General features: G+C 32.8%; 17 protein-coding genes across 29 annotated transcripts; 9 read left to right on the forward strand and 8 right to left on the reverse strand.

Moving 5' to 3' along the window:
* Positions 1 to 1,469: 1,469 nt before the first annotated feature.
* On the forward strand, positions 1,470 to 3,409 carry LOC133673847 (uncharacterized). The gene is made up of 3 exons (XM_062094754.1): positions 1,470 to 1,869; positions 2,732 to 2,790; positions 2,873 to 3,409. Exons 1-3 carry the CDS (start codon positions 1,747 to 1,749, stop codon positions 3,210 to 3,212), a joined length of 522 nt encoding a protein of 173 aa, XP_061950738.1. The 5' UTR covers positions 1,470 to 1,746; the 3' UTR covers positions 3,213 to 3,409.
* A 3,183-nt stretch (positions 3,410 to 6,592) lies between these two features.
* LOC133674701 (heparanase-like protein 3) lies at positions 6,593 to 10,403 on the forward strand. 2 transcript variants are annotated; one of them, XM_062095912.1, is made up of 10 exons: positions 6,593 to 6,861; positions 7,026 to 7,387; positions 8,198 to 8,234; positions 8,306 to 8,480; positions 8,609 to 8,757; positions 8,915 to 9,145; positions 9,291 to 9,480; positions 9,579 to 9,704; positions 9,784 to 9,883; positions 9,965 to 10,403. In XM_062095912.1, exons 2-10 carry the CDS (start codon positions 7,085 to 7,087, stop codon positions 10,340 to 10,342), a joined length of 1,689 nt encoding a protein of 562 aa, XP_061951896.1. In that variant the 5' UTR covers positions 6,593 to 6,861; positions 7,026 to 7,084; the 3' UTR covers positions 10,343 to 10,403. The 2 variants fall into 2 exon arrangements, with proteins under 2 accessions (XP_061951896.1, XP_061951895.1); XM_062095911.1 differs by having other exon boundaries at positions 6,593 to 7,387.
* Positions 10,404 to 10,442: 39 nt separating this feature from the next.
* Positions 10,443 to 14,711, reverse strand: LOC133674700 (cysteine--tRNA ligase, chloroplastic/mitochondrial). 3 transcript variants are annotated; one of them, XM_062095908.1, is made up of 9 exons: positions 14,304 to 14,711; positions 14,143 to 14,206; positions 13,585 to 13,746; positions 13,230 to 13,400; positions 12,472 to 12,753; positions 12,221 to 12,346; positions 11,672 to 11,875; positions 11,396 to 11,497; positions 10,443 to 11,031 (listed from the first exon to the last, which is right to left on the reverse strand). In XM_062095908.1, the coding sequence occupies exons 1-9, from the start codon at positions 14,672 to 14,674 to the stop codon at positions 10,795 to 10,797; spliced, it is 1,719 nt and encodes a 572-aa protein (XP_061951892.1). In that variant the 5' UTR covers positions 14,675 to 14,711; the 3' UTR covers positions 10,443 to 10,794. The 3 variants fall into 3 exon arrangements, with proteins under 3 accessions (XP_061951892.1, XP_061951893.1, XP_061951894.1); XM_062095909.1 differs by having other exon boundaries at positions 14,143 to 14,210; positions 14,304 to 14,442; XM_062095910.1 differs by having other exon boundaries at positions 13,585 to 13,779; positions 14,143 to 14,210; positions 14,304 to 14,442.
* A 2,561-nt stretch (positions 14,712 to 17,272) lies between these two features.
* Positions 17,273 to 23,272, forward strand: LOC133673763 (uncharacterized). 3 transcript variants are annotated; one of them, XM_062094653.1, is made up of 13 exons: positions 17,273 to 17,712; positions 18,572 to 18,669; positions 18,775 to 18,861; positions 18,969 to 19,134; positions 19,241 to 20,071; positions 20,246 to 20,388; positions 20,480 to 20,674; positions 20,794 to 20,884; positions 20,985 to 21,147; positions 21,636 to 21,746; positions 21,825 to 21,921; positions 22,692 to 22,759; positions 22,877 to 23,272. In XM_062094653.1, the coding sequence occupies exons 1-12, from the start codon at positions 17,578 to 17,580 to the stop codon at positions 22,732 to 22,734; spliced, it is 2,160 nt and encodes a 719-aa protein (XP_061950637.1). In that variant the 5' UTR covers positions 17,273 to 17,577; the 3' UTR covers positions 22,735 to 22,759; positions 22,877 to 23,272. The 3 variants fall into 3 exon arrangements, with proteins under 3 accessions (XP_061950637.1, XP_061950638.1, XP_061950639.1); XM_062094654.1 differs by having other exon boundaries at positions 22,889 to 23,272; XM_062094655.1 differs by having other exon boundaries at positions 22,893 to 23,272.
* Positions 23,273 to 23,756: 484 nt separating this feature from the next.
* Positions 23,757 to 28,859, reverse strand: LOC133674149 (hydroxyproline O-galactosyltransferase HPGT2-like). Of its 2 annotated transcripts, XM_062095151.1 has the most exons (12): positions 28,473 to 28,855; positions 28,068 to 28,131; positions 27,919 to 27,968; positions 27,621 to 27,811; positions 26,780 to 26,840; positions 26,549 to 26,621; positions 26,091 to 26,214; positions 25,897 to 25,984; positions 25,288 to 25,338; positions 25,061 to 25,132; positions 24,493 to 24,605; positions 23,757 to 24,126 (listed from the first exon to the last, which is right to left on the reverse strand). In XM_062095151.1, the coding sequence occupies exons 1-12, from the start codon at positions 28,598 to 28,600 to the stop codon at positions 24,104 to 24,106; spliced, it is 1,038 nt and encodes a 345-aa protein (XP_061951135.1). In that variant the 5' UTR covers positions 28,601 to 28,855; the 3' UTR covers positions 23,757 to 24,103. The 2 variants fall into 2 exon arrangements, with proteins under 2 accessions (XP_061951135.1, XP_061951136.1); XM_062095152.1 differs by lacking the exons at positions 23,757 to 24,126; positions 25,061 to 25,132 and adding an exon at positions 25,133 to 25,183 and having other exon boundaries at positions 28,473 to 28,859.
* Positions 28,860 to 33,153: 4,294 nt separating this feature from the next.
* LOC133673744 (ER membrane protein complex subunit 7 homolog) lies at positions 33,154 to 36,317 on the reverse strand. The gene is made up of 7 exons (XM_062094623.1): positions 36,092 to 36,317; positions 35,960 to 36,006; positions 35,092 to 35,200; positions 34,728 to 34,791; positions 34,525 to 34,641; positions 34,328 to 34,436; positions 33,154 to 33,483 (listed from the first exon to the last, which is right to left on the reverse strand). Exons 1-7 carry the CDS (start codon positions 36,184 to 36,186, stop codon positions 33,386 to 33,388), a joined length of 639 nt encoding a protein of 212 aa, XP_061950607.1. The 5' UTR covers positions 36,187 to 36,317; the 3' UTR covers positions 33,154 to 33,385.
* Positions 36,318 to 39,021: 2,704 nt separating this feature from the next.
* Positions 39,022 to 43,275, reverse strand: LOC133674859 (uncharacterized vacuolar membrane protein YML018C-like). Its single transcript, XM_062096137.1, has 8 exons — positions 42,827 to 43,275; positions 41,708 to 42,097; positions 41,233 to 41,450; positions 40,716 to 40,786; positions 40,500 to 40,601; positions 39,913 to 40,030; positions 39,692 to 39,827; positions 39,022 to 39,316 (listed from the first exon to the last, which is right to left on the reverse strand). Exons 1-8 carry the CDS (start codon positions 42,905 to 42,907, stop codon positions 39,254 to 39,256), a joined length of 1,179 nt encoding a protein of 392 aa, XP_061952121.1. The 5' UTR covers positions 42,908 to 43,275; the 3' UTR covers positions 39,022 to 39,253.
* A 7,019-nt stretch (positions 43,276 to 50,294) lies between these two features.
* On the forward strand, positions 50,295 to 54,700 carry LOC133674852 (bifunctional purple acid phosphatase 26-like). Of its 5 annotated transcripts, none has more exons than XM_062096128.1 (10): positions 50,300 to 50,508; positions 50,987 to 51,215; positions 51,309 to 51,509; positions 51,592 to 51,703; positions 51,931 to 52,157; positions 52,343 to 52,481; positions 52,712 to 52,932; positions 53,400 to 53,521; positions 53,608 to 53,769; positions 54,301 to 54,700. In XM_062096128.1, exons 2-10 carry the CDS (start codon positions 51,021 to 51,023, stop codon positions 54,356 to 54,358), a joined length of 1,437 nt encoding a protein of 478 aa, XP_061952112.1. In that variant the 5' UTR covers positions 50,300 to 50,508; positions 50,987 to 51,020; the 3' UTR covers positions 54,359 to 54,700. The 5 variants fall into 5 exon arrangements, 3 of the variants coding, with proteins under 3 accessions (XP_061952112.1, XP_061952113.1, XP_061952114.1); XM_062096129.1 differs by having other exon boundaries at positions 51,001 to 51,215; XM_062096130.1 differs by lacking the exon at positions 50,300 to 50,508 and adding an exon at positions 50,542 to 50,558.
* A 761-nt stretch (positions 54,701 to 55,461) lies between these two features.
* Positions 55,462 to 62,509, reverse strand: LOC133674182 (synaptotagmin-4-like). Its single transcript, XM_062095195.1, has 14 exons — positions 62,184 to 62,509; positions 61,986 to 62,094; positions 61,791 to 61,837; positions 61,559 to 61,679; positions 61,215 to 61,342; positions 60,299 to 60,400; positions 59,932 to 60,006; positions 59,535 to 59,614; positions 58,767 to 58,917; positions 58,461 to 58,691; positions 57,873 to 58,163; positions 57,523 to 57,636; positions 57,159 to 57,320; positions 55,462 to 56,356 (listed from the first exon to the last, which is right to left on the reverse strand). Exons 1-13 carry the CDS (start codon positions 62,286 to 62,288, stop codon positions 57,174 to 57,176), a joined length of 1,701 nt encoding a protein of 566 aa, XP_061951179.1. The 5' UTR covers positions 62,289 to 62,509; the 3' UTR covers positions 55,462 to 56,356; positions 57,159 to 57,173.
* Positions 55,575 to 56,382, forward strand: LOC133674654 (uncharacterized). The gene is made up of 2 exons (XM_062095868.1): positions 55,575 to 55,601; positions 55,660 to 56,382. The coding sequence occupies exons 1-2, from the start codon at positions 55,575 to 55,577 to the stop codon at positions 56,380 to 56,382; spliced, it is 750 nt and encodes a 249-aa protein (XP_061951852.1).
* A 3,248-nt stretch (positions 62,510 to 65,757) lies between the features above and the next one.
* Positions 65,758 to 72,528, forward strand: LOC133674160 (probable sucrose-phosphate synthase 1). The gene is made up of 13 exons (XM_062095166.1): positions 65,758 to 66,229; positions 66,331 to 66,420; positions 67,561 to 67,802; positions 67,989 to 68,052; positions 68,192 to 68,890; positions 69,040 to 69,156; positions 69,294 to 69,425; positions 69,573 to 69,749; positions 69,932 to 69,985; positions 70,058 to 70,120; positions 70,239 to 71,180; positions 71,322 to 71,449; positions 71,888 to 72,528. Exons 1-13 carry the CDS (start codon positions 66,047 to 66,049, stop codon positions 72,159 to 72,161), a joined length of 3,165 nt encoding a protein of 1,054 aa, XP_061951150.1. The 5' UTR covers positions 65,758 to 66,046; the 3' UTR covers positions 72,162 to 72,528.
* A 3,340-nt stretch (positions 72,529 to 75,868) lies between these two features.
* Positions 75,869 to 77,499, forward strand: LOC133673823 (probable glycosyltransferase At5g11130). Its single transcript, XM_062094724.1, has 2 exons — positions 75,869 to 76,427; positions 76,808 to 77,499. The coding sequence occupies exons 1-2, from the start codon at positions 76,086 to 76,088 to the stop codon at positions 77,471 to 77,473; spliced, it is 1,008 nt and encodes a 335-aa protein (XP_061950708.1). The 5' UTR covers positions 75,869 to 76,085; the 3' UTR covers positions 77,474 to 77,499.
* Positions 77,500 to 79,732: 2,233 nt separating this feature from the next.
* Positions 79,733 to 84,023, forward strand: LOC133673656 (probable glycosyltransferase At5g25310). The gene is made up of 4 exons (XM_062094497.1): positions 79,733 to 80,184; positions 80,282 to 80,478; positions 82,744 to 83,095; positions 83,201 to 84,023. Exons 1-4 carry the CDS (start codon positions 79,921 to 79,923, stop codon positions 83,864 to 83,866), a joined length of 1,479 nt encoding a protein of 492 aa, XP_061950481.1. The 5' UTR covers positions 79,733 to 79,920; the 3' UTR covers positions 83,867 to 84,023.
* Positions 84,024 to 86,112: 2,089 nt separating this feature from the next.
* Positions 86,113 to 88,421, reverse strand: LOC133674655 (ACT domain-containing protein ACR2-like). Its single transcript, XM_062095869.1, has 6 exons — positions 88,380 to 88,421; positions 87,787 to 87,994; positions 87,625 to 87,692; positions 86,838 to 87,521; positions 86,643 to 86,747; positions 86,113 to 86,535 (listed from the first exon to the last, which is right to left on the reverse strand). The coding sequence occupies exons 1-6, from the start codon at positions 88,419 to 88,421 to the stop codon at positions 86,173 to 86,175; spliced, it is 1,470 nt and encodes a 489-aa protein (XP_061951853.1). The 3' UTR covers positions 86,113 to 86,172.
* A 1,932-nt stretch (positions 88,422 to 90,353) lies between these two features.
* LOC133674941 (uncharacterized) lies at positions 90,354 to 99,037 on the reverse strand. Of its 2 annotated transcripts, none has more exons than XM_062096243.1 (10): positions 97,448 to 99,037; positions 96,404 to 96,877; positions 96,006 to 96,307; positions 94,636 to 95,361; positions 94,272 to 94,550; positions 93,981 to 94,142; positions 92,954 to 93,892; positions 92,654 to 92,869; positions 91,552 to 91,812; positions 90,354 to 91,005 (listed from the first exon to the last, which is right to left on the reverse strand). In XM_062096243.1, the coding sequence occupies exons 1-10, from the start codon at positions 98,862 to 98,864 to the stop codon at positions 90,667 to 90,669; spliced, it is 5,115 nt and encodes a 1,704-aa protein (XP_061952227.1). In that variant the 5' UTR covers positions 98,865 to 99,037; the 3' UTR covers positions 90,354 to 90,666. The 2 variants fall into 2 exon arrangements, with proteins under 2 accessions (XP_061952227.1, XP_061952226.1); XM_062096242.1 differs by having other exon boundaries at positions 94,272 to 94,562.
* Positions 99,038 to 107,040: 8,003 nt separating this feature from the next.
* On the reverse strand, positions 107,041 to 109,347 carry LOC133673749 (vesicle-associated membrane protein 711). 2 transcript variants are annotated; one of them, XM_062094637.1, is made up of 4 exons: positions 108,960 to 109,347; positions 108,096 to 108,286; positions 107,569 to 107,706; positions 107,041 to 107,403 (listed from the first exon to the last, which is right to left on the reverse strand). In XM_062094637.1, exons 1-4 carry the CDS (start codon positions 109,174 to 109,176, stop codon positions 107,296 to 107,298), a joined length of 654 nt encoding a protein of 217 aa, XP_061950621.1. In that variant the 5' UTR covers positions 109,177 to 109,347; the 3' UTR covers positions 107,041 to 107,295. The 2 variants fall into 2 exon arrangements, with proteins under 2 accessions (XP_061950621.1, XP_061950620.1); XM_062094636.1 differs by having other exon boundaries at positions 107,543 to 107,706; positions 108,960 to 109,339.
* Positions 109,348 to 115,932: 6,585 nt separating this feature from the next.
* Positions 115,933 to 116,658, forward strand: LOC133674846 (14 kDa proline-rich protein DC2.15-like). The gene has a single exon (XM_062096122.1). It carries the CDS (start codon positions 116,017 to 116,019, stop codon positions 116,389 to 116,391), a length of 375 nt encoding a protein of 124 aa, XP_061952106.1. The 5' UTR covers positions 115,933 to 116,016; the 3' UTR covers positions 116,392 to 116,658.
* Positions 116,659 to 127,723: the final 11,065 nt, after the last annotated feature.

The following is a 127,723-nucleotide window of genomic DNA, read 5'->3' on the forward strand; positions in this document are numbered from 1 at the left end:
CTTCAAATCCCACATTGAAAAAAATACTATATTATCCTTTTAAGTTGAAGTATTTAAACCAAAAAGTTTTTTATTCCACATTGAAAAAACATAACTTCTTTCATAGGAACATAGAGTATATATACGAAAGGGCTTCAAATTCCTCATTGAAAAGATACTATGTTATCTTTTTAAGTTGAAATATTTAAACCAAAAGGTTTTTTATCCCACATTGAAAAAACATGATTTTTCTTGAGAACATAGAGTATATATACTAATAAATTTCAAATCTCACATTTAAAAAAAAAATCGGGTCTCTCCCGGGTTGACCATGTCATGAGTCGACTCACCGAGTCACCCGAGTTTAGCCAGATTGTTGCCTCAGCCACTCTTTTATTAAATCCAAACCGGTTCAGCCACCAAGTTAACCCGTCAGGCCGGATCGGGTTTAATAACATTGCTATCAACCACTATCGGCTATTGCCTCCAACTACCACCATTAAACAATCTACCATCACCACTAAAAAAAAAAAAAAAACAACAACAATCAAACAATTTCATAAACTAGAGTAACCTTATCCACCAGCAGATATATGCACCTTACTCTACACTAATTTTTTTCGAGTCTTCGTACTAGAGGAACAGCATGGGCTGTCAAAAGTATTAGAGAGTTGATGATAGTTTGCTTGGAATAAAACGAAAATGATTGATCTTATTTGTTTTTAAAAAAATCATAATAACTGATATAAAAGCCAAAATGCTGATGAGGTGACCTTTTCATTATTATTATTTAGATTGACCAAAATAATAGATTGACCTCTTCATAGATTGTTTATCCCACTCAAGAATTTATTTTTATTATTTAGATTGATCAAAATATTACTAATTATATTTTTCATAAATGATGATAATTAGATTTTTTACAAATAATAATATTAAATTTTAGCATTACATTTATATCTATAAATATAACTAATAGAAACTCTTTTGTTTTGTGATTATGATATTTTATTTTTTGTCTTTTTACCTAACACCAAAATCAATATCTTCAAAATAGTTTTAGCCATACTACATTTCTTTTCTAGTTAAAGATTTTTTCTTCTTCCAAATATTATCTGCCAATAAAATATTTATTACAAAAAAATATAATATTGTATCAAAACTCTGAAAGCTTCAATTAATATATTTTTTATTTGAATTAATTTGAAGTTTAACAATTTAAAAGTAATTTTTCAATAGATTTTCATCATGTCAGGATAATGTATTTCATAATTATATTAAAAATAAAGAATTTGTACAAAAATATGTAATAAAATTAATAATTCATAGAGTAACCCTATCCAAAAATTAGTGTAAGACGACGACGACGACAAACAAAAAAAATTCCTCTATAGTAAAAAAAAAAAAAAACTAATATTTTTCTTTGGGGCCTTTAGGCGTTTACTCAACTTCAAATTAATCCTGACCATGAAAAAAATTAGAAATTAAAACAGTCTAGATTGTCAACTGACACACGCCCTAGATCCAGCAGGGTCAACGGTTCTGTTTTTCTTTCATTTTTACTACATCACCAAAAAGTCAAACAATCCTTATCCAACACACTCCAGAAAATCTCCACGGCTGTAGTAAATCCATCCTTCAAAACCCTGACTTAAACCCCATTTCAAAACCCTAATTCTCTCTCCTTTTTTTTAATCTCTCAAAAAAACACAAATTCTCTCAATTGGGTTTCTTTTACTCTATATTTTTGTGTTTTTTTTGCAGAAAATGGAGGGTCTTGTTTGCTCAAACGCTGTCGTTTTGGAGGGCTTCCTCTCTTCTCTCATTGAAGCCGTGGTACTTGAAACAGCCATTGCTGCTTGGAAGGCACTTGCTTTGTCACTTTTCATGGTACAATGTCTCTGTTTCTTTGCATAATTTAATCATTACAGCTTAAGCTTTTCAAAAGCATGAAGCTTTCTTTGGTTTTGTACATTTTTATGATGTTAATTATGAGCAAGGACAATACTTTGAATTTGTGGATCTGTTTTGTACAGTATTTATTTTTTTTATGAGAAAGTTAGGGTTTTACTATTTTTGTTCTTTGTTTGTGTGTGTGTGTATTCTTGTTTGTTTTTTTATAGTAAAATTGGGGTAATTATGATGTGGGTTTTGTTTTTTGTGTCTAAAGGAGTTTATTTTATTTTATTTTTTGGCTGTGGGTTTTGTGTTCTATTACTTTAGAGGTGCTATTTTTGCTAGGGTTTGGAGTGAGTTTTTGTTCTTTGTTTATTTTGCTTTCATGGTATTTGTCTGATTGGTGCCTCTTTTGCTCTTCCTCTGTGCATGTCTTGCTTGCTGTTTTTCCATGTAGGGCGTTGGTTTAATAAATTTTGACATGGATTTTTCTTTTTCCCCTTACAGATAAGTAAACCACAACTTTGTTAAACTGGCAAGCATGATATATATAGGAATAGAATTAGAGCAGAAGCCCCTTGAAAGTAAATGATCTAACTTAAGGAGATTGATGGCTAGAGTGATTCACATACACATTTTGAGAATGCTACTCTCTTTTGTGCATAACAGCTATCATTGAAATGAATTCAACCTTCCTCATTCATGGCTTGGCAGATTTGTTTGTTTAAAAAAGTATGTGCTGCATGAGAAATGCTTCGGTTCCATTGATTTTTTCTCACGGTGCTTGTGGGAGACAATTTGTTTCTTCCAACTGGTCTCTTAATTGAGCAGAAATTTGGTTCTCTTTTGTTACCAGATAGGTTCTTTGCCTAACAGATCCAGTGACATCCCAGAAGAGTCGGGCACAAGTCAAGGGTTTGTGATCTGATCTATTTGTCCCGGTTGTTGTTTATGTACTGTAGTATTGGATAAGTTAATAACTTTCTTTGAGCTGCAGGTTTCCATTTACTGGGCTTCACGTAAGGAAGAAACCTGATCCTGATAATCAAGATGCCAGTGATACTGAGGATGATGAAGACGATGAGGATGGCCAAGATGATCAGGACGATGATGATGAAGGCGATGATGAGGATGTGCCTGACAAAGGAGAGGATGGTGAGGATCCGGAGGATCCGGAGGATGAGCCTGAAGCCAATGGTGATGGTGGTAGTGATGATGATGATGAGGACGACGATGATGACGAGGAAGATGACGATGATGACGAGGAGGATGAAGACGAGGATGAAGAGGAGGATGAGGAAGACATTCCCCAGCCACCATCTAAGAAGAGGAAATGAGGCCAAAATCATTTTCCTCTTGTTTTTCTTATTTTGTTTTATTTTCTCTTGTTAGATTAGGAGTTTGGGTTAACAGGGAGCGTAAGCTGGGAGGATTGAGTGTCTTATCTGCATCCTGGTCGAAAAGATTGTGGCAAGTGTGCGGGCACATATTGGTATTTCTAATGTTTAAGAATTCTGTTGTTTTTACTGTTGCATATTTCCCTGTTATACTGTGATTCACCCACGTTCAAGAGTAGAATCTTGGGATCCTGCAGGCTGCTAGTGCTTCAGAATCGCCCTCAGCTACAATTGTAGCCGGATTCACTGTGCACTGTTCAATTAATCTTCATTGCGATGCCTTTATCATCAACTTATTAGAAGTTTAGAACATTTTAATCAATAAATGCCCATTCAAGCATACCAGATCAAGAAGCTAAAATAATTGATGATTAGATCTATCAAAATATAAGAATGTAATGGCGCCAATAGTATGGTTCAAGAATTGAAGACATGTGATTGCATTGACAGCAAACACAAATCGTTGAAATAGCATTCCTTGAGCTAGAACTAAATACATAGTATGCCTCACTACACAGCCACAGGCCTCCAAGCTCTGAAACCCAGTCCTCACCAACATGCGATTTCAGAGTAAATTGGCATGAAAAAGGATATTCTGTACAGTGGCTGCTCATGGTTAATGTGACATCCATCATCCCCTACTGACAAGAAGGAAGAGGCAATATCTTCAACAGCTTGGAATCCATCACAGGCCAGTTTGATCTGGAATCGAGTGCATATACAATCATTTAAGATCGTTACTTTCCAATGCGGCTTGTTTTGCACTAGAACTTCTGTTTTAGACTGGAAAATTCCGTGGTCGATTATAGGACTTGGATTTGAGCCTTCTCATCTTAACAAAAGTCAAAAAGAGAGAATATACGAGGCTAAGATTATCATCACATGATTCTTGGAAGAAATTTTTATGCTCTTAAAACCTCGATGAATTTAGGATCAAGGTTAAGGTTCAAACCCCTGCAACAACTAGACGAATCACTGTCAACGTAATTTAACAAAATACACACCCAAATTGCTTCCATGATCCCTGGTTAATTAGCCTTCTACGAAGAAAATTAAGCAAGCATTGCAAGTTTATAGTGTATTTCTAAATATAATATATTTTAAAAGCAATATTTATCACACTCAAAAAAAAAAGTTAAGATTGCATAGTAAGTTATAAGAGTGAAAAGATTATAGTGCAATCTCAAAATAAAACGATTACTTAATATTTCTTGCTAGAATTTAATTATTATTTTGGGATTGGAAAGATGAAGATAGTAAGGAATTTTATTTTAAAAATATAAAGATTTACTTTTAAATTATTCCAAATATATATTTATTTTTGTTTTTTTTAACTAAACATGTTTTTATCTTTTCCGTATTTTTTTTCCTTCTAATTTTATGTAATTCATATGAATTTTCTCACCGAAATTAAGTTTATGATCCAATTTTATATAAATCATCCATGCCTTGTTTAATATATTCATAAAGGAATTCTTTTTCGCAACCTCTATATAGATTTAAAGTTACTAAACGAGCCAAGCTTTCAAGAGTCAAGACTCCAATATTCTCATCGTGGATTAGTCAAAAGGAGTACAAGTAGTCGAGAGAATATGACGAACGGTGAGAGGTCGGATGAGATATGCTCTTACCCTCCTCCATCTTCGAGTGGAGAACCTGTCCACTCGAGTGGTATTTAATTATTTATTGAGCACTCAACCTGATTTATTTTAAAAAAAATAAAAATGATCAGCAGAAACATAAGATTACATGCTAAATAAATTTTTTTTAAAAAAATTGACAAGTATTCATCCATAAATTACAAAAACTACAAAACAAAATCCTTAAATAAAACTATAAAAACACAAAATTACAAGAGAAAAAAAGATTATATATTTTTATTGCAATATAATAAAATATTGAGTCAAGTCAACCATTGTCTAATCTCGTATCCAATCTCGATATAGCTTTATATACCACCTTGATAAAAAAATATTTGACTCAGTCATGCTCCATAGAATAATTTTGGTTGAAATTCAACGTTACTATTATTATAAATGTAGGTAGCATTTATTATTGGTTGTTGTTGGGTTATTTATTGTTTTTTAAAATGTTTTTTATTTAAAAATATCTTAAAAATTACTTTTTAAAAAAATTATTTTTAACATTAACATATTAAAACGATGAAAATACATAAAAAAATATTAATTTTAAATAAAAAATAAATTTAATTTTTTATCAAATAGTGTTTAGAGTATAAAAAAAACATTAAATTAATCCTTCACTTTTAAAAAGAGTAGAAGCAATCAAGAGAAAAAATATTGCCACCATCTTCACTCTAAAAAGAAGTGATTAATAATAAGTAAAAACATCAAATAAGATTGTGAGTAACTGAGTTTTAGATTTAACTTGGGAGTGAATGATGTTTCCTTCTAATCTACTAGTTATGAGTAATTTTGAAGTTTTTTCTTCATATTTTCCAATAGCTTCTAAAGAAATATTTAGCATAAGATGTTTGTTAAATGCCAAAATTAAAATTAGGGATATTAATTTAATTTGAAATTAATAGATAATCATCTGAATAGATTAAGAAAATATAAAGTTTTTTTAATAATTATTATTTTGGATTAAACATTGATGACTTATATTACAATCTAAATAATAGATTATGTATGAATATTGTCAAACTCGTCTCAAGATTCAAAATATAAATATCAGTATTATATATATAAATGTGTGTGTATATTACATTAAAATAAAATAAATGAATTATATATATATATAGTAATGTATACATATAACATATGTATTATATTTTATTTTATATTAAATGATAAATAGTGTCATATGATCTAAATGGATATTCGAAAAGGTTATATATCTAAATTTATTATTTGATGATAATGAATAAAATAGAAATATTTATTTTTAATATAAACATAAGAGCTTAAAGATATTCCACAAGTTAGATGGGTAGCTATTGTCTAGAGAATGAAAGACTTTTAGAGATAAGGCAAAACGTAATCCACACTTCTTCATTATATGCTCCACATCCACCCTTCCCTGTGCGTTCCTAAATATCCCCACCTGTCTTCTAATTTGCTTATTGAGTATTCTTTTTGTCTTTTTTTTTTTTTTTTTTTTTGGCTTGGAGTCAATATCACGCTCATGGTGAGGTCTCATGAGCTCCGAGTCAACTACGTCATGTGTTTGGATGATGAGAAATGAGAGGGCATGTTTTGATATTCTTTTTGGCATGCCAGCATCTGTAACCAAACATGGGATAAAGAAAAAAAAGAAGCCTTTTGACAAGTATGCCATTCCCAGTACCCACCTAGGCAGGTTCGCAGGAAAATCCCATGAACTGAAAGTGCAGTGCAATTGCGTTAGCCAAATATTTTATCATTTTTTGTCCCAGTGGAAAATGATAATATATATTATCACAAACAATATTGGTTAAAGAGGACACCTTATATAAATTTCTAGTGGATGCACTAGTCTAATTGTTGATGCATCCTCCTTGTATATTCAGAAACCATATATAGTATATATGTCCATGGTTGACCTTGGTGGGGAAGGCAGCCAGTGTCTGATCTCTATAAAAACAAAGGTGAAGGTTTTGTTGGGACCTTACCTTTTCTCGTTATAATGAAATGGCTTGGTGGAGGTTTATTCCTGCTCTAGTTTCCAAGCCAAAACTTGCAAACATTTTATCTGGTTTGATAGTTTCATTTGGCCTAACCTGATCTGTTTCTGGCGACTCTTTTTTATCAGATACTCTTCTGTCAAACCAGCGATAGTTTCCTTTTATATTGCATAATTCTGACACTTGCATGGCGACCTTAAATGCTGATAAAGAGACAAACAAAAGGCATTGTTTTTATCAGATGAGCAGTTTGTTCACTGTTTGCGTTTTCTGTGCTTGTTTGTACTGGCTGAGTGCAAGCTCAAAATCTGCGGCTTCACAGAGAATAGGAGGGCCTAGAAATATTGTTGAAGGCACTGTTTTTATCAATGGAACAGCTCCAATTGGGACAACAGACCATGATTTTATTTGTGCTACTTTGGACTGGTGGCCTCCCGATAAATGTGACTATGGAACTTGTAGCTGGGGCAAAGCTTCTTTTCTTAATCTGGTAAGCTTGTCAAGTAGTTTGTGAGAATTGCACCATAGCTTGAGTTTTTACTATTCCTTTCTTTCTTTTTTTTTCAAATATTCTCTTTGTTCTCTGTTCCATGTCAACTTGTCTGCTTTCTAGATATCCTTCAGACAATTATAACTAAGAATCCAACTAGCAGATAAACTGTGGTCCATCAATTAATTCTTTCCTAAATCCATTTCTAAGTTCATAATCCATCACAGTAATCAAGTTTAACGCCCACATAGATGTGCTAGCTGTGCTTTACTTGTAGCTTGCATGAGAGGTTCGTGGTTGCAGCTATGCAACCACAACATCATTGAAAAGCGAATGCTTGTGTGAAACTGTGTTTATATATTTATCATTAATATATGGTTCTTCTCAGTTTTTTTTTTGGCAATTACTGTCCTATAAATCCTTCACACATACAATCACCTTTCGGGAAGCTGCATATTCTCAAATCTGCCATGGCAAGCTGAAAGTAAAGCGCAATAGCACCATTATTTTACATAAAAATTTGACTCTCTAAGCCTTCCAAAGAGAACCAGACAAATAGAAGTTGACATTTATTAGAAGAGGCTAAATATTAATAGTGACAGTAAAATATGAAAGAATGTGATAAAGAAAGCAATTGTTAATATAGAGTAAGGTAGGCTATGGACTTTCTCTCTGTCTGTGTGTGTGTGTTATTTTCCTTGTCTCTTTTACTTTTCTTTTTGTTTTTTTTTTTTTCAAGTAAGATCATCAGATATGGACTTAATATATTTCTTTTTGCTTCTCTTTCTTTCTTTTTCCAATTTTTTTCAGGATCTTACCAACCCAATATTGTTGAATGCAATCAAAGGTGAGACTCGTTTACCAAGTTTTACTCATAATTCATGGATAAGTGATAACATAGTCTTGATTGAGTTGCAGCCTTTTCTCCTCTGAAAATCAGAATGGGGGGCACTTTACAAGATAAAGTCAGATATGAAAGACTAGGTGAACCTTGTCCAACATTTGTCAAAAGTACAGAAATTTTCGGCTTTTCCCAAGGTTGCTTGCCAATGTCTCGGTGGGATGAATTGAACAACTTCTTCAAACAAGCCGGGTAACTAGCTGTAGTGTTCTCATGAAATTAGTTAAAAATGGGTTTAGTTTTTGTTCTTGGTTTCCACAATAGTTGGATTAATACGATGAATCAATATTGAAGTGTTATATTTTGATTTTGAAATACAGGGCTGTTGTTCTTTTCGGGTTAAATGCGTTGAGTGGCAGGACAACAGCGGCAGATGGTTCTGCTGTAGGTGCTTGGAATTCAAGTGATGCTGAATTTCTCATGCGATATTCTGTTAACAAGGGGTACACCATTCACGGTTGGGAGCTTGGTAAGAACTATATGTTTCCTTTTAGCAACTTGAAATATCCTAAATTTAACTCTTAACAGTAGTTCTTAACTTCTTGTAAATGTCTGCTGTAGCTGCCGGTGGCATTAGTAATGGAAGAAACTTTTTTTTCTTACATGAAACTCTTCGTAATTTTCAGGAAATGAAGTAAGTGGGAGTGGAGTTGGAACAAAAGTCGCAGCAGATCAATATGCATCTGACATAAACAATCTGCAGATGATAGTGCAAACTATTTATGCAGGTTTTGAAGTTAAGCCACTAGTCCTAGCACCAGGAGGGTTCTTTGATGCAAACTGGTTCACACAATTTATAAACAAAACACCTAGATCTCTTCAAGTAGTCACCCACCACATTTATAACCTTGGTCCAGGTAAATAAACCAGCAATCTAGAGAAATATTCTGGTGTTGCAGCAATCTAGTTCAAATATTTTTCGGCTTCAGAACTGTTCTGCTCCTTGCAGCCCCCATACTGCTTACTGGAGAAGCATGTTTTTTACTTGTTTCTTGCGTGTAGGTGATGATGATCACCTAATTGATAAGATATTGAATCCATCATACCTCGATGGAGGTTCCCGACCATTCAGAAGTCTTCAGGGGATTTTGAAGACTTCAGGGACTCCAGCTGTTGCTTGGGTTGGTGAGGCAGGAGGTGCTTACAACAGTGGCCATAATCTTGTCACAAATGCATTTGTGTTTAGTTTCTGGTAAGCTAGTTCACACATTTGCTGTATTTTATATGGTTTTCTTTGTTTGGACTTGAAAGCGTGGACATTGATTGAACTGGTTTTCCATTTACCAACAGGTACTTGGACCAGCTAGGCATGGCATCGTCATATGACACAAAAACATATTGTAGACAGACATTGATTGGTGGAAATTATGGCCTTCTTAACACTGGCACCTTTGTCCCTAATCCTGATTATTACAGGTAAATCCTGAACCCAAGAAGTAAACTAAATGATTTTGCTGTTAATATTATTGTTAATATTGTTACTTTAATCCATCAGTGCTCTTCTGTGGCACCGTTTGATGGGAAGAAATGTTCTGTCAACAACTTTCTCTGGGACTAACAACATACGCGCTTATGCTCACTGTGCAAAAGCATCGGTAAGAAGATTCGTAGAACTTGATTAGTAACAAAATTTCATATATCTGCTTGGCTAACGCAATCTGTTCTTGCCATTACAGAAAGGAATTACATTGCTGTTGATCAACCTCGACGGAAACACTACTGTTAAAGTCCATGTTTCAACTGAAAATGTTACCAGCAATGGAACTTTGGTAACGCAACAACAAAATCAAACAAAGTTTTCCGGGATGTCTAGGGGTTCAATTATCGATGTCAGTACAAGAGAGGAATATCATTTAACGGCCCTGAATGGTGATTTACACAGTCAAACAGTGCTCCTAAATGGGAACTTACTTTCTGTAAATTCATCTGGGAGGATCCCTCCTTTGGAACCAATTGAAACCAGCCAGTCCGATCCAATAACTGTTGCCCCTTTCTCTATTGTATTTGCTCACATTGCTAATTCCACTGTTCCTGCTTGTGAGTATGTAGAATGAAAATTGATCACTTGTTCATTTTTCATGTATGGTAATAAGATTCAACATATTGGAGCAAAAAGTTTGAGCTCTATGATGTGGAAATGCAACTAACATGGAATTTGAAAAAATAAAATACGCATATTCTTGTTAATACATGAGCAAGCAAATGTACCAGGGCCATTATTGACAGATACAGACTTCAACGATTCTACAAGACTATAACTGTTTTAAAGAATGTATATTACACGTATGGTTGCCAAAATTTTTGCTTCATGGACTGAAATTTCTAGGCAATCTTTTGTCCATGCCCACATTATAGCATAGAATAGCCATGTCATAAGGCTTTATCCCTCCTTCCAATATCCCAAAACAAATTTCCTGATGTTGGTAGACAGGGAAAACAAGAAAAAAACTAATTCTTGGAAACTATCACGGCAGAAAAGACAAGAGGGTGAAATTCCACGAGCCATTCAAGTTGAAGCAACTTGCTGCTCTTGCAAAGCAAGCGGAATGGCTGGTCTCCAACTTGTGCCATCTGGACTATCCATAAGAGCAATGCCCAAAGCAGCTAAATCCTTCCTAATAGCATCTGATTTTTCATAGTCTTTGTCCTTTCTTGCTACAGTCCTTTCCTCGATTTTTTGCAATATTTGATCTTCTGTCAGCTTTGCACGCCTCAGTGCCTTCTCCCTCAATTGCTGGAGAGCCTGCAGCAGGAAACGGTTTTAGTAAATCATAGCTAGAAGGGGAAAGATAAAAAAAAAAAACAACCACCAAAGAGCTTTTATCGGCACGCACAAAACTAAGATTCAATCTGAGAGACACTAAACAGCTAAAAGAAAAACTGATGGGGATAATTGCATAAATGGGCAGGCCAGCATTCAAAAAGCTTTCTGGGAGTAACAGGAGTACAGATGAAAAACAATATTGGAGGAAAATAAATGCATGTTGGTGCAGCAATTTGAGAGTGACATGGATCTTATCTGTGTTATAATTGGGAGAGGGGAAGGGGTATTGTAGTCTGCATATCTAAATCGGCAATGCATTAGTGATATTCTAACAGTAAGCTACCTCATTGTAAGTTGGGGGCATCAACCCTAAGACCATAAGAGCATTTCTGACCATCTTTTCCAGAGCAGCAATTGACTCTATTCGCTTTGTTTGTTTCTTTCCCTGAATGGATCATTTATTCAATAATAAACAACAAAGAGGTTAGAGGGAGAGAGATAACCAAATTTAAACCCCAAAAAACTTATAACAGCTACTAAGCTATCTACAGCTGACACACCTATGTACAATCAAAGTAACTAATATCCAAAAAATAAACATTTGTCTGAATCTCATTACCTTTCGAGTGTGTAGCATATCATTAATGATTTTTAATGGATCAGACAGTGCAGACAAAAGAACAGGAGTGTGAAGATCATCTGACATCGAGGTGACAAATGTATCATGAAACTTATTGATGTCATTTATAGTGTCAGGCGGGATAGCATCCGTATCAAATGCCACACGATGCTGGCTGAGAATATTTTCACAATCATGTAGCGTCTGCAACCAAATAATCACATGAAATAAAAAAACTGAAAATATTTCTTCAATGAAATAAAATACAATGACTTCTAGGTTAAAAACTTCTCCTTTTTTGTCTAGGATGTAAAACCATGAGCAAATATATTAAGCAGTAGAAACCAAAAGTTGATGGAAAAATTTATATGCTTGCCATTTATTAAAGAACTGAAAGTATTCTGTCTCCAGATTGTAGCATCTTTCTATCATAGAAGCAAAGATAAAAAAAAAATAAAAAAATAACAAGATTGCACATGAAACCAGAGCAAACAAATGCCACCACAAGGTCTGACTGGTTGTGGGGGCGGTGTTTGCTTATTGTGGTACCTGATAGATGTAAAATATACGTTCTGAAGCGCTTTCAAGCTGCACATCAGAGTAGTTGACTGGGGATCTATAGTGGGTCCCCAACAGGAAAAGTCTCAAAGCTAATGGATGGTAAAGATCTATAACCTGGATAAAGATAAAATGCTAGTAAGAATCATGTAAACTTGGATGATAGTTCCAGTACTAGAGTACAGGCAGTAGAATCATAAAGTACAATAACACAAAATATCATCCAATATGGAATCCTTTACCTGCCTAATTGTGAAGAAGTTTCCTAAGGATTTGGACATTTTCTCTGAGTCAATAGTGACAAAACCATTGTGTACCCAGTAGCTTATATTGCTATCTCTGCATGCAGCACAGCTCTGAGCAATTTCGTTTTCATGATGGGGAAACACAAGGTCCATTCCACCACCATGTATGTCAAAAGTGTGACCAAGATAAGCAGCACTCATGGCACTGCACTCGATATGCCACCCAGGTCTTCCAGGACCCCATGGACTGTCCCAAAAGGGCTCGCCCTCCTTCGCAGACTGCCAAAAAAAAGTGTAACAACACAATCAATTAGTCAATATGAATGGACAGGTTGAGTTTCAAGACGTGCCACATACAGAGTTGAACTTTTGCAGGAAATTAGATATACAATGATACAGGTCCAGTATCTAGATGTGTGCTCTTACATCAAGATGCTAACCACCTTTGATTTACACAGCTATGTCTACTAGATTTTACCATGGTTTTTTTTTGTTGCGCGGGATTTGGAAACCCAGCCCAGCACTTTAACACCAGAAACAAGCATTCTACTCTGTGTTTCCATGCACATGGCTTGAATCAAGAACAACACAGTAATACAATTAGACAGTACCGCAGCGGGGCCCAGAAGAAAAAAACATATGCTAAGAGGTGAGGGGATTCAATAGCACAGCAGCATCAGCAAAGATAACCATCTTAGATAATTTCATGTCTCACATCAAGTACTCATCATTATCAGTGTCTTGCAGACACTTACCTTCCACAATGCAAAATCAGCAGGGTTTTTCTTTCTCGAGTCCACAGCAACTCGTTCACCAGCTCGGTTATCTTCTAATTTTCGTCCAGACAATCGCCCGTATTCAGGTAATTTGTCGACGGAAAAGTAGACATCCCCATCAATTCTGTAGGCATATCCATTCTCAAGAATCTGCTAAGATGACATGTCAAGAAATCACTATTCAGAGTATCAAAGAAATGCATATGAACGAGAGAGAATAAATACTGAGTGGATCATTTCACCTCATAAAGACCATGCTCAGAGCAATGCACTGTATTTAATAATCATATAGAAAGACATAGAGATTCAAATTCAAGCAGGATCAACAAATTACCCGCTCAATCATATCAATTATTTGGGGCATGTGATCTGACACACGTGGCTCGACAGAAGGCGGAAGGCAATGAAGATACACCATATCATGAAGGAATTCTTCACAGTACCGTTTACTCAAACTGATCGGATCCTCTCCTAATTCATTCGCTCGAGCAATTATCTACAGAATTTGAAAATTGCAACTCAGCTTATCCTGTCATACCAATATCGAAAAGCAGTTGGCAACCAAACTCTTGCGCCAAAATAACATCAGATCCCCCATCCACCAAACCACATTATAAACAAAAAGAATCCTCAAAACAACATTTGCAATAGAGAAACACTACAAACTGCCATATTAGTCATCATTGCGCATTCAAATGTAGGGCAGTTTATCTCCGCTGCATCAAAATTGTGTAATTTACTTATGGAACTACTATTCATGCCCCTCAAGCGCAATCCAGATTGCCCCGTCATGCAATCATTTTAATGTAGTTGAAATAAACCAAATTTAATTACAACCTTAACAAGACAAAAAACGAAAAACAAAAAAAAAAGAGTAAAGAGACCAACTAACCTTATCATCAACATCGGTGAAATTCCGAACATAATGAACATCATACCCCAAATGTTTTAGATACCTGCCTAATTACCAGCCACCAGAAAAAAACCCTTGTCGGTAACCATCTAAACATGGATTCTTACAGCTTAAAAAGAGAAAAAAGAAACTGAACAAACCTTAATAAAACATCAAAGGTAACATATACACGAGCATGACCAATATGGCTTAAATCATAAGCAGTGACACCACAAACATACATTCCAACTTTACCCTCGACTTTTGGCTTAAATAGCTCTTTTTTTCTACTCATTGTGTTGTATAGCCACAATTCTGATGATTGACTTGCAGCAGAGGCATCTCCACCGTTGGTTTTGATTGAGGGCTGTGACGATGATGTTAGAGAGGTGAAGAAACGGTGTAGTCTTGTCTTCTTGGTGGGAGAAAAATGGGTTTTGATTTTGATTGAATGGAGGAGGTAAGATTTTGTAGGCGGTGGAGAGGAGCAGATTGAGGTCAGGGGTTTGTAGTATCTGTAAAGACTGCCCATGTGCTTCTCTCTCTGTTGCTCTGTTTCAATGGGTCTTCTCTTTCAGCTTCTGTCTTAAATCGTAAAGGCAAACCTCAACAATATCCCCAATCTATATGGATAAGTTTGATTTGGTCCCCATTCTATTTTTCATCTTAATTAGATCATCTCCGTTCCAGTGGATTCTCATGGCTTCCTTAACTTTGTTTTAAACTTTTAATTATTAATTAAGTCATTTATGATATTAATTTATTACAATGTTTCTCGTCAGGTAATTGAATATTGAATATTATATAAAAAAATGAAAAATCTGTAAAAGTTTTTATATAGTTTTGATCTGACAAATAACAGTATTGAACTCTTGTTTTGGAGTGCAGCATAAACATATTGGTTTGCTGGAATTCAATTTTTTTTATTTAAAATGATTTTTTATATATTTTTAGATTATTTTGATGTAATGATTTTAAAATGATTTTAAAATAATAAAAAAATTTATTTATTTATGAATAAAAAATATTTTAAAAAATAATTGTATTTACATTTTCAAACACTATAAGTGCAAAGAGAGATAAAAAAAGACTTTTAGTTGGGGTTAGTTTGCTAAATCTGTGAGATATGAATAATCTTATTAGAAATAAAACAAAGAAAATGTCAAAGCCCATTTAAAAGAAAACATTGCCAAACAATGAAAGTTAAAAAGCAAATACATAAAAAATTGTTAACTCAAGTTATTAGATTGGAAGCACCCTGTATGAAAATACCAAAAAGCCAAATTCCAAGACAAATAAATGTTGAACTATGAAATTGAAAAGGTAATTTCAATTATAAAAATAGGATTCAAGATTAAAAAAAATTAAATAAATGAGGATCAAAATAAAAATAAAAAATCAAATAAGGATTAAAATTTTAAAAAAAATTAATTGATCGGTGAAATTGAAAAGAAAAACTAGTTTAACAAAAAAACTAAAAAAGAAAAAATCAATCAAGAGAATGAGAACCATGTTGTTGATGTAGTTGAAAACATATAAAAAAATAGAAATCAAGATATTAGGAGCTGAAATCAAGATCTCAAAACCGCGGACAACTCTAAAATTCTGCATGGAGAGTGAGATTTTCAAGGGGAAAATGGAGAAAATTAAGGGGGGGGAGAAAAAAAAATTGTCGGCCATGAACGCACCGACCCCGACCACACACACTGTCTCACAAGGAAGTGGTCATGACGATGCATCTAATGACATGATGGGAAATAGTTTTTGGTTAGCAAGAGACATTGCATGCGCCGCTCGAATGACTTTGATGTCTCTCACCTGTCGGCGTGTCTCACACACACCGACCATCTTTTATTTTTTAATTATTTTTTATATTTATTAAAATACTAAATTGTTTCTTTTCCCGAGTGTGTTTGATATTGTGGTAACTTTTGTGGTTATAGTTTGAAAAAAATTGTTTTATATAAAATACTTTTAGTTGGGGTTAGTTTGGTGTTTATATATGTCTAGTTAAAACTTTGGTTGAAATTGAGGTTGAACAAGAAGTAATTTAATGTGTTTGGTTACAAATACTTTTTAAAATGAAGTTATAAAATAAATAAGAAAGATATATATTAATATTGATGTTTTTTAATTTAAATATTTTAGATTTAACTACTACTATTATATCATGAAATAAAAAATACTTTATATAAAATATTTTTTATTGTTTCATTAAACCATCTACAATTCTATCATGTACGAAATTCATATAACAAGAACTACAGTTTTCATGGTTTTTTGAGCATGTAACAAAATCAGGTAAAATATCATTACGAACAAAATTGAGATTACGATCAAATTCTGTAAATATTAAGCCATCATGCAATCTCCTTCTAATTGATACAGTGTCATTGAATATTGTTAAATACTAGTTTTTTAAATAAAACACAAAAAAATGGATTTTTCTACCGTTCACTTTTGTGTGCAAAGTGAATTAATTCACTCTACATGGACGACATGCAAGAAGAGAAGCAGCTTGAAGCTGCTTTTGATTAACTTGTGTTTTTTAAACGCAAAATATACTGGGTCCCACAAACAGCAAACCACATTTTATACTTTAACAAACAATTTTTTTACGTGGTTTGCTTCAAAAGCAGAAGCAACCACAAAATCAAATACCTTCAAAAAAAATTTCAAAGATAATTTAATTATTTTATCATGCTTTTAGAATAAAATAAAAAAACCATACAACAATAACCTACGGGCAAAGACTAAACTACTCCCAATCGCTATTCTAAAGATCTTTTATGGAAATGACACGGCATTGCACTATTCTAGAGAACATTACTCCCGAACATGGTGAACAATGTTTTTTCAATGAGTTTTAGCTCTTGTTAATAATCTATAATAATCACGGAATCTATAATTCAACTCAAGAATTAAGTTATGAATTAATTCAATTTTTTCAAGTTAATTAAAATAATTTTATTTTATTTTTTTGTTAATTTTTTTTTGATAAGATAAATTGAGACCAAATTAAACCAAATCAATAATTATTTATTTATTTATTTTTTATCTTGGCTCATACCAAAGGCAAGGTCGATCCACTAAGGTGGTTGGAATTTAACAATAATGACTCCACACGAAAAACCAAGATCAATGATCTTCCAACTTCTTTATGCCATGTCCTGTAATAAGAAATGAATCATCAGACAGGCAAAAAAGAAGAGAGAAAGACAAGGAAACCCTCAAAAAATTTCAACTTGGCGCTCCTTCATCCCTCCAAAACCAAAATACACATCAAAATATATCTCCCGCCACAACCAGAGAGAGACAATCAAAGCGCGAATCTCCAAACTCTAAAGCAAAGCAAGAAAGAACCTTTCTTTTGTAGAGGTCTATAATACTAGTAACCTGTTCTGTTCTTGTCTCACAAAGAATAGTCTTGCAAGCATGGCAGTTACTTCGAGTCCTGTTGCGCTGAAAGAAAAAGAGGTTGTAGAGAAGAGGAGTCGGTCAAAACGTCCTGGAGTTCGTGTTGTTGGAGGGAGGATCTATGATTCTGATAATGGGAAGACTTGTCATCAAGTAACGAGTGATTCTTTTGATACAATTTTAGATTATAATAAGTGAACCTTTGTTTTCTTTGTTTGGTTGATGAGAGCATGCTAGAAAGTAGAACATGAAAGAAACCTAAGCTCCAAGTTTCAGTTCTTGATTGTCTTTTTTTTGTTGGGTTGACTCGAAGAGAACCCATGAATCTACTTTGTATGATTTCTCCGTTGATAGAATTTTAGATAATACGTAAACCCTTTGTGTTTTCCTGTCTGGCTGACGGGAAGATGCAAGAAAATGAAAGAACCCTAAGTTTCGAGTTTTAGCTCCTAGTTTTGGTTATTTGAAGAGAAGCCATGAATTTACTCTCACGATTTTTTGTTGATAGAATTCTAGACAACAAGTAAACCCTACCATGGTTTTCTGTTTGGTTAATGTGAAGATGTAGGAAAGCTAAAGAAATCTAAGTTTCAAGTCCCTTTTTTAGTTTTCGGCTCATTTAACAATGAACCATAATTGCTTTTGTGATTTATTCATCTCTTAGTTAGTATAGTCATGATTTATTTGTCTCGTAGTTAGTGTATATGCTCAATTATGCTCTTTTTGCCTTGTATCTCCTCGCGATTCTGTTGGTTGATGATAGAATGTGGGAAGATAAAATGAAAGTGGAATTCGGGATCTTTTCTTAATGATGTCAAGAGCACTTGTTTTGGTCAGTTGCATTAATTTTGTTGTTTCACACGAAAGCGAATTAAGAAAGTGGTTTGGTAATGTTATTATCTCTAAATTGGAGGTGGTAGTACAATTGACGGGCTCATTGATCTTTTTTCCATGTCTGTTCTCTTTGTGATTGATATCTTTCTTTGTCCTTGTTTGTTTAAAATCATCGAAGTGCCGCCAAAAAACAATGGATTTTGCGGCAGCATGTGCAATTCAGAAAGGAAACAAACTATGTACTCTCAAGTTCTGCCACAAATGCCTTTTAAACAGGTTAGCTTGGTGACGCAATTCTCGCATAACAAACTTTGTCAAACAATTAAGGAGGTTTTTGCATTTAAGTTTTTTCTCAATACATTTTGGTTGGTGGTGTTTTAGATACGGAGAGAAAGCAGAAGAGGTAGCATTGTTGGATGACTGGCAGTGTCCCAAGTGTAGGGGCATTTGCAACTGTAGCTTCTGCATGTAAGTACAACAATGTTTGGCTTGTACATCATGTTTGAAGTTTAGTGATGATATTATTGAATATAACTAGTCTTCTTGGTGAATCTAATAGAATAAAGTTTTTCCAGGAAGAAACGAGGCCACAAGCCCACTGGAATACTTGTCTACACAGCCAAGGAAAATGGGTTTTGTTCTGTCTCAGAACTGCTGCAGACTAAAGGTTCTGAAAATTTGAATCACAGCAAGGATGTGAAAGCCAATGATGTTTCGTCAAAGAGTGCGTCGTCATATAAGGTTTGGAAGTGTTTGCTAATGATGGTCCTTTGTTATGATTATTAGGCTGCTTCATCCATGGGATTTCTGATTTGCCATACGTATACGTCAATTGATGCTTTAACAGGAGTCTACAGTCGCTTCTCCATGGAAACCAGGGAAGGAAAATTCTTTTGATGGAAACATTGAAACGAATCTGCATCCTCAGAATTTAACACCCATCTCTGCCGAGAAGAAATCTAAGAAAACAAAACGGAAAGGACTGAAGGAAGTTGGTAATGGTAACAGGGATGCTGAAATTAGTTTAGAGGAGAGTAGTCAGAAGAAAACAAAAAGGGAAGGACTAGGGAAAGTTAGTAATGGCAGTACGAAGGGTGGTTATAAGAAGCCTCTAATTACTGAAGATGTGTATGAAAATGAAATGAAGACCAATGAAAAAGATAAAGGTGATGTTGCAAAGGAAAAGAAGTCTAAGACAAAGTCCATGGAACTTTCCAAGGACAAAGTGAAGGAAAACAAGGACGAAGATGTTTCTGAAAAGAAAAGGAAGACTAAGGCACATCCTCAGGAAATTTCTAAGAAAGAATTGAAAAACGGAAAGAATGAAGATGCTTTTGTTGAGAAAAAGAGGACTAGGACACAGCCTCAAGAGGTTTCCCAGAATGAAGTTTTACTTGGTGCAAATTGTAATGGTGGAATAGTTTGTTGCTTTAGAAGCGATAAAATTCAAACGGAGACCAAGATGGCTGGAGACTCATGCAAAGTTGACAAATTTCCTGCAGAATTTCAAACCACAGCCAATGAGAGGCGTACCATGAAACTTCAGAGCAAAGAAATTGACATGGACATTCAATTGCCTCAGGGAACCTGCTTAACGGCTGTAGCAGGCATTGAGTTACCTCCCGAGACTGTTGGTAATGCATTGCAATTCTTGGAATTTTGTGCTAGTTTTGGTAAGGTATGAACAAGTCTTTTATTACTATTGAACCAAATGAAGCATTGTGACAATTTCCACCAAGTTTAATTATGTAAATGGATGATAATTGTTGCCACCGTGCTGTAGTTTGTTTCCATCTTCCCTGTTCGTTATTCATGACTTTGTTGACTGTCTTTGTTCTTCCTCCCTGATTAGGTTCTTGGTCTGAAGAAGGGGCAAGCTGAAATTGCACTCAGGGAAATAATAAATGGACGAAGAGGGCGTCGGTTGCAATCCTATCATCTAGCCCAGATTCATGTTCAGCTACTGTCTCTGATTCAAAAGGATATAGGAGAAGAGTATGTAATCTATTACGTTGTCTAATTATTCTCAACCACTTTTGCTTCGTGTGGGGACAGAAGAATGATAATTTTGTGATTTCTTGTTCAGATCTCCAACCCTAACTACAACAAATGAAAACTCATGGTTTCAAGCTCTCAGGAAATCTGTCTCGAAATGCCATTTCTTATCAAAAGAACTTCCCTCTAATTGTTTTGACTGGGGTAATGAAGGATATGATAAGTTAAACAGCTCAGAAAAGCTTCGACTCTTGAATCTTATATGTGATGAAGCTCTTAATACCAAGTAAGCGACAAAAACAGAATGAGGAAATGGGTCCTATACATTTGGTTCTACAATTATCAATCTGTGTTGACAAGACATTTTACTATCTTATTTTGATTGTTTATAAATATGTTTTCCAGAGAGTTGCGCAGTTGGATTGATGATGAAAACTCCAAATTTCTTGAAAGACAGAAGGAAGCCAAAGAAAAAGTTCTTGCAGCAAAGGATAAGGTCATAGTCATTGTAAATGGCAATGATGGCTTTTCAGTGATGTCAGTGAATCCATCCTTTATTTGCAAATTAATTATTTTCTCTTATTTGTTTGGAACAGGAGAAAAAATTGAAACAGAAGATGCTAGACGAGGTGGCCAAAGCTATTATTGAGAAAAATGGTGCTCCCATTTCTGTTTCTAACCATAAAGAAATGGTTTCACGAATAAAAAGTGAAGCTGCACAAGCCCACTCAGAAATGCTGGAGGCCATGGCACTGAAGAGTAAGTGCATTTCCACTTTTGAAGTTAACGTGATTGCATAAAAATGTTTGCTTTGATTTTATTAAATACTGTTAGATATACAGTGGGCTTAAGTGGTTTGATAGTCTTTTGGGTTTGTTGCTCTATACTAAATAATTGTTATTCTGGCCGCTGAAATTTGGTGCCAAAATCAAGATCAGACAAGGGATAATTTTCTTGATTTTTCTTTCATCTATACACATGACCAACTTTTGTTGAAGGCTTCTAGATAAGAATTATTTGACCTGTCGAAGAGAATGCCCTTAAATTTTGAGAAGAAAGACATTTACAGGAAACTGAAGAATCTGAGATCAAATTATATTTTTTGAAACATCTATCATGTGCTTGCTAGTGGGATTTGTTATATCAGTTCTTTGCATTAATCTATTGTTCTTTTTTGATCGTACATGCAAATTAATTTATAATTTGCAAACATATATATATATCTAACCTTTACCTGCAATGATCAGAGGGATTATTATCCAATGCTGTCAGAACAGAGCCTGTCCTTCTGGACGTTGATGGCCGAGCTTTCTGGAAACTAAATGGCTACAATGGTCAATCAGATATTCTGCTTCAAGGTCAGGATGCTTGGTTTGTTTTCATTTGTGTATATGAAGTAAACATGCTGCATATCATCATTTATTTTTCTTGTACAGATATGGGTGCATGGAATTCTGTTGCACCAAGTGAAAAATGGTTAGTATATGCTGATGAACAGAAACTGGAAATTGAGAAATACATCACTTCCTCGAGGTAATGACGTTAATTGATACATCTTTTGCACTGAGAAGTCATCTTACAGTTTACTTCTAGCTCCCCATGTTTTCCCCTTTTAGAAAGAATTTTTTTAGGACTGGAAAGCTTGTAACCAGTAGGAACTTGCTAAACATTTACCTTTTGGAGATTTGATTTTTTTGTATAGGTTGGTGCCTAATACCCACAAGCATATAACTTAATTACCATTTTTACCATTGGTATTAAAATTACTAGAAAGGAGAGGTGACTTGTGAAGGGAGACATGCTAATGCCATATGAATCTCACCTCTAACATGCAATTCTAGGGACTTCGTTTATCATGTAGAAATTAGAAGGAAAAAAAAAACTGTTGGCCCCTTTTGATCTGAAATTAAACTAAACTAGAATTGTCATCAGGTTATTGTCGTCATTCATTTGTTGTGCTACCACCTGCCCAAAATGCACTATGATCTGTTCCTCTTGTGCTGTTCATGTGAAAGAATGAAATGCACGAGAACTTCTTGTTGGGATGCATGTTTGAGCTATCAAAATCACACGTTGTGCCTTCTCATTTGTGTTTTTCTTTAGGAATCTGATATTATTGTGTATACGGGTCTACATGTAGGTATTTCTTGCAGGTACCCTGGGCAGCAAAGTTGACTTTGTTCTTGAAGGGCAATGCTGTAGCCTATAATAGATATATTTGATCTTTTTATCGCATGTTCTTCTCTTTTTTATTTCTTTTTGGTTGATATGCTTGACCGTGTCAAGTTCTCTTTTGATTCCAGGACAAAAAGGCTTAGGGTTCAAAAAGCTACCGAAACCCCTTGAATCGACGCATTAAAATAAGATCGAGGTAAGAAGAGAGTCAACAATAGACGTTTGAAGCAAAAATGCTCTGAGTTCCTCAAAATTGCTTACCATGTGTAAGATTAGAGTTCTTATTTTTTACCTCTTGTTTACTTGCGTGCAATGATATGCAAAGCCAGGGCAACCTGTCCCCTCAGCTCTCGCATGGTTTGATCGCTACATGGTCAATGCATCTGCAGATTTTGACTCCTTTTTTGCATGCCTGGGATGATGATGAAAGTTCAGAGGAAGAACTGTTGTATTTTACCCTCCCTGTAAAGGCTATTTCCTCTTGTACACATGCACGACATTGTTAGGTTAAAGCTTTTCAAATACTAGAGGTCTGCTTCCTGGACTTCTTGCTTGGTATTTTGTGCAATTGTAGTAGGATACACGTTGCGGCAGAAAGGAACTCAAATCCTGTTAGAAAGCAGTGTCTTGCACATCTGTTGCCATTGCTAGTTTTTATAGCACTCGTGAATGGATCTTTTATGTAAAAACAGGAGTAATTGTTGGATTAGCTGCCTGCGTCGAAGTTCTCCCTTTCTGCCCGTTGAGCTGAAGGAAAGGTTTTCTTTTCTTTTATCTTTTTTAAGCACAATGGAATGGTGAAGTTGAGTCTTGAGAGCATGCCGCTGCATTTCCTTTGCCAGTATCCCTTAATTTTTGAAATTTGATCAAATGAATCTATTTTAAAATAATTTGTGAGATCAAATCTTCAACTTCAATTAAATGATTCAAATTATATATTATATAAGTCATTTATATTTAAAAAATATATGATATAAAATTAAGATTTATCTTTTTTTTTTAAAAAAAAATATGGTTTACGCTGAGAGCAAATAAAGAAGATAAAATAATTTAAAGACTACAAAAATAACTTAAGCTCCATAGTATGCATTCTGCTATCTCATTTATTTTCAAAAAAATATATATGATGTGCGTGGCATCGTCTAAATATTTTGATTAAAACTATTTGCAATCAAATAAATTGAAGGAAAGACTACAAAAAAGATGCTCAATTTTACTTTAGTTCAGAGTCGCTGTTCAACGAAACCATTTGCTCGTTAGCTACGAGGGAATCTCTTGGAGGGGATGGAATACAGCACAATCATCTATAAGTAGAAAAAAATGATGCGTTCACAAACTGCGGCGCTGATATGCGCTTTGTTTGTGCTAGTCCTAAAAGAATGTGGCTGATCTCTGCACCTAAAAAGAATTATCCGGTGAATGCTGCGTAGGTCTTGGTGAACATGGGAGCTCAGCATGAAGTGTGAAACATAGCAGCATGTGTCGCTGAATGTGCCGATAAACAACTGTAAAAGCAAGTTTTACCTGTATGGAAGCCTAATCAAGCCTGGGAACAAACCTTGTCTGCAAATGAACAGCGACATGTTTGCGGTTAGCGCAGGTTGTAAGGTAAACTGGTATATTAAAGGTAGCTTGAAAAAGTTCAATTCAAATTCACTAAGGGGGGGAGGAGTGGGAGAGTGGATTAAAAAGAGCCCAACACTTTAATGAAACTTTCACGCGTGGTAGAGAAGAAGTATCACTCTGGTAATTACAAGTGTGGTTCTCTCTCTTTTCTAATATATGCTTTTCAAGCTATCAAGTCTAGAGACGATAGCTATCAACTCAGAAAGGAAAAGAAAAGAACAGCTCTAAGAACAAGAAAAAAAGAGTAAAAGCTTGAGAAAAATAGAACTATACGATCAAAAGGCCATCATATGAAAAGCTTACCTTGTTTAATGCTACTGCAGCAAAGACGATTGTCATCTATATAGGTTGCTTGGAGACCCATCATCCAGGATCCCACTGATGTATCGTCATGAGCATAAGTCTTTAGAGATGCGCTGCATGTAATGAGTAACCTGGATTAGTTTGTAGCTCACGTGGAGAGTGATGAAATTGTATGATCTTACAGTAACTGAAGTAAAATTCTGCACATGTGAATGACACAAAGATGGGCTACTCAATCACCAGGACTTCTAAGAGGAACTAAATAGCTTACTTGCAATTAACACCATCTGAAGTCTGGTTCTTATACTTCAGAAAAGCATGCTGGGAGGCTTCTATCCACTTCACATATGGCTCAATGACCATCATACAAAGAGAGGATTGAGGGTTTCGGACTGCTAATGTAGTAGAACTATACGATCTAATATTAATCCTAGATTTCCTATCATGTACCAAATTGCAATGAGCTGCAACCCCCAAGTCCTGAACCAACCCAAGTTCATCCTCACCACTAAAATTTTAAACATGATTTCATACTAAAGCTTTCCCAGTTATAGAATTTATAACCAACCTGTTTATGTCAATATACCGAGCCAATTTTTTGGAGAGTATAAGAAGTGAACCAGCCGCATGTCGGAAGTACCTGAAATGATAGGAGATTGATGTTTATCCAATTTCTGGCCATTCAAGCAGTCTTCAAAACCATAAAGTGATGGCGCAGATATCAACCAAAATTATCAGTAATACATAGATAGGAAACATCTTATTGTGTTGTCATTCACAAGTTCAGCCACTTACGATTTTTCATCTCCAAATTTCCACCATTCAGGTTCATACCACGGGCTTCCCCTGAAAAACAACAAAAGGTTATATATCCTTGAAGCAAATTCCAATAACCTCAAAATTGAAATGTTCCAGGGCTGAGAAAAGCTAGGAACCTCAAGCTGCTTTAGAAAAAAATAACAAATTTTCACATGACTTAAAAGTAAGAATGGGCAAATTGACGACTCTGCCCAAATGAAAGTGTGAATGAAATGCACACATGCGTCGTAATTGTTGGATCAATACGTAATTATAAATGCAACAGAAAAATGGAACAATGCAGGCATGTATCTTTCATGCTTTCCAAACTAGGCAAACGCTCTTGATGGAAATGGTTTATTAACTTTGCATAAATTCTACCAAGCAGATCAGAATGACAGCACTGAAACATGATGGTGGATAAGTTTGGAGAATAATGCCGTGTAATATGAATTTGATTATTCCAAATATGGGGAAGGAAAGCCCAAAATTTCCATTAAATACTTAATCAATCTATAAAGCAGTTATACCGCATATTTAGATATCTGCAAAGTATCTAGGTAGTGAACATAATTAGGGAGAAATAATATTAGATAAAACACGTACTCTTCAGTTACAACTTCTCCAGATTTCATACAGCCAATGTAAGCACTAGCTTGAGTGCGACGATGTTCAAGAAGTTCAATTAATCCCTCTACACAAGAAAACACAGCAAACAACAATGAAAAGAAGCTTTAATGAATAAAAGTTGAATATCCTTCGTGTATGTTCAAATAACCAGACAAGACATTGAGCTATACCAAGATCAAGGTTAATATTGTTATCAGCTTTTACATAAAATTCCGCATCCCATGTTTGCACAGCAGTGCTAAAGAAGGACTTCACTTTCTTGGGCAATTCTTCTTGAGCCTCCTCATGACCTTCCTGAAACAAAATTAATGATAAGTGCACCTAAACTCCATCCAGAAGAATCCAAGTAACCAGTGAGAATAGGAACACCATGCAAATACATTTGATTTAAAGAAAGCAAGTGAGCTTTTTGCATCCAGAGTTAAGTTCAAAATCTAAGGAATATCTAGTGTTTATGAACAGGAAAAGGCTTTAATTTGAATCCAGGACATCTAATAAAGAAAGGATAAAACTTTGAAAGGTCAGTGCCAATATTCATAACTACTGAAAGTACATAATACTAGAAAATGTGCATGTGCACATTTAAAAAGATAAGCTATGAAATACAAATTTGCATTGCATCACGTACAAGAATCAGGAAATCCTTTGTTGAACGATTTTCACCATTGATATTTCGATCTAAGCTATCCCCTCGATTAGCACTGCCAGTTTAAAAGTTATCATAAAATCCATGGCATTAGTAGCTACCTCAACCATAATACTGGTAGTGAAATTGAAATCAAACCAAGCAAATTGATTCATAGAAAAAATAATAAATCATACGCAAATTATAAAATAAGACTACAGTGCAAGGGAAAACCTGCGACCAATCACAAAACGGATCACTACTCCTCTTTCCTCAAGTTTTTTTAAGGCATCACCTGCAAAAGAAACAATAATGCTGGTCACTTACTTTTCAAGAAGTAAAGTATATATGACTATCATTCACATTGTGAAACCAACAAAAACAATGATAGACATACTATGTGGCATGACAATGTCATAAGTAACAACATTCTGGTTACAGGGATGCAAGCAGAAAATCACAATAAGAAGAGTAGGGATTTTATTTATTGGGTTTATTACCTTCCTAATTATAAAATATTCTAACTAGAATTTCTTACATTTAGTTTGGCCATATTTGGTATATAACATTCATTTTAGATATTTCCAATTTCATGTCTCTTGGTTTAAGAGTCTAATTATTTTTTTTTATCCATGCTTTCTTTTATGTGCTTTGAGCTTGTTCTTTATTTGCTGCACCATGTAGGAAATCAAGAATCAAGATGTTAAGCCAGCAAGGGTAAGTGAGATCTATGATAATAACTATGTATTCGACAAGGAAGGGAAGATACCAACGTAAGGAACAACAGCCACTAAATTCCCACAAACTTCAATCAAAAAGAAAGGAGAACAGGATGACAACGAAGGTTTGTAAAAAACAGAGGAAATCATTACATAAAAGGGAATCGTCAAGTAAATATTCCAGTCTTTCAAAGTCAAAGTATAATGCCATTATTTGTTGCTTTATTGGATGAAAATCAATGGAATAAAAAAATCCAACACAGTATACAAAACCAAACAAAATTTGCAACCTTAACAATTATTCAAAAGAGAAAATACTACAAAGCCATCATATTATCTATCAAACATCAACTAACCTCTTGGCATCCAAGACCCTCTAAACACCTTCCGCTTCAAGTGACTACCAAATCCAGTATATACACCAATGACTGCAAGAAACTTTTTACCCGACGAAGACTCATTTTGTGACAGCCGACTTTTAATGTACCCTTGACTCTTAGCCAACGTCAATTCCATTTCTGCCTCCACTATCCTCCTCTCCAAATCCCTACAATTAATTAATCACCATCAACAACACCAATTCATATCACAATAAAACAGAATTCAATTTTGGAAAATTCGAAATAAATAAATAAAGAAGACAGAAAAACATACTTGCATCCTAGCACAACTAGCTTATCTTCGACTGTAAGCAACTTCGGTACCTGGAAACAAACATGCGAAGCATCACAAAAATTAATATAATTTTTCATTTCTCTTATGAATAAATAAATAAATAATAAAAAAGGGATCGATACATGAACCTGAGCTACATTTCTCTGTAGAAGATTAGAAAGTAATGTTCTGTTCTCTGCGTCTTGCCATAACCTAAACCATAGCCAAACAGAACAAAAAATAAACACAGCAAGTACAATTAAATCCATAATTCTTAATTAAAATTAATTTATTTACTATACAACTCTAATCACCACGATCTCAATAAATTATCGCTAAGACATTCGCAATTACAAATTATATCCATTTTTTTTCTTTGCCAAACACGTCCTAATAAATGCTCATATCGAATATTTTCCAAATTCCATCAATAAAATTCAAAATTAGTATAATTAAATCCACAAATTCTCAATCATTATAGCAGCATTATTTTTATTTTTTTTGATGAATCTGATATTGAGAAATAAATGAAGAAATGAGGGAAACCAACAAACCGGCCAGCAACGTAGAGCCAAGCGAAGCAAGAGAAGAAAGCTAGGAAAAGAGAAGGTTTAGAGGTCTGTAACGGCTTCGATCTCCATCGCCGCTCTGGTTTTGTCGATAACGGTATACTGCTCTCCATGTCCAGGGTGAGAGAGATACCGTATGTTTATACGTATGCGTAAGTAAGCGGATCGTATATTAACAGGTAAAGAAGACCTATTGGATTTGACGGAGGAATTGGTATGTTGGTTGGTTCTGTCGGGATGATTATTATTATTTAACAATGGAGGAGGAGGAGGAGGAGGAGGAGGAGTGTTTAAAGAAGTAACAGTGAATTGTTTTGCTTTGAATTTAGATGGCGGAAGCCGTTAGGGAAATTATCGGATGGGAGAGGCTGTAGAGTAGTGATAGTACTGAAAAGTCAATTCACCAGTAAGATTCCATATTTGTAGAAAATATGAGAATTTGTCATAATAAAAAATGGAAAATGTTTTTTTCCTTACTAAAATATTTTCTTAATCCACTTCTTGTTGTTACCTTTTGTATTAAGTTTAAATGAGTGTAAATCTAGGATTAATGTAGAAGATTCTTTCTATACTTCGGCATTGTTTTTCTAATGAAAAATATTTTTTAAAAAAATTAATTATATTTTACTTTAAAGAAAAAAAAGTGTTTTTAATTCAAAAGTAAATTAACATTTTGTTGTTGATATTTTAATTTTTAATTTTTTTTCTTGGTAGTTTTATTTATTTTCAATTTAGTTATTTAATTTAATTTTATTGTATATTATTTTTACCAATTTAATTCTTATTTTAATTTTATTTTTTTCTTGATTTTTTTCGTAAAAGTTTTATTTATTTTGAATTTTATCCTCCAATCCAAGTGATAGTTTTGGAAACGTTTAGAGAACAGGGTACAAAGTAAAGTATTTCTGCACCTGTAAGGGCTAAAATATAGTTTACCCCTTTTTTTCCCATTCTATCCTGGGGTTTCGTGTTCATTCTCTGAGAAGAAGAAAGGCAACGTGATTCGAGAGAAATGCTATGTTAGTCGCTATACTTGCCAATTTTGGGGAGTGGAGTAACGCGCCACCTGAATAATGTAAGGCGACGCGGGGTTGTGGTGTTGTTTGAGGCTGACACTATTTGCTTTCCAATTCATTTTTGCCCTGCCAACAAAGATTCGTTGGATTTTACCATTTTTTGTGCAGTGCTTAAGAAAGAAAGTGAAAAATAGTGGTTTGTGTTTATGGTAGTGATTTTTTAAAGTAATTTTTAATTAAAAATATATTTAACTAATATTTTTTATATTTATATTTTTTTAACATTAAAATTATTAAAATATTTTAAAAAATATTAATTTAATATTTTCTCATACAAAATACATTTTAAAAAACACTTTAAAAAATAAATTGAAGGATAATATCAAACACACAATCGTACTGGATTTAATTTATAAAATCTAATTTTTGAATTTTAATTTACATCAAGTTTTTAGTTAAGATATTTGTTCAATAAAATTCAGTTAAGTTGGTAGGTTTTAATGACCTAATTATCTTGATAAAATCTAATAATAAACATAATCGGTTAATGTATAACAAAATCTGATTTTAATAAACGTGATTGATTTAAATTGATTTAATTAAGATCTAATTATCTCAAAACTTTTTTTAAGAACTAATAATTATAGAATTATCTTAAAAAAAAGTAACTTGGAAATCTTCATTTCTATTTATATTTCTTTAATATTTTTTTTAATATCAAGGTATTCTTGATTCTTGTCGTAAGCCTGTTTACATCATTTTAAGTTCAAATTAGTTTCTTCAATTCCTAATAATAAATTTATTTCTAGGAGTTGGATGTGAAGTAAAATCCAATTAAATTGTATTGAATACTTCTCTTAAAAAATAGATTGTATTGGTTTTATGAGTGCTGGGTGAAAAGAAAATTGATTTGTTGGATTTTCAAATTAATTTATTTACTATACAACTCTAATCACCACGATCTCAATAAATTATCGCTAAGACATTCGCAATTACAAATTATATCCATTTTTTTTCTTTGCCAAACACGTCCTAATAAATGCTCATATCGAATATTTTCCAAATTCCATCAATAAAATTCAAAATTAGTAATCATTAAATCCACAAATTCTCAATAATTATAGCAGCATTATTTTTATTTTTTTTGATGAATCTGATATTGAGAAATAAATGAAGAATGAGGGAAACCAACAAACCGGCCAGCAACGTAGAGCCAAGCGAAGCAAGAGAAGAAAGCTAGGAAAAGAGAAGGTTTAGAGGTCTGTAACGGCTTCGATCTCCATCGCCGCTCTGGTTTTGTCGATAACAGTATACTGCTCTCCATGTCCAGGGTGAGAGAGATACCGTATGTTTATACGTATGCGTAAGTAAGCGGATCGTATATTAACAGGTAAAGAAGACCTATTGGATTTGACGGAGGAATTGGTATGTTGGTTGGTTCTGTCGGGATGATTATTATTATTTAACAATGGAGGAGGAGGAGGAGGAGGAGGAGGAGTGTTTAAAGAAGTAACAGTGAATTGTTTTGCTTTGAATTTAGATGGCGGAAGCCGTTAGGGAAATTATCGGATGGGAGAGGCTGTAGAGTAGTGATAGTACTGAAAAGTCAATTCACCAGTAACATTAAGTCGATTTCATATTTGTAGAAAATATGAGTATTTGTCATAATAAAAAATGGAATTTTTTATTTTTACTAAAATATTTTCTTAATCCACTTCTTGTTGTTACCTTCTGTATTAAGTTTAATGTAGAAGATTCTTTCTGTTACTTGGGCATTGTTTGTTTTCGGTGCAAAAATGCTTCTCAGAAAATTTAATTGTTTTTTGGTTCAAAGAAAAAAAATGTTTTTACTTCAAACGTCAATTAACGCTTTGATATTGATATTTCACTATTAGTATTTATTCTTTTAAATTTTAATTTTAATTTTTAGTTCTTTCATGAAAATTTAATTTAATTTTATCATATATTATTTTTATCAATTTCTTCATTATTCATTTGATTTTTTATTTTTTTTCTTGGTTTTTTTATAAAAACTTTATTGATTTTGAATTTTATCCTCTAATCCAAGTTTATAGTGTATTATTTTTTTTAATTTGATTCTTATTTTTTTAATTTTTTTTGTTAAAGTTATTTTTATTTTTAGTTTAATCCTCTAATCGAAAATTTATAGTTGTTCTCTAATTTATTTTTTATTTTTATTTTAACCTTTGTACTTTTAATTACTACATTTTATTTTAGATCCTTTTGTATAAATGATTTTTTTCCCTTGATTTTACCATTCAGTATTGGATTTGCTTGAGATTGGACTTCATTATTTTTCTATGTGTGGTGCTTCTGGTCTAATAACCTAGGCTATATGTTTGAGAAGCTAATGCAAATCGACATCTTTTTTTTCCTTCTCTGAATTCATGGTTCAATATTAAAAAAAATTTAATTTAAAAATAAAAAGATCCATCATTCGATATTGATTGCTATTTATTATATTTTTCATATTCTTTTGATTTTTTTCAATTATCCATAATCATTTGGTTTATTTAATTTTTATATAAGATTTGATTTTTATTCTTTTGATTTTTTTTATCCTTTTACTAATTGAGTTTCTTTTCAATTGCATCCCTAGTATTTGATTTCAATTTATTTTTATATTAAATTTAATTTTTTTTATTGTTGTTTATTTTATTTATGATCCTTTTTAATTGCATTTGTTTATGTAATTTCATCCCTCGATATCTTTTTTATAGAAAATAATTTTTTTTTTTAACCTTTTACAAGGTTACTCCCAACACCATAATCAGAGTCACGAGTTTTAAAAATTGATACAAGTTAACTTTAATCTTTTTTTTAAGTTATCCTTCTATAAAATTGATTTATTTTTAATTACATCATTTAACATTTTTTTTATAAAATTAGTCTTCATGTGTTTTTTTCTACTTTAAGATTATCTCAAATCAAAAGCACAACATTCATAACACGTAGGATTTTATTACCAAGGAAATTATAAATTAGTTTTTATAATTTTACAAATTAAATTAAATAATCTATTTAGTTTTGAAAATAATTAATTAATCCTTGTAATTTATATCTATTTGTTACTTGATTTTATTTTAAGAAATATATATAAAAATAGATAATATGTGTGATTGACAAGGAATAAAGGGATATTTTTTAGAATGGAGAAATATCAAATTAAGCATAGCACTGATCGTCAAAAGATTAATTAATTATTTTCCTCATGATCATTCTAGCAACAACTTTTGTTGATCACCTAACTTCATCAAATCCAGTCAACTCATAGTTTTGATCAAAACAAGGAGAGAAAAAAAATGAACTGAACAAAGAAGTAGCCCTTGCTCTTTTCACGACTAGCAGAGCCATTCTGTGGCAGTCCCTAAGCTGTTTACTGGGTTTTTTCTTCCACGACTTCAAGTTACCATGAGTTGAGTCAAATTTAATTATTTTCTGTGACTGAATTGGGTGAGCAGATAACAAACGAACGAAGACTATTGCAGCAACCACCCTGTTTAAATAGATGATAGAACAGCCCACACAGACCACTTACATCATCCGTGTCCGATGGAATAACTTCTTTTAACTTGGTTCTTTGCAAGAAGCTTCGAGTTTAAGAATCAACATGTCAGAGACACAGCACATGGAAATTAGGGCTTTGGCTTTGTCTATCCGTCAAGCAAACAAACTCGTGAGTAATGATGTCAGTGTTACACAATTTAGTGTTTTCCAAGTAAATTCATCCATCAGCATTGTCAACAAAGTAAAACTAGCATCTCCCAACTACCAGATTGGAGTGAAGATATGACTGTCGATAGCAATAATGTTATATTACTTCTTTTAGCCTAAATCGAATAGAAGGATCGCATTTCACCTCTAATTATTGCTCCTTGCAGCTCCTGGCAACATACTTGCTAGGGATGGAACTCCTTGGTTTCTCATTTCTTCTTGTGCTCTCTTCATTTCTTCGGGATCTGTTGTCAAACATAAACAGATTAATATGGTTGGTAAAGTACAAAAAAAAAAAAAAAACAGTGGAATAATATGTCATCTATAGCAGTCGAGTTAACAACTCTGGCATAATGTTGTGGAAAGCTCCACTAATCTTCAAATGTGCATTTGGTCATATAATACATGAAAAGACAAGCTCCAAAAAAATATAAAAACATGTGTAATGGAAGTCCAGGTTCATGTCAACAGTCACATAAACAGCAAGTTGTCAAACTCGCTGATACAAGGTTGAAGGCAAATGGGCATGTGAAAAAAGGCTTGTCCAAGGAGTATTGCATGTGAAAGCTACATGTTTGCAAATCACTTGAGGCCAATAATTGCAGAAAATAATTAAAACAAATTCTTGGAGCTGAAGAGGTCACAAATTAAAGATTGAGAAATGGTAAAACTATGTCATTTCACTTGCTAGAAATACTCAAATAAGATTTTCTTGATAATTTGCACGGGAAAATAATGTCTATGGCTGAATGTGTCAAGAATATCAAACATGAAAATGAAAAGAATCAATGCATGTGAAAAAGTACTAGCCATGTAAATGGCTATTTAAAATCCTAAAATTCCAGAATAGGAACACAATTCTCCATGACTTCCTGAACCAGTTACAGCAAATTAGTGGATAATGGATGCAGCGGAGTAAAAATCATGTTCTTCTGCCGGTCAAAACATTGCATTATTAGGCAGTAATTCACCTCATAAACCTCTCAAGTGACATTATGCATTCAAAAAATCAAATCTATGAGCCAAGTCAACTATCAAGTCTAGTGCAATTCCTCAAAGCCATGCAATTTGTGAATAAGAGTACTTTACCCATGTTTTCCATTAATTTTGGCATCACAAACATAACCAACACCATAAATCCCATCATGAGACCCATCGGACTTTTGACAACAGACATTATGGAGAAGGGCTCCCTAATCTGCAAGAGAATAAGATATTTGGCGAAAAGGTAGGTTAGTAATTCCTTAAATAACTATATCAAGATGAATAGAGAGATAAGGATCAACCTCATAATACTGCTCTTCCTTTAATGGCTCCAATACCATTTCACTTAGACTCCTCCTTTTCTCCGTTAGTGTTGCCTGAACCTTACCTGGGAATCTAGCACTAACATCGACTCGGACCTAAAGGTTTTAAAGAAAATTCGATAATGGGAATATAATACCACATGATAATGCACTAATCAAATTTTACAGATTGAAAGACTTACTGGAGAAAAGAAATAGCCGGTAGCAACCACTTCAATTAAATGGGTCCCCGCTGGCACATTATGACTTTTAATAGACAAGTCAAGGAATGAAGTAAATAGAGAGTGCTTATTAGCATCCCCTTAATGCTATAACATCAAAGTTTACATGTGAATAAAGTTACTCAGTCAAACCCTCAACACAAATACCCCCCAAAACCTACAACCAATGGAAAAGGGTATGGTTTTCAAATAATTGATTTGATTAAATTACTAAAAGGGCATATGAAGAATTGAATCATGCTATTTAAAAAAAGCATGCCAAAGCTATCACCGAGTCAAGTTCGAACACAACCATGCATAGAAGGAGGAAAAAACAGTAGGATACAATGAAAAATATCCATCAGGCCTCAGAAAAGTAACATGCTGGCCACCATTTAGTATAACTTTGACATTGGATATCTTTCCATGACCTCCAAGTCCTTTTGCATCAATACCTGCTTAGCAAATTCAGGAAAAATCTAAGATGAACTAAAAAAGAAAGAAGGATACAAAGAAGAAACATAGATGTAAGAAGTACACAAAACAAAATATACTCGTTAATGCTGTTCTAGACAAAAATAAGCCACAAATCAACAATCTATTGATACTATCTTCGCCAAGGCAGAATATTATTTGACCTTGCACAGGCTAACTAATCCGTGTCATAGTTTCACATTTTATGCACTACCAACATTAGTGACAAAATCATAGTGATATGGTTTATTTTGCAAATTCTACTTCGCAGACAGAGGCTGGACTTCTACTTCTAAAGAAATCACTATCATGACCTTATGCTATGCATCGGTTTACTCGCACCTTTCCCAACAAAAAAGAACTCTTTTTCACAATCGAACTAAGATTAACAACAATTCACCAAGGATGGACTAGAACAATTAAATTCACACGAATCCCCGACCAAGATCCCAACATCAAAATTCATCATCCATTAATACTCTCATAAAACAACAAACAACTCTTTTCTACCGTAGATTTTACACATTTCTCAAAACAAGAGCAATAGGATTTAGAACTAATTTGGGCATCCTAAAAATGGCCCACAAAAGGTCTTAACAAACCCGATATTTTTTTACCAAACAAACCAAGAAAAAGACACCATCTTAAAAATAAAATTATTGACTGGAGTATTGAGTTTAAGGAGCATAACAAGAAAAACTTAACATGGAAGAAACACGTAAATTGCACAAAATAATTACCTGGGATCTTCACTCTACCGTTGATTGTGTAACCATCACCAGAAGACCTGGTAATAAAGAAAACAATAACTTAATTAATATGAAAATAAGCAATCAACGTAAAAAAAAGAAGAAAAAAAAGAGAAACCGTACCCAGATGAAATTGCGAGGGATGGAGAGAGAAGAGAGAGGCATAGTTGAACGACGAGGAGGAGAATCACCGGTTTCGATCTTACAAACGATGCCATGATAGCAGCTAATCAGAGAAAGCTTCAAGCCTCCAGCAGCTCACAAAAACTAGATTCAGTCCTTTTAGAAAAATAAATAAATTTTATGTGGTTTATTGTTCATTTGTTCTGATGTAATTACTAATTAGACAATAATCCTTATTTTTACCGGTTTTCGTTTTTAATATTTGCAAATAAGAAGTTTTCTATCAATGTGGGCCTAAGCCCATAGTTCCATGGCATTAAACCAAGAAAGTTACAAAGCCATTTTAGCCCAAAATATTAGTACAACCGCACAAGTGACTTGGGGAAGTACAAAAAAAAAACAATTTTTTTTCTTTTTTTTGGGTTTTATATTATTCTTTTCATATTATAATTAAATCCACTCCGATTTGGTGAAAAAAAAAATATAAAAAACCAGCCATGATGCTACAATTATTAATAATTGCGTTTTGTTATTAATTTTTCTCTCAAGTTTCTATGTAAATTATCCAATCTAGATCAATTAAAAATATGAATTTACTTATTTATTTGTTTGAATTACGGGAAAGTGTTTTTATTTAAAAATATATTAAAATAATTTTTTTATTTTTTAAAATTTATTTTTAACATAAGTAACTCAAATCATTCAAAAAAACAAAAAAATAACTTGAAACAAAAATAATTTAAATTTTTTTTAAAATATATTTTAACTACAAAAATAAACACCTCTTTAAATTAATTTGAAAATAATACATGACCCTTAAATTAAAGAAGAAAAAGTAGAAGAAAAAAAACTTTTGGAAGGTTTCTAGTCTAGTCACTCTACGGGTGTTGATTTCGATTTTTTACTATCAGTAATTGCATTTTACATATGCAATAAGAGCAACGACACATTAAAAATATATTAAAAGGGTTTAGTGTTCTTAATATTATTTACATAAACACAAAATTACATGGATTAAAATAGTATAATAACAGCTAAACTCTTAACATAAAGAGTTACAAAGATAATAAGGAAGAGGTGGGGTTATTTTATTACTGGAATATATTTAATATTAAATAAATAATTAAAAAATAAATAATTAACACAAATTTTGATGTAGCTGTAAACCATGAGAAACGAGCACCTCGCCCTTATCACTATTAGGCAGCAGCCCGGCCCTGCTCTTAGCACCATCCATTCTCGAAAGGACAGTCTCAATTGCATTACCTTTCCGAGGCGACTGCTACAATGAAATTGAAGGGCAATCCGAAGGGTAGAAAACCTGAGATTTGAATCCAGGCAGGATAATATTTTAATTGAGGTTGGTTTGAAAAAATATATATTTAATTAAAATTATAATTGAAATTAAAGTTGAGCAAAAATAATTTTAATATATTTAGCTTTAATATATTTGATATTGTAGTTACTGTTGCGGTTGCGATTTAAAAAAATTATTTTATAAAAATTATTTTTAGTTGAGGTTGGTTTAAAAAAATATATGTTTGGTTAAAATTGTAGTTGAAGTTGAAGTTGAGTAAAAAATAGTTTTAATATGTTTGGTTAAAAATGCTTTTGAAATTAAGATTATAAAATAATTTTAAAAAATATATATTAATATTGATAGTTTTTAATTTAAATATTATAGATTTAACTATTGTTATTACATCATGAAATAAATAATAATAACTATCTACAATTACATTACGTATGAAATACATCTGACAAGAACTACAGTTTCCATGATTTTTTGAGTGTGCAATAAAATTAGGTAAAATATTATCAGGAACAAAATTGAGATTACAATACAAGTAAATTTAATTAACCTTAAACTAATTTTTTAAAAAAACAAAAAAAATTATTGTTCACGTTCGTATAAACAGTGCGAGTGAAATCAATTAACTGTACTGGTTTTTCGAAGAAAAAATTATTCACTTTAATGAACAGTAGAGCATGACTCTAATGTTTAGTGGTTCTCCCTCACGAGAAGCAGCAAAATACTGCTTCTACAAAACCTGCGGCACAGCTGCAAAAATAATAGGTCCTATCATTATAAATTATGTTTTTTTTAACCGAACAGTAATATGTATGATTGCGGGTGAATCTCACCCACAATTATATTACCAAACAGCCTCGTAAACTCAACAATGCTAGTAAGATGATTAAAAACCTTGTTGAACCGAACAAATTTAGTAGGATTATTGTTTTGTCCATTTCAACTCGAAACCAGGAGAAGCTCTAAATTCTAAATTTTCTAAATTAATCTGCTAAACCAAAATTGATTTTAACGACTATACTCTCGAGACTTGAACCTACATATTAACTTCGACATGTAACGAACAATATAAAAAAAAATTACACCGAGCATCCTAAGAGTTGATATTTTTCAACCTGCCTATTAACTTAAATTCTTTTCAGCGACCACCTCTTTCAACGGCAGCCACCACAGTCACGCCGCCGCCTCATCAACAACGACCTATTTCAATGTTAGCCACCAGAGTCACGCCGAACACAATATCACCACCTCACAATGTCATCAACAACATTACCATCAACGACAACAACTACATGAAAAGGAGAGACAATAGAAGAGGGATGAATCTTAAAGTTGTCAAATCTCCCTCCATATGCCTCCGTTTGCCTCACCACCGACCAAGAAAGAAGAAAGAATTAACGATGTACCCAATCCTCAAGGTGACCCTCTAACAAGCGGTGGCGTGCACCCACCATCTTTGCAGTTAATGGATTCTTTGGTTTTCAAAATATTTCATGGTATGTTATTTAGTATTGTATAGTTGTAGTGCACTGCAATAATGAAAATTTACTCTTGAAATTGATCAGATCTGCATACAAAATAAAAAGTATAATATTTAAAATACTGGTTGCAAAGTAAAAAAAAAAAAACAGATAATATTTTTTCCTTCGAACAAAAATGTGTTTTACAATTAGGGCACCTCCCTCCAACAGGCATGATCATCCCAAAATACAAAACCTGTGGTTTACATTTACACTTGTGATGACGGTACATTTGTGTAACAACAACACATATCGAGGATCAAATCAAACTGGAGAAGAAAGGCCCTGAGAAAAAAGCAGGATTGCTTTAGGCCATGATTTCACTGAATGCTATAACCCTAACTTTTTCGAGAACCAATTAGAAAGATTAGCTATCACGAACCCAGCAAAAACCTGCAGCACATGACAAAAGAACATCAAATTGATAGGATTACACTGTCATTTATTCCGCAAAGACACAACTAACAAACTCCAGCTCCTGTCTAAAAAACAAGGCAACGGGTCATTTAATCAAGCAATACCCAAATGCCATCATCACTTTGTAACAAAAGATTTTATATGCATGGGAGTGATGACCAGACAGTTGTTACTAAACTAGTAGCAGCTTTCCACCCTTTTCATCATAAGATGGAAGGAGAAGAAAATGACACAGACATTAGCTAAATCTCAGTACTTTAATTTGTGGCAGATATATTGAATACTAATCTTTTTCCATGATGTCGAAGAAACTTAACTCAGAAGCACTTTTATGATAATGGAATTCATTACCTGAACAGAACCAAGGATGTAAATTGCTGAATAATGACGGCCATGAATCACCATATCAGCTAGCATAGCAAGAGGGATGGTGAGGGACATGCCCAAGGTGGCCACCAATGGAGTTGTCCATACAACACATAATGCCCTAGCAGGAGCAAAGCAACTTTAGCATGAGAGGCTGGAATGATGAATATGAAGCAGTGATATAGAGACGGGTTACTTTCATGTACCAAAAGTAGTCAGAGAGGACACTTCCAACAAAGCCGTTGGCAAGAACTATTTCATCCAGTTTAGCAGAGTGAGGGATTGTAAACTTGGGTTCAATTCCCAAGGCTGTCAATGGCCAAACTGACAGACCACCAGAAAACAATGATTCAGTCAGTTAGGATATGATACATCCAGGCAAAGAAAACCCAAGAGGAAAAGAGAACGATGAAATCAAAATGATAAATTGTTTTTAATTCAGATTTATTGCACATCAAAACATCAATATATATATATATATAAAAGATTGAATCAAGGCTTGAAACGGAAACCAAATGCAGAACAGAGCCATCACCACACAAATTGAGAAGTAAGACAAGATTGCTTTAAGAATATCAATATCTAAACTCCAGGTCTGTAATGACAAAAATAAAGTTTCTTAGTTGAACTAGTAAGTCTATCTGAGGTTGAATGATGACTCCGCAAATGACTAGTATTCTGTGCCTAAATCATCAAATCACATCCTAGAAAGCTATGATCCCATGATTCTAACTGGTCTTATGCATTGTAACTTCACCCAATAAAAGGACATTGAACAAATAACACATCTTACCAAGCCACCACAGAGCTACTAGAGTAAACAATCCTATATATCCGAACAACTTTTGCACATCAACCCTTTCTCCTTCTTCTCCAGCAAACTTTTTAAGAAGAACTGCAGCAATGATCGAAAAGTGAAACACTAACACTAATTTGGCAGAATTAAATTAGAACAATGACCACCTATGTATACTGGGACAAAATATATGAAGCAATCAAGTGAGCCAACCTGTAAATAGTCCGTATGACATGGCTGAGAGAAGCCCAAAAAGATCCCCAACAAGAGAGCGTTTGCCATTTCTAAACACAAATATCAACCATCAATGCCCACAAATGAAGTACAGAGAGAAAGCTTATTAAATATTAGCTGCTCAGATAAAACATTTCAAATTTGATGAAGTTGTAATCCTGCATAAGATGCTACTGCACGTAGAGCAACCATGGTATTTGCATCAAATGTGTTGAAGTATCAGTAGACTATTTGACTCAGTGCTCTATAATATTTTCAGTGCAGGTAACATTCACCTTAGAAGACAAACAAACCTTAACTATCACTTTTCTGTTCATACTTTAGAAAAAATGAACTGGGAACCTGAATTGGAAAGTCTTTTGGTGCATTACTAGAAAGGTACCTTATAAGGGCACATTGAACAGCACCAATGATGTCCTTATTTCGCTTTATGCTGACAGATAGGGAAGTTAAAAGTAAGGCAGCATAACCAACAAATACAGAGCAGTGGACTTACACAGAAGCACTTAGTTGTGAGTCATCAGCAGCCCACGTTTTTCCCAAAGTAGTCATGGCAACACCAGCCATGCTCACCATGACAGCTATCACCTTTGCTGCATTTAAAGAATCTTGACCCAAAAATGCACCAATGAAAAGAGTAAAAAGTCCAGAAGTTGATGACAAAACTGTAGTACTCGCAACACTCGTTCGTGCTAGTGCAGCATTTGATAGGTACTGCCCACAACAAAAGAGGTTAACTAAGAACCTTCTTGAATTCCTGTTAATTTTATGAACTGAAAGCCTTTACAAAAAAGAAGAGTGAGCCTAGCATACATACATGGACAAGCAATATAGAAACATTCTTATCTTCGTTTTGTACATGCATTTTAAAGCAATGTTGGTATTTTCCCTTGATCAATATTAGATACATTAAATGGATTGTTATAGTGCCAAAAGGCATAAAGGAAAAGATAATCCTGAAGAAGCCTCACCTCTGTTACAAACCAGATAGGGGCAATATAAAAACCACACATAGCAATTTCTCTGGCTGTGAGCTCTTTTTCATGTTTCAGAACATTCAAATCATCCTTGTGTCTAGAAACTAAAGGCCTTCCTTCTTCTGAAGATGTAAGGTCCAGTTCACTGCCTTTTTTCGTCAAAGTTCCCTGAAGTTCCAGTTCAAAGATTTTGTGACTTAAAGGAGAGCTAAATTCATCGGATGACCCATTTATGTTGGCTGCATCATTACCACTTTTAGAAGTCCGTCGGTTTAGCAGATTACATATCCAGTCTTTAAGGAATGCCAATGGGAGGTAAACCACCATAAGAGAAGCTCCAAGATATGTCACTGCAAATGGTTGCTTATAATCTGCAAAGATATCCTGATGGGCAAGGGCAATGCATTTTTATACCAATACATCATTCATTAGGGCAAAAAACTAAAATGCACAAAAAACTTATCATTTAGAGTTTCGTTTCCATAAATTTCAATAAAAATTCAAGTATTCTCTAGCAAACACTAGCACGAACATAATTCCTACGGCTATCCACCTACAGTAAAGAAAGATAGTAATCATGTTATTACAGATCTGTGTTGTTTTCTATTATATTCACATGCATCACTTCCGCTCTTTCCATCACCAGCTCGACTAAATAACCTACAATTATTTGCCTGATAATTTTTATTTTCTGCAAAATTCGGCGTTCCCCTTCTTTTCACCTCATTTCTTTGTAAACCAAAGAATCTTTCACCGAAAAAACTCCCAAACCACCCATCAAATGTAAAAGGGTGAATCAATACAGCTAAGTTTTATAATTAAGCAATCTCAAAATTGAATTTTTAATACAAAAATGTATTTGTTTCACAACAACAATTCCAACAACAACAAAACAAAAAACAGCCATAGCATCTCAGGCAAAACAAAACAAAAGCAAATGCTGATTTCAAGTTTCAACAACTGAGCCAATTGCATAAACCCTGAGATACCATGAACATAATGTGCATATACACATCTAATCAACGACTCACAAATTAACCAAAACACATACGCAATTCAATTCCCAACAAAAAAAAAGGGAAAATATGTGGAAAAAAACTAAGTTAAAATTACCTGGGTAACTTCAGCAGAGGTGACCCATATAATAACAACAGCAGCTATCAAGAACAAACCAGCTTTATATCTCCAACCCATGAATGCTTCACAGATTTAACAAAAACCCAGATAAAGAAAACAGCCAAAGAATTTCAGAGATCTGCAAAATTTCTCAGATCTTAATTTGGGTATGTACTGGTCACCGACAACGTTCGTAGGTATAATCAACTGTAGTCAATGACAACAAAATCTTGCAAGAAAAACGGAAGGTCAAGGGTGATGTTACGGAAGGTCAAGGGTGATGTTATATCCCTCTCTCAGGCTTGGCAGGCCTGTGCTTCGATGCTTAACCAGGCGGCTGGTGTAAATTGCGAGTTAAGAAACAAAAAACAAAGGAAGAGAGAATTAGCTTGGGGAAAAAAAAAGCGAGGGAGCAAAGGCAGAGAGAGACGTTTAATTTGTAGATATTATTATTTTTTTCTTTTTAAGTTTTGGTGGTTTTTATTGTACCGTCAGGTATTTTTCAATCAATTTTTTACATCTAAAGGGTGTGCTTGTCAACTCATGAAGAAAATGCTTTCTTTGTGAGGTACACGTACACCGCACTCGATAAACAAGCACTCTCTAAAATTATCTATTTTTTGAATATTTTCAACACAATTATTTTTTAATAGTGTTTAATTATAGACATTATAGTAAATATTATTGTTATAATAGCCGTCCAAAACAAGGCCACACAAAAATAGTTATTGCTCATTAAATTTGGTGTAAGAGATAATCATCATCGAAGGTTTTAATTTCAACACATAATCAAAGTTAGAGTTAAAATGTTTATTTGGGAATATAGGTGTGAATGTTTTTTAAAATGGTTTTTATTTAGAAATATATTAAAATTATTTTTTATTTTTAAAAAATTATTTTTTATATCAGCATGTTCAAATAATTTAAAAACACCAAAAATATATTAATTTAAAACAAAAAAAATTAAATTTTTTTAAAAATATTTTTACAAAACAAAAACAAACATTAACAGTTGGATTGATCTTCAGTTTACTAGCTTATTATGGTAAGATAACTAAAGGAAATAGATAGTATATGTTGTCTCTCAATTTTCCTTTTACTATTTTTCAATTAATTAAACTTTTAAATTGACAAGATTAAGTGCTCATTGATGTCTATCAATGGTTTTAGATTAACGAGACACGTTCACTGCATAGATTATTACTAAATTAGTGGATTTACTGTGAAATGTAATTAATAAATCAAATAAAATTTATATTTTAAATACCAAAAAAAGGAAGAAGATAAAGCTACAGCGGTGTTGATGCTGCTGAATGTATCATCCATTTTCGTAGTGCATTGGGGGTATATTCTGGCTTATGCTTGTTTTGCGGGATCCAATATCCTTGATACCTCTATATGCTTGGAAACGTAGCTTGCGCTGGCGTTAATAGCCTTTTATATATATATATATATATATATATATATATATAGAGAGAGAGAGAGAGAGAGAGAGAGAGAGAGAGAGAGAGTTTTGCGGCTGGTTTTTAGTGATTTTAGCTTGAAATAATATTAAATTATAATTTTTTTAATTTTTTATAATAATTTTGATGTGTTTATTTAAAATATAAAAAATTATTTTAATATATTTTTAAATAATTTTTTTTAAAAAAAAACACCGTATATTATAATCTCAAACACACATTTATGAAAAGATTAAGTGAAAAATATATGTGTGTGTATAATAGTTGACCTCTATATTAGATATTAACAATGCCTTTTTTTGGGTAAGGATATCCTTAATTAAGTTTTCATACATTAAATTTCAATCTATTTTTTTATATAATATAATAAAAAAATTAAAATTAAATTTTTTTTAATAATTTTACTTGTACACAATAACTTAAGCACAACTTGAATAACTAAAATGTAAACCTACATTTTAACTCTCATAGGGCAAACAATTTAAGTTATATCATATTAAACTCGACTCTATATAATAAATTAATTTAAAAACTTTAAGAGTCGATTTTTATTGACATGTTTAACTTATTCAAATACAATCCCAAATTTACTTGTTGTAACATGAAGAAAAAAACAAAAATAATATTTTTTAATAAAAATGATTTAATTGGGTTTACCTCGTGACCTGAAACATAATAATTTTGAAATTATAAAGATGAAATTGGATAATTTATTGAATTAATAGGGTTGAATATAAAAGAAAAATGAACTGAATTGAAAGAAACAATTTTTCATGGAACAATTCGAGGCTGTCCGAGCCTCCCAAGAAAAAAAAATCACAATTAAAATTTTTCCGTGTCTCCCTAATTTGAATTCCCCGGTTAATTAAATCCTATAGCATATGAGATAAGATTTTCCTTTGAAATTCAAATTTGATTGGACAACAAACTCAATCTCCCAATGCTTTTGATTCTATTTGGTTAATACTAGGTTTATGGGTTTGAGCTATGCTTCAGGCCAAAGTATTTTTTTTGTATTTTTTTTATCGGTTATAAAAAATATTTGGGCGAACGCTCACTCGGGACATAGATTTAATTGAGAAAAAAATTGGTATAATTTAATAATATAATATAAGAATAAATAACAACACTAAATGAACCAATTTAGAAAAACAATTCATGGAAACCTGCAAAAACATGATTATTGAAATAAAAAAAAAGGCAACAAAACTAAAATTTCATCTAATCAGTTGAAAAGAAAAAGAAAAGAAAAATCGACATGAGATAACCTAAGTGAACATGTCAAATATGTAAGTTAGATTATGAGACCGGGATAAGTCAATAAAAAAAACCAAAATCCAATTCCAAACAAATACAACTTAGAATGATGAAACTAAAAAATAATAACAAAAAAATAACCAACAAACTGGGCAAGCCAACACAATTCTACGACTCGAATCACGTGAATGAAATAACCCAATAGAAAGTAAACCAGAAAAGATTATAAAGTCTATTATAAAACAATCCAATGTTGTAGGACAAAATATTAAAAAAATTATAAAAATTATAAAAACAATCCGAGTCAACCCATATTAACTTGCTAAGCAAGCGGTTTAAGTGATAAAACTAGGATAGACGAACATGAGAGAAATTAAAAAAAATCAAGAAGTCTAATATCAAAATACTCAAACCTTGAAAGACAAACTGAAAAAAGAAAATTAATTCATAACTAATCTAACATTGAAGGAAAAAATAAAAACATCAATTTAAACAAATTTCCAAAGTAAATTTAACAAAGAACAACAAATAAAAAGAACCGATATAACCCGAGTTATTTTTAGAATTAATAAAAAAATTTATAGATTGTAAATAAATAAAAATAATGGAGTCTAATATCCAATTAAATAAATGCTAGGGGATGAAATTGTAAAAACATAAGGTTAAAAAAAAAATTAAAAGGCAAATGTACGAAGAATGAGGATAAAATCTGATAGGAAAAAAAAAACTAAAAGAGAATAAAATGGTAAAAAAAAATATCAAATAAAACAAACTTGGCATGAGACAACAACAAATAAATCAAACAAAACAAACTTGGCTCAAGTCAACATAGGTTAAGTTGTGAAACATGCAATCTCAACACATGAGATCGGAATAACCTCGTAAAAGGATGTAATTGAAAAAAATTAATTGTAAAAAATAACCTAAAAAAGACTTAGGTCAATCCGGTCAAACTCGTGACCCGGGTCCCGAGACTGAAATCATCTTGTAGAAGGCAAACTTAAAAAAAATCATGAAGTCAAATTCTCAACCAACAAAATATCAATGGATAAAATTGAAAAAAAAAGTCTAAATAAAAAAGGATCTAAAAAAACAAAAAACAATTAAAATAACAAGAACTAAATCTAAAATAAAATAAAATAAAATAAAATATCAAGGGATGTAATTGAAATATAAATTCAATTAGAAAAATTACCAAACAAAAAAATAGAAATAAAAAAAATAAAAATCAAATTTGATAGATAAAAAAATCACAGAATAATGAAATTGAAATAAATCTCAATTCAATTAATTATTTAAAATAAAAAAATAAATAAAAATCATATTTAAAATAAAAACAACTTGAAGAGATGCTTGAAACTTTGCATGGTCAGACACATAAATAAAGTAAGAGAGAGAAAAGAAAAAAAATAGTCAATATCAAATTAAAGATTTGTTCCTCACACATATTGTCCAAAGATAAAGAGATTATTGTGAAGATTAAAACATTGTTATGGAATTCAATCTTTGACCACCAAACAAAGTTTTCTAAAAAGCATGAATATAAAAAGGTGCCAATAATTTTTTAATATTAAATATTAAATTTTCTCTGCTAAATACCAAATTTGAAATCAAGGGCAATGCATGTATTTTATTGTGCTATAAAAAATGAAAAGTCAAACGGGCCCTCCACACCATTTTAATTTTTTTTGCTTTAAAGAGTATTTTAGTCCATTTAATATATAAAAAATAAAACTACCTTTTTACACCTACTACCAATTCCAAAAATATTTGCCAGGAAGGGAAAAATAATAATATCAGGAAAACCTCATTCCCTTCTAGTTAGTTTTTTTTTTTTTTTTAATTTCTACCCAAATTTTGATATTCTTGCACTGAAAGCTAACTCGCATCCCCTTAGTTGACGTGTCACAACCTCACCTTGATGAACATGCACCGTCCAATCTTTTTTTTTTTTGATTCGAGAAAACCTCACCCCCTAAAAAGCGCACTTTGTGGGCCCAGGTGAGTGAGTAAAACTCCGGCTATCCCAGGCTCTTACAAGAGGTACACGTCCTGACTCGAACTCAAGACCTGCTGTGCAGATCTCAAGCCCTTTGCCACCGTCCAATCATTCTTTATGAAAAACCAACTCCATCATATTTCCATCTCACTTTTCTTGCCCGGGCGAGAAATTCTCCATCTCATTATAGCGTGTCTCATAATATATAATAATTCTTTTAGTTTTTAAAAATTATTTTTAATATTATCATATTAAAATAATTTAAAAATATATAAAAAATTAATATTAAACATTTTTTTTTTATTTTTGTTGAAAAACACCGCTGCTACTAGACTCTTCTCTAAACCGACAGCTATTACTCACATGGAAGCTGATGATAAAACTTTCAAGTAACCACCGTGGAATTGGCAGGGCTTCTTTGAAAGGAAGGTGGAGCCCATTATCCGAAAACAAATTAATTCAGCATGGTAGGTATAGGTAGAGAGAAGGAATTATAATTATAATTATAATTATAATTCAATACAAAATACTTGAAGCATGCTTGTCGACAAGGATGCTTACCGACATTTCCCATTACTGAATGACAAGTTCATAATGCTCTTCGCTAAAATTCAAATTCAACTGCAATCAGATCCATGTGCGCAACAATTGAGCAAAAACAAAGCCTGGTGGTATAATGTGTGTGTGTATTTTATTATTATTATTTATTATTATTTTTTTGGCCTATACACACCCCCAACATAGCACCAAACTCGGGTGTGTTTGTTTTAGTTTTTGTGGTTGAGTTTGAGGTTGGGTATAACCTATTTATGTACAAAACTCAACCACAAAAGCTATTTTTTATTGTTTTTCTTAGCTTTTTTGGTAGATTCCATACACAAAACTCTATCTCCACCTCAAAAACAAACACCTTCTAAGAATCAGGATAAGACTTTCCAAGATATTTAGCCTTTAAGTGGTTATTTATTTTTATATTTTAAATATATATATATATTTTTAAATTAATTATTTTATTTAAAATTAATATTTTTTTTGATGTTTTTAAATTATTTTAATAGGCTAATATAAAAATTATTTTTTTTTTTAAAAAAATAAATATTATTTTAATACATTTAAAAAAAAAACTATTAACACCGGTTCTTAGTTTTACCTGGGAAATCTATAAAAGCAAACAGCATGTTCGGCGAGCTATACATGGTATAGTTCCCAGTACAATATATTACATTATTTATTTCACGAAACATTTTAATTTTGTTTTAAAATACAATAACAGTTGTTTTTTAAAATGAAATTTTTTTATTTTTAAAAATTAATTTTGTTTTCAACACATTAAATAATTTAAAAACATAAAAAAATTAATTTAAAACAAATAAATAATAAATAAATTTTATTTTTAAAAATATTTTTAAAACATAAAAACTAACAGTATTTCAATAAACTTATTCTCGTATCCACATTTTAGAAAAGAAATGAGAGTGAAAAAAAAGCAAGAAATTAAACACACTACCGTACAACAAAGACTTGGTGAGAATTACAGTTGTCATGATGTAGATTGATTGGTTCTGGAGGCATCCTCTTGTGGAAAACCTAAACCAATGAAAATTTAAACGAAACCTTGCTCTCCTTTTAGACGCAAGACTTGGAAGTCCACCAGTCTCCTTACCTTTTCTTACCATATTAAGAGTTGAGGAGAAAATTAACTCTAAAAAATATAATATAACTGGCTTGGTTTTAAATTTATTTTTTAAAAATTATTAGTTCAAGTTTTATAAATTTAAGGGTTATTGGAGACTTATATAGTCGTTAACTTCAGAATCTATAAGATTAGTTAAGATATACGCAAACTGAACCGAACAACCATGTTATTTTTTTTTATAAAAAAAGTGAGGTAAATAGATCAAATACAACCTGATTAATTTTTATCTGGAGTTAGGGCAGTAATTATTAAGATTTTGGTTTTGGTTTGGGTAAGATACAAAGAAGAAATTTTTTAGGAGAGAAAATAATTTTCAAAAAGAGAGAAATTGTGCTTGGAGGGAGATTTTTTTTATTTTGTTGGATTTTTTATATTCAAAATATATGAAGGTTGATTCATCAAATCTTAAAGTTTTTGTTGACCATAATGTAAAATATAATTTTTCACTCATAATTTACACCCAAACTACAAAAGTGCATTTTTTTTAACTATCCTTTTTATTTATTTATTTAAGTAAGATGAACCTCGGATAAGCATGCAATTAAGACTCAATGACTACTTATTAATAGAGACTCACTAGTTAAACATGTGGCTAATAAAAATGAAGGATGGTGGATTCATGCATATCTTGATTCATAGAGTTAGGATATCCTCAGTATATCTCACTTGTTCTTATTTTTATTATTATTTTTTTTGATACTATTTGATAGTACAATTAAAAAAAATTACGATTGGGTTTGGTTGGATTACAACCCAATTAAGATGTTTTAGTTTAGTTGAAACACAATTTAATTGAGATAATTTTTATTTTTATTTTTATTTTTTTACAAGTATATAAACTATAAATTTAGATATGGATATTTAGTAGAGATTAGAAAAAAACTATCATTTTTCATGATAAGTTATACAAGATAATTTTTTAAATATTTTACAGATATTTTACAAATGTTTTTGAATATTATATATATATTGATTTTATCGACGTCTAGAAAAAACAGGAAAAAAAAGGAATTATTCGGCTTCACGCAATTAATCTAATGCAATTACTTATTACTAACATGGCAATAGCGGATTGGTGTATCGCTATACCTAGCAAATTGCTCTGGAAACTTTGAAAACAACAACTGCTCTAACTGTTTGCTGGCATCTTACTCTTGAGAAAAGGTCACCGTTTATAACTGTCAAAGATCTACAACAGCGTCTGTCTTACAACCTCTGTCTTTGTCTCTCTTCCGTTCCGTTCTGTTCTTCGTCATTGATTCAGGTACCCCTCCTGTCTTTCAAATCTTTCTGACTCATCTCTGCTTCGATATAGTAAGAAGGACTCGTGTTTATTTCTGCAACCTTTTGATTTTATTTTCTTAAAGATTGCTTGCAAAAAACTTTATAGATTGTGGATTTTTTTTTTCTATGGCTTTCTCATCGTTACAAGTTAAGAATGAAAGCTTGTAATTGATTTTATATTGAAGTAACAATTGCAGAGTTTTCTTGATTTGATTCATGAATCAAAATTTGTAAACCATAGAGGTTAATGCAGTGCAATATAGTTATGATGGGTAGACCTGAAATGCAAGGAAGTTGCTTCCTAGAGAAAAAGAGAAGAAAGAAGCCAAACTAATTAAGGGTCAAACAGTTCAATTTTTTTTAAAGATGATTTGCACTTCCTAATTTGGGTTAGTTTAGTCTTACTATTAGTCTATATGTTTTCTTTGCTGTAGTTGTATTCTTACTGGATTTATTAGGTTGTGTTTCCCAGGGATTCCTCTTGCAAAGAATATGCTGCTGGCTTCTAGATTATTGCGGTTGCAATTGTTTCGATTTGTAATTATATTAGTTTTAGTCTTGAGCTATGTGGAAAATGGGAATGCGGGTTTAACGAGCACTTTTGTTCGTACGCAATGGCCAGCGGCAGATATCCCTCTTGACAATGAAGTTTTTGCAATTCCAAAAGGTTATAATGCTCCACAGCAAGTGAGTCTTGCACATTTTACTGAATTTTAGTTGAAACCCTTTCTTTTTTTTCGTTGAGGTTAATTATGACCTGATCAGTTTGTTGATTGTTAGGTCCACATCACTCAAGGTGATTATGATGGGAAGGCTGTAATAATCTCTTGGGTTACGCCTGATGAACCGGGTTCTAATACCGTGAAATATGGCATTTCAGAGAATAGTTATGATTTTAGTGCTGAGGGCACTGTTACTAACTACACCTTTTACAAATATAAGTCTGGCTACATTCATCACTGTCTTGTTGATGGGCTTGAGGTAAAATATTCAATTGAACTATGATTTTGTTTCGCTTTTTGAATGGTCTCAGTTTTGGGGATTAACATTTCTGTCTTTTTAGTATGATTCCAAGTATTACTACAAGATCGGAGAAGGTGACTCCTCTCGTGTGTTTTGGTTTCAAACACCTCCAGATATTGATCCAGATGCTTCCTACACATTTGGAATTATTGGTAAGATATTTTGCTGCTTTTTAAGAATAACTAAGTTGAATTTTGTTTCTGAATACCTATTGGATTTTGCTTTAGCAAGATATTTTTCAACCAACAGTCCTTTGTTTCAATATCAGGTAATACGATACTGACAATGGAATTTGGTGGTTGGAAGAACATGTTTCTTAGTTTTGGACCACATGTTTTTATATTTTTCTCACTATGTATTGGTTTTTGTATATTTTTAGGTGATTTGGGTCAAACATATAATTCTCTTTCCACTCTCGAGCATTACATGAAGAGTGGGGGACAGAGTGTTTTGTTTGCTGGTGATCTCTCTTATGCTGATAGATATCAATATGATGATGTTGGTGTTAGATGGGATTCATGGGGCCGTTTTGTCGAGCAAAGTGCTGCATATCAACCATGGATTTGGTCAGCTGGGAATCACGAGATAGAGTACATGCCAGAAATGGTAACCTTGAACTTCTTCACCTGATGTTTTCTTTTCTAGTTTTTATGCTCTTGCCATTGATCTATTGTTTCTAGTTTTATTAATGCTCTAGTTTCAACACATGTCTAATCATTGGCATTTTTGTTGTTAATGTATCCTCTTTGCTTTAATGCTTGTCAACTCACACACAAATCCTCTTGTTCCAGGAGGAAGTCCTTCCATTTAAATCATTTCTGTATAGATTTGCCACCCCTCATACAGCCTCAAAAAGCACCAATCCTCTTTGGTATGCTATACGCCGTGCATCTGCTCACATCATTGTCCTCTCCAGCTATTCTCCATTTGGTAATCCTTAATTCACTATGTTTTGGCAGGCAATAGCTAGTCTATTCCAAAACTTAGATGATACTATCTGCTTAAAATTTGCTGGTTTCTTACCAAAGTAGATGCATTGGCAACTGTTATTGACATTTTAATGATTTCTATTCTTAGTTCATATTTCAAAAGACTATTTGATGTTACTATAAGTCGAATGTTTTCTGGTCGTAATGAATTTGCAAATATTTTTTAATCAGTAAAATACACTCCTCAATGGATGTGGCTTAGAGAAGAATTGAAAAGAGTCAACAGGGAGAAGACACCTTGGCTCATTGTTGTCATGCACGTGCCCATCTACAACAGCAATGCAGCCCACTATATGGAAGGTGAAAGCATGCGTGCAGTCTTTGAAAGCTGGTTTGTTAGATCCAAAGTCGACTTCATTTTTGCTGGTCATGTTCATGCATATGAAAGATCAGTATGTACTTTCCTCTTTTTTATGCCTTATAGACCTATCAATACATCATCATATAGGCATGTAGCTAATCAATTTGTATATTTGTACCTTCCTCTTCCACTAAATGGAATTCCCATAAGATCATTCTCTTGAAACTTCACTGAATCCCGAAGAACATTCATTTACAAAGTTCATTGGAAAAGAGGAGCTGCTACTTTTTTAAGTAGGTCCTTGGAGATTGCAAACTGGCATGCAGCTCCTATAGTTGAGACCCAACCCAGCCGCATGGTTAAAGAAACAATTTTAGCCCACCCCTGCCATTCATTTTCTAAGAAGTCATGTTCATGATGCATGATTCTCCTGAAAGTGCCTTGGAGTTGCAACCCCTCATATTCTGATCCTAATGGTGCTGTATATATCATTTTATGCACCATTTTTGAATTTGTCAAGTGTTTCGTTTTCTCATTGAGAGTATTCTTGATTTACAGTATCGTATCTCAAACATACATTATAACGTGACAACTGGTGACCGTTATCCTGTTCCTGACAAATCAGCGCCCGTGTACCTAACTGTTGGGGATGGGGGAAATCAGGAAGGTCTTGTTGGAACGTGAGGCAAATCTAATTGTTTAAGCTTAGGAAAATCTAAATAATTCAAATATGGGTTACCTATTAACTGTTGAAATTTATAATTAGGTTCTTCGACCCACAACCAGATTATTCCGCATTCAGAGAAGCTAGTTATGGCCATTCTACCTTGGAGATTAGGAACAGAACACATGCATTCTACCAATGGAACCGAAATGATGATGGAAAGCCAGAAACAACTGATTCTGTGATATTCCATAACCAATACTGGTAAGTGTGATCTCTTTGCCTTCCTTTTGTTCAAGAATGCTAGATGCTAGTGTTTAGTCATGGTGGTATTTCTCAAGCATCAGACAAGTATTATAGTTGCATTGGGAAGATGGCATTGTGGACTCGCATTTTTTGAGGGAAGGTAAAGTTCTAATGAAGATAGAGGAAGTTTTTTCTAAGATATCAAATATCAGATGAGCAACAAAACTGATGCAAAAGTCTTGTATAATACAAGTGATTGATTCATTCATAAGTGCAATATGCGGCTCCTGTATGCTTTGTGTTTTTTATTTGCTTTCTAAGTTGAAAGACATAAACACCCAAAAAACCAATTAAACAATGTACATGCAAGCTTGTAACTCTATTCGTAAACATGATGCCAGTAGAATAACTTAATGATCTGCCTTTGAGTAACAGGATATTAATAGCATATGCTTCAAAGCGATGGTTGCACATCATTGGCTATCCGATGTCCATAACTTCTTTCATGAACATGATTCGATTTAGAGCTCTTAATGAATTGTCATGCAGGGCAAGCAATCTGCATAGAAGGAGACATCTCAAGGCTAGGGAACATGCTAGTTGCTGAAGATTTTGGATAGAAAGTTCATAAATTTGTGCACTTTGTGCATGCCGTGGCAGAGCAGTAATATTTTGCAGTTTGCACTACTATATTATCAAGATCGGGGGATGCTAGCAACCTGTGCTGTTCGCAGAAATATTTGGGATCACTACGTCCTACATTTATAGTAAACGGCCATTTGTTGAATTTGCCAGCATTGAATATATCATTTTAAGGAATTAGTTTGTCAAGTTTCATTTCCTGAAATATTCCTTGATTTCTTAGCTCAATAAGGACACATTGTTGGTCACTATCGTTCTCGACTCCATTGTAAATCATCTTATAATAAAGTGCTATTTTCATTGCTCAGATTCATTTCTTTTCTTATCAAAAGAACTTTATCAGCAGATGAATCCAAAGAAGAGCATCAGATCCTGCAAAACTCTTATCAGCTCAGCTCTGTGTGCTAAGTAGGTCATCTATGAGCTAAGTTAGTCCACAAATGAACATCCTTTTGTTTTCTAGGAATGTCCACTAACAATATCTTTAATTCAAAAACTTAATCAAATCTATATATTATCACGAACACAATTTTCACACTGCTAGCAATTAATGTCTCAACAACACAATTGAAAAATATTTATTTTTTTATCTACTTTTCTTACATTATATTAACCTGAAAAGTCCTAAACTAGATGATTATTTTGCAAATAACAGTCACCGTTCAACCTATCACTATTCTCGAAGAAAGCCCAGATATAGAAATTTTCCCAGGATCATCAGCTATATATTTCCATCACAAAGCAATGGAAAATGGAGAAACCATATGATACATGATGCGTTGCAACTGTATATAAAACTTCCATTGATCTCTTGCATTGACCCACACAAGCCGCCAGAGATAAATTTGGTTTTTATTAAAAAAGAAGTGTTTAAGGAAACTCGACATACTAATCCACAAAAAACGTGGAACAAACAACGTTTGTGTGGCGAGCTAAATCCGGATAAACTCAAATAAAATGATTACATAAATGGAAAATATAATAATTAACCAAGGCTTCTATTTTCGTTCAATTTAATTTAATTTTATGTAATTTTTTTTATTAATTTGGATTAATCTGTTTCCTGAATTTACTTGGAATTTCTGTCCACATGTCCCATATATTGATGCATAGGTATTGGTGTTCATTCTCGTGTTTCCTTGGAACCAAGGCTTCTATTTTCGTTCTGTTGCCTTATAATCATGACAATACTGCATGATATTAAGGATGTAATAACATGTTATTATCCCTTTCTCAAACTAATTAATCTGTATTGAATATTGACAGAGCATTGATGAATTGAAGCAGAAGCTTGTGCATGCCACCATTGAATTAGAGTCCCTGCCTATTCATCCTCAAGAACAATCCGAAAACCTTCTTGTAGTTTCTGTGATAGGAAACTCGAGCATAACTGAATCTAACTGTTTATCTGAAACATATAATCACCAATCACATGGCTCCTCTCCTGTGGATCCCTTCTTTGATACAATTACTTCACCAGAATTCTCTAACAATAACTTGGCAGACTCAAGTCATATGGGGCTTGTGAGCAACACCTTTGTTCAAGAGTATAAAGGCTCTATATCAGCAGGTTTAGTGCCTCCAGCAGTGGCCAAGATCCATCCGGCTGATGCTGTAATTGAAAATTTCGTAAAAGGAAAAGTCGTGGGAAAGCTGCTGCAGGCTCTAATGGAAGCACGCCCTCTCCTTCAAACGCTACTTCTTGCAGGTCCGCTTCCACAGTGGAGAAATTCGCCTCCATTGCAACCGTTCAATATTGTACCTGTTCCCGTGAGTAACCAGAATACATTTGCAAATGCAAGCTCTCTTGCTCAAAAACCATTGGCTTCACCATCTTACATTGAGTTGCGTCGCGGATATTCTCAAAAGTGTTCTTCCATGTTAAATCTTGCTAGTTGTGCTTCTAGTTCAGGTCTAGACAAGGGATATCTGTTAAATTCTGGTGCAATCCATCAAATTCCAGCTGGAAAACGGCAGAGAATTCAGTGAGATCAAATTTCAATGGTTCAAGGAGTATAATAGATTTATTTATTTATAAACGTATGAATGACATAACTAGTACCCTTGGTTTAATACCTTGGTTCAATTGTTTTCTTGTCCATAAAATATTATGCTTAAGCTTCCTTCTTCTCAAATCAGATTACGTTTTGAATTTTGAGTCCCTCTAGCATTTGACAAAATCGGAAAAGCTAATTTTTTTTTTTTAAGACATAGAGTTGCTTTCATCAGATATTACCCTTATAGAAGAGGATATCAAAGCAATTTCATTTGAAACAGTCTTCAGCATTCATAAACTAATTAACCTGTAATATTGAATACTGACAGAGCATGATGAATTGAAGCAGAAGCTTGTACACTTCACTATTGAATCAGAGACGATTAAAGTTGAACCAAATGAAGATATGAGAAAGAACAAGGAGGATGTGGAGCATTTAATCCATCTCTTAAAGATTGTTACCAAGAAAGCCCAAAACTTATCTGCAAATATCATCAGCCTCCATTGCATATATACACATACATGTATTCTGAATTTAAACATATCACAGAATGTAATCCAATAAAGGGAAAAAAAGGGTAAAAATGGTTAGACATGAAGAAAAGAATAGCTGGACTTTCCTCATCCTCTTCCTCTTCTTTCCTTTACATTATTCTTTAATACCCTTTAAAACACAGCATCGAGGAAAATCGTAGCATTGGCTTCTAGCACTTGCGTGCAAAGAGAAAAACAGGCAAGAATATCTGCATGGAAAAGCTTGAAAAGATACCCTTTTAGTTGTAGATCAAGAATCACGAAACTTTAGCTGCGGTGTCCACTGGAGATGCAGAAGCAGCTTTCCTGATTTAGCACCGTCTAGTGGAAAGCTGTCTTGAAATTCTCCTTCTAATAGAACCCTGGTGAGTGTCATTATGCATCTTCCCATTTTATCCTGAAAGATTCATACAGTTCGTCGAAATTAGAATGATATTGAAAGACTATTAACAATCTTGCAAGAATAATGCAGATTCCTTGCAAAATTTTGAAAAAAGCTACATAAACAAAACAATGCCTAAATACCTACGTAAACAAAAGCTCAGCAAGACAATTATATGACAATGAGCAATATAATGCACTTGGCGTGGAAATATTACCTTGCCAAAAGTGTCATGGTCCCAGACTTCTGCAATTAACATATCGTGTATTGCATCCTCCACAACAAATTCAAACGTTTGATTCCAAACTGGATTTAGGTTCTTAGTTAGGACCTGTGAAAGCATAAGTGGATGAGGTTATGGAACGTATAAGCATGGTCTTGCCTGCAAAATATAACTTTAGAAGACTCTTCTTTGTTATAATCAATAGAGATCTAGTTAGCCAAAATTGCACTTTCGATGTGCCAGATTCTTTGAACAGGTGATAAAATGAGTGAATGATAGAAACAAACGAAAAAATAAAAAAGGAACATGGTGGTGATCATGTTAATCAGAAACCTCGAACTCACTCTAGTCTTGGCTTTTTTCTCAGATTTCTTCATTTTAAGGATAACATAGGGGTCGGCCTTTCCATTCAAGTCAGTTGCCGGCAAGTTTTCTGCAGCTATAACAGTAACTGATAGTACTCCTCTCACGATGACATTTTTCTTTGGAGATGTTCTTCCAGAATTAGGATCACCTGTTCCATCAGTGCCACTCCTAATGGCCTTCTCTAAAGTGGTCAATTGAAAATCAGGGTTAAAAGGATTTTTGAAACTGCTCTCTGTGCCATACGGACAGTACAAAAGCTCCAAGTGCACCTGATGAAAAAAAGAAGATGGCACTCATTAACAACTGCAAGTTCATATATTGCTTTTGAACAGAGAAAAATCTGTAACAAAAGCAGGGAAAAAACTGACTGTGGGAAATATCATCATATTAGGTTTTCAACTCAATTGAAAAAACTCGTTCCTAATCCCCTTCTGAATTCGTAAGAAATTACACAATAGTTTAGTCGTAGTATGATCTCCAACGCACTCGATATCGATATATCATTCTAACATACTTGAAACCAATGACGAGGATGGGAGATTTCAATTGGCATACTAGATTCTTACCTGACCCCTGTTCTTGTTATCTCTCTGGATCTCTAAATCTTTGACTAGTTTCAACCATACATCCTTCACTTTACCAGGCTCAAGATCCTTTAGTGCCACTAGAGCACAACCAATGAGTTCAGCAGCCTGAACTCCTTCATCATCGAAGACTCTTACAGTCAAGTGTTGAGTTGATGCATCTTCAACTACGAACTCAAAGTGTTCATTCCATATGGGATTCAATTGGTTGCTCTGAAATTATCGTAAGAGTTATGGCTGATCTAAACAAAGAAAACCTAAGTGGTGAAATATGGGAAGCTGTCTTACAATTGTTTTGCTGGTTTTCATTCTGCTACGTAGTGGACGTATAAATAAGACAGCAAAAGGATCAGATTTTCCGACAATGTCTTTATTTGTCAAGTCCTTGCCCTGCACAAGCTTCACGTCTAATGTTCCAACGGGCTTCAACTCCAGGTCACTAAAACATGAAGTAAACATTAATAATTGCAGTTTCATCAGAAATCCAAAAGTTTACTTTGTGTGAATCAGCTGGATGCATTCAGGAATTGCAACTTTGTTGGGGCTCGATACATAGAGAGACAGTGTGTTCAATGAAGAAGGAAGCATTTTATATCAGAAATACAAATTTAAAATTATCAGTGAACTTCTGGAACATATAATGGATTAGTACACTGTGGTGATTCAGAATAAGCACTATTGTGATCATGAGATAATGATCAAAGTCAGGCTGGGTTGAGATGAGCCTAAGCTGCTCTTATATCTCAATCTCAGTCCAGCCTCAAATCAACATATCTATTTCCGATCAACATGAATTTAGACTAAACCAAAACAAAAGTCTCATAATCAGACATGGATAGAACAATAGAGGATAAGGAGGTGGTCTAGCCTGTGCACGAAACTCAGGAAGCGAGTGAAACTCAAGCCTACCTATCTCAATATGGATTACAGGTCTGAAGATTTTGGCAAATTGTACCCCGATCATAACTAAAACTGGCAGGCATTATGGGAATTGAAATTTTGCAAAAGGATCACAATAAAGATGATAATCTAGAATTCTAGATAGAATTAGCGCACCTATAATCCCCAGGTAATATTGATACAATTTTCCGAACTGGCCATGTTATAGAATCTTCAATAGCATCCTTTATGGTTTCCTGAACATAAAATACAGCAGTTTCGTTAGACCTATGATCATTCACAGCCATAGTCCTAGGAACCAAATAAATAATGAAAAGTACAGTTCTGGAAGAGTATTTCAAATTAATGTTTAATCACCTACAATACTTTGTACGAGATGAGAAATTCCGGGTCGTAAAATTTGTGATCTAATCAGGATTAATCACCCTCCATCAGGTGTGACATCAATTTTGATCAAGTAATGTGGTCTTAAAGCCACAAGACAATCCTTGAGAAATGCATGCAAGTACGTGAGAGATGAAGCAAAGAACCAGGAAATAAAATTTGTTCAAACCTCAATAGCATCAGAAAGGCCTGGGATTGCTGATATCTCACCACGTGCAACTTTAAGCGTAAAATCCAGCTTTTTCTGCAGTCATAATAAAATTTATATATTGAATTCAAAGAATTCCATGTTCATGTTACCCAGAGCATATTTGGATATGGTTTTCTACATATTTATACATAAATGTTTGTTACTACATATACTTCATCTACTTTCAGAATGAGATTTCATATATAAGCATTGAAGTTTGTGCACATGTGCATGAAAAAAGTTCATGTAAGTAATCAGCATTGCCTTCAGAATATTTCTTTTTCCCTTCCAGAATGTTGATTGTGATAATTTTAAGATGGTTAAAAAGTAATAAGATAAAATTCACCTTTTCTCTCAAGGAATAAGAAACAGCTCCAAAACCAGGAAAGTCTTCGGCTAGTGGCTTGAAGATTAACCTGAAAACCCCAGTGAATCCAATATTTTTCACCTAGATGAAGTTAAACAGGAAAAGATATATAAATAATAATGAAGATCTTCCACTAAATGTGCACTAACTTAGACAGATTTTGTATATATCGTGTGAGTTAATTAGACAACGAACATGACATAAAGGGTGAAACAGATGAGCTTTCTTGGCAGATATCAGCTCTCAAACTAGGAATAAATTCCCCAGAATTACAAAAGAATGTTTAACATAGTAAAATCACTATATCTCAGCAGAAACAATGTGACAAAGGGGCTTGATTGCTGTATCAAAGCCAAAAAAGAAAGAAAGAAAGAAAAGGGAGCTGAAATTAGTATCAGTCTTCTTTATCAAAAGAAAGAATCAGTCTGCAGTCTGCACTTAGAAAGTTTTATTCTATTTATATCTTAAGATACTAGAAATCAATGCTTTAGTTAACTTCAATTAAGGAAAAGCATGATTCTTAAATCAATGTCGGTGAAACTTTACCACACATATATTGTAAAAGAACAACTTAACCTAATAGTTTAAGCTTTTAGATAAGATTTCAATATATAATTTTATATTATTCTTTAACATCCTCTCAAGTAAAAGTCTTTTGGACTTGAAACTTGCATATATCTATATTACCTTATGCTTAATTTCTATCAAATAGAATTAGGGTGGTGAGATTCGAACTCATGATACTTAGTCAATAAGACTCTGATACTAATATCAAAGAACTATCTCACCTAAAAGCTTAAAAGCTTAAGCTTTTAGGTTAAGATAATTCTTTTACATGTACATTACAAGGTCGGTAGAATACTCTACGAAAACAGAGCACCAAGTTGAAGATTACTTGGATGGGTAGTGCCACACCAACTCTTGTATTGACATCAAGTACAATATTTGGATTGCCATCCCACTGCATCTCCAATTCCATGGTGATACCCTTGTCTCCACTTTCCTCTTCAATAATGCAAACTCCTATAAGACATCCACAACTCGCACATATCATCACTCTGTTCCTTTGCATGCCCAGGAACTCAATTACTCAAATGACTAACAAAGGGGGGAAAGAAGGATTCTTTCTCGATTTCTAACCATAAATTCTCTGTCATTATTGATCCCATGATTGCCAACATTTTGGAAAAAGAACAATCACCAAGGACTTGAACCGATTTTGTAATCAATCAAACTAACCTGTAAATTGTGGAGCCACAGTACCAAGGGTCAACTTGGAAAACTTCATAGATGAAAATATAGCTGGCGTATATTGTTCAAGAATTGGCTCAACATTGCTTCTTATCAGGTCTGATGCTGCCTATGCCATTGTATAACCAGAAACCACAGAAACTCGCAGCTCAATATTACTAATTACCCAAATGTAGCAAGAAATCCACCATGAAAAAGGGAAATTAATCAAACTTATTACCTCGTCAACATAAGGCCAAATCTTGTCAAGTTGAGCATTAAGCCAAGTTAACTGCAATTCATGAACAAACCAATATCAGAACCATCATAAAAAATCTCTAAATCAATCCCATTAAAAAAAAAAAAACATGCGGATCCTAGTGATGAAACTCATAAATCCAATGGTTGGATTACTGTTCATATCATGTACAGTAACTTAACTTCTGCCTCTGTGAAAAGACAACCCAAGGTGGATAAAACTCATCAGGAAGAATTTTTCTTGAATCCTGGACTGTCATTCTTGCAAATGCTGCGACTGTCTTAGCCTAGAAAAACGCAAACATTAACGCAAACATAAAAAAAAAACAATCCACCATGAATCATTAATGAAACCAAGGAATCAGATGGGATTTACCAATTGAGAACGACGCATGGATCTGATATTCTCGTACTTAGCAAATGCTACGATGAGACCAATCCCAACAGAGATTCCTATAATCATACCAATAAAGAAAGACATTGTTTCAGTGTTTCTGTCTCTTGTATGAGTTTCAGGTTTCTTTTTTCTTTCTTTTTTAGCTTCAGCGTGGATTTTCAAGCCATGTTGTTGGTGTTTGATCAAAGAATGTTGGTTTTTGCGATGGGAACGTAGGGGACGTGTGAAGATGAAGAAAAACTAGATAGTTGTGTTGTCTATGTTAAATTGGCATCGATTAATCAGTAATCTTTTGGTTTAAGTTTCCCTTCTGGAAAGAATAAAGTAATTTGTTCCTCTTCTTTATGTTTCTTCTTTATATATATATATAGAGAGAGAGAGAGAGGATTTTGCAAAATTGGTCTAATTAAAATAAAAAAAGACAAATATAAACATATTTAATTGAAAAAATAAAGATGAAAATATACAAATAAATATATTATGATATGGTTTTGGAATAATTTTTTATTATTGTAAAATAAAAATAAAAACATAGAGAAACCCCCCCCTCTCTTTTCCCAAGTTTTTGTCGTTTCTAATTCAAAACAATAATTAAACAATAAAGTATCTAATTATAAAAAAAACTCAGGTGGTATGATTTAATAGAAAATGAGTTCATGTGGGAACTGATTCTTTTGGTCAGCATCTAAATCTTAACTTTTCAGCCAACTATAATACCTGTCTTCCAGCCACGTATGCAGTGAGCGAGACATTGGTAGTCATCTGCACGCCACGTACGTGGCCGTATCAGATCTCGTCTGAAAAAGCGTGCATGGACACCCACGACAACATTGAGAACATTGTGGTAGTCCATGACACTTGGGGGTTGTTCGGTCACGCGATTAAGGAATGAGCCTGGGGGATGACGACAATTCTTCTGTTTTCGAGGAGTTATTTGGCATTTTAGTTGGGCATTGTTTTTTTTTTTTTAATTATTTTTTTAAGTTATTTTTAATTCGGTTTTTGATATATTAATATTAAAAATAATTTTTTTAAAAATATTATTTTAATATATTTTTAAATAACAAGCATTTTAAAATATAAATTCTATTACTGTTCTAAATACTCTTTAATATGTTTTAAGAGTATATTTTTCTTGAAAAAAATATCAAATTGATTATTTTTTAGGTCTTTTTACATACTAATATTAAAAATATAAAATATAAAAAAAATAATATAATATATTTTTAAATAAAAAATATTTTAAAAATATTGTACCCCCATGCACTACCAAATATGCCATACAACCCTCCTTTCCAAAATCAAAACAGCGAAAATATTCTTTTGCTACTTCTGAACTTTGTTGATAATGGGTATAATTTCCACACCAGATGAATGATTTTTACATTGGATGTAAAATATTGTTTGTTCATGTCATACCCTATTAATTAATTAATTGATTGATTAGATAATAATAAATATTAATTTTAATTAAGTCATTTTTATAAATACAAAATGTTATTAACAAGTTAATTATTGATGGGATAATTTTAAATAATTGACATATAAACACAAACAAATGATAAATAAAACCCTCAAATCATAGATTGATCTCGCAAACAATTCCTTCAAACCCAAAAAAAAATAAAAAATAGATTGAGAATTTTAGCTGCCTTAATATCTTAATTAGAAGTATAATTGTAGTTATTTTTCAAAGTATTTTTTACTCGGAAATATATTAAAATAATATTTTTTTATTTTTAAAAATTATTTTTAACATCAGCGCATTAAAATGATATAAAAACATCAAAAAATTAATTTAAAACAAAAAAATAAAAAATTTTCAAAAACACTTTTAAAACAAAATATATAAACAAGCCTACCATTCCAGTATCTTAGCTTCCTTAATCTTTTTTCTTCCTTCCTTCTCCTACAATCAAATGGAATCAGGGATCATGCATTTTGTGTGCATCAAGCTAAAATTATCTCCCGAATTAGGTTAAATGGAAAGATTTTCGTGACTGATTCCCTTTTTTGAGTCTTCAATTGATAATTTCAAACGAGTCAATTAATAAGAACTAACTACTTGAGGTTATGGTTGTGATTGAATAAATTAAATAAATTAAATATTTTAAAATAATATAAATTATATTTAATTAATTATTTAAATTTTTAAATTGAGATAATTTTTTTATATAATAAACAGAGTTTTGATTATCAAACATACTATAGAGAATATCATTAATTTTGTAATCAAGTACAGAACATTTTGCATGGCTTGCTTTTGCTTAGCATCTTTCCACATCTGGGAATCTGCTGGATTAGATTAATAACCATCTTGAAGAATCAAGGCAGGCATTTGGTGAATTTTGATAGGTTAAATGACTCTAAGATAAAGAGAAAAGATATGTTGATTAGCTTAGCTAGATGAGATCAGTCATAATAAATATATATTCATGCTAAGTACGAATAAAAGTTGAAAATAAATCAAGCACTCTAGACAGTCCACGTTGTGCACAATTTGTTCTTTGTTCTCTACTTTCTGGCATGCAAATCTATGCATTAGAGACATTCCTTTTACATGTCACATGGGTTTAAAACCCAGCCTGGTCTGATGGGTCTATCCGAGACTCGGTTACTTCAGTGTTAGAATCGAGCTGAATTGAAGAAAAAACAGGAAAAAAAAAAACTCAGTATGATCCGGCTAACCTGGCGACCTGGTTGACCCGGTCAAAAACTCGGTTGTAATCTGTTGACTTTTGTTTTTTTAACTAAAACATCATTTTGATTTTTTTTAAAAATTGACCCGAACATTCCGGTGACCCTACTAAAACTCGGAACCTGGACCTTAAACCAGACCAATCACCGACCGGATCTAAAAACTATGCTTCTTCGTTTCTTGCTAGGTTAATAATTAATTTGATGCCTAAAAATATATCCCAACTAAAGCGTGATCAGTTTTAGTTTATATATAGTCTCTTAAATAATCTTTATATTTAAATTAAGTTATTTTTTTTAAATAATTTGTTACATTATATTATACAGCATCAATGAAACCCTTATCTCTTTTCTTTATTTTTTTTTTATTATTTAACATGGTTCACCATCAATTCTTTTATTTAAATAATAATCATTTTATTAATATCGATGCCATCATTATCCAGTAACAACCACCATCATAACTAATATTATTACGATTATAAATATTATTATCATAGCCATTACCATTATTGCTATCTTTATAACAAATATTATAACTTTTGTTGTATTACTACTATAATTTTAAAAACTATAAATAAAAAATAATTTATTTTACAGGAAAATATTTTTATTTATACATCCAAATAATAAAAAATAACTCATTTCTCTTAAAAATATTTTTTCAAGACAAACATACCCTTCATAACACAACACAATTGTTGGAACGTGGATCCTTAAATGGTAAAATTGCAAGAGAATATACTTCGAGGAGTGATGTAAAATACCCATCATATCAAGAGGACGAACTTTGTGGTACCTAATTTCATAAAGCTTAAAATCGAACAAGTTCCCAACCGACACGACCTTTTTCCAGAGACCTCGCCAACTTCCTCAAACAACGCCACCTCATAGCCTCACGCCCGGGTCTCTCTCTCTCTCAAATCTGAAAAAAGCTTTTATCAAAATTAAGAAATTCTCTTTACTCCATTAATTATTCTTTTTTTTAAAATAAAAATAAAAATCAAACACTATAAAAATCGCACCACCATAGTACTACCTTCCTCTCTCCACAGAACACACACAAAAGTGATGATAACCGTTTCCTTTTGATCTCTCAAGAAAAATAAGAATCACCTTCTTCTTCTTCATCGGTTTGTGCGGAAATGGCGGGAAATGACTGGATAAATAGTTACTTAGAAGCGATACTGGACGTTGATCCAGGAATCGTCGATGCAAAATCGTCTTTGTTGCTTAGGGAGCGAGGTCGTTTTAGTCCTACTCGGTATTTTGTTGAGGAAGTTATTACTGGCTTCGATGAGACTGATCTCCATCGTTCCTGGCTTCGTGTAAGACGATCGAGGCGACACGACACCGTTTCTTTTATTTCATTTCATTGGGTGAATTCAATGTTATTTTTGTAATTTTGAATGTGAATTGTTTCTGATAGGCTGCGGCGATGAGGAGTACGCAAGAGAGAAATACTAGATTGGAAAATATGTGCTGGAGGATTTGGAATTTGGCTCGCAAGAAGAAACAGGTTTTTTTATATATATATATAAATATAATTTTAGTTAGAAAAAAGTGTTTAATGATTAGTTTATGGTATTTGATTTGTTTATGATATTTATTATCACTGAGTAATAGTGTGTTTGTAATTGATTTTTAAAGTGTTATTTATATTGAAATGCTTCAAATTAATTTTTTTTATTTTTTAAAAATTATTTTTAATATTAGTATAGTAAAATATATAAAAAAATTAAATTTATAATAAAATATTTTTTTAAAATTTTTTAATAAATATAATTTACACCGTGTTTTTAAATATTTTCTAAAACAACAAATCAAACCCGGTCCAGCACGCATGTCAATCACGTTTTGGGTGTGGATCCTAATTAAATATGCACAGTTGAGATTTGTAGAGTTACTACTGTGACAAATGGCCAAATTATTTTTTTAATTTTTTTATTTGTAAATATATTAAAATAATTTTTTTTTATATTTTTGATATAAAACATTAAAATAATTTAAAAAATACAAAAAAAAATTAAATCTAACAAAAATTTCAAAAACACAGTTAAATTATAATGTCAAACAAGGCTAAAATTTTTACTAAATTGATCAGAGTATCCAAGAGTTTGTTTGGAAATATTATAGTATGAAGGTATTTAGTAAATCATACATACCATATAGTTTTGCATCTAAACCTTAATTAAAAAACGTTATAATTTATAGTTTTTTTAAACATGCTTTTACAAAACTATAATTATAAAAATTATCATAATTTTAAACACACGCTAAGTCTAATAAAAAAAAGTATTAAGAAAAAATCGTAGCTATGCATGGGATTGTGTGGTGAGCTTGAACTCATGTTCGATTGACATGCACTTTTGGGATTTGTGATTTCGTACAATAGCGACTGCATTTTGCGAATCTTTAACAACAACTGAATGAATCACGCGGAGTTTTATTATTATTTTTTGTTTATTTGCTTTAATATGTTTAGATGGAAATATGGTTCATAATGGGGATGCTTTTTAAGTTGTAACTGGTTCGCAGTTAATTGTTTGAATTTTGTATGACTAAGGTTCAAATCATGCTATGGGGGCAAGAATGTTTAGTTATATTTGGACTTTATATTTTCCCTTTTCTTACATTTTACTTGGACTTTTTTTATTAGCTTGAGGGCGAGGAAGCTCAAAGGATAGCGAAACGCCACCTTGAACGTGAAAGAGGTCGCAAAGAGGCAACTGCTGATATGTCGGAAGATCTGTCAGAAGGAGAGAAAGGAGATGTCCCTGGTGACCTTTCAGCACATGGTGGGAGTGTTAGAGGAAGAATGCCTAGAATAAGTTCTGTTGATGTGATGGAGAATTGGGCTAACCAGCACAAAGAAAAGAAACTTTACATTGTGCTCATAAGGCATGGCCAAAATTTTTATCATTGACCTGACATTATAATGGGTTATTTGCATGCTTATTATTCATATTGACTTTGTTTATATCTGTGAACTAAAAGTTGATCTCAATATTTGAATATATAGAATTTACAACTTGCCAAGAAATTCATAATGGTTCATAAAATTATTTCTAACAAGCGGTTTTGCAGTCTTCATGGCTTGATACGCGGTGAAAACATGGAGCTTGGTCGTGATTCAGATACAGGTGGCCAGGTAACTCCTTGCCTTTTCCTTTTTGCATCTCTGTTCAAATTCTTATTGTTATGTGGAAAGTACTTATTCTAGACCATCATTTCAATCATGAAGCACCACTTTACTTATGGGCAGGTCTTGAATTTACCGTTTTATACAGGTCAAGTATGTAGTGGAGCTTGCGAGGGCCCTGGGGACAATGCCAGGGGTTTATCGGGTTGATTTGCTGACAAGACAAGTATCGGCTCCAGATGTGGATTGGAGTTATGGTGAGCCAACAGAGATGCTGAATCTAATAAGCTCTGAGAATTCAACAGGGGAGCTCGGTGAGAGTAGCGGTGCTTACATTATTCGAATACCATTTGGCCCGAAGGACAAGTACATAAGAAAGGAACTCCTTTGGCCTTACATTCCAGAATTTGTAGATGGTGCACTAGGTCATATTATGCAGATGTCTAATGTTTTGGGAGAGCAAATTGGTGGTGGAAATCCAGTCTGGCCTGTTGCAATTCATGGACATTATGCTGATGCTGGTGACTCTGCTGCTCTTCTCTCTGGAGCTCTAAATGTTCCTATGGTTTTTACTGGACACTCACTTGGACGCGACAAGCTTGAACAACTTATGAAACAGGGACGGCAGTCGAGGGAAGAAGTAAATGCAACGTACAAAATAATGCGGCGGATAGAGGCTGAAGAGTTAACTCTTGATGCCTCGGAGATTATTATAACTAGCACTAAACAGGAGATAGAAGAGCAATGGCGCCTGTATGATGGCTTTGATCCAGTACTAGAGCGCAAACTTAGAGCAAGGATCAAACGAGGAGTGAGCTGTCATGGCAGGTTCATGCCTCGAACTGTTGTAAGCATCAACATGTTGTTGTTAATTCCTTCATTAAACCTGTGAGGCTCCCATTAGCCTCAAATCGAAGTTGGTTGTTGTGATATCTTTATGCTAACGGTATTTTGTAGAAAAACTAATCCATATCTTAATATGTCAATGATGTCCAGGTGATTCCTCCTGGAATGGAGTTTCATCATATCACTCCACACGATGGAGATTCTGATGGAGAAGAAGAAAAAAACAAAGATCATCCTGCGTCTCCTGATCCACCAATTTGGTCAGAGGTGATAGTTATTCTTTTCTCATATTTGCTTTGGTTTTTGACAGTTGAATGATTTTACATGTCACTGATTGATTATTCCTTGTATTCATTCTAGTAGGGATTTTAAACTTGATACTGACTGCAGTTTCAAATCACCAGATAATGCGTTTCTTTTCCAATCCCCGGAAGCCTATGATACTAGCTCTTGCAAGGCCAGACCCAAAAAAGAATATTACTACTTTAGTCAAAGCATTTGGAGAATGCCGCCTGCTAAGGGAGCTTGCCAACCTAGTACGCTAGTCTTTGAACTTCTATGTCTAGTGCATGCATTTCAATAACTGGACTCTGTTGAAATGGTTCTTGATTCTCTTCTTTCTCATCTAAATTTGTTTTATATGCAAGTTGTAAATAATCTTTTGTTGGTTTCTGTTTTTGCAGACATTAATAATGGGAAACCGTGATGATATTGATGAAATGTCAGGCGCAAATGCCTCTTATCTTCTTTCCGTTATCAAGCTTGTTGATAAATATGATCTATATGGTCAAGTGGCTTACCCTAAACACCATAAGCAATCTGATGTTCCTGACATTTACCGTCTTGCAGCCAAAACAAAGGTATAATTATAAATCATATTTTACCAAATTGATCTTGCAATAGGATGTCACATTTCATCAAATGGAATTGTGTTGAAATGACACCGTAGTTTGCATTTAACAATATGGTTGATTTCAGTCTGTCAAGGAAGTTCTGATCCTTTTCTCGACTTCTTATCCTGGCAATTCTTTTTCCCTTTCAGGGTGTGTTCATTAATCCAGCTTTCATTGAGCCATTTGGACTTACTTTGATAGAGGTATTTCTCTTGCTATCTTCATTTTAGAATACATTAGTTCTTGAAAATTTAACGTGTCTCCTTGCTGAACAGGCAGCAGCTTATGGTTTGCCTATTGTTGCCACAAAAAATGGTGGTCCTGTGGACATTCATCGGGTGTGTACATAGTTGAATCCTTCCAATCTTAGGATGATTTTCTTGGCTATTTATCAAAACTGCTGTGAGTTTGAAGATTCCTGCTCGCTTATGGATACTGACAACAAATTGATTACAGGTGCTTGACAATGGACTGCTAGTTGATCCTCACGACCAACAGTCCATTGCTGATGCTCTTCTCAAGCTTGTTTCCGATAAGCAGCTGTGGGCAAGATGTAGACAGAACGGACTGAAAAATATCCACCTTTTCTCATGGCCAGAGCATTGTAAAGCATACCTAGCTCGGATAGTCAGTTGCAAACCCAGGCAGCCTCAGTGGCAGAAAATTGAAGAAGGATTTCAAAACTCAGAATCAGATTCACCTGGCGATTCTTTAAGAGACATACAGGATTTATCTTTAAACTTGAAGCTATCATTGGACGGGGAAAAAAATGGAAGTGGCAATCTTGATAATTCTTTAGATAATGAGGACAATGCTGTTGATGGAAAGTACAAGTTAGAAAACGCTGTTTTGACAGTATCAAAAGGTGCCGGAGGAGGCTTACGGAAGGATGGAGCTAAAGAGAGAGCAGATAACAATACTAGCAGTAGTAAATTTCCATCTCTGAGGAGGAGGAAGCACATTTTTGTCATTGCTGTTGATTGCGATACGACTTCAGATTTTCTTGAAATCCTCAAGATGGTTGTAGAGGTGGCAAATGAAAATTCTGCTGGGTTGATAGGATTCATTTTATCAACAGCCATGACCATATCTGAGATAAATTCTCTTCTGAATTCAGGGGGCTTGAACCCATTGGAGTTTGATGCATTTATTTGTAACAGTGGTAGCAATCTCTATTATCCATCTTCAAGCTCTGATGATTCTGGACTTCCATTTGTACTGGACTTGGACTATCATTCACAGATTGAATACCGCTGGGGCGGAGAAGGTTTGAGGAAGACTTTGGTTCGTTGGGCTATTTCTGTTAATGATAAAAATGGACAAGGAAAGATTGTTGAGGAAGATGAACCCAGGTCGTCTTCATATTGCTTTGCATTGAAAGTGAAAGACTTATCATTGGTAATTATGTTTTGAAATCCGAGAACTCCTTTGCCTAATGTCCCCGATTATGATTTGACTCCGCATTCAAGTTCTGCTTTGCTTTTTTGTGTGTTTGTACTCTTCGTCAACTATTACTTAGAACGTACTCTGTCTTTACAGATTCCCCCTGTTAAGGAACTTCGGAAATTGATGAGAATTCAGGCTCTTCGATGCCATGTAATTTATTGTCAACAAGGTGCCAAAATAAATGTGATCCCTGTGCTGGCTTCCAGATCCCAGGCGCTGAGGTATGCCTTCTATTTTATTTTTATATATATATATATATATATTATCCAATTATACATTATGACCATTTCAGAAACATGTTCCTAGAGGTCCTCTAATCTGAACTACTCGGTTTAGAAATTGCCAGGTTGATTACATATGTTATATCATCAATAGAATTTTTCTTCTTGTTGAAAGAAAGCTATTTTTTTCTGTCAACTCTTTTGGTTGCCAGAGCTGCAGTTGAATTGGTGAAATGAATATGTCTAGAAATAATAATGCTCACTTATTTCTGAGTTACAGTGATGCTTGATAATTTCTTTTTATTCCTCGAACTTGTGATCGAGACTTTTAACCTATGCTAAGCCAAATCTGGTAGTAAAATGAAGCTCGGTGTAAACTTCTGAACTTCTTGCAACCCATAGGGCAAATTACCATATAAGCTCTTGATTTTTCTTCAGGTACTTGTATGTTCGATGGGGCACCGACTTGTCAAATATTGTGATCTTCACAGGAGAATGTGGAGACACGGATTATGAAGGGTTACTAGGTGGGCTCCATAAGACTGTTGTACTGAAGGGGGTTGGCAGCAGTTCTCTCAAGCTCCATGCTAACAGAAGCTATCCTCTGGAAGATGTTGCGCCGTTTGACAATCCCAACTTTGTCCAAGCCAGGGGATGCAACGCCGAGGACATAAAGGAATCTTTGGAGAAACTAGGGATTCTTAAGGGTTAGAAGAATTGGCTTTCTTCGATCTGCCGAGATAGAGACTTTTCCACCTCTTTAATCGCAAGGCTTTCTCTCCGAAACCCCCCCCAGCCACCCTCCCCACTTCGAAGCTTCATTTCATCGAAATTAATTGCCTATAGCTTCGGCCCAAATGTTTGAACCCCCTACTTCAATTTTGTTTTCCTTAATTCTGAGAAACAGTTGTAGTCTGCAGCCTCATTGCACTTTACTTGATAATCTCTTCGTTAGCTTTGGCATCCTCCTAACCTTGCTCTTTTTTGGCTCACCCTATGCACCCCCACAACTAGAGTTTTGTGCTATTCTATGTGGTTTGTACAAGGCGTGAGTTATTCTCTCCAGTTGTTTTGTTTAATTCTCATTGGTTTCTCAGCCACACCACGGCGTGTAGTATTGGAAAATCGATGCTTGCTTGAGTTTTAAATATAGATGCATCACAAATCATGTCTTCTGGTGTTTTTGATCGAAAATAAAAATATATCTAAATAATATTTTTTTATTCTTAATATTAATATATTAGAATCATCTAAAAATATTTTAAGGAAATGACAACCTCCATCATGTGCAAGGCATTTTTTGAAAATTAAAAAAAAAGGACTAACTCTTAATCACCCATATCAGTTCAAATACAATAGTTACTAAGCTGTACATCATATTCAATAGAAACATGATTTGAATTCGTGAAAATAAAAAGAAGAGAGGTCTTGCTTTTTTAAACTTATAATCCATTAAAATCTACAAATAAAAAACAAAGGAGAGTAAATTTGGTTGATTCTATTTTGAAGAATATTAGGTTTGTATATAGTTAATTGTGTAATAGGTATAATTAAAATAATAAGAGAAAAGTTTAGATTAGCGTTGGTTAGAAGTATGAATCTCCGTTTGTTTTTGTGTTTTAAAAGTGTTTTTGAAAAAAATTGAATTTTATTTTATTTTTTTCTTTATTTCAAATTAATATTTTTTTGATATTTTTAAATCATTTTGATATGCTGATATTAAAAATGATTTTTAAAAAATAAAAAAAATTATTTTGATATAATTATGAATGAAAAATACTTTGAAAAGCAACCACAACTACACTTCCAAACAGACTTGCGCAGGTTGTTATAAGATTTTTTAAGGTTAAAATGATATTAATTTTGAAAAAAAATAGATTTTAAAAATAACAAAATATATTTTGTTCAGGGTATGGGTTGATCCAGGTTTGATTGTGATATCTCTTACATGTTTTTTTTTTTTAAAAAAATCACTACTAGAATTTTTATATTTATCAATAAAATTTGCCGGTGGTAATTGACATGTGAACAATGTCAAGAAAAAATGAACAGTTTACCAATGAGTTTATGGATGGATTTTACCGATAATATTAATACTTTCGGTAATTTCGTTAGTATAAATGACATGTCATCATATTTTTTGGTTTTATTTTAATTTTTTTTCCATTATAATTCTCGTGGTATATAACGAGAAGATATGTTCTTCGATAAAATTCACTGTAATTTATCGACAAAAACATTCCATTAATATTTTTATTTGTATTTATTAATTTTCTACTAATAAACTAACTTAAACTAAATTTTTAGTCTTAGTTAACTTGCAAAATCAAACCCAGATTTAATAACCATGTATTCTTGAATTTAGATTACTCTCTAATTTCCATGGCATGTACCACTGGGTTGTCCTTTTCAAAATTCTCGTTAAAGTAGAGAGAGAGAGAGTGAGAGAGAGAGAGAGAGTTATTTTTCCCTCGGCACTTACCATTCATACTTTAATTCGAGCCAAAAGGTCATAAAATACTAGCTATAGGCGCATAATCTTGGACCTTAATAACCACACTCCATGACCACTATATAGCTCCCCCATAAAGACCCGATTTATGATATTTGCAACTAAATGCAGCCAAGGCAGTGCATTTACTAGATGTATTGGTTTTCAACTCTAACATTACTTTGATCTGTTTCTACTTTTATGATATTTGATTTCATGAATATTATATATATATATATATATATATATATATATATATATATATATCTTTAAGTCCTTTTTGTATAATAATAATAATAAGCCAGTCCAAATCCTCGAGTGATAATTAATTAAATAAGAATTTTCCTAGATTAAGAAACAAATTAAATACAAAAAAAAGTAGAGGGGCCGGGCCATATTAAAAAAAAATGAAGAGTAATTAAGGGGCTAATCATACTATTAATCCACTCCTGGAGAAAAGAAGAGCTAAACACAGCCAACTCTAAAAGCCTATCCCACGCAACTAGCTAGATTGTCGTACGTGAATATAGATCAGGCTCGAAAGATCTCTATCCAGTTCAAATTCTTCATGATCTCGAAAAAATGCCCTACATCTTCGCTTTTTTTCTCTCCTCCATAGTTTTTGCAAAACCCTAATGAGATGCACTAACACTACTACCTCCCTCTGCCATGGCTGATCTCGTTTATTCCACCCCTTGCATACTATGCCCTTTAATCCTTCTCGTTCTCCTTTTCTATTCATTCAACAGTTTCTCCACCAAAACTTCTGCTTCTCTATCGAATAATCTCTCAAATACTTCAGAAATGATTCCCCCTATTCCTAGTGTAGTTAAAGATGATCACTTCTACAATACAACTAATTGTAGCAACAGCGTAAGCCCGCCCTTTAACACTTTAAAGGTTATAGAGTAAAATGGGACTTCTGTTTCGATTGTTTGCTGACAGAAAGTTCGATCAAACAGGTGCAAAAGGAGCTGCACAAGAAGAGCCGGATTGAAACAATGGAAGAAGGGCTGGCAAGAGCAAGAGCAGCAATAAGAAAGGCGACTCGAATGCGTAATTACACATCTTATAAGAAAGAGAGCTTTGTCCCTAGAGGATCCATCTACATAAACCCTTACGCCTTTCATCAGTTAAGTTCATCTATCGCCATGATTTACAGTTTAGACTCATTTTCGTTCGAAAGTTGAAATTATATTTACTAGCTAGTAATGCCAAGTCCTTTAAGTTGCGTATTAGCACATGTAATTTTGGTTAGTGATCGTTAATAATGGATTTGGTTAGCATTACTTACTTGCCTAAACTCCATGGAAATTAGGATTAACAGGTCGTGTTGAACTGAGATCATAAGAATTAATTAGGGGATCATCGTAAATAATTTCCACTTTCAAAATTATACGGCTTTGATTCAGTAAGATTACCATATTAAGGCCTAGATGGAGTGTAACAGCTAGCATGACATGGTGAATGTTGTGGTTTGTCAGTGTAACCCTAGATCATAGTGTTTGCACATTCCAGACAAGCACTGATCTTCACAGACTGCAATGTGTACTTTTGTGCAGCAACCATACTTAACTTTTTGGTATTTCGCGAGGAGTTTGAAAACTTCTGCTCCATAAGTAATATTTATGAACTTAGAGAAGCTCTCATTTCCCCTATATAATATATCATAATCTTTTGTAGCCTTGGATTGAACTTTGAGACGGTCCCCCATTTTAGCATTTAAGAAAAGCAGAAATTAATAAGGAGATAATTGAAGCAGATTTAGTTGACATTAATTAATGGGGTATAGTAATATAATTAACCTTCTTGAGGTATTATTATGTAACTAAATAGTTAGAAATCTCTTAATTGTGATTAATTAAAAAAAGTTAATCAAAATAAAAAATTATAAAATTAGAGAGAAAGAATATAAAAAAATGGGCATGATTATTTTAGTACAAGAGTAATATATATAATACGATTTAATCTCAATCAATCTTGTTATGAGTTTTTGTTTTTAATATTTCTTTTCTTCTATCAATAAAGTTTTTAGTTTATATTTTTTTTTCTAATTAGTTTTTAGTGGATTGTATATGTAGTTTCATGTCCCTCGTATAGTAATTATATATTATTCTTTTATATTTATTTAGGAGCCACATTGAGATGGAGAAGAGATTTAGAGTGTGGACATACAGGGAAGGAGAGCAACCACTTTTTCACAGAGGCCCAATGAATGATATTTACTCCATCGAGGGGCAAATCATTGACGAACTGGACAGTGGCAAGAGCCCATTTTCAGCTAAAAATCCTGACGAGGCACTTGCATTTTTCGTCCCAGTTAGCATCGCCAGTATCCTTCATTTCATCTACAGACCTTATGTCACCTACTCTCGTAAGCAAATCCAGGACATTGCTGAGGACTACATTGGCCTCATTTCCAGCAAGTATCCGTACTGGAATAGAAGCAGTGGAGCTGACCATTTTATGATTTCCTGTCACGATTGGGTATATCCCTGTTCTTTCTTTACTCTTGATTTTTTGAGAGTTTTGCGATAATTAGTTAAAACCCAACATTTAGAATAACTTGGTATCTGGCTTAGTGAAGTTTAAGAGCTTTAATATATATGGATTTTGTTAGGAAGAAATATACGAAAATTATATATTTTAATTATGCTCAAAAATTAATGTTTGGGAGATATTGAGCTTAAAAAATGTTTTGTAGCAGTGTTTCAATTTAATCCATGGCCTAATAGCTATGCAAACTGCTAATGGTAACCCCTCACTGGCTGCAAGGATCTATCTACTTTAAAAAAGAGGGGGGAGAAGAAGAATTATGCTGACAACTTCAACTTCTTAACTATCTCTTTCATTTGATATTGTATCAGGCACCAGATGTTTCGGCTGCCAACCCTGATCTGTACAGGAACTTCATTAGAGTTCTATGCAATGCCAATTCCTCCGAAGGGTTCAAACCGGCGAGGGATGTCTCCTTGCCTGAATTTAAGCTCCCGCGTGGAAAGTTAGAACCAGAACACATCCTCCAGCCTTGTGATAACAATCGTTCGATCCTTGCCTTCTTTGCCGGGGGTAGCCATGGGAGTGTAAGAAAGATATTATTCAAACACTGGAAAGAAAAAGACAATGACATTCAAGTTTACAAATACCTCCCTGAAACCCTAAATTACACCGAGCAAATGAGTAAGAGCAGGTATTGCCTGTGCCCTAGTGGATGGGAAGTTGCAAGCCCTAGGGTAGTCGAGGCAATCTATTCAGGCTGTGTTCCAGTGATCATTTCAGACTATTATGTTCTACCTTTTAGTGATGTTCTTGACTGGAGCAAGTTTTCTGTTCATATCCCGGTTTCAGGGATCCCAGAAATCAAGACAATTTTACAAAGCATTCCTGTGGAGGAGTATTTGGAGAAGCAAAAGACGGTTCTTCAAGTGCAGAAACATTTCAAGCTCCATCGACCAGCTAAGCCCTTCGATGTGGTGCATATGGTGATGCATTCTGTGTGGCTCCGAAGGCTTAATATCAGGCTGCCAAGATAAGAAATTTCATGATTTAGATTATAGCTTCATACACACACAAATATATATATATATATATATATATATATATATATATATATATATATATATATATATATAATGCTATTGTATAATGTAGAAACTACAATGCCATGGCTCGTACTCTTGTATACCTAGCCAAATTAATTACTATATATGCATAATTAATGCCCTTAATTATTTATTAATTCTCTAATTATTTCTTTGGGGCCATGCATGGTGTAATTACCCATCAAAAGAAAGTTCTGTGGGAGGAAATGAACGAGAACTTTTTTCTTTTCAGTGCCTTCACATGGGATCAAATTGCACAGCCTTAATCTCTTTCATATTACCATTAATCTCGTTTTGTATAAGCTAAGCTTCAATATGAGTTATGAATTATGCCCTATGAATTACGAAAGTTTTCTTCCGAAAAAGTTATCACCTTAATTTTGTCTGGTAAAGCTTTTTCCTGATGATAATTTATCAAGCAAAGTTTGTCTTTTCCCGACAAAGGTAGCCGTCGTCGAGGATTTTCTTGACTTTTTGTTCGGTAAAGATAATACTTTATCGACGAGAATTCGTTGTGAAAGAGCAAGTTCATCTCCGGTGCCAGCCTTGAATTATATGTTTCCTGATGAGATTTTGTCGCCGTAGACTCTTTCCCAGCGAGATTTTATTAGGGAGGCTTCTTTTACCGACTAACTTTTCATCTTCGAAGCATCTTTTTCCGATGAGATTTTGGAGATATATAAAACAAGAATCTAGCCAAAGGGTTTAACTCTCATTAATTTGGTATAAATAACTACATGTATATTTTGGATTAATTAAAGAAAATATAAAAAACTCACCTCCACCCAATTCATGATAAATAATTATTACATAAATCCTTTTCATCATGAAATGAATTTCTTTATAAGAGCCAAAGCCCAACCATTTAGAAAGCCACCGCACAGCAGGTTAAATTAGTGCAAAAGTTAAAAAAGCACAAGGCCAGATTAAGCCCAGGTCCAAAACCACTCTATATATTAAAAATTAAATTTAAAAAAATAAAAGTTTTTCACAACAGTCCTAAAAGAAATGTAACGTGGATTCGCTCAATGTTTTTCTAGTTTATTTATTTGTTTTTAAATTTTATTTTTAATTCAATCCTTCCCCATCCACATGTAATTTATTTAAAATTAAATTTATAATTTATTTTGGTTTTTCGTAAGGATTTATTGCAATGTTGAAAAAGGTACTTTCAGCATTCAATTATGCTTGATTTTGAAAAATCAAAATCAATTTTTTTGATTAAATATAATTAGAATTTTAGAGACCAAAATTGATACTAAAATAAAATTAATCTAGTTAGATCTTAACCAGATTTAACTGGATCAATCAAATAATTAAAAATTTAGTCTGATTAACCGAGTTTCATCGAATCAATATTTGTTTTCTATTTAATTTAAAATTAAATTTAGGTTGAATTAGTAATTTCTCGGATTGATCCACTGGATAAAATTTAACTCCTATAATTTTATTTATGTTTATATGTTTTTTTTATCTTTTAATAATTAAGAGTCTCTATTTCTTCTAAATTTGAATATACAAAAATTTCATTTCCAATCCTTTCTTGGCAAACAATTAAGGCAATAATTACCAGCTTTAATTAATCATAATCATCATCATAATTCTGCAAGACACAACATTAATGTGTTTCTCTCATTGATACCAATTAATCGTATTTAATATTATATTATATATGATTAATTTTGTAGATAAATTAAGAAAAATCATTAGATTCCACGATTTGATTAATTATTTGAAAACTGAAACTTCAATGAGGAATGCTTTTCAAGATTAACAATAATATTATTACTAAAAGATTGGAGCTTTTTAAGCCTTTTGATCAATTCATATATCCTTTGCTTCTACGATACGAACTTCTGTGGTGTATTTACAATGCGAAAGAATTCTTGTAACTGAAGCATGGTGCAGGTGTGTATATATAAGTGTGTGTCCACTGAGCACTGAAAAATCACTCATTTCTCTCTGGCTCTTTGACTCTTCTTTTTTTCCGCCTTTATATATATATATATATATATATATATATATATATATATATTGTTTTAATATGTTATTATTGAAAATAATTTTTTTTAATTTTTTTAATATATTAAAAAAAACATTTTAAAACTATCCTAATATAAAAGATTACCTTTGTCCATATCTATATATATCGTTGCCCACGCTTTCATTCACTCTCACTCTGTAAGACACCAAATCCCAAACAAACTCTCTCTGTGTGCACCCCGCATTTTGATTTCTTCTCTCTCTCTCTCCCTTTCCACTAACCGTTTTTCTGCCTCACGTTTTCTCTCTCTGTTTTTCTGTATACTTGCTATCTATCAGATATGCGGAGGTGAAGAAGAGAGAGATAGAGGAATCAACTCTCATGCTGATTAAAAATGGAAACCAATTCATCTGCATTGATTTCTTTACTGCTATTCCTTTCCGTTTTGCTCATGTTTGGTTGCATAAATAACAATTTCTTCTCTGTTAATTCTTCTCCTAAATTTGAATACACAACAGTTTTCTCAGTTCCAATCGTTGAGTTACAAACAAAAGCAATATCAATCAGTACCAGCTCTGATCATCATCACGATGATCCAATCCTCACCGTTCACAATTCTGCTGCTCCATCTAACAACACCACTGTACTCACTGTAACTGTAAGTAACTCAACTCTCTCTCTCTCTCTCTCTCGCTCTCTCTCCTCTCTCTCTTCTCTTAACTGATCTTGATTGATTCAATGTGCATGATGATTAGAAAAATGTGAAGAAGAAGAAGAAGAAAAATGTGAAGTTGAGCAAAGAAGAAGAAGAGATGGAGCACGGACTTGCAAGAGCTCGAGCTACGATTAGAAAGGCAGCTTCGTTAACTGGAAATATTTCGAGGATCGTCGCTGACGGTGATGAAAACGACGTCGCCGGTACTATTTATCTTAATGCAAGAGCATTTTATCAGTAAGTCGGTTTAATTACTGTTAGTAGCTTCCAATTATTCAACACCGCCAGAAGAAACAGACTTCTTTTTTTTTTTTTTGAAAAATGATAAAAATAAAATATTAATCATTATTAGACTTTAAACACCTAGCTATTTAAATCACATCAAATTTAACCGGATCAAACCGGACCTGCTAGTTAAACTTGAATAAGTTAACTGCACAATAACCATTTTTGGTCTTTCTGTTCAAGCAATGGAGCTTGAAAGAGTTTAATTTTTATGTATCTATTTTATAATAAAATAATAGCATAATTTTTTCTTATGTTCAATATTATGGAAAACCTAATAAATTCCTAACATGTGTATATGATTGTAAAACAAAAATATGCTATAAGTGAGCTAATGGTTCAACCGATGAAACAAAATCTAGTTCACCGATTTATTTCGGTCTTAATAACTGTGATATCAATTTATTAATTTATTTAATTTTTTGATGAGGGTATTTTATTCAAATCAGTAATTAATTCATAAATTAAAAACTATATATCATGATGTGCTAAAACATGTAAATCGCATGTTTCTATATAGTAGAATAAATTTTCAAACTATAGTTGTTAAATCTGTGCTGGATTAACTAGTTGATATGAGAAACTTCACATTTGAAAACTAATTTAGGTCGGGTTTTTAGTTAAATTAAATAAGATATTAATCTAGTTAAATATTTTTGACTTGATAAAATGTTATTATTTTAATAAAAATAATTAATTTTAAATAATTCAATGAAATGAAAGTCAATGTAATGACTCGACAACCAAATTCTTGTTTTTTTGGTAAGCCTTGGAGCTTGGTCTTATAACTATATTTGAAACTAAAATGTGCAAGCTATTGAATATAAATTAATGTAGAAACATAATCATTTGGTAATTCTTCAAATTAAGTAAACATGCATCTGTTATATATATATATACACACACGCTGGAAATGAAATCCAAAAAATCTTAATTAATTACAAAACTTGAAAAAAAAAACCTAAATAATAATAAAAATATATAATAAATTATAGCTTTGAGACTTTATAAACTGCTTGGCTTGTACGAAAACTCTGTTCTTTGTGCGATTGTGGAAAAATGGAGAAAATTCTTATAAGTGATAAAGTGAAGCATGGTGTGTGCACACATATGTGTGAAAAAAGCGCACTCAAAATTCACTCATTTCTCTTTGGCATACATAATTGTACTCAATCGTATGATATAATGTGGATCATAATAACTACTGTTACGCTGGCAAAAAGCGGCTTTTGTTTCTCTATTGTAATCGACATTGTCGAGATGGATGCCGCTGCTTTTTATGGTTAGTGGGTCATGAAAGGGGAAAATTGCCAAGTGGTCCTTTCTTGCTCTTAGCTGAAAAGAACAGACTACTAGGTATACGGCAAGCAGTAGCTGGCAAGCTGAACATACATGTCATCCTCAAGTTGTACTCATTATGGTCACTCTGCATAAAATGGTTGAGTGGACTTGAGACCGCCGAATAGAAGTGTTCTAGCCAATGATCACATTGCTACTCTCTTTTCTTAGATATAGAAAAAAAAATATTCGTGTTTTTAAAGAGAATAAAATCATGGTTCGCACTAGTGTCCAACCCACAAACAATTGTGGGTTGAGAAATCTTTTACATGAACCTAGTTTGGGATCGAGACAAGTTTTATTAATTAAGGTCAACGGGTTCGCAAGTAGAACCAAATTGTGCAGATGTTTTTTGTTTCATTCAACACCATGAGGCTAACTACATAGATCGGTGGTGAGCCTCGTTCCATGACCTTCGACACCTTCGTCTTTTGTCAACCAGCTGATAGGGATTTGCTTTTGTTATTCTCAGTTTTAGCGTAATCTTTTCTTTATTTGACCTGTTGCCTCAACCAGTAATATCTAAAATCAGCGCTGTTGTAATTCGTCAGTGATCATTCATACTTTTAGCTGAGATTTACAGGCGTGTTGAGGTCATGTGTCAGGGTTGCTACTTGATGTTGATTTGCATGAGTTAATATATAAATACAATTAATTGAAATTGATCTAGGTTCTCAGTGGCTAGCCAAAAATGTGCGATTCTGGGTTCTTTTAATTGCATTATATTGTCAACATCAAGGTCATTATCCTAACTGTACCATCATAACAATAACTAAATGGCATCTCTCTCTTTCAACTTCTCTGCCAAGTCGGCCTGCAGCATATGATTGTATACATGTGGATTTGTACACCTTGAATTAATCATTTCAAACGTTGCAGAAGTTACATGGAGATGGAGAAGAGATTCAAGGTCCACGTGTACTCAGAAGGAGAGCTCCCAATTGTCCACGACGGGCCATGCAAAGACATATACACAGTAGAGGGGAGGTTCATACACGAGATGGAGCATGGAGCCAAGAGGTTTAAAACAAGGGATCCTCGACGAGCTCATGTTTACTTTATGCCTTTCAGTGTCACATGGATGGTCAAGTATCTCTATAAGCCTCTCACCTACGATCACACTGCAATGAAACAATTTGTGGCTGATTATGTGAGAGTGGTATCGAGCAAATACCCCTTCTGGAATAGAACTCAAGGAGCCGATCACTTCATGCTTTCCTGTCATGATTGGGTGAGTAATTTCACATAAAACATTGCGTTGCATCTCCAACTTAATGACTAATATATATAATATGCCCCTGACTTGAAGTAATTGAGTGTTCTGATGACTTGGCAGGGTCCCCATGCTTCCCACGGCAATCCTTTCCTTTACAATACATCAATACGTGTCCTGTGCAACGCCAATAGCTCAGAGGGTTTCAGCCCTCGAAAGGACGTGAGCCTTCCTGAAATTCACCTCTATGGTGGCAATGTACCCCCCAAACTCATCTCGCCTCCACCAGCCACCAGCCCACGCCCCTACCTTGCATTCTTTTCCGGTGGGCTTCATGGCCCAATCCGCCCCATCCTCCTAGACCACTGGAAAGGCCGCGACCCCGATCTTCAAGTCTATGAGTACCTCCCTAAAGACCTGGACTACTATTCATTTATGCTCCGGTCCAAGTTTTGTCTGTGTCCAAGTGGTCATGAAGTGGCTAGTCCAAGAATTGTTGAGGCCATTTACGCTGAATGTGTGCCTGTTATTTTATCGGACCATTACGTGCTCCCATTCAGTGATGTCTTGAGATGGGAGGCCTTTGCAATACAGGTGAATGTATCAGAGATACCAAGATTGAAGGAGGTACTGATTTCTGTTCCAGAAGAGAAATATAGGAGGCTTAAGGAGGGTTTAAGAGCAATTAGGAAGCATTTTGTGTTGAACCAGCCTGCCAAGAGATTTGATGTGTTCCACATGATTTTACACTCCATTTGGCTTAGGAGATTAAATTTAAGACTTGTTTAGGTATATTAATTTTAATATCCAATATATACATGCTAATCCTATACATAAAATAGAAAAAAAGGGCACGTGTAAAACAGTACGTTTGAGTTCCCCATTGACAACAGTATTGTAATAGAAAATGAAGTGAAATCTTAATATTTGTTTTTTCATGACCAAATGATGTCAGTGCTGCCCTACATATTTTAAACACGGCTATCCTACCATTAATTTGTACAGGAATGCTAGTGCCATCCAGGATCGATGCGTGATGGTGTTCATAATGGATTCTTGAAGTGGACTGATTGTGCAATTTAATTTGAATGGTGAGCTGGGCCCTTATTTTGCCTGCTATTTCATTTATGGGCTAAAGTCCAGCCCATTATGCTCTGAGTTGATGCTTTATTATAGAATACTCTAAAACGCGTAGGTTTTTCACTGTAGCAGCAAGTGTTTTTTTTTTTTTGTGCTTTTGTTTCTTCTGTTTTTTACATATAATGTATCACTATGCACACAGTGCACAGTGAAACACTTGACTTTTTCTCCTTTTTTTTTGTTTTTGTTTTCCTTTTTTCTTTTTTTTTCGCCTATGGGTTTTTTTTTTGTTTTATTTTTTTCCTTTAATGAATTTTTTTTAATTTAATTTGTTAATGTGAAAAAATGTTTTTATTTAGTTATCATATTTTTATTACACGGATCTCGGGTTTGACGAGTTAACCTGAATTTTTTTTTTGTTTTTTTTGTTTTTAATCAATTTTTTTCATTTGACCCATCAATTTTTTTTTCTATTTAGTTATCAAACTTTCATGACGCGAATCCCAGGTTTGACGGGTTAACCTGATTTGACGGGTTAACTCAATTGATTTAGTTTTTTTTTCTTTTTCCTCATTGGTAATATGCTTATGTCTTTTGTTTGTTTTTGTTTTTTTTTTATTAATTTTTTTTCATTTAGTTTAGATTGTTAATGTTCACTTTTTTTTCTATTTCTTTTAATGAATTTTTTTTTTGTTTAATTTAGTTTGTTAATGTGAAAAAAAAATTTTATTTAGTTATCATACTTTCATGACACGGATCTCGGGTTTGACGGGTTAACCTGGTTTAACGAGTTAACCTGAATTTTTTTTTCTTTTTAATCATTTTTTTCGTTTAGTTTAGTTTGTTAATTTTTTTTCGTATGACCTATCGATTTTTTTTTCTATTTAGTTATCAAACTTTCATGACGCGAATCTCAGGTTTAACGGGTTAACCTGATTTGACGGGTTAACTCAGTTGATTTAGATTTCTTTTTCTTTTTTCTCATTAGTAACAGGCTTATGTCTTTTGTTTGTTTTTGTTTTTTTTATTATTTTTAATTACTTTTTTTTTCGTTTAGTTTAGGTTGTTAATGTTTAATTTTTTGTCTATTTAATTATCAGACTTTCATGACATGAATCCCGGGTTTGACAGGTAACCTGGTTTGACGGATTAGCTCGGTTAATTCTGGGTTAACCCGTCAATTTTTTTTTTCTATTTAGTTATCAAACTTTCACGACACGAATCCAAGGTTTAACGGGTTAACCCAGTTAATTCAGATTTTTTTTCTTTTTCTTTATTAGTTTTTTTCTTTCTATTGGTTTTTTTTCTTTTTAATTAATTTATTTAATTATCATACTTTTATGACATGACCTTGCAGCTAGATCCACATCCAAGGCTATTGGGTTTGGTATTAGAGCTAGACCTAGACCTACTGGGTCATGCAAGTTTAATATTATTATTATTATTATAAATATTACTTTTAAATTAGGCATTATAACCAAACCCAAGATTCTTGGATATAGCTTTACAAAAAGACCTAACATTTTTAGATCTTAGTTTTTTTTTGTATTTTTTATACAAAAAAATTAACCCGTGGCATCGCGTGAGTTATGTGACTAGTATATATATATATATATATATATATATATATATATATGGTGATCTAAGTTATGCCTGGGCTGGTCAAAAAAATTTAAATACTCGAATTATTAACTTGATTGAATTTAATAAGATTGGGTAGCATAATAATATGATTTAAACAATAGAGAATAATAATAAAGGAAACATAAAACAAAATGAGCTACAAATATTTTTTTGAAGAATTATTTTGTAACCAAATTGATATATCCCATTACAGTGGATTCAAGTGATTATTAAACAGTCCCACTTGCAGTTTATTAACTCTGCCTAAATATCTTTATAAAATTAACAATTAATTAATTAATTAATATTTGTACAAATCCTAGCTAGCTATATACCAATAAAATGATAAATTCATTAATGAACTAAAACGTTAATATTTACATCATGATCACTTAATTTATTGCGACGAAGTTGTGAGAAAATCGTTCAATTTGAGATTTGAGCAAGTCTCCAAAAGAGAAACGATGCCTTTCATCTGGGCTAATATTTGTGATCGTCCTCGTCGTCGACGTCGTCGTCGACGTATCATTCTTGATCACTTCAAGATCAGTTAGACCCATTTCCTTCATTGACTTGATGAATCCCATATCTACTTCATTCCCTGAGATGTCTCTTACATAGAAAGCATTCACTACTTTCTCTCCTTCTGTTGCTACATCTGCTCGAACGACGGCCAGTCCATTTTCTCGGAGAACTCGAGTTATGTCCGATAGTAGCCCTAATCTATTTTCTGCACGTAACTTCAACAGAACACCCTGCGCCCAAACAGCAAAAATAAACAAATTTGACCATTGAAAATCATATGATTCTAGATCCATGTAATATATATATATATATATATATATATTTAACGAGGGCTCACCTCACTAACCCGACGCTCTATGGCAGCCTCTAAGCATTTAATTACTCGCTCTTTCTCACTCTCTGTGTTAGGTGCATATCCATCATTGTGTCTAATGAAGTATTCCTGTAGCAACAAATATTTGTGGTTGATTAGTTCATTGAGAAATACGATTGCGGCATAATATTTTATTTGAATGTTTTTATTCCAACTTACTTGAAATGCACGGCCATCATGATCAGAGCTAACCGAAGCATGGAAAATCACATATTGCATATCGGTAAGTGTGCATACGGTATCGAACATGAGCCTTCGCCGATCCTTGCACTCTATGTTAACAATTGAATACTCCTTTTGGTCACAGTTCTCGATCGAAACCACCATCTTTGACCCTCCTTTGTTGTTATTCAATCCGGTTCCCGTTGAGGATGAGCTTCTAGGCCCATCAAAATCTCTTACCGAAAGCATGAGTTGATGCAACCTCCTCTCTACATTGCTTACGGTGCCTTCCCCTCCAAGAAAGCCCCCGGTCTTCACTTCTCGATTGTTGATTTGGGATGGTTCACCAGCGCTTCGCACTGTGTTGGTGCGGAGCACTGTGGTTAGATGATCCTCGATGGAGGCGAGGCGGTGAGGGTCTTCAATTGGTGTGTGGGAGGATGGATCGGAAATATAAGCGACACAAGCTAATCGAGCATTGTGGCTCCAAGCATGGACTTCCACAATGTTGCATTGAAGGTCTGCCAAGGCAGCTGATATCTCGGAGAAGAGGCCAGGCCTGTCGGTTCCTGACATTTCAATGGCCGTGTGCTCGCTTGAATGGTCAGCTTCGAAAATATTGTTGGTATATGCTCTTGCATTAGGAGGGCTTGGGGTACTCTCCCTTGTTGTCCCTATAGCCTGCAAATTAAAGTTTTAGGTTGGGTGGTAATTCTTCGTTAAATTAATTACAATAACAATGACGCTAATCGCACTAGCTTGATGAAAGATCACAGTTGATTACCTGCTGGATATAGTTGATAACATTTTGATCTCTAAGTTTCTTGCCATGCTCATCTTTAACATGAAAAACTGCATGAATGCGCAAATCAATCGTTCATCAACATGGGTTGATCATAAGGCCCAACAAGATGTGGTTAATAGAATGCATAAAATTAATACTTACCATCCATGAACCATCCAGCATCGGAAGAAATATAGCCTTTTGAGATGGTGAGATTCAAGTCTGTCAGAACTTGCACAACCTCCAGGAGGAGGCCCTGCTTATTTACGCTGTCAACCTTCACAACTGTGCAATCTTCCATGCTTTCATTATCAATACAAACTCTACAACTGCAATGCCATGATGAACAATATATGTTGGCTTCAGGAGCCTGCAGCTATGGTGATTATCATAGGTTTGATTATGAATTCAAGGTTTCTATATTGAAAGATAAATCACTTACGTGGGCCCAAATATCCTCTCAGGCAGACTATCAAAATCAGGATCAAAGTAAGGCCAGCAAACATTCTTCATTCTGCATATCAAGATAGATCGAAAACGTAAAAACTAAGACTCCCAAATCATCATAGTTTGAGAGAGTTTACTAGCCTTTGAAAAACTTGTTTGTTTAGCAATGCATCGTAAAACTAGCGAATGATTGCTAATTTAGGCACAGTAACAGAAAATTGCAGTTGCTTAACAACTCATCAATGCTAGGAAAAAAAAAAGGATAGTCCAAAAATATGAAGGTAAGATTGTCTTCACCTCCCGGTTACCAATATTTCATATCTTAAAATGCTTGAATCCATTGCAGCCATTTACATAGCTGGTGGAGACCAATACTATACTAGCATACATTGGTTGTTGTTAATTTAGCCTGAAGCCCCCCTTTCTTCTTGGCAAATCTTTATTTTCTGGCAATTACTGGGGGCTATATATAGCGCATTACTTCAATTAAATTCGCAATGCAAGTTAATTATGGTAAATATAACAAAAAGCTAGGTTCTTGCACAAACATATAATCATGTGATTTCTTCTTTTGAAAGTCTCGGGTTCAAGTATTTCTTCTTTGTAAGAAAAAAATATCGTATGATTCCTTAAAATGTAGTTGCAAAAGGAGAAGCTAAGAGATCGAAGAGGAAGTTAAGTACAGTAGCTTACATTGATATTATACTGTAGTGGTACAGTGGCCGAGCTTATGAGGCAGAAATGCCCAGAAGGGAGAGATAAGAATCAAGAAGATGTCAATCTCCCTCTTGAAGAAAGGATGGTATTAAGAAGATTTATATCGAGAAAAGGTGGGATCCCTTCTTCAATATATATGGGAGAAAAGAGGGAAGAAAAATGTTGTTACTATTTTGAGGTTTGTGAATGAATCTTGATTAGCTTAAATAGAATGTTAAACACTTGTGGAAGCAATTTATTAGAAGAAAAATCATAGAAAAGGGTAAATGTACAAAAGTCAAATAATATTTATCGGCCACCTTTGTATTGATTTTGTCCTCTTTTCTTCGCCTCCATGTCTCACAATCATATCCACATGCTTCCCTATGTCTTTGGCGCCATCCTTTATCGAGTGGATAGTAATTAATCCCATTATAATAAAACAAGTAATTAGTAAGGAAAATTGCTCCTCCTAGCTCTCGATCTTTGATCTTCTCGCTGGCACAATGGCCAAAAACACGTCATTCAGATACGTGAGATAGCTGGCTATGGCAAGGTACTACTACCCAGTTCACCCGGGTAAAACTTGCTTTCAAGATACTCTATAAGCTATGGAGTTATCATTGTTATAGTAACTGCACAGGGATACGTTAGAGCAGCCTGTGAATCAAGAGGTTTGACTAGGGTTTAGAGATAAAGGATGGAAGATTAGATTATTATGTGGACTAGATCCATTATATTTGTTATTGATTTGATTTACGCTAATCATGTAGTAATTTATCATCCTAAATATCGAGCTCGTTATACTCACAGATACAAATTGTTTTGGTTCCATATTGATTTCTTAGGTTTTGGAGCTTAAATTTAAGAGGAATCTTGCTTGTAAATTCGAGTGAACTTCAAGGAAAGCTGTAGCAAGTTCATGGAAATTCACCCACCCCAAAAAATGGGGTATTCGCACCAAGAACAAAATTCTTGACATGGGTGAAAATGAAGTAGCTGTAATTATATGATTCGGTGACCACTTTGAGGCATTGGATTTTTTTTAGATGCCGAATCTGCTTCACTCATGTCCAAAAATAGAGAAGGAAATGTCCGATGCCTGATTTTTCAATCAGCTGTGATGTCACAAGATTTGCACATGGTAGAGAAACAGGTGTCTTGATTGTCAAAGCGTGTTAATTTTCTAGGCTATCTCATCACGGCACGATGGCGGGGAGTCAAAGATAACGTGGTTTGACCAATCCTATGATTAAAGCTAAGGATGGTAGTAATCTTATGATGACCTGGCCGAGTCATTTCTTCTAGTCGAAGGAAATATCGTTGTATGGTCTTCTCTTCTTGAACATGCCGGCCGAGATTTGGTTTTTTGTTTGAAGATTTATATCATGTTTTCTAGGATAAAGACCTCACGAGAACCAATAGGCAGGAGACCAAGCTGGGAACCCTAATAGCACTCCAGATCATGGAAAGAAAGCTACCCAAAATCAAACTGCTTTGTCAGGCGATTGGAACGTCACGTTATAGCATATTTTTCCACAAGAAAGGCATGGGAGAACGCCCTAATGAGAGGTGAACACTGAGAATAACCAACAAAACTTTTCAAGAGCTTTGCAATTAACTTTTTTATGAAAAAAGAACCGAAACAAGTATGGCATTTGCAACTGTCAGTCGTATTGGACTCGCTCCCCGCCGCCGGCGGCTCTCCCCCTTCCACATGAGATGTTGTATTTTATTCACTTTTTGTTTTCTTTTCTTTTTCAGTGTTCCAACAGTTGTACCAGTTAAAATGCCAGGAAATAACTCGAAGAGAACATCCCTTCGTATCGGGATGTCACCAGGCTCTGTATGGAGAACAAATGCCAACATTTGACATTATCGAGTCTGTGATTGCAAAATTTATGTATGGTTAAACCATGGACCAACTGCTCCATTTATGTGCCCGTTGCTGTGGATCCCAACACCATTTGAAATCAGTGGAGGCAATCCCACCGCCATTGGAGATGGAGCAGCAGGATACATCCCATGATTGTGGGGTAAGGTGTGGGGGCTCACATGAGGACTGGCTGGACTCCCCTTGCGCTGTTGGAGGACATGAATCTGCCTGAGACCTTCCTCATGAATACGTGATATCGTCTCTAACTCTTGCATCGATAGAGCTTCCAATCCGGCTCCATAAAGAGGGGCGTGTCGGGTCATTTCTTCTTGAAGAGAAGCTTCAAGGGTGTGGATATATTGCTGAAAAATGAAAGGGTTGAGAATTAATCTGACACTGCTGCTTCTAATTCACACAACGTGGAAAAATAACAAGTCTACCATTAAGATTTCATGTATGCTTGCAAATGATTAATCAATACAGAGCTTATATCATTCCAAGATGATGCTACCTGAAGCAGACATGCTAGACTTTATTGAAAGAACAGATAAAAGAAAACAGAGGCCGACCCTTCATTAGGTTATGTTGCGGCTCTTCTATTGTCATGCACATGCAAAGACCATCCACCAAAAAAGAAATCCCATTTTTAATGAAGTTTACCCAAATTGTTCAAGGAAAAACAAGTCCATCACCTAAAGCACGGACATTGCATGCAAGAGTTCAAATAGCAAATTAAGACAAGCCTGTTGAAAAAAAATTTAAGGTGATGGTTTTGATACTCAAAAGACAAAAAATGGAACTGCAAGCTTGATCAAGTATCATGACCAAGGCTTTTGATATGAACACATGATTAGACATGACTGTGATGATAAAATACTCAGAGGCACTGACTATGTAAAAGCACAAACCTGACAGGCCTGCAACTTTGATTCCATCCCATCAATATATGCTTCACACCTAGCAACCTGCTCTTCCTTCTCCCTCTTCTCTCCTTCCGTTTGCCCAACTGTTTGTGTCAACCTCCGAACCTCGTCCTCCAATGACTGACGGATTTCTTCCCTGGTCACATTCTCTGTTGCATATCGTTTCAGTTCTTCATCAAATCTTTTTCGTGCAGCTTCAGCACTCTTCAGCCTCTCAGTGAGAGCATTTTTCTCTTTTACTACTCTCTGCATTTAATATTTGCAGCACAACAGCAGTCAGCATTTAAGGGAGAAGAATGTGTAATCAGCTAAAATTGTTTCCATGAATTTTACGCTGAAACCTCAACCAACAGAATCTTCTAAAAAAAAAACATAATCCATCCACCTATCTCGAGGACAAAGAAGCAAATTCTACAGGAATATCTCAACCATATACATCCACAATGTTGCTTACAAATATCAACCAACTCTCTTATTTCCAAAACATTCCTCCATAAGAAAGAAATATGATAAGATTTGGCACGGCAGAGGAGTTCCATTTTTTCACTGCAGGAATTGAAATTTACAAAAAAAGATGTTCCAAGATTCTAAGGGAATTACAGTACATTGTGGAAAGAGGTGAATGGTGGGGCAGGATATTATTAACTGTCACTCCCTCCATTCTTGTAAAAAGTCTCCCCCTAATCTGGAAGTAGTGGAGGCGAGGTAATAACTTTAAAACTTTCAGACCCAAACTTCCAATCATAACCTTTTAACTAATTTAGCAAAATATACCCTGCGGACATAAAAGTAATTTGAAAATAGTTACCTTTCTCTCCCATTCTCAAACCAAACAAAGAAAAATTCTTTAACTTGCATTTCCATACTGATAAATTGAAATAAGGAAAGAGTATTCTCTTTCCATCCCTTTCCTTAATCCCCCTCCCTTCCCCTTCTCCCCAGAAATCCCAAACAGCGAGCCAGAAACAACTAGATGAGCTGTTGGCTAAGTTACTATTTCACCTTTAGATAACAAACAAGAAGTAATGGATTGATGTGGTAAAAAAACGAGAGCATTCATAAAGGAAAACATATCTCATGGTCTTACCTTCAATTCATCCCGTTTTCGGGACTTCAATTGGGAGAGTTGTGTCTCAGCATCATGAAGACGGTCTTGAAGAACTTTCTTCTCAACTGTAAGCTTGATAATTTCATCATCTCTCTCTGAACGTACCCATTCAAGCTGACTCTCAACTTCATGAATCTGTTCAGAAAGTTCCTTCTTCTCCCGAGCGAAGCGATCCATCTCAGCCCTCATTTCAGACTGTCATTTCAACAGTATTATCAACATTAATAAATTCCACATAAAAAATTCCTACATGTTAATTAACTGGATTATATCAGGTACCTTTAGCCTATTGTTAGTGGCCTCAGAGTCACTCAATTTTTGAGATAGATTTGCCTTCTCCCGAGCCATATTGGAAATTTCTGCTTTCCTCTCATCACGCATACGGATAATTTCATCTTCACTAGCACATAGCTGGTGCCAAAGAGCAGCCCGGTCAACATTTGCAAGTTCAGCAACCTCCCGCATCATGCTCAGAACAGGTTTAACAATCTCTTGCTCCTCGCAAACTAAAATAGCCAATATATCCAAATCTAGATCTACATCACGACTATTATCTGTAGTACTGGTGGCATGATCAACAAGTCTCTTTAGCATTCTCCCTCTACAGGGCTCATTTGCATACCATTTAAATAGTATCGTGTACAACATCTTAACAAATCCCTTCACACAAAGGTCTCTAGAAAAGGCCAGTGTCTCAGCAAGACCAAGAACAACAGAGAAATCATCCCGTTGAACTCGCAGCTGTTCACTGGCTTCTCCCTCTAGTATAGCATCTTCCTGCTGAAAATTTTCAGCAACAAATCTGGCATTAAAATTCAATCTTTGAGCGAGACGCCTTTCCAAGACAATTGCTACAGATTGAGCCATAATTGCTCCTCGGCCTACAGCCCTCTCAAATGTTTGAGAAGCTTCAAGAGCAAGGCAAGGTATGGATAACATCTCAATCAGAATATAAATGTCAGAAAAATGACTGCTAGAATGGAATGTCTGCTCATCCACCACCTGCAACCTTTCAGCAGCAGATGCATTTTCTCCAAACAAGAAAAGACCACAAGGCAATGTTGAGCAGCTGTCGCCAAGGTCATCATCGCAATCAATATCTCTTAGTATGGTTTCAGCAACATCTCCCCAACTATTCACAGTTTTGCTCAAAAAATCCAGGACAAAAGGGGACACGTCAGCCCCCAAAATTTTTAGCCTACTACGAACAGATCTGACCTACAAAAGAAAACAGAGAAATTTAAATAAGCATTAAAGAGATCTTGTCAAACAACAGAGGAAGATATTCTGAGAAAGAAATGCGTACTGCTTCAGGAAGATGTTGGCATTGGGATGCGGCTTTGAATATAAAATCAATGGTAGCAGCAAGAGGTTCATCATTTGAGTCAGCCAAAAGATCAAAAGACTGAAATAGAACACGCTCCCACACATCACTGCCACACTCCAGTTGACTAAGAGCACCAAAAACCTAAGAATGACCATCAAAATCACACAATGAAATATCTGGCAATAGACTTAAAGAAGAACAGTATGTGCAGTTGGTCAAAATAGAGAGGGAGTTTTTTATAAAAGTCTATCTATTCAACAGTTATCTTACAGGTATCCGCAATGCAGGTTCTGCATCAGGCTTTTGAAGTCTTTCAAGAAGTGCATAAGCAACCAGAGGATGCTCTGCATGCTCAACCAATTTGGGTACCAAAGAAACCAGGTCAGGCTGCAGATGCTTAGGAGCTTTATCCAACACAAGAGCTATCTTTTGCGCAGACTGCGGTCTTCGTCTTGGCTCTGGGCAGCCTTGTGGAACAGCTCCATCTAGGGCCCTCAGTGAGTTGACAATCAGTCCCAAGAGCTCCTCAGATTGTTCCGGCCACTTGGTCTGAAAGTCCGACTTCTCCAAGTAATTAATATAAACCAAAATATTACACAGGAAAAGTAAACAGTTATGCAGTGGAAATCCATACCTTAGAGCGAAGTGAAGCATTTCCTGAAGCACCCCCTGCTGTTGTTACGGGTGGATGAATAGGCTGTCCTGGAAGAGCTTGTCCAGGCATACCAGTCCCATTTATGTCAGAGCTCTGAACAGCAGATGCTCTAGTAGAATCATCTAGACCAGAATCCAATCTTTCATGTACAGGAAACCGAGCAGATTCTGTTGCTCCACTTTCCCTGTCAGATTCCAATGGGCTGGCCGTACCACTGCCATCAAGAGAAGGCTTTGGGTGTGCATCAGATGAATCATCATTTGAACTTCCTTCAGAAGGTTGGCAACATTCAACCATTATGTCCAAAAGTAAATCTATAATTGCCTGCTGCAAAACTTTTACTCCCATCAACAAGTTCATCAAGCTGGGGGAAGATTCATCAGCCTTTGTGGCCTTCTTTGCATCATTGCTACCGGAAAGTTTTGTTGGAAGAAGCAGCCTCTTTACTTTAGCAGGGTCATCAAGATAAACACGTAGCCCAGTCAGAAAACCAGCAATGGCACCAGCATCCATTAAAAGCTTTTCTCGTAAAGTAACCTGTGGCTGCGAAGGATTATCTCCATATGTGAGGTGAAACCCAGCTCTGGAAAGAAGGTTTCTAAAGATATCTTCTTCATCTCCACTTATTCCTTCACTATCATCAGAATCAATGAGTTCATCGGGATCAGTTGTTAAAGCATCCTGATCATCCTCAGATGCCAAAACCTAACAGAAGGCAGAACAAACATAAACATTCAGCCATCATATGAAGAAGATATGATAACAAAATAAAAAATGCTGCTTCTGATCTCCAACAAATTTGTACAAATGTACTGGTTATTGAAAATAAGATGCATAGGAGTAAATTTTTATAGCACAAAAATGCATGCATGAAAGGTACACAAAAAAATCAGAACCATTGAACTGGTGGGCTAATTCATGATTGTTTTCATGCACTATTCTTACATGCATTTTCCTGATGTGTTGCACAAAAAAAAGGTGCATACAAAATTACCAATACGTGGGATGAGCCAGTGGGGTTTAGGGAGTGGAGTGCAACTACCCCCATTATGGGGTTCAAGGCCTAGTGGGCCTCTCAATGAACCAAAACAAATAATGTTCTTATAATTCTGAGATAAAATAACTTAAAAAGAGTGTAAAATATAGGACATCTAAAATGCCTGGCTGGTGTAAAAAGAAGATTTTAAAAACTCGGACACAAAAGTTCTCTCCATTGGCACATGATGTTGAAGGTTAAAAATCACACAGGAACATGATGCAGACACATGAACCAACAGGCATATCACCATACAAGAATCTCAGTACATAAAAATAGCAGAAAATGATCGAAGAAAGACTGTAATTCTAACCTCTAAATCTGAAAACTCGAACCATGGGCAGCAATCTAATATTTCACAGACAAAAACAACGGTGTCTCGTACAAGGAACCCTGCATCTGTTTCCAACATATCTGACACCTTCATGAATTGCAGGACAGAATTATTCCATGTCTTTGTACAAATAGATGACTCCTTCCACACAGTCTTGGCAGGATTTTTTTGATTCACTACAGCCATTCTGTATCTGACCCAAAAGTTTTTATCTGGATCACTACCAACTGACTGATCACTCTCTAAGTATATGCATATGGTGTCAAAGGACTCATACACACCTGCATGGGAAAAAATACATACCATCAGTTGAATAAAGAAAGAGGGCAGCTGCAACCAGAACTTCAGCTCAGAGATGACCAAAGATAACTACTCACCAATCCGAAGCTCACAACCACCAGCTTGGAAGAACTTGCTAAATATTTTTCGAGTTTCCATTATTTCTTTGAAGGACAAGAAGTTCTCCACTTTCCACGTAAATGAACTTCTTTTGCCAACCCCATCAATCTGGGAAGCACTATTAGTTGACTCGGTATCCTGATCAGTAAAATCTTGCATTATGGATGTTTCTTTCAGGATGAGAACCTCTGCAGAGAATACAACAGTATCTTGAACAAGAAACCCAGAATCTTGATCAAACAGGCTTGTAAGTGTCACAAATTCACGCCAACCCCAATCTTTGGCTGCTTTGGAATAGCGATTCTGAGATTCCTTTGTGACAGATTTTTCCTCCATCCTCTGGTTCACAACTGACAATCGATGACTCACAAAACAACTCCAGTCGCTAGAAGTATTTCGTGAATCCGTAACTTCAAGAAACACTGAAAGGTGGCATGGTGGCTGAGACTGCCCTGATACCACCAAGCATACAGGAATTTCTCATCACTTCACTTTCCTAAAATACTTCCAGTTGGGCTTACAAATTAACTTGAAACCATTTTGCATGTGAGCAAAGAGAAGGCATTAACTGTCAATTTGGTTTACATATCTTGTACAATTAGCTTAAATACATGATGCATGCAATCAAAGAAAACCTTCTCTTTCCTAGCACAGCCCAAGGACCAAAACTTAACTAGTTAAATTATAAGCGGAATGCAATGATGCATGGTGTTTTGCAAAACCTTAATCCAGTTAAGTGAGTTTATCACTAATATAAAAAATAAAAATATGAAGCTACTTCAAATAAATCCAGCATAACAGACCATTATAAAAAGATAGCAAGCAAGCTCTCTGTGTCCACATAAGTAGGAAGAACTACTGCTCAACTATCCATATCGAGACGTGCTGCACTTGTCTTAAAATCATCAATTAGAGCAGGATTTTCATAATAGATTCAAGGCATACTCCAAGTCTGTTAGCATAAAAATAAATGAGCAACGGTAAGTTCATAGCTAAATAATACTAATGACAATCTTGCATACCTCGAGGATAAACAATGAGTCGGCAATCCCGGTTCCCAATCTGAAACCTCCTGCTCTTGATGCAAAGACCAGTAATCTTCCTCTTCTTCAAAAGATCCTTCAACCTCGTAAAATTCTCAATCCTCCAAGTGAATTTCCCCATATGCCCATCAGACTTCCTTGCTCCACCCCCAATCCTCCCTCCATTTAAACCCCCATTCTTTGAAAAGCTACTGAACTCCTTAATCACATGAAATGAAGTGCTAAAAACGGCAGTATCATCAACCAAAAACCCTGATTCAGCCCCAACAAAATCAGCCATCTTCATATAATCATTCCACCCCAAACTTGTATTATCCCCGCTTTTATTATCTGCCGCAAACCGTCCATATGAATCCCTATGCACATGATTGCTCCCCCCAGCCTTTTGATTCAAAACAGACATTCTAAACAAACACCAACAACTCCTATCCGAAACACTTGTCTTCTCCGTATCCTTACTCTCCAAACACATAGACAAATAATCCGTACCATTCACTGAACTCTGATACACACTAATCCTTAAATTACATTCCCCAGCAGGAAACACCTGACTCATTATCTTCTGTGTCTTAATCATTTCCTTGAACAAGCTAAAATTATGCACTTTCCACGTAAATTTCCCACTCAACACATCCGATACTGGTCCCACAACTACAGAATTCGATGAAATCGATAAAGAAACCCCCGATTGCACCTCATTATTACTAGTGCTACTACTATTGTCGCGGATAAAACTAACTGACTCATTTAAAATCAAAATATCGGCGGTGATTAAAACGCAATCATTATTAAACAAATAACCTAATTTGGAATCGAAAACGGTAGAAGCCGGGGTAAAATCACACCAACCGTGTGATTTTTTCTTGCTGGAAAACCGATGCCATGAATCACGGTGTATAGTTTTGGAATCATCAAGTGGATTAAAAATTGATAAACGGTAGCTAGCAAAACAATCCCATTTTGACGATGATGTACCGCGCGGGTCCATGATTTGAAGGTAGATTGAGATGTAGCCAGGCAAAGCTTGAGAGTCACCTTTAGGGTAAATTAATAAACGGCAATCGTAACCGCCTACCTCAAAATATTTACTCCATAATGCCCTAGCTTTGACACGTGGAAAATTCTGCACCGTCCATTTGCAGATTGCCGAATACTCCCCTCGCCGATCGATTGTAACGGCTTCTGCCGCCGCTCCGTTCGTTCCGTCTCGCGTGGTCCCCACGGTGATATCGTCAATTGTTGTGGTGGTTGATGTTGGCGTTGCTGTGGTAGTGGATGATGATGTGGCGAGAGAGGATTGGTCGGAGGGGGAAGGTGTAGGGGCGGATGAGGAGCAGGATGAGGATGTGGCTGCCGCTTCCATTGAAGTGGCGATGGTGGTGGTGTGGTGTTTCATTGTTTGTTAGGGGTTTTTGGTGTTTGGTGTTATTCAGTATTTATTTTATTTTTACTTTTCTCTCTCTAGAGTTTTGATCAAAAAATTTAGAGAGAGGGAGAGGAAGAAAGAGAGGAGGGGTGTGTGGGCGTGAGGGTAAAGGGAGGAGGCTGTTCTGGACAATGAGCTCCTTGTGGACTTGTAGTTAACCTGCCCTCTTTTCTTTTTCTTGTTTTCTCTTTTTGGTTTTTTTTTTTCTTTTTTTTTTTTGGGTTTCTTGGGGTCAGGATTCGATGTGGCGTAGGTGCAAGTTTCGCTGTGTGACATCGAGGAAAACTTGGAGGTGGGGTCCACATCATTGGGCCTGGTTATGATGCACGTACGTGGGAGTAAGGACACGTAGCCCGTAAAAAGAGCTAATTTTATCAAAGTATTTTTTTTTCTCAAGAGTTGGGTATCATTTGCCATTTTCCTTTTTTGTTTTGCCTTGATTTCGAATACATAAAAAAAAAAAAAAAAAACCTCGAATGTTTTGGATTTTCTTAGAAAAAATAAAATAAAATCAAAACCTATTATCATAATTTTTTAACATCAATTTAATTTGTTTTGAAAAATTATTACAATTAATTTTTTATTTTTAAAAAATAATAATATTTAACTACTCTAGTATTAAACATATTTATCAAATTTAAACTCCATATTTAACCCATTTAACCCTTATTTTATTGGGTAACTTTGAAACAATGTTATTTTAATTTAAAAATAAAATAAAATAATATCATTTTAATAAAATAAAACTTAAAATAATTCTTAAAATTGACATAAAGAATGTAACTCTACTTTAACCATGTTAATATTTAAGTCTATTCAAAATAAAACTCAGTCTAAATTAAGATTAGAATTAATAAATTGTCAAGTTGATTTAATTAGTTCAAATTAAATTTCAAATCAATAAACTAGCATGTTGATGTTAAATGATTTTATGATAGTTTTAAAATAATATATAAATAAATATTATTTGAGGTAAGTAAATTATTTTTATAAAAATTACACCATAAAAAATCACTCCATTTATTATACATTTAAAATGGCGGGATATTTTTAAATTCTTTCAATCGACTATATTATTAGTTTTCCGGTTCTAATTATATATTAAAGGGAGCTTGATTGAAGGATTATCGGTGTGGATTTGTTGAAATTAGAAAGGTTTAGATTTTTATAATCGAAGATTTGCTTTCGAGGGACATCAACGGGGCCCATTGAGTGGAAGGATCCAGATATTCTATGTTGTCGGCTGTTCAAACTGGCCCACGTGTACGACTTGTGTTTACGCTCAAGGATTCCTGGAAATTATGAGAAATCAGTTTTTTTTAATTCTTCTGCATTTACTTACTGGTTTTTTAATGGCTAAGGGCTAGAATAATTGTTTTTTAAAGTCCTTTTATTTATAAATATATTTAAATATTATTTTTTAATTTTTAAAATTTATCAGTATTATTACAAATAATTTATAAATATAAAAAATAAAAAAAATTTATAGCAAGCATCAAGCCATGTTTTTAAATATACAATTTAAATCTCGTTTGTTTTTGCATTTCAAAAATATTTAAAAAATATTTAAAAAAAAATTTAGTATTTTTATTTTAAATTAATTTCTTTTACTTGAAAGTGTTTGAAAGTATGATAACGATAACTTTTTAAAATATTTTTTGAATGGAAATATATGAAACTAAATTTTAAAAATATTTTTGATATTAGTACATCAAAATAATCTAAAAAATAAAAAATAAAAATATTAATTTAAAACAAATAAAAAAAATATTAAAAAAAAAACACTTTTTAAAATACAAAACCAAACAGGCTTCTAATCTTCTTATTACGGCGCGGACAAACTTCTGTCATTTTGATGGGCCGTTGGGGATGAGAATGGAAGCCCAATTGACAATTCACAAAGGACAACATTCGGCCTTTGCTATTCTACGCTTTGAGTGCATTGAGAAATTAAAATGCTTGCACATAAAATGGAAATGGAAATCTTTAACCTTTTAGCCTTCCCTGGCCTTGGTAACAAGTTTAACAACTAACTAGTTGAAACTCCATTGTCAGCTCCTACAGAATCCATTCACAATTTTGCACATAAATTTATGAATCAATTAACGATTTTGATTTCATCTATTTAGTGTAAGTGCATGTTATGTTGTGTTGTTGTAATATTGTTTTGTAAAAGTATACTGATTATATTATAGGTGAGCGTTTGGAAACGCGGTTGTACCGTGTTTTTAAAAAAATTAATTTTTTTTGTTAAAAATTAATTTTTTTGTATGTTTTAGATTGTTTTGATACACTGATCTCAAAAATAATTTTTAAAAAATAAAAAAACATTATTTTGATGCATTTCAGCACGAAAAGTACTTTGAAAAGCAACCACAATCATATTCTCGAACAGACCATCGTATTATAATATGAGTAAAATTTCAAGTTATTTTTAAGGGAAAAGAAGAGAGTGATAAAAGGTTATTAGCTTCATGGATGCATTTTTAAGTATCATTAAATTTTTTTAATTGAAAAAAATAAGATGGTGTTTATGTTTAATGAGATGAATTAAAAATATATATAAATTGATAAATCAAAAAGGAGTTATTAATGTTAATTAAGTATTAAAAAGAAAAGTTGATATTTCTTATAAGAAGCAAAAGATATTTTACTCCACTTATTCTTTTGTATTTTATATATGTATTTTATTTTATCTTTGATGTTAATGATCACTATATGATTTTTATTTTCACGCATGGACCATGTAAATACAACTTATTTACATAAAATTTAAACCAAAAAAAATTAAATATAAATTATAAAAATTATTATAAAATTATAAAAACAACTTAAAAGATTAATTATTTTTTTCAAAAAGTTAAATTAAATAATTTAAAAAATAAGAGAGGGGATATTAGTTAAAATTTAAATTAAAAAATTAATGAAAAGTAAAAAAAATCAACTTTTGTTGGATTGAGCAGTCCACGTGCCCGCCTTATTTATATATTTTTAAAATGGATGATATATTATCTGCTCTAATGTTTTATATATATATATATAATATCGATGACACTCATTTGTCATGACAAACGTCAATCATTCTTCATGGTAGATGACCTATCATCTGCTGGAGATTTTATGATCATTAAAAAATAGTGTTTGAGTTTTGGGATTAAAAAAATATTTTTTCAATTTATTTTTACTTAAAAACAACTTTTAAATATTAAAGGAATCTTAATAAATACATTCATAAACTCAAAACACCATTTAATCTCTCTAAAAATATAAACAAATAAAAAACTTTATGAAGCTCGATCAACTATTTTTGACATAATTAGATATCTTTTTAATAATGAAATTGCAAAGATACAAAGTTTGGTGACACGGCTAAAAAAAACCATGGATGAAACACGAAAAAGAGGGAAATAATTGAGTGAATAGAAAAATAATCCTGGCAAATTGTCTATCTGCAATGTACATCATTCTCTTTTTAATTTGGTGAAAGGAAGGAAGTTATTTATATATATTTAGTTTGGTGACACGGTTAAAAAAACTAGAGATGAAACACGAAAAGAGGATAAATTAGTTTTTTATATTTTTTGGTATACAATGAAATGACTTAAACACCATTTAAAGAAAAATAAAATAAAATCAAGTTCTAGAAGCCTTTTGATCTTTTAATGCTTTGATTATGCGGTGAGATGATTATATTGCCTTTAAACTTAATAAAAACAATAAAATAAAATTAACATCTAATTACATTTTTGTATTTTTATTATGGTTTTTTTTAGTTATAATCAATTTGAATGAGAGACGGTTTAGTCTTTTAATATATATAAATATAATTAAAAAAAAATGGTTGGCACTTGTTAGACATGCCAACGAGTAAGAGGCGTTCGTGTTATTTGAACAGCATGTGCAGTGCCTCCCAGCAATTAAATGTCGCCTTTAATAATGGAGTTGAAAGTATCATGTCATTCTCTTCCTGATGGTCAGGGACAAACAAACAACGAAGCAATGACTGGGCTTCAATGGAATATTTTTTATTTTCCTTCTTTTTTTTCCCTAGCATCGGATTCTGCATCAACCCTTCTAAAAATGAAATGTGTTATGTCGGTTTGTATTCATATCAATTTTAGTCATCATTCTCTTTATTATTATTTGTTTTGCTTTTGAGGCTTTTTTAGATTGATTTTTTTTTCAATTTCATCCATCAACATCTTATTTCATTTAATTTTTGTATCAAATTTGATCTTTATTTCTTTATTGCTATTTTTTTTGTTTTTTAATAAATTATTGATTTTTTTTTTCAACTTTATCACTCAAAAAATTATTTCATTTGATTTGTATATCCAATTTCATCCTCATTTTTTTTTAAATCATTTTCTTGATTTATTTTTTTTCAATTTCATCCCTCAATATTTTATTTTATTTTATTTTTTTTATCAAATTTAATCCTTATTCTTTTGATTGTTATTTGTTTTGTTTTTATAATTTTAGATGATTAGGAATTTTTCTTCCTTATTTTTTTTATTTGTCTTCTATGTTGTAATATCAGTCTCATGACACAAGTCACAGGTTTCAAAGATTAGCCTGATTTAACTTTGATTTTTTTTTTTAATTTCATCAATCAACATGACCTTGAGATTCGTGATTTTTTTCACTTTCCTTTCTTTGGATTTATTCAAATATTATATCCCAAGTTACATGTTAATCGAGTTAATTCAGGTTAACTTAAGTATTTTTTTAAAATAGTTTTTTTTTTATTTTATCCTTTCATCCTTTAGTTTTCTTGAGAATTAACTTTTATTGTTTTTATTTAATTTTTTCTATACAAGCTTATCTCAATTTTTTTCTCATTCATCCTTTAATATTTGCTTTATATAATTTAGCTTTAGATTTCTTACACGCACAATTTTTTTTCACTGCCAACTTGGACAGAACTCACTCAGTCCCACGTATGAAATCACTGCCGATTCCTTCCCGACTCGGTAATCATTATAAGATCCTCTAAAATCCCCACTTCAATTTCAAGTATTGACTCAATTTTAGATGTAAGAAATTCTTTTTTTATTTTCCAGGGTTTCAATTGATAATATCGGTTTAACCGCAGATAAAGTAAATACTTTGAACCCTGTAAAGCTATGAAATTTTAGAGAGGAAAAAATCAGCCATCATAAATTTTGATTCGAAGATACCATATCTTGTTATATTGTCGTGCTATTCCGAATTAATTTTTTTAATAATAAAATTGTAGTCAATTGATAGGTCAGTAAAACCACCATATTAAGTGATGAAACTAGTCCATTCAATGCCCAACTCATAGACAAACATGTTAATTGGGTAATTAAAATAATTTTATTTTAAAAAAATTAATTAAAGTTTTGATTAGATTGACTAAGTCAATATACTAAGTCAATATACTAACTTGATAAGATTATATTCTAAATTATTTTTAAAAAAATTAATTCAAATTAAGTATCCAGTCGAATGAATCTCGAGTGAGTTAATTTGATGATCGAAATTTAATAAATATTATTGATATTATTCTAGATGAATAGGGTTATGTTGTTTATGGTACAAAGTCCCAAACTTTTTAGATATTGAACAAGAATCTTAAAAGTGAAGTGCGTTTCCTTTTTAAGGACTGGATGGTAGTGCCTGACATTATTGCTGGTACGCATCTTAAGTGTTAAGGATGTTTTGTAATGTAATCCTTGTAACTTGTGCTACATTTGTTACAAGAGATCGAATGATGTTTGGAAAATACGCAAGTAAGGGATACTAATAATTCATTATTGGTGGTAGTTAGTTTGCTCAGTCAGATGAACTTACTTGTATGAAAGAGTTTGCTTTCTGTAGATTGAGAATTTGGTGGTAGTTAGTATGCTCAGTCAGATGAACTTACTTGTATGAAAGAGTTTGGTTTCTGTAGATTGAGAATTTAACTTGAGATGAATTTTATCAGGTGATCGTATTTGTTGCTGAATGTAACGGTTACCGGCGGCATAAAGGGTCCGACATCCATCCTATTTGTGTTGAAATATTGCAGAAACCGACCACCATTGGAACTTTCTTTTAGCAGTAGTTGATGGTGGTAGGGAGCAGTAGCACTATTTATTGTCCTGTCTGTCTTTCGCTTTGGTCTTGGCGATAAAATATGGCTTCAAACATTGCATGAAGAGAGACACAGGCGGGTTCCGGTCTACTTAAAGGACGTAGTCTTTGCAGGAATGATCCCCATCCAAGAAAATGAGGGCTGTGATGCCTTTTTTTGATGGCTATGTACATAAGCATACATCGTTTAAGGAATTTGTAGATAAGAATGATCTCTCCCTACACCAAAAACACTTGAAAGCCATGGCAGATCTGGAGACCAAAGATTCCAGCTTTGAGTTGAAAACAAGATGTAAATTTGAGGCGCGGCTCTCTGAAATGTACAGAAACTAAATCTTTTAAGAGGTTCCAGTCTGAAGTTGAGGGGATGTATTCTTGTTTTAACACAAAGCAGGTGAATGTTGATGGATAAATAGTAACATACATTGTCAAAGAAGTCCCTTCTCGCTACATTCTACCACGATGGGGCAAAGATTTTAAGCGCAGGGGTCTTCTAGATCACAATTCCAATGATGTTGACTCGGATAACCCTATGTACTGGTATACCCATCTGTACAAATGTGCCATTCCAGTTGTGGAGGATGGAGCACGATCTTCAGGTCATTATAAGACTGCATTGCACGAATTGGAAGAGTTGACGAACAAATTCGATCCTGTAGAGGACAGCTTGGTGTAAATTCTAATGCGGAAAGAAGCTAGAAATTCAACATGTTTTTTTCTTTTAAAATCTGTTGCTGTGTCTGTTTTACGTCACTGTCTGCTCATGCTACTAATGGAAGAGATGCGTCTTACACGAGGTTTCCCATGTCTTTGGTTTCTTGACCTTGTGGCATTCATTATTTTCCAATTTGGCGTTGGTTGAGCATGGTTGTGTCATGTTCAATAGCCTTGGTTCATAATGCAAACAGCACTACTTACTCACAGTAAGCAGAAAGGCACGCTGGTCCTTGTCATTTCCAGGACCAGGCTTCTGTACTATGTAGCCGAGAGGGAAAGGAAAGAAAAAAGAAAAAGACAACACAGCTTTTTCTGCCCCAACAAAATCCGCATGCAGGCAGGACAGAAAATTTGATTGAATTGGGCGAGCAAGGAAACTTCTTGCGACTTGCAAGACACCAAAAGCACTTTGTACAGCTTCCATTCGGCTTTATGATGTGGCTGGCCATCTCCAATTTACACCCATAAAATTACCTCCGAAAGACCTTTTCTTCCTAGTAACTAGGGATTAAGTCAAAGTAGGCTGAGAGGTGAATCCCATGATGGCTGGGTGAAAATGCAAATAAAGATCACAATATATGCTGCTAAAATGGTTAATAATGAAAGCAAAATGCAAAGTTAGCGCATATACTGTCTGGAAATACTTGGAAAAAGTAAACTTACCCTATCAGATGTCTTACTTGATGAGGGGACAAATACCTTGGAGTTTCCAATTTGTTATGTAGTTTCTTTCTTAGCTATGACAAAATGTGACAAGCTTCATTCCGTTTCGAACACTTTGTTTTTACTCCCAGCATTATTAAACAAACATGCAGCAGCTAGGACCACCTCGGTTCTCTGATTTGCTCCAAAAATTATATTGGACCTTTATCCATTTGATTGCTTGGGAGGATGCCGACACATTTCCCACCATGATCCTTATCACACCATGAACAGAAACAAACACGCAGTAGCTAGGACCGCCAGTAGTAAATAGAGAACAAGCAAGTAGAAACCATGAAATATAGAAATTTCATGCCTTTTTTAGTGAGGGCACATATCAAGCTATCATTATCCTTCAAGCATAAGCTACTCCTCGAGATTATGTTATAGGGTATTGGCAAGTGAATGTTAGTGACAATAATGCTATATACAATCCTAAGATTGGTTCTTCTTTCTGAGTGGAATCTGAGAAGAAAAGGTAAACAAAATTCTTGAAACGTAATAGGTCCCTTCCCCTCTCGTTCCCGTCAAGAATACCAAGCACAGCTCACACCATGAAGGGCGTTTTTGACAAAGGAACAATTCAGAAACATGTATAGCACCTCAGCAGAAAAGAGAGTCATCAAAATTGGACACCAAAACATTTGCACTTCATAAATATTAACTCAATCAAACGCTTAAATAGACATACAACTTGCATCAGTTTGTTTCCACAAGGGCAGTCTGATACACAATGTGTGAACACACCCGGATAATTCATGTGCTTCACATTGCTCAAAAGAAGAAAATTTAATACAACTTTGAGAAGAGAAAAAATTCAAACAGAAAATCCCTTGTACTAGGAAAAATAAACAAAAAATACAAGCACAAAGCACATCAGATCTCACTCAACTGCTGCTCTTACTTTAGGCACGTAGGTAGTGTAAGTCCATGGCATACAAAAGCCAGCACAACATAGATGATCACTAGTAGTAATAAAATCAAAGCAACCCTGCAAGATGCAAATGATTTAGTCAGTGGGCAAAGCATTTAAAGATCTCAAGTTTCAAGTAGGCAATGTTGAAAGAAACTTCTTCAGTACACAAGTGCATGTAGTTATAGATCAAAAACATTCCATTTAAATAACATACGTAAGCTTAACATTTCTCCACCATACAGTGCTTCTGAAACGACGAGCTTGCTTTCTGAAACGGAAGGTGTTTCCTTGCATGTTAGCTGTTTTATCAACCAGCAATTCCAAGCGATCACCTCTCTCCAAAACTTTGTCAATGTTCTCAATCATGACATTTCTCACCTGTTATACAACCACCACAAATTACTTTGGAAATTACAAGTCTCTTTAAAGCGAATAATTCAGGCAGGACCCCTCAACTGGAAATTCAGAAAAATAATTGTTCAATATTATACCAAGTTTCTGCTCAAACAATGAGGATAATAATGGTTTATATCCTTTATATACCATTAATTCATCATTCAATATCAAAGTAGAACTCAAGCCCACAAATGAGTCATCTCACCAAAACACCACACTTTCACAAAGCAACAAAACAGCAAAATGGATCGAAACCACATTTCACGAAACAAAATCTAAAATAAAACATTATTCCAGACATCAGTTATGGATTGAAAACTACATAACAATCACCCTTCAAGAGATAGCAATCATAATTCATTGAAGCTCACCTGACTCATTTCACCTTTCAGTCTATTTATCCTATCTGCATTAGGATCGTTAGTATAGTACTCCATTTGCTGGCTCAAAACTCTTGAGAACTCATCATTCATGGCATAAGCTTGAGCTGTAATAACTGCACGACCATACGTCCTCACAAATCTCTGATGAATGTCCTCGAGAAACGCAAAGGGAATTCTTCCTGCACATCACATCAACAATACCATGAGTTTTCCCGTACATTCACTTTCTATACTAACACCAAGCATCCTACGACCTGGATGTCCTGGACCCCCTTTAAAATCAATCCTAAATCATTCAATTAATTGTCAAATAAATAAACAGGTAATAGATCGAGCACTAAAAATCACATGTTTCCATCTCTCTCTAAAATATCAATACACGATAATTGTAATCGTGTCCAAGCCACAACAAGATAATACCATGCGATCACCCCAGTCCCAGCATATAAATGACTTTCCTTTTGACGGCAACATCATAACTTTCCTACAAGCAATTCATTTCCAGTCCTCACCTAAGTTGCAAAGTTTCACTCGTTCTCCAACAATCACAGTAGCGTCAGCTACCATTCTAAAATCCAGTCTTTTCTGCAGCTCTCAAAGATAATTAAATAGTCGTTAGGGCCTAGCCATAGAGAAACTAATTCGTCTGAAATTCCCAGACGAAGAGATGAGCTTAATTTCAATTTTGAGTCCTAGAATCCAATGTTTCTTTAAATTCTGATTCTGACACCCTCGACTACACAGAGAGTACCAAATAATTTCTCACGCAACATAATTAAAACACTAAAAAACCCTAACCGATCAAAATTTAATCGAAGTAAAAAAAATAAGGGAAATGAAATAAAATCTTACTGCCGGCGGTTTCATCGGCCATACAGAGAACGGTAAGGCCATCGGTGCGTTTAACGTGAAAAATATAGCGATCTTGAGAGTAAGAGACGTTGATATCATCATTGCCTGGTATCTTGTCCAATATTTGCCGAGCAATCGCGCTTGCGTTTGTCGCCGTCGAGGTAAACTCCGCTAGCACCACAGATCCCCTCGCCACTAGCGCGTACAGGATCGCCATCGGGGATCTAATTAAGGATTTTGAAAAAAGTTTCCTTTTGAATTGATTGACAGGGTGGAAAGAAATAGAAGCGAAAAGTGATGGGAGTGGTGTAAAAACTGGAGGTAGCAGATTGACAGAGTGGAAGTTTTGGCGGAAAGGTTAATTAAAAAATTTGGGAGAATTCTTACGATGAGAATACCTGTCACAACCGTTCGGATCCGATTCAGTATCAGTAACTGTTTCTTTTTGTATTTTAAAATATTTTAAAAAAAATTAAATTTTTTTATTTTTTTCTTTACTTTAAATTAATATTTTATAATTTTTTAGAAAATATATTTTTTAATAAATAAACATTTTAGAAAATAAACATTTTTAATATATTTTCAAACACCCTCTAAAATTTATGTTAAAAGCTTATTAAGTTAGATATGTTGGTTAAACTATTGTTTTTTCATCCTTTTCAAATTATTTTTATTATTATTTTTTAATTATTTTAATATGTTTATATTAAAAATAAATTTTAAAAATAAAAAAATATATTTTAATTTATCTATATGTAAAAAATAATTTAAAAAATATCATCTATCAAATTCTCTCAAATATACACTTAAGTTATATATGATCATGTATTTGAATATATTTAAAAACAATATTATTTTAGATAAAAAAAATTAAAATAAATAAAATAACATTGAAAAAAAATTAAAATATTATTAAAATTTACTACGTTAACTAGTCACTTCAATTTAATGGAGTAATTTTTTCTAAATTAATTAAAAGTAAATCTAATCAAGATTGTACTCCAAGTCAACGGATTACAAAGGTAATGAAAAAAAATTATTGCTAAGGACCTGTACTTCCTAATTTACTACTCTAAGGCGGTTCATTTGTTTTTGCATTGAAGACTAAAAAAACTTAAGTTTATCTGTTTTAAATTATTTTTTTATATTTTAAAATTGATTTGATATAATAAAAAATTAAAAAATCATATTTTAAAAGATAATTGTGGCTGTTTGGAATTATAGTGGCGGGTAAAGTTCACCTACAGCCACATATATTTTTATTTGGTTAAGCAAAAAACAAAATTTTATTTTGGTACGACCCACCATAAACTGTGGTTGTGTCGCATGTTTATCAAAAGTACAAAAAAGCAGCTCTTTGTTGTTTCTTGCGCGGAGGAATCACACTGAACAGTGTAGTCATGCTCCACTGTTCCAGTCGGACCGGGTTCGGTCCAAAGTTAAAGATGCATTGAACCGGGTCCGACCCAGTAAAATAAAAAAATTATTTTTTATTTTTTATTGTGTTTTATTCGAAAAACTAGTATTAAACATTATTCAATGACACTACATAAATTAAACGTAAATCGCTTGATGACGTAGCATTTGCAAAATTTGATCGCAATCCCAATTTTATTCCTGATTATATTTTACTTGATGTTGTTGCACTCTTAAGAAACCAAGAAAACTGTAGTCTTTGTCGGATGTATTTCGATGGAATTGTAAATAGTTTAATGGAACAATAAAAAAATATTTTATATAAAGTATTATTTATTTCATGATGTAATAGCAATACTTAAATCTACAATATTTAAATTAAAAACTATCAATATTAATATATATTTTTTAAAATTATTTTATAACCTTAATTTTAACCACAGTTTTAATTAAACATACATAAATACCAAATTAAATTCAACTAAAAATAATTTTTATAAAATAATTTTTTTCAAAAACTACCGCAATACCAAAATAAAGTGTTAATCAAGGTGAAAGATATATCATTAGTAATTCTTCAATTTTAATATTCGTTTTGATACAAAAGTACATGCAGAAGCAGCTGGGAATGTGGTGTCTGCAAGTTTAATGTATTTATTTGACTTTCATTTATTAACTAATTAACAAAATAGCAGATCACATTCATGTATTTATTAATGATGCATTGCTGGCCTGTGATCATTCATAGCACACGTCCCAGAGGAGGGGAGGGACACCCAACAAACATTGTTGCACTTTTATTGAGACGGGTATCGATCACTGTTTGTGTTTCCTACAACGGGCATTGAACAAGTTACTAGTCCATTGGCATGAGGTACGCCGCAGGTTATTGAAAAAAAAAAAAGATATTGCTTTGTGTAGAATTCGAAGACTAGAGTTCGTATGAGAAATAGGTCTCAGTGTTTTTTTTTTTTTTTTTGACTAAATAACTTATTTTCAACAGATTTTTTTAGTTTAAATATCTAGAAAACACTCAAATCACCTTTAAAAACATAACAATGATGTCAAAAAATTCAAAAAACAGCTCAAAACATCAAAATCAACCCTAACCTGAAAATATTCTTGTGGTTAGATTTATCTCCTCAAGCAAGTTGTAGGGAAAAAATACCTAGGTAAAACTTTTCTTATAAAAAAAACTTATTGTTACTGATATCAACTATTTTGGTGTTCTGAATCGTTGTCAATGACAAGTTTATCTTTATACACTGAAATTCAACGAACCTCTTTCTTTTTTCATAAAAAAAAGAATTGAGAAATAAAAAAAATAAAGTTTGGAATCAAAATTAAATTTCTAACAACTAAAGAGACTAATCATCTATTAACTAAAAAAGATAAAGAACTTAAATGAATTTTTTAAATGAGATTTAAAATCGCCACTATTTCCCCCAACATTTTCACTGTAGTCTTTTATATTTCAATCTAACTCATTCTTCAAAACAAGAAAGGTAATTGAATGCTAATTTGGGTATAAAAGGGTTCAATGAGATGCGGGCAACATGAGATAATGAATTTATGAAAAATAAATATCTTTGAGTGTATAAAATAATTTTGTTTATTATAACATTAACTCCGAAATAAAATTTTGAAAGGAGTCGATACCAGAACTTTTCATATCGATTAAATATTCGAGATGACTCTCGAAATGACATCTTTCGCACAACTTTATTTCCGAGCCAACCATAATTATTCTTGAGATTCGATCACAGACGAAACAGATTTTAAAAAGACGTTAAAATGTGGAACCTTAGATGCTCGAGAAAGTAATAGTTTTGATCATTTGATTCCCCTCATTTTGAAACAATCTCTTACTCGAGAGAGAATATATATAAGCTGAGAAATTCCGAAAAAATTTAAATTGTAAGAGAGTAATTAGTAGTAATTCATTAGTTATTTTATGAATTTATCTCTAAGAAAAAAACAAATAAAAAAAGATAAATTATATGTAAAAATATTTTTATTATTTTGATGGGTCATAAATCTAATTTTTTCTTTTTTTTTCATTTGTTTTTTTAAGTAATTTTTTGAAATTTCTCAAGTTATATTCTCAAGTAAAAAACTATTTTGAAATAAAACGAATCACGTGATGAACGTGATGAAGAGGGTATTCGGGAGTGCGATAACAGTTGCAGCTCAAAGTATTTTTAAATTAGAAATATATTAAAATAATATTGTTTTATTTTTAAAAAATTATTTTTAATATCAACACATCAAAACGATTTTAAAACATAAAAATAATAATTTTAAACAAAAACAAATTTAAATTTAAAAAAAAACACGGTTTCAACTGCTTTTCCAAACACACCCAAAAACTATTGTTTTCTCTAGCATTTAAGGTTCCACATTTTAACATCTTTCTAAAATATGTTTTGGTATGAGATCAAATTTCATAGGAATAATTGCTGTTTTTGTATTATTGGGTCATAGCAACACCCATGACTCATCTGGCCCTAACGAAGTTCCAAGCAGGTCATCATGCCAGGCAAGGCTTCCGAGCTTCGATCAATCTTCCAAGTGGGTACGCTGTCCAAGCCAACATCATTGGGGGTCCGATGACAGCAAACGTACACCAAGGCTTCGGCTTTGGACATGAGAAAATAGCTGCAAATAAAAAACACTTCGCAATTATTAAATCCCCAATTCTTCCCATCAAATCCACATATCAACCGGATTCCATACAAACTAGCTTGATTCCCCGTGCCATATAGAGCATATTGTTTCTTGACATAAAAAAAACGATCATGGTTACAAAAAAAATAATTAAAGTTGATACATGTATTTAATAAAATAAAACAAAAATTATTTGTGTTGATAAATAATAATAATAAATTTATTAATTCTAACCAAAGTTAGAGTGGAAAGCTGAGATACAAGTGCTATTCTTAAAAATAAAATAGATTGAATATTTATTTTAGTTTGAAATTTGATTTTTGAAATTTTAATTGGTTTAAATTAATAAAATTAAATTTTATTTTGTAAATCGAGTATTAATTTAACGTTAGAATTTATTATTAATATCGCGAGAGATACTTGTAAAACCAACTATAATAAAATATTAAATAAAGAGAAGAAGGGTGTTAAAAAAATGAGGATGCAAATAAAAAAAAGATTTATATAAATAATATTTTATTTTATAAATAAAAGCCTCTTAATTCTGCTGGAAATCACAGGTAATCCATCATTTTCTGAAGAAGTATGTTTCGAAGAAAACAAGGAAGAAAAGCCATCGCCCATTGATGAACACGATAAAAATTGAAATCTCTTACCTCACATAAAAGATAGATGAAGTTTCCTCCACCAGACATCAACCATGTCACAGCCATTCACACGGAATTCGTGGCTCCACCGTAATCACCACCAGGCACCGGTGACCAGACAAATACATATAAAATAATAGTCTTGAGATTGGAGATGATATATGGATGGACAAAATCTAGCACATGAAGGTTACAAATATGATGACCATGCATGTGACATTCTGTATGCTTTCACCATTAAATAATAGATGCCGACATCTCGGCCTTTTTTCTTTTTGTTGCTATAACTGCTTTATGCATGCATGCATGCATGTATTTATGTATATATATGTGTATGTATGTATGTATTTACAGTGTTTAAATAACATCTTGGTACTGATAGGGAATTATTTTTTTAATTAGCTTGGAACTATTCGAAGACATGAGGAGCCTCATTGTGGCAGAACTTGTATGTATTCACAATCCATTAATGGTGACATCTCGGAGTTTCATTTCTTTTATAATGAAATAGGCCTAGCACACTACTTTTTTATTTTATATATATATATATATATATGGAGTAAATAACTATTTAAAAAATAATTATTCATTCCTATTGGTTTTTATCGGGTTTAAATTAAATTATTATTTTTAATATTTAACATATTAAATTAGGAATCATCGATTTAAAATCTAATTAAATGAGGTTGATGAAATACCTATTTTTTTTTATAAAAAAAAATAACTTTAAATCGATAAGCATTGTACCAGTTGGATACGAATGGGTCACACGAATCGGGAAGAGCTAGCTCGGAATAATCCTACAAAGAGTACACACGATAAAGGCGTTCAATCAGCATCGACGACAGAGACCTCTGCACAGGCACTTCAATCAACGACGGCCGGTCCGGTCCGACAGCAAATTATCGGTTTCACGTGAGTTAAAACGGGTATAGTATAAGGGCTTCAATTATTGGAAATACCGGACAAAATACCACGGGACACAGACACCCCAAAAAAAGGATTCATGATCACAACCTGGATTCCATTCAGAAAATAACATTGTCTCGATGTACTGCCACTTGCCGAAGTTCATTTGGATTCTTGGTCTCCTTTCTACGTGGTTGGTGAGGTGATAGTTTTGTGGTTATAATTAAAAAAATAATAGATTGAAAATTATTTTGTATTGTGGTTTTTAAAAAATAAATTTTAGAAGACACGTGTTAGGTTTTAGGTTAAAATTGTTGTAAATTGAATTTTTATATACAAAATAAATGAAAAATAAATTTTCATAAATGAAAAATAGATTATTTTATTGAAACATAATTACACATGAAGCTTAGTATAAAAAACAAAAGTATTTTTAACTATCTAATAGGTGACCAAGTGATAAAGATTAAGAGGTTTGTTTTCCCTATTATTTCAGGTTCGAGCCCTATGGTTGCTAATATGATAGCAACTGAAAACTTACATGATCGTTAATATCAGAGCCTGTGAGATTAGTTAAAGTACACACAAGCTGGTTTGAATATTCATATTAATAAAAAAAAAATGTTTTCCTTTGTAATAGCAAAAAAACAAAAGCTACTGAACACCATTTTTGGTTTCTATATATGTTTAGACTTCAATGCACTAATACTGATTAAATTATTGGGTTTGTGTATTGTAAACTTGTTGATTAAATTAATTTTCACAGGAACTTTGTAAGGCTTTTGAACTGCAAATGCGAGAGGTTGAGAATATATAATATGAAGTTGAGTCTCTCCATAATACTTTGGAATGTGATTCCACATTAAATAGAACATATGAAATTCAAATAAATACTTATTACTATATATAAATCTTTATATAAAAAACCAAGGCTAAATGAGGCATCTATTGAGGAAAAGAAAACCAGTCACTGTATATATATATATATATATATATATATATATATATATATATATTTGAATGTGACCTATACAGAAGAATTATAAAATGAGAAACCATATACATACATACGTACAAGGATAATTAGAAGATAAATAGAGATCCAAATCTCTTTTTAGGGATACTGGAAAAGGAAGATTTGACCCAGAATGGGGCTTGTTGTTTGTTCTTGTAAAAAACGCTTACCAAAGAGTGATTGCGCTGATAATATCTTAGCGCTAGCTAGAGCAAAAGCATGCTTCTTCTTTACCATATGCAAACAAAAATGTAAACTGTGCAATATCAACCCTTTGTGCCATCTTCCACTCAATCAATCTCACAATTCCCACCTCACAATTCTCCTTTTAAAGAGGCACTCCTCCCCTAAAATCTCACAATTCCTACTTGGTTCAGTAGCAGTACTCTAGCTAGCTGTAGCCATGGCTTCCGAGAAACTCACTGCCACCATTTTGATCATATCCCTCCTTTTCTTCTCAACATTCTCCAGTGCTTGCGGTCCTTGCCAACCTAAGAACCCGCCTTCTCCCCCAACAGAACCAACTTGTCCCAGAGACACATTGAAGTTAGGAGCTTGTGCTGACATCCTTGGACTTGTTAATGTTGTTGTTGGAAGCCCACCTTATAGCAAGTGCTGTCCTCTGCTTGAAGGCTTGGCTGACTTGGAAGTTGCCTTGTGTCTTTGCACTGCTATTAAAGCTAGTGTGCTTGGAATTAACTTGAATGTGCCGGTTGCTCTAAGCGTACTTGTTAGTGCATGTGGCAAATCTATCCCTCCTGGCTTCAAATGTGAATGAAAAATATAATTTCTGGCCCATATTGCGTTTGTTTTGTGTAACTTGTCGGTGTATTTGCAAAACGTGATCTTGTTGTTGGGTTTCTAATGCTTTCTTCTTACAGTTAATGTCTTAGAGGAAGGGCAATGTTACATTCTGTGTGATGTGTTCCAATAACCAGGCAAGTTTGTTTGCCTAGGTCTAGTGTATTTTTTCATGTTTATTGTAACCCCAATTTCTTTTGTAATACTTTACATTACTTGATCAATTGGGTTTGGACGTGTATTAGACATCTTGTTCTTAATTATTGCTTCTCGTTATTGTAATTTCTTCATTATAAACGAGACGCCTGATGAACCAATTCATAGGCAGAGGGGAAAGGAAGAGAGTAAATATATAAATGCAACTGGACTACAAGCTCAATAACCCATTTGGCATCTTGTTGATCATGCCCTCAGGAATTTGCGATAAGCTTCCTGTTGTTCAGGCAGGAATATGACTATAACAAAATCCATGATATATGTTGAAGATTATCATTGGAAAAGTAAACTAGTGGCAGCACAAATTTAATTGGCACGGTAGAAACACAAATGAATGATTATTGCAATATCATGAGATGGTGAAACTTGACAGATTCACTCAAGAGCTGCCTGCAAATTAACGCAATATGTGGTTAGTAAAGCTCAAAAGCACAGTAGAAACACGAATGAATGATTATTGCAATATCATGGGATGGTGAAACTTGACAGATTCACTCAAGAGCTGCCTGCAAATTCAGGAACACAAATGAATGATTATTGCAATATCATGGGATGGTGAAACTTGACAGATTCACTCAAGAGCTGCCTGCAAATTAAGGCAATATGTGGTTAGTAAAGCTCAAAAGATAAAAAAAGAATCTTCCTGCTAACTTTATGCATCTGGTGTACCCTCTCAATCGGAGACCACTAGTTATATAATATAAAAGTAGTCAAAGAATAAACTGTACCAATAATTTAAGTCACTGGACCAATAATTTAATTCACTATATAAAGTTTAAGAGATGATTAATATTATTAATTAATATATTTTGTAAAGTAAAAAGTTTTGAGGCTATAAACTTGAATAGTTATACTTAATTTTTATTAAATAAATCATAATAGTAAAATTTAAATACTGATTAGTTATCAAGATTATGATATCATGCAAATCAACTCAATTCAATAATTTAAATTTTTAGATGAGATCTTGTCAAAGAACAATTTCAACTCAATAATTTAAGTTATTAGGTGAGATCTCATGATATTATTTATATTATTATCTAACACATCCCTTCAAGTGAAAGTCTTTTAGACTTAAAACTTACACGGATCCACGTTACCTTGTGCTTAATTTTTATCGAATAAATAGAAATGGTGAGATTCAAACTTGAGATCACTTGGTCATCAAGACTCTGATACCATGTCAAAGAACCAATTCAACCCAAAAGCTTAAGTTATTATGTGAGGTGTTAGGAGGATATAATTTATATAATTCCTTAACAAATCTTAAGATATAATTTATATTATTTTATAAAAATATATATATTATTATTGCATACACATACAGAAAATCATACTACTCTTTACATATATCGTCAACGAAGATCAAAGTATGATATTGATTTGTTAGGAGTTTATGAAGTTGAATAAAATTCTTATAAAAGGTAATGACAGAGACATTAAATAAATAAATAACACATACGCAAACCTTATTTTTTCTTAGTATCATGCAATTTTTTAAATTATATTATGAACATGTATATTTTAGAAATATTTTATTATTTCTCAACCTATTTGATTATTGTTAATGATATGTTTATATGTTAATAATGTCTTTTTATATAATCAAATTTATTAAAACTATTGATTCTAAAAATTAAAAATTATTTATTCAATTAAATTATTTTAAAATAATAAGTATCTAAAATCCGATGGATATTAGATAGGTGATGTCATTGTTTTTTCATTTGAATATAATTATGGTTATACTATTATATATCTGAAATTCATAGATACCATTATCATAAATAATTAAATAGCTGTGTATATATTATTGGAGAGCGGGCTATTAAGTTATCAAATATTTTGCGACCTCCAATTAGTTGCCCTCAAGCACAGTTACTCTGATGGTTATTCTTAAGAGCCAGAATACAATAAGCATTGTTTGTACCAGCTCTCATATTCATATTTAAAGATAGATTGTTTCTGGCATAGTTTGGAATCAAGTCCCTCCCGGTGGATTGATTTGAAACCTGGTTAATTTAGAATTGAAATTGAACCGAGTTAAAAAAGAAAAAAAAACTCGGTATGATTCACTTGACCCAGTAAGGATTAGTCAAAAATCTAGTTACAACCTGATAATTTTTGTTTTTTACTAAAATAATATCATTTTAATTTTAAAAAAATTAACCTAGACAACCCGGTAAAAAACCAACACAAGAACAAATTTAAAAACTATGATTTCTGGTCCAAATAATTACTAGTACAAGTCTCATGCTGGGAAAAGAAATCTATTAAAACAGAGTGAAAAGAGGCCACTGGCGTGCTTTAAGAAAAAGAAGAAAAAAAAGTTGTGATTCGATTGGCTGCATTAAATAAGTTTGTTTTATCTAAAAAAAATTGAACAGAAAAAAAAATGATCATGATAAGAAAAGAATGTTTATTAGAAGGAAAAAAAAAAACAAAATATATTTCGATTTAAGTATATTTACCAAACCCACAAACCGTTCATTCATGAGAGCATTATTAAAAATAGAGAGCAAACTGAAAAGACATGCAAGTTCAAGACTTAATATATAGCTTAATTCGAAAATACAAATCAATTAACAAAATAATATAAAAAAATACTAACACATTTGAGTTGACTTATTAAATCCTGCAACTCAGATCATATGAATAAAAAAACAAAATAAAAGGTAAGCTAGGGAAAGTTTTGAAGCTAAATACAAAAAAAAAATGATGAACAACGAAACTAGAAAAAATTTCAAATTTAAAAAGATCATATCCAATAAAAGTTTAGAGCAAACCCTAACTAAATGGACAAACTCATGACTACCAAGATAACCTCATAGAAATAAATTTAAAGAAAACATGAACAATAACTTCACAAATCTAAAGCATCAAAGAAGAAAATTGAAGAAGAAAATCAGTGTTAAAAAAGAAAAAAAAATCGATATTATCCAGGTTAACCTTTCAAACCTATAACTCAGGTTATAATCTCAATGTAACCCAATCAAAAAAAACCATGACCCTCAATTCCTAAGGTATAAAAAATATACCTAATATTACGGGTGTCATGGCATCTACATTTCATCTTGTAGGTCCACTTCTAAATACAGATTCTTGAAAATTAGTAATATAAGTCCAATTCATGAGTATTTTTAATATCCACATAAAATCTAATTTTTAATTTTTTATAAAATGTTGTTTCGGTTATGTTTCTAGACGCATCTAAATTAATAAATCGACATGTGGATTAATTATCTACTCTTTCAAACTAAATTAAATCAATTTATATTAATGGAGGTGAGTTGGTAAAGTTAGTAACTACGAGAGATCCAAGATTCAAATGATAATCTAAAAGCATTGGCTTTTTCTTCTTCTTTTTAAGTTAAATTTTTTTACATAGTCAAGTTTTGATTAAATTTGGTTGTATTGATTGAATCAACTAGATTTTAACTGGGTCGATTAATTTTATTAAATTAAAATTTTATTTAATCTAATTACAATCCTAACTAGATTATGTCTTGAATCAACCTATTAAATTAGATTGATTTTGATAATTACACTCCAAATTAAGTATCATTTCTTAACCGATTTATGCATCCATCAACACTATTCTTAAATTTTACTTCAATTAGATGTATTCAAAAAATGAATTTCTATAAATGCCAACTCCAAGGTTGAAATTCAAAAGGTGAGGAATGGTAAAAAATCTACTTGATTACCTAGCCAATCTTAAAGGGTTATTATACATAAAACTAAAAGGTATGGGAAAATTATTGATTTTTCACACCCAAATACATTGTGGATTATAACAGTAATTCACAGTGCATTTTTTTTTCTTTTTTTTGCACCTTTTCATTTCTTTTTTCCAACTTCCTTTTTTTCTTTTTTTTTCGTTTATTTTTTATTTTTTTTTCCAAAATTACTTCCCTTTTTTTCCAACTCTCCTCTTTTTCTTTTTTTTGATTTATTTTTTTAAATTATCTTTATTAATTTTACTTTTTAAATATTGAGCTGGTTAAAAATTTCACTTTGTAACTTTTTTTCTTTAAAATACTATGGATTGCTATGATATTTTCCCACGTTATACATAAAACTAAAAGGTGTGGGGAAATCAATGTTTCCACACACCCGAATACACAGTGAATTAACAGTGATCCACGGTGCGTTCCTCTCTCTTTTTTTAACTTTTTCTTTTTTTTGCACTTTTTCAATATTTTTTCCAACTTCCCTTTTTTTCTTTTTTTTTTCATTTATTTTTTTTTCCAAAATTACTTTCCTTTTTTTTCAACTTTCTTCTTTTTCCTTTTTTCTTAATTTATTTTTTTCCCAAATTATCTTTGTTAATTTTACTTTTTAAATATTGAGCTGGTTAAAAATTTCACTTTGTAATTCTTTTCATTTAAAATACTGTAAATTGCTATAATGTTTTTCCACATTATACATAAAACTAAAGGGTGCGAGGAAATCATTGTTTCCCCACACCCGAATGTACGGTGGATTATAACAATAATCCATAGTGCATTTCTCTTTTTTTTTCACTTTTTTTTTCACTTTTTTTTTTCCAACTTCCCTTTTTTTATTTTTTTTTCATTTTTTTCCAAAATTACTTTCCTTTTTTTTCCAACTTTCCTCTTTTTTCTTTTTTTTATTTATTTTTTTTTCAAAATTATATTAGTTGATTTTACTTTTTAAATATTAAGCTGGTTAAAAATTTCGTTAGTAATTTTTTTCCTTTAAAATACTGTGGATTACTACGATATTTTTCTACATAGTTTATTTTATTTTATTTTATTATTTTTCAAAATTATATTTGTCGATTTTATTTTTTTATATTGAGTTTATTGAGAATTTAGTTTTGTAATTTTTTTCTTTAAAACATTATTGATTATTACAGTATTTCTCCGCATGGTTTTTTTTATGATTTTCTCCAAATTTTCCTTTTTGATTTTATTTTTTAATATTGAGCTGTTTAAAAATTACAGTTACAATATATGAGGAAAACACTGTAACTTTCCTCGTAAATTACTGTGGATTGCTACAGTTTTTCTTCTCGCACTGTTTTTTTTGTTTTGTTATGTTTTTTTCTAAAATTATATTTGTCAATTTTATTTTTTAAATATTAAGCTAGTTAAGAATTGCAATTACAAGTAAATACAAGTTTTTCCTCACAAAACACTATGAATTGATACAGTTTTTCCTCACATGGTTTTTTTTCTTTTTTTATGTTTTTTTTAATATTGTTTTTCAAAATTATCTTCGTCGATTTTATTTTTTTAATATTGAGTTGATTAGAATTTAACTTTGTAATAAAGTTTAATCATGTGCAGAAAGCACTGTAGATTTCCTCACAAAGCATTGTGGATTGCGACAGTGTCTTTCCATATGGTTTTTTTTTCTTCTGAGTTTTTCAAAATTATATTTGTCAATTTTTTTTTTAATATTGAGCTGGTTGAAAATTACAATTACAAATCATTACAAATAAGGCTAAATCATGTAGGGAAGCACTATAGCTTTCATCACAAAACACTGTGAATTGCTACAGTGTTTCCAACATGATTTCCCCCCCTTTTTTTGGTGTTTTTTTTTGTTATTTTTTTCTAAAATTGTCTATGTAAATTTGATTTTCTTAATATTAAGTTGATTAAGAATTTAGCTTTGTAATTTTCTTTTCTTAAAACACTATGAATTGTTGTAGTGTTTTCCCATATTAATTTTTTCAAAATTATCTTTGTCAACTTTTTTTTTAAAATGTTGAGTTGGTTAAGAATTATAATTACAATAAAGCTAAATCATATGAGGAAAGCGTTGTAGTTTTTCTCACAAAACATTGTGGATTGCTACAATATTTTTCTAAATGGTTTTTATTTTATTTTTTTGGGAAAGCATTGTAGTTTTCCTCACAAAACATTGTCAATTGCTACAACGTTTTTCCTCATGGGTTTTTTTCTTTCCAAAATTATCTTTGATGGTTTTTTTAAAAAATATTAAGTTGGTAGAAAATTTAGCTCTGTAATATTTTTTTCTTTTTATTAACAGAAAAATTAAATCATGTGGTGAAAGTACTGTATCTTTCCTCACAAAACACTGTGGATTGCTACAAATCATTGTGTTCAGTTTCTAAGTTTTTGATCACCAACTCAAATTTTTTTCCGTCATGAAATATTGTCTCTATCATACTTTTAGTTTCTATTATTTATCTAACGCTAGATCACAATTATAATACTATTAAATACATTTATTTTATAAACTCACAGTAACGCGCGAGCATGCCATCTCATTAATAACTGAAACATGTGAAATTAAATATTCTATAGAAAAAACAAGATACCTTTTGGCAATTGTTTGGTCAACCAAACTCTTTACATAATCTTTTTCACATTCTTATTAATATACAAAAAATTTATATAAACTTAGTTTATGTAAATTAAAGTAGTTTAATTGATTGGTGCAATACGCACTAATCTTGTAATCAATTCATGCACTTAATTAACATAACTAAAAATCTTTTTTTTTTGTTAAAATCACACTTAACATGTTTAAAAATGCTATAATAAAATTGTATTTGGCAACACAGTTTAAATCATGTTTTTTAATAATTTAATTTTTTTTCTTTGGATTAAAATTATTTTTTATATATATTTTTAAATTATTTTAATATGATAACATATCAAAAATAATTTTTAAAAAATAAAAAAATATTATTTTAATATATTTACAAGTTAATAATACTTTAAAAACTCTTAACCTTGATATAGTAGTTTGGATTAACCTATTAGAATCGTGGATTTCACTATTGCTAAGCACATATATCCTCTGTCCAAACCTAAAGGGCCCAATCAGCCTTCTAGTATTATGCTTACGTCACCTTAAAGCCCAGATCATTTTGCAAAATGTAATGGTCGCCTCTTTTTGATCTACCGCTAATGTAAAAAGCGTTTGAATGTTCGCTCGAAATTTCAAAAAGTCGTCTTTTTATAAATAATTTATTATAAATAAACAATTTTAAGTTAAAAGTATGTTTAATAAAAACAGATCAAATTATTTTTTAAAAATATACTGCATAAGTTAGAATATGTAAATTAAAAGTTTAAAATTTTAAATTTTTATTCAATTTTATAACAAATTATAATTTAAGTCAAAATATCTTTAATCAAATATTTTTATGACTCTAGTCAAAAGTTCAAAATTAATTTAAAAAAAAATAAAAATTCATTCTAAATGAAACCTTGAATAAAAAATAAAAACTTATAAAATAGATTTTTTATTTTATTTTTTTAATGTGATTGACATAAGAATATTTCAACAATTTCATGATATTAAACATTTTATTTGTAAAAAAAATAAATTACATTGTCTTTGGAAAAATCAATTATAACCACACTTCCTTGGTTGTACCAAATAAAAGTCTATTTGGAAGTGTGATAGATGAAAGTGTGATAAATGTTGATTTTTAAGTGATTTTTACTTGAAATATATATTAAAATAATATTTTTTATTATTTTTAAAAACAACACATTAAAACAATTTAAAAAATCTACAAAAATAATTAAAAACTAAAATATAAAAAACATGATTAAATCACAAAGACAAATATAATTATTATTGTTGGCACCATTGTTGCCAAAATTGTGAGTTGACTCGTAAAATCGAATGATTTTACGAGTAAACATGTATATAATATGTAAAATCAGGTTAAAAACTAGAAATTGGTCAAATTCAGTTAAAATCGGTTAAACTTGGTAAAATCAGATCGATTTTATGAGTTTGATAAAAGTTAAAAAATTTATTATTTCTCTGTCTGAGTCCCCCGACACTCCACTCTACAACATGTAATTGAAAGTTTAATTTTAGATTTCATTATATGATGACTTGAAAGTTTAATTTAGAATTGAATTTCTAATTTAACCATATAAAATATTAAAATAATAAAATCAAGTTGATTCAATCAGGATTTTAGTAACTTATTTAACTCCACTCAACTTGATTCAATCATGAATTTAACTATTTACATATATGCTCTCCTTGTCTTTTTCTTTTTGTGTTTTGTCAAATTCTCTACACTATACATCTTTGTTGATGCATATATTGATTTTTGAACCAATTGTTTTAGATTTCTTAATTTTTAGTTAATGCATATCTATGAATATAATTGTATTTTTAAATTATTTAAATCATGTATTGATTTTTATTTGAATTGTGTATTTTAAGGTGTTTGGACATTTGTATTGTTTATTTTATTTTTATTGTGTTAAAAATATTTTACCATTCAAATCAAATTTATATTAGAATTAAAAAATGTTTTTTTATATATAATCTTGGTTGGCACCTTAGTATGGTTTGGGAATAGCGCCATGCGAGGGCGCCACTTGGAATTGAATCTACTTTCTAGGCTATGTTTGTTTCATGGAATTCGCTTTCTGAGAAATCACTTTCCAAACTTTCTTGTGTTTGTTTGCCATTAAAAAAGTTGGTCAACGAAAAACACTTTCCAGTCAAAGGAAAATTTGGCTTGGTTTCCAGGAAAATGTTTTCCTGGAAAATTTAGACGGAAAACATTTTCTGGAAGTTGTGAAAAATTTAGAAATGTCATATTATTTGCTGATTATATCAAATTTGATCCTCGAATTTTTTATTGCTATATATATTTTATTTTGAATATTTATTTTTCAATTTCATCTCTTAAAATTTAATTTTTAAATTAACTTTGGTCTTCATTTTTATAATTATTATTTGCTTTTTCCTTGTCATTTTTTTATTGAAATTTTTTATCTATCAAATTTGGTCCTCATTCTTTTGATTGTTACTTATTTTATTTGAAATAATTTATGAAATGTTAATTATTATTATTTTGATTTCTTCATCTTTCATCTTTTTTTATTTTTTAGACTTGATCTCTATTATTTTGATTATTGTTTATTTTATTTGAGATAATTTATGAGATTATATTTTTTTTTCAATTTCATTCTCATTCAACTTTTTAATTTGTAAGATTTGTTCCTCATTATTTTAATAAACTTGAGAAAAATAAAACATTAATAAGTTATTTTCCAGCTCATTTTCCATGACATAACCAAACACTGGAAAGTGTTTTCCAACTTATTTTCCATTACACTACTAAACATAAAAAAATAATTCACTTTCTCGGAATTCACTTTCAAAAAAAAAAACTACCTTCCAGCAAACAAATGGAATCCTAGATTATCTTTTCCCGTTACAATCCAAAGATGGATTTTGAAAAAAAAAATATCACACTTAGATATTAGCTTTAGTGTTTGTGTCGTCGTGAGGTTTGATTATTTTTGCATAAGAAATAACATTTAGCCATAAGCGTGTTTAAAAAAAAACAAAAAAAATAATAGGTAATGACAACAAATAGATCAACATGTTTTTTTTTCAAATAATCATGAAAACTTGAAAAAAAATAATTTTTCAAAAAAGAATAAATGATATAGCTTAATTCAAATCCCGTTAAATCAATATGATGAAATGGGGTAAAAAAAACTTAAAATCAATTATGGTCAACCCAAATTAGCATAACAAACCTATAAACCAGATAATCAGAGTCGAGCCAATCTGAAATATCATGTCAAAGTCGTAACCTAAATCATGAGATTGAAATAACTTGATAAATAAAAAACAAAGAAAATTATAAAGCAAATTTTAAAAAAAAATTGTTAGCTCGTGCTAATTTTTTAAACTCATGACATAGGTCATTAGACTCAAAGCACCCTATCTGAAAAAAATTATAAAACTCAATTCTCAACCAATTAAATATTGAATGATGAAATTAAAAAAAGAATTTCAATTATATAAAAGGATTCAAAATAAAAAAATAGCAATTAAAAGATCGAGGATCAAAATTGAAATAAAAAATTATATTTGATTGAAGAGTAAAATTAAAAATAAAAATCAATTTAGCAAGAGGATCCAGAAAACAAAAAGAACGAGGATCAAAATTGATATAAAAATAAATAAATAAATTATCAAATAGTGAAATTAAAAAGAAAAATAACTTTATCAAAGGAAAAAAATAAAAAGAATGAGGACCAAATTGAAAAAAAATAATATATCATAAATTTGGATTAAATGATAAGATTGAAAAGAAATAAAACTTTTACAAGTGGGCCAAAAAAACCTAGAAACAAAACAATGACTGAATTGGAAAAATAATACCATAAATTTGTATTGGAGAATGAAATTTAAAATTAATAAATTATTTTTCAAAATGACTAAGAAAAAAAATCAAAAGAATAAAAATTAAAGTTTAAATACCGATGACAAATAGAGCCAAATTGTAGTTTTTAGAGGAGGAGAGAGAGAAAAAAATAAAGGTTCACCAATAACAAATTATCTCGCCACCACCAACACGCATTGCTTCAAAAGGGAGAGGACACGATACTTCTGATGATAAGGTGTAATGATATTTTTGACAATTGGAGGCATTGCACACACCACTCAAAGTGCACAGACATTTTTTACATTATGGGAATGTGCTACACGTGCTTATACCTTTTGTTTTTTTTATTTGTATTTAATCAAATACCAAATTGTTTTTAAGTTTACATGACAATAACAATAAAAAAAACCATTGTTAAAAAAATGAAAAAACCTCTTGACACATGTTTTAATATTTTTGTTTTTAAAGTATTTCAGTTATTTATTGTGGTTTTTTTTATTAGTTATGGTTAGATATCATATTGTCCATCAAAATATTTTGAAAATATTAAATTGCCCATTGATTCTAATTTTAAATATTTTTTTCTTTTAAATGAATTTTGATCATTTTATTATGTTTTTAAAATCTAAAAAATAATAATTTGATAATAACGTGGACGTTATAAAAATACTTTAATACTCCACATAGACGGTTTTAAGATTTTTGGTGTGAAGCGTGAAATCATCATTATCTGCAAACAGTGTCTTTAAATATGGAAAATCATTATTTTTCCAAAGTGTTTTAGCTTTGGTTAATTGTTATCAATGTGTAATGCTATGGCTGCTATGTGTTGTCATATTATCTTGTCTTGTCTTGTCTTGTGAATTGTAAATAAAACTAATAAAATAGTTTTAAAACTCGGCTCGGCCTGACTGATTGATCTGGAATT

The sequence above is a fragment of the Populus nigra genome, chromosome 15 (genome assembly GCF_951802175.1).
Source record: "Populus nigra chromosome 15, ddPopNigr1.1, whole genome shotgun sequence".
Taxonomy (NCBI): Eukaryota; Viridiplantae; Streptophyta; class Magnoliopsida; order Malpighiales; family Salicaceae; genus Populus; species Populus nigra.

Bases quoted from the DNA above. Each gene is read 5' to 3' on its own strand.
- LOC133673847 (XM_062094754.1), top strand. From the start codon at position 1,747: ATGGAGGGTCTTGTTTGCTCAAACGCTGTCGTTTTGGAGGGCTTCCTC. The intron at 1,870-2,731 runs GTACAATGTCTC...TTTTGTTACCAG, and splicing joins TTGCTTTGTCACTTTTCATG to ATAGGTTCTTTGCCTAACAG. The intron at 2,791-2,872 runs GTTTGTGATCTG...TTTGAGCTGCAG, and splicing joins GAGTCGGGCACAAGTCAAGG to GTTTCCATTTACTGGGCTTC.
- LOC133674701 (XM_062095911.1), top strand. From the start codon at position 7,085: ATGGCGACCTTAAATGCTGATAAAGAGACAAACAAAAGGCATTGTTTT. The intron at 9,146-9,290 runs GTAAATAAACCA...TCTTGCGTGTAG, and splicing joins CATTTATAACCTTGGTCCAG to GTGATGATGATCACCTAATT. The intron at 9,884-9,964 runs GTAAGAAGATTC...TTGCCATTACAG, and splicing joins CTCACTGTGCAAAAGCATCG to AAAGGAATTACATTGCTGTT.
- LOC133674700 (XM_062095908.1), bottom strand. From the start codon at position 14,674: ATGGGCAGTCTTTACAGATACTACAAACCCCTGACCTCAATCTGCTCC. The intron at 11,876-12,220 runs GTACCACAATAA...ATTTGGTTGCAG, and splicing joins GTATATTTTACATCTATCAG to ACGCTACATGATTGTGAAAA. The intron at 11,498-11,671 runs GTAATGAGATTC...TGATCCATTCAG, and splicing joins ATATGCTACACACTCGAAAG to GGAAAGAAACAAACAAAGCG.
- LOC133673763 (XM_062094653.1), top strand. From the start codon at position 17,578: ATGGCAGTTACTTCGAGTCCTGTTGCGCTGAAAGAAAAAGAGGTTGTA. The intron at 20,072-20,245 runs GTATGAACAAGT...CTCCCTGATTAG, and splicing joins TTTGTGCTAGTTTTGGTAAG to GTTCTTGGTCTGAAGAAGGG. The intron at 21,747-21,824 runs GTCAGGATGCTT...TTTCTTGTACAG, and splicing joins ATCAGATATTCTGCTTCAAG to ATATGGGTGCATGGAATTCT.
- LOC133674149 (XM_062095151.1), bottom strand. From the start codon at position 28,600: ATGGAGAGCAGTATACCGTTATCGACAAAACCAGAGCGGCGATGGAGA. The intron at 24,606-25,060 runs GTTGGTTATAAA...CATTACATGCAG, and splicing joins CGGTATATTGACATAAACAG to CGCATCTCTAAAGACTTATG. The intron at 24,127-24,492 runs GTAAGCTTTTCA...GTTCATTTGCAG, and splicing joins CTGCAGTAGCATTAAACAAG to ACAAGGTTTGTTCCCAGGCT.
- LOC133673744 (XM_062094623.1), bottom strand. From the start codon at position 36,186: ATGGCATCGTTTGTAAGATCGAAACCGGTGATTCTCCTCCTCGTCGTT. The intron at 36,007-36,091 runs GTACGGTTTCTC...CTTTATTACCAG, and splicing joins TCCCTCGCAATTTCATCTGG to GTCTTCTGGTGATGGTTACA. The intron at 34,792-35,091 runs GTATCCTACTGT...GTCTATTAAAAG, and splicing joins CCTGATGGATATTTTTCATT to TCATAATGTGCCAGCGGGGA.
- LOC133674859 (XM_062096137.1), bottom strand. From the start codon at position 42,907: ATGGGTTGGAGATATAAAGCTGGTTTGTTCTTGATAGCTGCTGTTGTT. The intron at 41,451-41,707 runs GTGAGGCTTCTT...TGTTGTGGGCAG, and splicing joins CTATCTGGTTTGTAACAGAG to TACCTATCAAATGCTGCACT. The intron at 40,031-40,499 runs GTAAGATGTGTT...GTGGTCTGTCAG, and splicing joins AGTAGCTCTGTGGTGGCTTG to TTTGGCCATTGACAGCCTTG.
- LOC133674852 (XM_062096128.1), top strand. From the start codon at position 51,021: ATGCTGCTGGCTTCTAGATTATTGCGGTTGCAATTGTTTCGATTTGTA. The intron at 51,216-51,308 runs GTGAGTCTTGCA...GTTGATTGTTAG, and splicing joins GTTATAATGCTCCACAGCAA to GTCCACATCACTCAAGGTGA. The intron at 52,933-53,399 runs GTATGTACTTTC...CTTGATTTACAG, and splicing joins TTCATGCATATGAAAGATCA to TATCGTATCTCAAACATACA.
- LOC133674654 (XM_062095868.1), top strand. From the start codon at position 55,575: ATGACAATACTGCATGATATTAAGGAT. The intron at 55,602-55,659 runs GTAATAACATGT...GAATATTGACAG, and splicing joins TACTGCATGATATTAAGGAT to AGCATTGATGAATTGAAGCA.
- LOC133674182 (XM_062095195.1), bottom strand. From the start codon at position 62,288: ATGTCTTTCTTTATTGGTATGATTATAGGAATCTCTGTTGGGATTGGT. The intron at 60,007-60,298 runs GTGAATTTTATC...TTATGACTGCAG, and splicing joins CTTATTCCTTGAGAGAAAAG to AAAAAGCTGGATTTTACGCT. The intron at 59,615-59,931 runs GTTTGAACAAAT...TTTTATGTTCAG, and splicing joins GCCTTTCTGATGCTATTGAG to GAAACCATAAAGGATGCTAT.
- LOC133674160 (XM_062095166.1), top strand. From the start codon at position 66,047: ATGGCGGGAAATGACTGGATAAATAGTTACTTAGAAGCGATACTGGAC. The intron at 66,421-67,560 runs GTTTTTTTATAT...TTTTTTTATTAG, and splicing joins TGGCTCGCAAGAAGAAACAG to CTTGAGGGCGAGGAAGCTCA. The intron at 69,426-69,572 runs GTACGCTAGTCT...CTGTTTTTGCAG, and splicing joins TAAGGGAGCTTGCCAACCTA to ACATTAATAATGGGAAACCG.
- LOC133673823 (XM_062094724.1), top strand. From the start codon at position 76,086: ATGGAGAAGAGATTTAGAGTGTGGACATACAGGGAAGGAGAGCAACCA. The intron at 76,428-76,807 runs GTATATCCCTGT...ATATTGTATCAG, and splicing joins TGATTTCCTGTCACGATTGG to GCACCAGATGTTTCGGCTGC.
- LOC133673656 (XM_062094497.1), top strand. From the start codon at position 79,921: ATGGAAACCAATTCATCTGCATTGATTTCTTTACTGCTATTCCTTTCC. The intron at 80,185-80,281 runs GTAAGTAACTCA...CATGATGATTAG, and splicing joins CCACTGTACTCACTGTAACT to AAAAATGTGAAGAAGAAGAA. The intron at 80,479-82,743 runs GTAAGTCGGTTT...CAAACGTTGCAG, and splicing joins AATGCAAGAGCATTTTATCA to AAGTTACATGGAGATGGAGA.
- LOC133674655 (XM_062095869.1), bottom strand. From the start codon at position 88,421: ATGGCTGCAATGGATTCAAGCATTTTAAGATATGAAATATTG. The intron at 87,693-87,786 runs GTAAGTATTAAT...GCATTCATGCAG, and splicing joins TGCTGGATGGTTCATGGATG to TTTTTCATGTTAAAGATGAG. The intron at 86,536-86,642 runs GTGAGCCCTCGT...GTTTGGGCGCAG, and splicing joins TAGAGCGTCGGGTTAGTGAG to GGTGTTCTGTTGAAGTTACG.
- LOC133674941 (XM_062096242.1), bottom strand. From the start codon at position 98,864: ATGAAACACCACACCACCACCATCGCCACTTCAATGGAAGCGGCAGCC. The intron at 94,143-94,271 runs GTAAGATAACTG...GGTCATTCTTAG, and splicing joins AACCTGCATTGCGGATACCT to GTTTTTGGTGCTCTTAGTCA. The intron at 92,870-92,953 runs GTACCTGATATA...TTGAAATGACAG, and splicing joins CCACTAACAATAGGCTAAAG to TCTGAAATGAGGGCTGAGAT.
- LOC133673749 (XM_062094636.1), bottom strand. From the start codon at position 109,176: ATGGCGATCCTGTACGCGCTAGTGGCGAGGGGATCTGTGGTGCTAGCG. The intron at 108,287-108,959 runs GTAAGATTTTAT...TGTGATGTGCAG, and splicing joins GGCCGATGAAACCGCCGGCA to GAAGAATTCCCTTTGCGTTT. The intron at 107,404-107,542 runs GTATGTTATTTA...TGCATCTTGCAG, and splicing joins TGGAGAAATGTTAAGCTTAC to GGTTGCTTTGATTTTATTAC.
- LOC133674846 (XM_062096122.1), top strand. From the start codon at position 116,017: ATGGCTTCCGAGAAACTCACTGCCACCATTTTGATCATATCCCTCCTT.